Source organism: Camelus ferus, chromosome 1 (assembly GCF_009834535.1).
Source record: "Camelus ferus isolate YT-003-E chromosome 1, BCGSAC_Cfer_1.0, whole genome shotgun sequence".
In the NCBI taxonomy this organism is placed as follows: domain Eukaryota; kingdom Metazoa; phylum Chordata; class Mammalia; order Artiodactyla; family Camelidae; genus Camelus; species Camelus ferus.
Window position 1 is genome coordinate 236811 of NC_045696.1, and position 105230 is coordinate 342040.

General features: G+C 50.1%; 2 protein-coding genes and 1 long non-coding RNA gene across 17 annotated transcripts; 2 read left to right on the forward strand and 1 right to left on the reverse strand.

The window, feature by feature from the left end:
- The first annotated feature begins 9378 nt into the window (after nt 1-9378).
- On the forward strand, nt 9379-15915 carry S100B (S100 calcium binding protein B). The gene is made up of 3 exons (XM_032485442.1): nt 9379-9524; nt 12233-12371; nt 14646-15915. The coding sequence occupies exons 2-3, from the start codon at nt 12234-12236 to the stop codon at nt 14784-14786; spliced, it is 279 nt and encodes a 92-aa protein (XP_032341333.1). The 5' UTR covers nt 9379-9524; nt 12233; the 3' UTR covers nt 14787-15915.
- A 5837-nt stretch (nt 15916-21752) lies between these two features.
- On the reverse strand, nt 21753-105017 carry DIP2A (disco interacting protein 2 homolog A). Of its 15 annotated transcripts, none has more exons than XM_032486783.1 (40): nt 104664-105013; nt 97154-97225; nt 89242-89361; nt 81587-81706; nt 80225-80434; nt 76867-77004; nt 72206-72325; nt 70872-71069; nt 64180-64271; nt 60918-61028; nt 59663-59786; nt 59237-59346; nt 58771-58873; nt 57339-57403; nt 57052-57145; nt 55908-56027; nt 54447-54561; nt 53157-53296; nt 50577-50713; nt 50026-50106; nt 49502-49629; nt 47500-47614; nt 43017-43218; nt 42119-42228; nt 41956-42036; nt 39509-39632; nt 34771-34892; nt 34535-34667; nt 33284-33393; nt 32682-32812; nt 32009-32177; nt 31511-31681; nt 29659-29720; nt 29096-29153; nt 27451-27525; nt 25994-26168; nt 25442-25595; nt 22841-24904; nt 22453-22678; nt 21753-22167 (listed from the first exon to the last, which is right to left on the reverse strand). In XM_032486783.1, exons 1-38 carry the CDS (start codon nt 104752-104754, stop codon nt 24652-24654), a joined length of 4734 nt encoding a protein of 1577 aa, XP_032342674.1. In that variant the 5' UTR covers nt 104755-105013; the 3' UTR covers nt 21753-22167; nt 22453-22678; nt 22841-24651. The 15 variants fall into 15 exon arrangements, with proteins under 15 accessions (XP_032342674.1, XP_032342611.1, XP_032342845.1 ...); XM_032486720.1 differs by having other exon boundaries at nt 22453-22681; XM_032486954.1 differs by having other exon boundaries at nt 22453-24904; nt 34556-34667; nt 76867-77001.
- LOC116665998 lies at nt 55047-63626 on the forward strand. Its single transcript, XR_004322853.1, has 3 exons — nt 55047-55183; nt 58347-58514; nt 63360-63626. It is a non-coding gene; the product is annotated as an uncharacterized LOC116665998 (long non-coding RNA).
- Nucleotides 105018-105230: the final 213 nt, after the last annotated feature.

Sequence of the window (105230 nt, forward strand, 5' to 3'; positions counted from 1 at the left end):
GTGTACCTTCCAGGACATGTGAGTAATAAAACCTGCCTTTCCAAGCCCCCTGATGGTTGTTCCTGAGGTGCGTCTTGCAGTCACAATGAGACCCACCAGAGCTGGTCCAGCCACAACGTTGGCACCGGCAGGGAAGTGTCTGTGCGGGCTGCCACAAATAGTGCCGGCCCAGATGAGGGCGCCAGGAACTTCTAGCTGATAGCATCACTATCTACAGACTGAGTCTGATCCAAAACAAGCATCAACATAAAATGCTAAAGAATAAATTCATGAAAAATGTGTATAAGACTTTTATACTGAAACTAATTTTTAAATGCTGAGAGAAATTTTGCGATCTAAACAAGTGGAGAGAGATCCCATGTTTACATATCAGAAACTCAATATATTTAAGAAGTCAACTCTTCACAAATTGATGGATACAGTCAATAAAATCCCAATCATAATCCCAATATGCTTTTCTTCTAGGAATTGACAAACTCCAAAATTTACAGGGCAATGCTAAGGCCCTAGACTAGCAGAGCAGCCTTAAAAGAGAAGAGCAATGTTGTAAGATGTGTACTCTCTGACTTCAAGAATCATTATAAAGATACAGCAACTGAGACAATGTGTAATTGTCAAAATGATATGCAGAGGGATCAACGGAGCAGAGATCCCAGGAGTAGATCCACAATTTTACAGGCATTGATCTCCAACAAAGCTGCCCAAGCAATCCAACAGTTTGAAGACAGTTTTCTCAAAGGGTGGGCTGCAAGAGCAGGATGTTTGTTTAGAAACAGTGAACCCATGTGCTTGCCTCACACAACGCAAAAGCTTATTTGGAGTAGATCATAAATCTAAATGTAAAACTTTAATGCTAGAAGCAGCAAAAACTCCTTCGATGTAAAAAGCACTAACAACAAAATTAGAAATTGGTAAACTAGACCAGTGGTCAGCAAACATTTGCTGTAACGGGCCAGACAGTAACTGTTTTAAGCTTTGAAAGGCAGTCTCAGTCAGAATCACTCAGCCTTGCTGTTGTGACATGAAAACAGCTGTAGAAAACATGTAAATAGGTGGGTGCAGCTGTGTTTCAATAAAAGTTTTACTTACAAACCCAGACGAAGGGCTTACTCTGTCCATAGATGGCTGGCAGCTGTATTGGACCATCAGAATTGAAGGCTCTGCTCATCAAAAGACACAATTAAGAACAGGCAAAACTTAGCCTGAGAGAAAGTAGTTGCAAAACATTTATCTATCGGAAGATTTGTGTACAAAATATATGACTTCTTAAACCCCAAAACTCAATAGACAAGTAAATAAATAGAAATTCCTTAACAGACACTTCATGAAAGAAGATAATCAGTACATGAAAAAATTCCTCAGTACCATTAATTTTTGGGGAAACGAAAATCAAAACTCCAGTGAGGTATCTTTACAACGTCTTTAAAAAGATGTGTGCTCTCTACCATTGGTAAATAATTTGTGACTAGAGGGTGAACTGTGGTGGCTTTTTTAAACGGCTGTAAATTCTTGGGCACCCTTCCCATCAGGCTCCCTCTCCCTGAATCCAGGTGGGCTGAGTCAGTGCAGCAGGAGGCCAGCAGTGACCTCTGAGGCCAGCTCACAGAAGACCTGTAGCCTCCTCTGGTTCTGCTGGAATGTTTGCTCTTGGGCCCCGCCTTATCGGGGCCCAGTCACTGTGAAAGCACAAGCCACTTGGGGACACCATTCACTGTGCTCCAGGCATCAGTCCCAGCTGAGCCCAGCCTTCAAGTCACCTCTCACCAAGTGCCAGACGTGCGATGGAGAGGGGTGCCAGGTGGTTCCACTCCCATCATTTGGGCCACCTGACTACTCCAGTCTCCCCAGCCGGGCCCCCGACATCATGGAGCTGAACCCAGCTGTCCCACTGTGCCCTGACCACTGGTCTGCAAGAGTAAGGAAGTGGTTGAGATTTTACGCTGGTGGCTGGTGGATGGTGGCAGCAATGGTGCCCGGGACAGAGTTCGGCGCTTTGAAGCAGGTGCTGCCAAAACAGGTGCCTAAAACCTGCCGCATCTGCTTGGGACCAGGTAGGAGCCAAGAGGACTTGGGGGGACTCGGGTGTGGGGACAAGGGCAAGGACAGCAAGGCCATGTCGCTGGAAGCAGAGGAAGGAGGCCTGGCGCTCGATGGGGAGCCGGCGCGGGGCGGCCTGTGTGGACGGGCTGATTACGGGGACCCGGGTGGTGTCACGAGAGTCAGCAGGTGTCTTGTTGCCGCACGTCGCGAGGGATGGTCAGAGAGGGAGGGGCTACAGAAGCAATTATCCAATTTTCAAGCAGAACTTAAAAGAACTATAAAGGAGCCAAGATTGGCTGGGCTCAAAAGTGAAACTATTTCTCCTGCCGAGTCTCTCCCAGCAGAAGAGCCTTCGAGGAAGAGCGAGCTCAGGGCAGAGACTGCATGCATAGCATGCTGGGCTGTGGTCTCAGAGAAGAAGTAAGACGAGATGGGACTGAAAAGCCCTCCAAGACTCTGAAAGGCTCTAACTGGTGCCTTGCTCAAATGGGCAGAGGCCTCCCATGTGCCTTATATGTGATGCTCTCGTGTCAACTGGCCTTCCAGAGCCCAGGCCATTGGTCTTGGGAGTCTCCTGGGGGCCACGTAGAAAAGGGCCTGTTTCAAAGGGATTCGGGTGTAGGCTTTGTCAAATGGAGTGAACACTAGTGAAGTTCATAGAAAAGACACAGTTATTAGGAGAATTGTACTGGCAGAGTTGACACCAGCATGGCCCAGAAGAACCAGTGACATGACACAATGGAAAGAGGACCCCGAGATCTGACAGGCAGGCAGTAGGCGACACACACAGGCTACTTTTTACAGAAAAGGAAGACTGAGTCATAGCGTGGAATGAAGATTATGGGGGCAAAGTCCACGGAGAATCCTTCCCAGGCACTGCCAGGCCCTCGTGAGGGACAGTGGCGTGTGCTGGGTGGGACACGCTACTCTGAGCCTCCCACTGCCCCTCCAGAGGAGAATGTCTCATTGTGGCCCTCCTGTCCCCATCCCCACTCTGGATGTGTGGTGGGCGGACAGACTCAGGTAACTTGCCTCCTAGGTCACAGTCTTCCTGCTGAGAAGGAAACACACTCCAGAAGCTGTCCCTGAAGAATCCTGTGAGCCCACGGAGGCTCACCTGCACACAACCTGATGTAGGTGACAAGGTCCTGGGATTCCAGCCACCACCCGGGGATGAGGCTGGGTGGGTCTAGGAGAGTCTCCTGTGCTGGTACTTGCAGTTTGGCCAGAGGGCTGGCCTCAGCAATGCCGCTTTTCCCACACGCTCTTCCCCACTGTAGCCTTGCCAGCCCCCCACCAGGAGGGGACATCTGATCTCGCCCCTTGGTTCTGGGCTGGCCTTGCACCTGGAGTGGAAAATGGCACGAGGGATCCGGCACGACCTCTGAGACAAGCTCAGAAGAGACCAGGCTATGTCCACGGGTCCTGTTGGGACGCTCCCTCCTTCCGGCCCGAGAAGCTGACCGTCCAGAGACGGCCCTGTGCGTGGGTGATACACGCACAAGAACTTTGCCCGCTTATTCAGCTTTACTATGGGGGCTCCGTTAAGTTTAAATTTCCAAAAACTTATCCTTCCCATGATTTTATCTAAGTATTCTCTACATTTTTATTTATGGTAGCACTCAGTTGTACAATTAGATAATGAATATGCCTGTGTACATATTTCAGTTGTACTAAAGTTTTAAATATAGGGCCAATTCTCCCCCGTGTCTTTAACTTTTTGTTTTCAAAAAGCAAAAAATATAATTGTCCTCCAGTAGGAAAACTGCTAGGCATTAGCCTGCTAGACTTACCTGCTCTTGTCTTTAACAGTCTCTATTTTGTTTGGAAAACTGTTTGTTTAAATCTCTAAATAAGATCACTCACTCCCACCTCCTGGATCATTCTTGCTGGAGATGGTTCAATTCCACAGTTATTTATAAAACAAGGTACAGGAATCCTCATTACTGAATAATTTTAACAATCTACTGAGTAGGTTTGTGTTGTTGACCACTTGGCTTCATATGGTTGAATCCTGTGTGCTGTGCTGGGCGCTCCGTGGAACAAGGACACACAGATGTGTGGTGCTTACAAGGTAGTTACACAAAAAAACGTTCTTGAGTGAAAAACCAAATAGATTAATCGAGTGATTTTTTTAAACTTTAAACCTGATATGTTTTTATGGCCAATTTCTAAGAGTCCTTAGAAGTTATAAAAAGTATAATCAGATAAGTATTTGTGCAGAGTTCTGCCAAAGGGAAGCACCGCAGAGCTTGCTCTGGGTGCCTGTCCAGCTTCAGCCTGACATGTCCCCTCGCGTCCCTGGACACACGCAGAAAGCGAGGCTGAAGCAGCAGCTTCGTGTGGGGCAAGCTGCTGTGCTCCAACCTCCAGCTCCTTCTCAAAATTTGGAGGAAAAAAAAAAAAAAAAAGCTCAAAAACAAAAACAGAAACAAAAGCCCTCTTGTCTCGAGCTGGGCCCTGAGGTCGCCATGGATCCAAAGCAAACCCAGCGCCGCCGCGGCTGCCAGCTCTGCTCACGCTGGCTTCCCCCCTGGATGGAGCTCTGACTTTGGAATGACTGGGTGGAAAACAAATGGATTCATGGAATTTGATGTGGGATAAAAATAATAGAACGTGATACCCTTGAACATGGATGTTCCAGCATGACTGGCCAAACTGGGGCCTCCTGGATTCGAAGTTTTCTAAATTAGCCAGTGAGCTCAGTCTGCACTTTGGGGCCCTGAAAATCTGGCTCAGAAAGCAGCCCCTGCCCTCCCTTCTCTGCCGTTCTTTGCTGGGTTTTGCCTGCCTTCTGCACCAGGGATTCACCCGACAGTTGCAGTTCTTTCCATAGACAGGAAAGGTGACTTTTTGGATGATAATGACCGTTAATCCGGTGCAGTAGGCCCATTACACTATAGATGTGTGTGTGCACACAGATTTCACTTTCTCCTCCAACAACCTTCAGGGGACATGGTTTCCCTCTTTCACAGAGGCTGAGGAAGTTTAAGTCGTTTGCCAAAGTTCTCTCCACAGAAACGGGATTTGAACCCAGCTCCAGACTTCAGACCCAGCCTGGCCCATGGCCTGTGGCTGGTCGTGAGCAGCTCCCTCTAGACTAGGAAAGGCAATTAATTCTCATCTCCTTGGCACTTGCGTTCACTACAACAGAAGCCTTTTGTCCCTCTCCCACGTCCCCTCAGAACACAGGCACCCTTTCTCCCCAGGGACATGGGTCACTGTGACCCACCTCGTGAGCAGCTTGGTGGTGGATGGCACTGTCTTTTGTGCAAGAGAACAATATTGCTGCCCAAGGCCGTCCCTCCTGGAAGACTCAGGCTGGACTGACTCTTCTCCCCCAGAGCAGGCTCAGCAGGGCTTGGGTCTGGTTACTGAGCTGCTCAGTATGGTCCCACTGAGAATCTGATTGCTGTGACCCCTGTGGAAGTCTTTCCCTTTGGAGACTAAGATTTCCAAACCATCACAAAGTTGCCAGCACAGGAAACAGAAACTCTGCAGGGAGATTATAAAGTGTGCTGGCGAGAGGCACACTGGCACTTCCAGATTCCCAGCCCCAGGCGTTCTGGCTGTGGGGGGCACAGCACCACGTAATGGTCCCTAATTCAAAGCATCCTGCATGACAGAACCCCGTCATTTCAGGGTGCTGCCTCCCCTCTGGTGCCATAGCCAACCCTTCAAGAAGCTACTCCAACTTTCCCAGGGGTCAGCCACTTCTGAGTGACAGGATCTGTGACAAGACTGGTCGAGCTCCTGGACCAGACGCCACTGTCACGATGGGTGAGGCTCCGTCAGGTCACGTGCACTGGTGCTGGCAGAAGCAGTGCAAGCAGGGAAGTCAAATCCATACCAAGAATACGTATCTCTTCTGGTGAGGACAGATGTCTGCCTTTCTATGATGGAAGAGGTTCAGTGTAACCAAGCTGCCGCCACGCGTCTGGCTGGTCACCACAGGACTCAGCACCGGTCTGGGCTGCAGGCAGGTGAGGCACTGGGTAGTGACAGCAGCTGGGTCAGCTTTGGTGAGGGCGTGCATGTTGCTGAGCCCCACACGGCCACTCTGTTCACGGACACATCGAGTGAGCCCTGGAGCTGGCTGACACCTACAGGCCCATCATTTTCCACCTGATTACTAAGGGCCTATTCTGCGCTGCACACGTGGAACAGAAACTTATTCATGACTCTGCTCTTTCAGAGAAGTCCGTCCACAGGCCTCTTCCAGAGCCTTCCTCATCGCCAGTTTTCCAATCCTGCTCCTTCCAAGTTGTTGGCCAACCAAATCATTACAGCCCCCATGAGTAAACACAGGTCCTCAATCTGGCCTCTTCTCACTCCAGACGCAGGGAACAGCCAAGTGAGCTGCTGGAAGTGCTGCCCGTGGGAAGGTTTCCATCACCACGCCCTTCAGGGCAAACCCTTGAGTAGGGCTGTGCTGCTGCTTCTGCTCCCTTCAGGGTGGTCCCAGCACGTCACGCAGACCCACCCATAAAGCAGCCTCACGTTTGTTCTTCTGCAGCCAACTGGTTATAAGAAACAGCCCAGGAGGCAACAGACAAGGATCGGGAGGGGAGGCAATGCAACAAGGGCCGGTGTCCAAGGAGTCTGAGCACCTGCTCATGTCTCCCGTGCTCTCCATGTGATGGTACACTGCTGGGACACGCACCCAACTCCATGGCCAGGTGGGTGGGACAGCACTTGAGCTGCAGAGTCTCCTGATGCCCTAGGTTAAGTGTTGAGTCTCCATTAAGGCCCAGCAGCAAGCCAGAAGCTGTTCTCCAAATGAGAATCATTAGCACCAGAGAGCACACAGACTTTCCGAAATCCTGTGCCAGAATCCCCCACGGGAGCTCACCAGAGGGTCCATGCTGCAGCCCCCATGCCACAGACACTCTGAACACCATCGGATCTGCCAGATCCTGAAAACCAACAGTAAAGCAGCTCATACTGCAGCCAAACATGCTCTGGTCTCCACTTGAAACTGCCGGCGTCATGGGGTGACAGTACATGCAAACGTGGTATATGTAGCACGTCAAACTCCCAAACCCCACTGAAAGCTGGGCTTCTCCTCCTGGCGAGCAGTGCAGCATGCAGCGACTTGTCTTTCACTTAAAGGAGATATTTCAGTGTGTTCAGAGCCACTGAGTCCCCAGAAACTTCACTGAGGCGGTGGGCCGCACATTTCATGGGGTTTATCTCCTGCTCTCTAGTTTTTGTCTGTCTTACTAAGGCACCTGAAGTACCTGCCCCTTCCTTCTGACCGGACCTAGTCAGAACACTCTCATCAAAGGAGTGGACCACACCATCCAGATCCTGCAGACAATATCTGGGGCAGGTGTCCCTGGGGTGACACTGAGGGCGTACCTTTGGCCCTGCCAGGTAAAAGCAAGTTGCTCCTGGTGGTCCTTGAAAATTGGTTTCAAGAAAAAGGCATTAGTCAGTCAATGGCTGCACACAATGTCCCGGGGGCGTGTCACCATTCTCTGGTGGAGACACCAAAGTGTCCACAGCCATTCTCCAAGATCCAGCAGCTACTGCACCAGACAAATGGCAAGTTAAATGGGTTCGTGTTAAGTTCTGTCTGCTACATCAACCTTTGATGGTGGGACTAATCTCCTGGGGACAGCACTGCTTCTGGTTTACTAGAAGGGGTTGAGGGGGTCCCAGGAGCATAGCCTGGAAATAGCACTGGACTGGGAGCCGCGGGCTTGAGCTGACCAGCCTGGTCCCCAGCCTGTCCCCACACCCCATAAGGTGGGCCCTACTGCCTCAGCTGCCCTGTAGTCAGAATGGGCTTGCCCTGAGAAGCACAGAACCCACCTCCCTCTGAGGAAGGATCAGCTGGGCTCAGGGGGGCGTCGCACACGTGCCAGGCACCAGCACTGCGGCAGTGCCACCTCTGCAGGCCTTAGCCTGGACTCTGGACTTGGCCCTCAGTGTTCACAAAGAAAGCTTCAGCCTTCTCCCACAGGGGTAAAAACATAGTTTGGAATCCACTCATCCAACTACTGCATGCCTGAGTGTGGGGCTTGCCCTCTGGGCACAAACATCAGCGTCGGGGACAGCTGAGTGCAGGCTGTGCTCCAACCCCATTCCAGGGCTCACAGGGTGGGAAAGGGCTGCCCATCAAGGTGAGAGGGGTTTTCAAGGGCTGGGGGCCCCCAGGGTGGCATCCTGAGATACAGGCTGTAAGCTGACGCTAATTCCTGGGGCCACACACTAGTCAAAGCAGGAATTTGTGGTGGTCAGGTGACAGTCTCAGCCAACTCACAGGGCTCCGGGGTGTACAGATTCTCCCCGGAGCTGTTTTCTCAGCTCCAGACAAACGTGCCCACTGCTGCACCCCTCACCGTCTCCCTCTGTTTGGGGGGAGGACCATTATGTAGGGAAAGCTGGTGCCAGTCTCTACAAGACAACTGTGAGCACAGACTTCATTGTGTGCTGATTCCTCTGCAGCCGTGGCGAACCGAGTCAGCAGAAGGGACTGGTTCTGGCTCAGACGGCCTTGGATGAGTCTGGGGCCAATGTGCTTTGCACAGTTTCTCTAAAGAAGGCCTGAAGGGTGCCACTGAAGACGGCTCCAGAAATGTGGTTTTTCTTGGCTGGTTGTGGGGCCTCAGTGAGCCCCCCCTCCCACCTGCGCCTCTCGTAAAACAGGGCATTTGGACGGAATGTGACTGGGGCACTGTCCAACCCTGACAGCCTGCCGCCAGTCACCCCAGGGGAGCGGGAGGCCTTGGAGTGCGTCTGGCATGTGTCCTCGATCATATTAAACACAGATTTCCCCCCTAAAAGCAATAAGTGTATATTTTGCCCCACATTTCCGTCCCTGCAGACGCTGGGCTCAGTGGCCTACCTCAGAGTACTGGTGTCCACGGGTGTCCACGGGTGTCCTGCCTGTGAGTGGGACCAGATCGGGGAGAAGCTCAGGGCCTCCCCACAGCGGGCCCTAAATCCCCCGCATTCAGTCTGCTCTCGCTGCACATTTGCTTTGTGGGAATCGATCAATCATTTCTCCCCTCTCCCCACCCCCATCCTCGCCTTTAGAGGAACATCAGTATTCACGTACACACTTAAAAACAGCACAAAAAGCTGACTCCCCGCTTCCTGCCCCACAAGCCTTTTCTTCCTTGGCCCAAGTGCAGGCCTGGCTCCCCGCGAGCCCCCGGGTGGCGCGGTCAATGCTGCCCAGTGTGCGGCTCCCGCCCCTGGCCCCACTCCCGCCCCGTTGGCCGGCGGGGCTGCAGAGGAACGTGCGGCTCCGCCCCCGCCGGAGGATAAGGGTCTGCCCCGCGCCCCGGACCCGCTCCCTGGACCCGCTCCCTGGACCCGCCCCCGGACCCGCCCCCGGACCCCATTGGCCGGCGGGGCTGCAGAGGGCGCGCGGCTCCGCCCCCGCCGGAGGATAAGAGGCTGCCCCGCCCCCGGCCCCGCAGGAGCAGACGCCGTAGCCTCGAGGAGAGAGGAGCATCAGCCCGACTGCAGACGTGAGGACACTCCGGGGACACACTCCCACCTCTTGGGGCAGGGGGCCGAGGGGGCGGGGGCGGGAACCGGGTGGTCGTCTTAAACCCCCTGAGGCTAACTGGCTGCGTTTGGAAAGCATGCCTCTTGTTACTGCTCTGGACCCGGCTGCCTGGAGCGCGCCTGCTCGCAGCGCCGGAGCCGGGCAGCCTCGGGCCGGGAGTCCGGGTTTCCCCGGAGGCGCCGCAGTCCGCCCCTTCGTTAAGGCTGACGCCCGGGCCGGCTCGGTCCCGGCTCGGGAGGACGCTCTCCCGGGCCCAGGAGGCACCCGCCCCCGTTTAAGGCAATTACAGGGCAAGGAAGTTCCAGGCCGAGCCAAGGAGCTGGGGCTTAGGTGGGTTTCCTTCCCCGTCTTACCGCTCCTCGGGGACCGTCCCGTCGTCGTGCGTGGTGTCCCTGCTAAGGAGTTAACGCCCAAAGTCCTCTTGTTTTCAAGTGAAAGGGTAACATGGATGTATTGTTTCCTTTTCTCTTAAGAGACAAGCTTTACACCAACCGTCAATTGGGAAGAATTTAACTGGGAACATTTTTAAAAATTAATTTGTAGTGTGGCTATGAAGAAAATCACATTTTGTGGACTTTTCACACATAATGGAATATAAATTTTATGCCTTTCCTTTTAAAAAATCCCGCTAGTCACACATCACAAGAAATAATGTAGCGTTTCCTTTCACAAATTGTCACGGAGTTTGAGAAACATAAGGATGATGCAAAAGGTTCTTGGGGTTTGTTTTTGGTTTTTGGTCTCTTTAAAAAAATTAATAATTGAAAACTTGAGTTAAAAGGATAAAGTACAAAATGTTAAAAATTTTAATCCATCAGAGTTGTTCTCTCTACATGTGACATATCTGATTTTTAGGGACTTCAGAGCAAAATAATATTGATTATTAATAGGGTGAATTTAGCAAAGATCAGACCAAGGCAAAAATCCTCAATCTTTTTTTCCTTTGGGAAATCAGAAATAAATAAAAATTTAAATATTATATTCCAATGTATTTTTAAGGTGTAAATATATTCAATATGGGAATGGTTTTTCAACATGAGATGTAATTCTTTTATTTATTTTTAACTATGACAGTGCCAAGATTCTTTAATGGTTAGAACTCAAGGCCAGAAGTTGGTAAATTTCTCTGGCTGAGTGTCTCAGTCTTGTGAAACAATTTACAAGCCGTCCTTTGTAAACTGCCTAGTTCTCAGGGTAGAACAGCTGTTTCTTAGGTTGCAGGCCATGGAATAAGGTACAAGTCATGAGGAAAGATGAAGCCTCCTCCTCTGATAAGTGCAGAGAAAAGACGACAATCCTGGTCACTTGAGGCAGCGCCTCCGTGAATGCAAAGTACCTGGCTCTGGCCCAGCCTCCGCCCCACTTCTGTTCTGGCCTCAGGGCCAGGTTGGGGGCGGAAGACATTTTCCTCTACCCTTCTGGGTTCTTCTGGCTGGTCTGAGAATTAAACAGACATGATTCGGGTTAACAGGAAAAACTCAAAGTTTAATAACATGTAAACATGGGAGACCCAGGAGAACTGAGTAACTCACCAAACTGGCTGAAATCCTCACCTTGAATAGCATCCTGAGCTAGACTAAAGAGGAGAGGATTGGGGTTAGTGATTTGGGACTTCAAAGAGGAGAAAAGCAATTCACATGGAGACGGAAAAGCAAATGTTTGGTAAAGCAAAGTATGCTCAGACCCCTAAGAGCTCCAGCGCCACACCTGGCCCACAGCCCCTGTTGACATCTCTGGTGCTCATTCTACTCCTGTAACAGGCCCTCCATCAAAATCTGATTCAGGCAGCTAAGGGCGAGGTCAAAGTTTCCTCCTGAATCTTTTGAGCCTTGGTTATTTTTAGCTCAAAATAATCAGCATGCTAATGAGACATTTATGGTGGCAAATTTTGCTCATCTGCACTGGCTTCATCAGATAACCGTATAATACATGTTTGTTCCTTGATCTTCTTTTTCAAAAAATATTTGCCTCAATTCTACCATATTTATTTTTCCAGTTAAATTTTACAGCTGATGGGTCATGATCCTCATCAATCAAAAAAGTCTCATAAATATTTTTATTAAAAATGAGTTAAGTTTCTGTATTCATTCAAAGGAAAGCAACATTTTTTGACCTTAGTATCTTTTGGAAGGACCTGCACTTTTCTGGCTAAACTTACTCTTGGTCATATGTGTGTGCTGCTGTATAAACAGGACTTTCCCACTATGTTTCCTAAGTGTTTATTGACAGAATGTAGGCATGCCATTGACTTTTGTGTCCTCATTTGGCTCTAGTCACCTTACTTCTTTCTGGTTAATTCTGGTTGCTCCCTGCACTGTCACCTCATCTTGGAGCCCTGCCAGGGCAGAGGGCCTCCCAGGGAGGAGGCAGGAGTCAGTTCCCAAGCCCCCTCACTACTCTGCATCTCTGTTTTGGCTGAAGTTGCCCAGTGGCTGGACCCAACCAGAAGCCAGAGGGCTTGGGAACTGGATGTGGCCCTCAGAGACGGAGAAGGGAGAGGAGGGTGGGAGAGTGGCTCTAGGAGATGGGAGAGCTGCGTAACTCCTGAGAAGGGAGATGAGCCACGGCCATACACCTGTCCTGGGCTGAGGGCTGCACTGGTCATACCTCCACTGCCCGCACTAGACGGGCAAAGGCTTGAGAACCGTCTTTCTTTTTGGGCTCCAGGATGTCTGAGCTGGAGAAGGCCATGGTGGCCCTCATTGACGTCTTCCATCAATATTCCGGAAGGGAGGGTGACAAGCACAAGCTGAAGAAATCTGAGCTCAAGGAGCTCATCAACAATGAACTCTCTCATTTTTTAGAGGTGAGTCTTGCTTTTTAAAACTCCCCTATGCTCTTTGTCCTCCGAGTTGCTTCCAAAAATGTGTTTGCACAGTTGAACCTTCAGTGTGGAGGCTGGCTTAGGTAGACCTCACACTTTCATTTTCATCTGTTTTGTGTCCAGTAGGAGCATGAAGGAGGAACTGCTATCTCAAACACAGAAGTACAGGCTTCAAATAAAACTGACTTTTCTCTGAAAAACCTAAGGATTTGCAGCAATATTGATGACAGAATGGGATGTAAAATATACTCATGACTTATCATGGGCCATAGTGAACATCTAAGCAGACTGTTAAAAATAAGCTTTTGTTCTTAGGAAAAGGACTCTAAGCTTTAGCTCCGTGGTCTGCATCCACCATGGTGATGATAAAGATGCCGTTCACTCAGCAGACACCACTGAGCTCTCACCACGGTCAGTGTCGCGAGAGACACAGCCCCGACTCAGCCTCTGCTTCTGGGGCACCCGCCCGGCTCGTCAGTGCATGGCCACAAGCCACTGACTGAGGGCATGAGAGAGAACCTGGCGTCTCTGAGGCCCTGGGGCCTGGGTTGGGGGGGGCTCCGTGGGGTGAGGACCTTGGAGAGGATCTCAGGAGACTGCCTGAGGGCTCCTGGTGAGCTCCATCTTCCTCACGGGTCCCACCCGGTGGAAGTGTGTCCAGACTCTTCATCGAGGACTCCCTGCCTCACCCCCATTTCCCAGGCCTTGGGTAAGCCACACGTCACCTCTCCTGAATCAGTCTCCTGTCCTCGAGGCCATGAACTGTCCTCCTGCAATCCACCTGGTACCTGACTTCCCTTGGTGTCCAGACCCGAGGTCACTGAAGTAACCAGTCACACGCAGGGCAAATGGCCAGAAGATGAACCAGTGCACTGTGTCTGACCAAGAGCTAATTCCAGGGAATACCCTGGGGCCCTACTGCACAGTGGTGGGGAGTTGCCCTCCTGGCAGGCTGAGTCTCAGTGTTGGACAGGCCCCCGATTCTGGCAGCCAGGCAGCAGCCGCTGTCTGCAGGGCTGGCCCCACCCAACCCCGACACTCCATTTCTGTGAATGGCGCCACCAGCGCAGGGGAAGCAGCCTGCAGGTTTGGGGGGGGGGGTTCCCCTAGTCTGATTCTGAAGCTGTTTCTCAGGCATCCAGGTCCACAAAGTGGCAGCTGCCCCACTCACTTTCACTCACCTTGTCCCACCAGGTCTGCCCCTAACCTAGCAATCAGGAAGTCCCAGATTCTTCTGCAAAAAGGACTGATGTAAGGGTGAGATGAGCCAGTGCCCTGCTCATCACATGTAGCTGCTGTCATTAATTATTGATTTAAAGCACAGGAAAAGCTTAGCATGTGGGAACCACGTTTATAGTAAGATAAGCGATTCACGGTAAGTGTATCAAGGTATCACGAATATTGTTGGCCTGGTTTTGTGAGGCAGTTTCTGTTTGGAGGTGAGTCTATCATGAAACAGCGATTAATCTTTCAGCAGATGCTTATGGGCCCCACCCCGGCCCCGGGGTACCTCAATCTTGTACCCATTTTACATCCAAGGCGGCCGACGCACTTCCCGCGACTCCTTCCAGCCACGCTCCCCTGCGCTGGGGACTGACTGTTCCAAGCAGTCTGCCTTTATGCCCTTCTTCGCGGTCAGCGTTCGTCTGCCCACCACACGCCTGTTCCCCTGAGACTGTCTCACCACTCACCTGGCTCCAAGTTGGGCAGAATGTCAGGAAAAGTCCCAGGACACCTGGAAAGCAGCTCAAGTGACAAAGCCTGTTCCCAAGAGTTATTTCAGCCAAAACTCATTTTCAAAACATGAAAACCCACTGGAAGCCTTCACTGTAGGGCCTTCCACACACAGAAACAATGAAAAACTTGGTGGGGGTGCGGACAAAGGTCATTCTTGCTTTAAAGACATTGCGTATAATATGTTCGGGCCAATTTAGGCCCTGTTCTTCTTTTCTGGGTGTTTCTGTTTTAACACAAACAACCTCAGGTTTTCAGATCTTGGCTGTTCCATTCAGCCTTTTTTAAGCAGCCCAGGCCCCACTGGACATAAAGAAGGTGGCAGAGAAGGCTCGGACTGCCAGAGACTTCTGCCAGCCAGCAGCCTCCTGATCCCAGGAGAAATCTCACCTGGCATTTTGCATTTTATGTCTTAGGTTGTTTCTGATACAAATTACTAAAGCTGGCCAAATTTTAATCATGCTTCGATGGCCCTAAACTTCATTTAGAAACATGCTGGGTGACTTCTCTTCTCTCTCTTAGGAAATCAAAGAGCAGGAGGTTGTGGACAAAGTCATGGAAACACTGGACAACGATGGAGATGGAGAATGTGACTTCCAGGAATTTATGGCTTTTGTTGCCATGGTTACCACTGCCTGCCACGAGTTCTTTGAACACGAGTGAACGGGAGAAAGCAGACAGGCTGTCCCTGTAGCAGAGACAGAGGCCACGCAGGAAGCGGAGAGCAGGGCTTGCAGGACAGTAGGAGCTGAGCTTTCCAGCTGCATTGTTGCTAATTAGGAAGCTTGACTTGCTTTGTGAATGAAGAATTGAAACCTCTTTCCGAGGGCTGTTTTTAACGGTCCCCCATCATTAGTCCTGTGCTGTTAGGCGTACATGTTAGCCGACTGGTCCCAGGGACTCGTGGTAATCAACATTTAGGAAAGTCAATTCTCAGTCACAAAGCACTGCTATCCTGGCTGTGTAGACTCCTAACTCAGAAAAAACAGACTACCTGTCAAAAATGACTACGGGCTAAGCTTCCACTACATTTAAAAATACAAATCTTGGTCTACCATCCTTTGAAAAGGCTGCCCTTCATTAAGCCTGTTCATCATTGGAGCAAATGAAACCTAATGTGATTGGGCCTGACAGTCTGTCCCACCCACCCAAAGAGCATGGTCACATTCAGTCCCCTTTCTTGCAGTGAGCTGTGATCACTGAGTCTGTAGTTAATGCTAAGTCCTAATGGAAAGTATGTCCCATAAAGGAGCAAGTACTGGCATTGTAGCTGTAATCGGAACTGAGAGTCAAACTTCAGTGGGGTTCTCCTGACAGGATCACACTTGTTGGCTCTGCGGGACGTGTGGCAGAGGGAGCTTGGCCGGAGCCCATGGCGGGACTCGACTCTGCCTGGGCGGACAGGAGTGTTCTGCCCTGTCTGCAGAATGACTGGTTACGATGTAAGTGGCTGGACTGTTGGTGAAGGTCATTCCTGACCTGTCTGTGTGCAGACAGGGTCTGCTTGTGACTGTTGGTAAAGTCGGTGAACTTTACGAGCGTTACGCTTTCGTATCCACCAATTCAAATAAATTGTTTCAAATAGTCAAGTTACAAATACTAAAAAAATCACTTTCAGGGAAAGTCAAATTAATCTTGTCATCCACCCTTTTTGTTTTGCTTTTTTTTAAGGACATAGACTTGGAAACTCATAAACCAACAGATTGCTTGTATTTGCTTTGACTGAAAAGCAGTTTAGTAAGTCTCCATGGTCATTAACCGTGAAATAAAAGCTAAATTCCTGCAAAACTGGGGAATGAGTCAAGTTTACGTGGCCTGGCTTTGTCGGAGTTGCTGATGCTGTGTCCCCTAGCCAGGGATGCACGAGGCAGGAGGCTCAGGTGGGGACCGTGGCGGTGGGGGGGGGGTCTGCTGGGGTGGGTCGGAGCCCCGCAGGATAACCTTCCCTGTCATTAGTGCCCACCGCCTCCTGCCAGGAACTTGTGGCCTGGTGGGCCTCATGTGACCTTTTCTAGACCAATCGCCAGGGAGGGGAACTATGATTGGCTCTGACAGTCACATGCCTGCCCGCAGGCAGGACTGCGTCAGAGACTGGAAGTGGCTGGGGGTGGGCGTGGTGGAAGCCTGTGCTCGTGGACTGACTGGGCTTGATTCCAGCTTGGCGTTGCTCCTGGGCCCGGCCTGGGCCAGTCGCTGTGGGCGTTGGGAGGGTCAGTTCTGCGCTGGTGGGTGTTGTCCCACAGGCCTGACCACCCAGACGTTTGGGGAGAGGAGGTTAGCGGTTGTTTCCCTGTCACAACCCTTGCTGGCCCACCCTGGCCCCTCCCCAAGGCTTGCAGGCCCCCCAACAGCCTCAGAGGGAAGGAGGAGCCGACACTGGGCAGGATGGAGGGGGCAGGTCTCTGGGGGAGCAGGCCCTGGAAGAGGCCAGCAGGGAGTGCGGTGGGCTTGGACAGGTGAGACTCAGACCTGAGCTCCACACCCTAAGGGCTTCCAGAGACCCTCTCGTGCAAAGCCCAAGGTGGGAAGCAGAGGTGGGAGCAGCCTGGGTTCCCTGAGAGCTGTGGCTGCAGGGGTTGAGAGAGAGGTGGGCCCAGTGGGGGTTGTTAGAGCAAGTGGACTGGGGTTCAAGGCAGCTTCCCACAGGACTCCCAGTCTGTGGACCAGGCTAGGGGCTGCCCTCTGTTGCTGCTGCTGTCTTGAAATTCTTGGAAACTTTTTGGGGAGGAGCATGGCATTTCGTCCTGCACTGGGTCATTTAAATTATGGAGCTGGTCCTGGGCACTGGGCAATGGTGGAGATAAAAATCCTGCATGGCTCTTGTGGGTACAAAAGCCCCTCTGTGCCCTCTGTTTCTTGTTTGAAGGAAAGGACTTTGGTCTCCTAGGCTTTCCCTGAGTTGCACGGGGCAGGCACGAGCAGTTGCTAATTAGAGAAGTGAGGGAACGCAGACACACGTGAAAAGCAGTCAAAGAACGATAGTGCAGGCATGAAGCAGGCTCACAGGGCTCAGTTCCTTCTCAAGGGAGACACATAACAGTCTGTCACGTATCTTCCAGTTGTTCTGCAGAAACTAAGGACCCCCCCACCCCTGCCAGCAAAGGATGGTGACTACATACTGACACCAGCATGCAGACCCCAGACTGACTAGAACCGAAAGTTTGAGATTGATTCCTGAAACGTCACCCTGTTACCTCAACACCAACCAATCAGAAGAAAGTCATGCACCCTGTAGCTCTCACCCTAAATTTGCCTTTAAAAATCCCTCCCTGGAAGCTATCAAGGAGTTCGGGTCTTTTGAGCACGAGCTGCCCATTCTCCTTGCTGGGTGCCTGCAAGTAAATGCTGTGCTTTCCTTCACCACAACCGGGGGTCAGTACATCGACTTTGCTGCACAGCAGGTGAGCAGACCCAAGTTTGGTTAGTAACAGGTGATGAAATAAAATTTATATTTTAGGGCAGGACAAGAAAAGTTAAACTTAAAATTCTGTGTCTGTTTGGGCCCTTCCCTCCCTCTCTCGTGTGCATCTGTGTCACACGTTGGCCAGAGCTCCTCAGTGGGGGCCCCTGCTCCACCACAAAGATCATTTTTTCCTTTGTTCTGAGGCTAGCATTGTAACTTCTTAAAAGAATAGGGCTCTTTCCCTGCTCTGCAGGGGGTTGTGGTGACCTGCTGCTCGCTTTGCACATGCTCACCTGCACCATGTATCCTGGTGAACTTTGTATAAAATAGTGTGTCATTTTGACGTATGATCCTTTGTGTCAAAATTGTATAATATGACTACGCCTTCGACTTCTAACAGGCAGAAGAGTTCTGAAAGCTTTCTGAGAATCTGTCTCCTGAGTTATAACCCTCAGTCTGGCTCAAATAATATTCCCTTTTTCCTTGTTAACTTGATAGTTGAATTTCATCAACACTTTCTTGGCTTAGTCAGCAGGGTATCAGAGACACCCACCAGAGGACACCTGGAGTCTGTCCCAAACCAGTGTTTGGTACCAGCACGGGCTCTATGAGCCCCACCCACCTCTCAGTACTCCTCAGGTGCTTTGGTGCATTCTCCTGATATCCAGACATCACTGCTTTAACTGACGTCCTGAAGTTTACTCGAACTGTATTTCTTGGGACTTGGAGTCCTAAGGGGATACTGGTACATTTCCTGGGCAGGGACCTAGGGGCAACTTTGGAGTGACTTGGGTTGGCTGTCTTTTTAAAATATTGGATTAAATTGGAAAGATTACGTACATATGGCCTGAATAAATTGCTCATGAAATGAGAGACTGAGCCTGGTCAGGTCCAAAGAAAAAGGAACATCTCCTTCCGCCCACAAGGCATTGTCAGGTGACTGAGAACCTAGCAGAAGTGTCTGAGGATCAGTCCTCCAGAAGGGAAGCGGCCCTACAGTGGATCCCACTAGAACCATTAGGTAAGTGATGCTCCCTGTGGGGCAGGGTTAGGCTGATCACCTAGTGCCCTGAGCATCCACGGTGGTTTTAGGCTGTCGGAGGGAGAAACCAAGACACATGAGAGAGTGGAACGGACCCAAGGGCAGCAACTCAGACAGCGCACATCTGATCCATCACCCTGCCCGCAGGAAGTTGTTCAGATCATAGCCAAATTAGAATACCAAGTTAATAACGGGAAACCAGGAAACCGTGCCTCAAAGGCCGAGCAGCTCCTGGACGCACAGACACTCACTGGAACTCCTGGTTTCATGTCCAACTGGAACAAAGCCCATGCCTGCAAGCACTTTTCTTAGTTCTTAAAAGGCCAGGATGGAGCTCTTCTGAGACTCTAGAACTGTACAGAAAGCTGGCCTGATAGAACATCTTTCCAAAATTCTGACCCTGAGAGAACAAGGTATTCCTGGGAGGAAGCCTGAAGTCCTAACTCCTGTCCTCGTTCTCCACTTCTCTGTGGATGCTCCGCCTGTTTATTCCATCCATCACAGAAGTGTGTGTGGCCTCCAGCCATCATTCTTTCTTCTCTATCAGGGTTTGCTCTGTGTATTTCAGTGCTCTACTGTTAGCTGCATATTTATAATTACTAGGTCTTCCTGATGGATTGGTCCTTTTATCATTATAAAGCGTCCCTCTTTCTCCCCTTCTCCCCCCCCCCCCCGCCCCCACAGGGCTGAGCTTCTGGTGCTGCTCCCCAGGGAGGGGCAGTCTCAGGTTAAAGTCACCTGGGTGGCTGGTTTGGGCAGGGCTCGCTAGTCTCTTCTCCTGACCACACCCACCAACTGCCAGCTGCTTGCTCTACTGTTTTCAACAATGCTCTGGGGGCATAAATTGCTCTATAGCTTAATTTGATCCAATCCAGGATTTATTGAAGAAATAGTCCCAAGGTCGGTGTTTGAGATTTGTTCTAACCCCAGGAAGGGTCTTCCTAGCTGTCTCTTTCCCTGGTTCTCCTGAAACTAGCTGGCCTGCAATTTAGCCTGTATCTTCACTGAGTCTGTGGATCTCCTCCAGTTGCCCTTTACCACACTGTACTGTTTTTGAATGTCCTTGTGATTATCTTCTCCATGCTCTGGTGCAAATGAAGTCTGAGAAGAACAGAGAAATTTCCTGTTTTTGTTTGTTTGTTTGTTTTGATTGAAGTATACTTACAATGCTGTGTTAGTTTCTGGTGTACAGCATAGTAACTGTTATATATAGATTCCTTTTCATACTCTTTTTCATTATAGGTTCTTACAAGCTATTGAATATAGTTCCCTGTGCTGTACAGTAAGACCTTGTTGTTTATCTGTTTTATATATAGTAGTTAGTATCTGCAAACTACGAACTCCCAATTTATCCCTCCATTCCCTTCCTACTCCCCACCCCGTAACCATGTTTGTTTTCTATGTCTGTAAGTCAGTTTCTGTTTTGCAAATAAGTTCATATGTCATTCTTTTAGATTCCACATATAACTAACATTATATGATATTTGTCTCTTACTTCACTTAGTATGATAATCTCTAGATCTATCCATGTTGCTGCAAATGGCATTATTTTATTCTTTTTTATAGCTGAGTAGTATTTCATTGTGGAAATATATCACAACTTTATCCAATCATTTGTTGATGGACAATTAGGTTGTTTCATGTCTTGGCTATTGTATATAGTGCTTCTATGAACATTGGGGTGCAGGTATCTTTTCAAATTAAAGTTCCCTATGGATATATGCCCAGGAGTGGGATTGCTGGATTATAGGGTAAGTAAGTCTGTTTTTAGTTTTTTAAGGAATATCCATACTGTTTTCCATAGGTGCCCCAAATTACACTCCCACCAGCAGTGTAGGAAGGTTCCCGCTTCTCCATACCCTCTCCAGCATTTATCATTTGTGGACTTTTTAGTGATGGCCATTCTGACTGATGTGAGGTGATACCTCATGGTAGTATTTGCATTTCTCTGATAATTAGTGATATTGAGCATCTTTTCATATGAGGAGCTGTCTGTTTTATAGCTTGCTTCTACCAGCAGGCAGCATCTCTGAGCTGGGTTCAGGCCCAGGGGTGAGAACAGTGGTGAACGTCTCTCTGAGTGACACCCCTGCTTTAGATACTGAACACACAGTAGCCTGAGGTCCTCCCCACTTGCCTCTACCGGCATGGAGCCACCACCCTTTGAGCTGGGAAGTGCAACCAGGCCCTGTGTTCTCAGCGGCACTTGACCAAAGGTAGCTCCATTCCATGAGTGGAGGCTGGATGCAAGAAATCTCTCACTTCTCACAGGACTCACCAGCTCTGCAGCATCAACAGGTAACTGGGGGCAGGAGCCTGTGTTCTTGGCTGGGCCTGTTTGGAGTGGAGTTTCCGCGTGGCTCAGCTGGGAGATGGGCAGGCGGGAGCGGTCTCAGTTCAAACAACAGACGCTTGCTTTTCTTACTCAACTTTCATGCACAGAAGTTTCTTCACTTACTGTATGTTCTTAGGACCATTTCCAACATCTTAAAATTAAAAAAAAAAATCTTCACCAGTTTTACTGGCTACCATGTTCATGGAATTTCTGGGGCCGTCTTGCCAGCAGTTGATCTTCTTTATCCCTCAGTGTAAATGCTAAACACTGCTTGTCCTAGAGCTTCTGTCCCCTCCATCGGCCCAGCACCCTCCAGATGGCCTTCCCCTGTGGCTCGGTCTGCAGCCTCTCGCAGCATCGGGGCACCTGGAGGCTGGCTCACTGCTGCCTGGAGTGACGACAGGTGACAATGCATCTGTGCTCTCTCTACTCCTCAAAGCTTCATCTAGTCCCTTGTGGCCCTTTTTCAACTTTTGGCTTTTAAGTGGCATCTGTAATGAACATTCATGATATCTGGCTTCTTCAGTCAATTTGAGAGTCTGGGGAGTAAGGTACCCCATTCTCAGTTGGCACTTAAAACCAATAATAACCTCTCAGTCCTCACCTTGCACTGCCCTTGGCAAACTTCACTTTCACAACACCTCACAGGCTCATGGAAAACGTTGCCTCACCAAACGTCAAAAGGCAGAGCTAGGTTCCAGGAGACCAGGGGGAGGGTCAGGGTGAGGAGGGGAGTGGGCTCAGCTGGGGCGAGGCTGCAGGCTCTTTCTCAGACCACCCACAGCAGGGTGGGGGCGGCCCAGCCACCTGCTTGGACAATTTAAAGACCATTCCTCTTGAGCACAAGAGGCTTTGAAATTTTGCACGTAGTTACCTCTTAAAAGAATTCTTCATTACTGACAATGGACATCATACGAAAGAGGATAAATGCTGCACAGGGTGTTACAACACTGTTACTGCATCCAGTTCAGAACTGAAGTGTTTCTTTCTCAACCCATTAAGACCCAAAACTCATGCAGAATGATCTCAGATAGAAAGAGAATGCTGCTCTCTCTCCTTTTTGTACATAGCAAGTAGCACACACACGAGTTGGGGACGGTACACGCTGCCAGCGAGACACAGGCATCAGCAGCCCCTTGCTGGCAGGTCTGAAGGCAGACTCCGGCAGGAACTGGGCAAACACAGGAAGCAGCTCTTTCCCTCACAGGGTTATGCTGACCATCCCAGCAGAATCACTTTAAAACAAGTCAGCTATATTCATAATCTGAAATTAAGCACAAGTAACAAGACTTTGCATATAATTATTAGAACATTTTGAAAACAACCTGAATTAAATAGAATCAACAAACAAATGAGCCCCGAGAAAAAGTATGGAAATTATGGTTCTTAATATAAACTGGCTCCTACAAATCACTAAAAAAAACCCTGGAGCACAGTAAGAACCGTCAGAACAAAAAATGAGAAACTAAAATGACCACAAACACCCGAGAACACACTCAGCATCACCAGACGAGACACTTACACGACTACCAAGTTGGCAAGGACTTACTTCTCTAGTGCCTGGGCAGCAGGCTGCCAGAAAGAGGCCCTTCCTTCCGCGCAGCAGCACCCAGAGCTCCACACCTGGCACGACTCAGCCTGCAGGTGCCACGCCCAGGCAGGGCAGGCATTGCCAGCGAGCACGCAAGCCCACGAGGCTCCCTGCAGCGCAGCTGAAATGACCCGACGCAGCAAGTGAGGGGGCGCTGCCTCTGGTCCTGGTCCCCCCACGACAGCTGCTGAAACACGTGGAAAAATGCGTGTCATAAATTAAGATGTCTAATTTCTTAAGTACAAAAGCTGGTTATAAAACTATATGATTCTAATTCTGTAAAAATTCTTTAAGGAACAAATAAATCCTCAAAAGGATTTACATCAAATACCAATGCCGTTCTTACCAAGAGGGAGGGTCACGGGAGACTTCATTGTCTTCTTTACGCTATCATGTGCTTTGTAGATTTTATGCTGTGAGCATAGGCTTTTTTTTTTTTTAATATTCAGAAAAGATGAATGTATAATGTATCCTATTTAGGGTAATTAAAATTTTTTTCACATATTTCATAATTACAGTCAATAACTTTTATTAACATAATGATATAAAAAACTTCAGTGTGATATACAGAATTCCCAGAGAGTAACTTTAAAACATTTTAATGCTTCGTAAAATCTTAATTTACAAGACACTTTGTCTTACTGCCATGGACTTTTTAATACAAAAATTTTACAATATCTGTTGGCTATAAAACTACAACATTAAGACCAGGGTTGGGTAGTTCCTCCCCTGCCGGCCATTCTGTTATAAGGAGTGTCCATTAGTCCACTGCTAGAACCTCTGTGTGTCAGACACTAAGTTACACAGATTCTGTACATAATTACAAAAGGACCATTTGAATTCCAGTATGTGGTTACACCCCACACCGCAGGCCAACAAAGCTACTGAGCATGAGCCACTTGTAGCCAAGTAAGAATCAGACATGAGAGTCGGCTGGGCAGCCAGACCTTTCTGGTGGAGAATTTAAAGTGGAGAGAACGAACAACGGCTTCGTTAGGCACTGACCCAGGCTAATTCCAGAAAGACCTGGTTGCTTCCAGGAAGCGTGCACAATCCTCAGACTTTCCTGCCCTCAGTCCCCAAAACTCTACAACACTTCCCGTCAACGATATAAAAATACTCTTAGATTCGAGCTTCACTTCACACTCTGGAAGTACCTAAAGGATTTCACGCTCTCTTCTTTGATTTGAGTTTACTGTAACATTTGATCACTCAATCTGGTCAAATTTGAATGAAACAACTGAATGTGGCTTGGCCACACGTGGGCATGGTAGGGGGCAAGGCTCTCCCGTGGCCCCTTGGACACACCATGGGGCCCTCGGCAGATGGCATGGAGGACGGGCATCTCCCTGCACTGGTGCCACACATCTGCTGACTGGGAATAAAAATAACTCAGCACACTTCTGTGCAGTGAGAGGAGCTCATACCATGGTTGGGGAAACGAGCACTTCAACTGAGCAGCAAGAAGCTGGAAACTCAGAAGGTGGTTTGAACCTGAATGTGGCCTATCTTCCCAAAACAGAGCAGCTAAACTGACGGCCCCAAAATGCCACTGTCAAGGATAAACAGCCACACCTGCGGACGGCCGGGCACACCTGTTCCAAGGGAGGCAGCGTGTGTGTGTCCAGTGTCCGGACTGGGGCCCAAGAGTGAGAAGGGCAGCCAGGACTTGGTCCCCGTCCACCGGCCTTTCTGGGCTCTGTGCCCCCCTGTGGAATGGAACTGAAGCAGCGCAGGCCTCAAGTTCTTTCTAGCAGAAATGCTATATATGAACTTGTCATTTGAAGTGGGAATAAATAATTGAATTTTTAAAATCAAAAACTATATTTTTAGCCTAAAAAAAGTGCAAACTGGCAATACAGCAGAGAACCACGCCTGCAGCTCCCGCAGCGCCCATGCCAGGCCCCTTCCCTGGCCCCGTCTGCTCCAACACTGACAGCTATTTCTGTAAACGTGCTTGATGATTAAACTATTTCTTCGAATAATTCAGGAAGTGGTTTCTAAAATGAGATGGATCTGTAAGCAGGGAGGAAGGGGCACAGGGCTCCCTGGGGCCTGGAGTCCCTTTCCCAGTGACCACAGACACTGCCGATTCCACGCATCCCAGCCCCGTGACTGGTCCCAACCCCTGCCCCAGGGCCAGGAGGGGAGCTGCAGTCACATGTTGTAGGCCACATAGATGGGGTCCAGCTGGTCGGCCAGGAAGCCGTCCCGCAGGTGCATGCGCTGCTTCTCCCCCCGGGAGTTGATGGGGACGACGCCTGGGTCCACGATGACCACCACGCCCACCACCAGGTGGTGCTCCTCCAGCACCACGTTGGTCACCAGGGCCACCAAGTCCAGGGCGTCCTGCTCCAGCCCGTCCAGCTCCACCACCACCACCAGCAGGTTGGTCCAGGTGAACACAGCACTGCAGGGAGAAGGTGGATGGTGTCACCCACAGGGCTGGACACAGGCTCCGGGCCAGGGACACACGGGAAACGGTGTCAGCTGGAGACTAGTGAAAACTCCAGAGTCTGCTCCCGATGCCACCCTCCTGTTCAGCATCATTTACAATTCACACGTGTCTTACAGGAATATCTCTTCTAGTAAGTTCTCGCTAAAGATCTAGGATATTATTTGATTTTGAAAGCTGGACCTTTCCCTATGCAAGCTCCCCACAAAGCTGGAGAAATCATGGGTAAATTAGGAAATTCATGCTAAAAGCAGAATTGCTTCGGGGTAACTGAAGCTCTTACGTTTTGCCTGTGTTTCTGAGGACAGACTCCTGGTTTAAAAGTGATCAGGAAAAGAGGAAAAGCCAAGGAAATCCAAACCGTGTGTCTCCGGCACGTGATTCCCAGAGCGTGTCTGGGGTCTGCTCCTGGAGAGGCAGGGCTGCTCACACATCCACAGTGGAGGGTCTGCGGGGACCAAGGTCCCCAGGGCTCCCCAGGAGGGTGCTCACCACTCAGCGATGCTCCTGTGTGCACGGATCACCGAGGTCTCAATGTCGATGGGGTGGTAGCGCATGCCTCTTAGCTCTAGCGTCTCGTCCAGAGACCCGACCACATAGAGAGCGTCGTGTCGCTCTGTGGATGGCACACAGTGGGAGCCGGGAGCTGGTGCACAGACACCGTTGACCACTGAGCCCCACCAAGCTGTCCACCCCCGGAAGCAGAGGTTATGCCGACGCGTGATTATGTATTTCACCACGTCTGGAAACAAAGCAGCATCTGCAGGGGCTCCTAAAACTCTGCCTGATCTGGTTGGTCTGCTGTGGCCAAGTGACTTCACGATTTTGGGGGGACACGGGGGGAGAGCACCACACATGGCTGGTGAGATGTGCCCATGGGTCCGCCTGGGGAGGACCCAACAGCCTTCTGCCAGCACCCCAATCCTCAGCAGGCTGGGATCCAGGAGCAGTTAAGGGAGGAAGAATAATTTTCAGAGAGGACCACATCAGAGCACCTGAAGAGCAAGCTCTAGCGAGAGGCTCACCGTGCCCAGGAGCCCTCACCTCCGCTGGCATCGGTGAGCTCCGTCCTTCGAAGGAAGCCCAGGAAGCCAGTCCTCGCCCATACGGTCTGGGTGTCTCCGAAGCTCAGCCGGGCACTGAAGTGGTCGGCGTGCAGCCCCTCCTCCCCGTAGACCGTGTAGTACCCGGTGGCGTTATGGGGGCTGCTCACCCAGATCTGGGGCCCAGAGGACAAGACTGCTGGTCACTGCAAGTGCTGGGCTCTGTCCTGAGGCCCAGCAGCAACACAACAGGACACGGCAGGGGAGGGGTCTGGAGCTAAGTTACATTTACAGGCGTGGAAAGCAGACAAGTAACTTCTCCTTCAAGGAAAGCATTCCTCTCCTTGGACCCCGGAGAGACGTTTGTAGGACCGCAGTGTGAATGGGCTCACATCAGATTACTGACAGTAGGAAGGACCTGGGAGTGACCTGTATGTCCACACGGGGCCAGCCAGAGTGAGACCCCACACACGTGTCCCTGGTACCAGAGTGTCGTGGGCCCCCAGGGCATTCTCCTAAACTCAGGGCCCATCTGGGACCCACAGGCAGTTCCCCGTGCTGAGTGCTGGGCTCAAGACAGCTCCAAAAAGCAGCGTTGGAAGGGGAGACGGGTGGCCAGCATGGCCTTCCACCACGAGGAGCAGGCCCCGGCCTGTGTACCCACCCTGACCATCCTGGGGCCACACAGCTGCCCTAACAGGCCTGGGTCCAGCTGGCCGGGAAGGGGTGGTGAGGAGATGCCCCACCCGACCGCACCTGGCCCTGGGGCTGGGGCACCCCCCAAGCGGACTCTGCACCACCCCTGGGAGGCCCCAGGCTTGCCCACACCCTTGTACGGGCTAGACGGAGCCTGGGCAGCGTCCGTGTGGACACCCTGAGTACGCCTGCAGCAGAGCCCACACGATCCCTGAGCCCACCTGGTGCCAGAGCACGGGTTCCCGGGGCCCACAGCTGAGGCCACGGCCTGCGCTCTGCTCCCTGGTCCCCCGTCCTAAGTTACTCTGGACGCGCCTGCTAAATGCAGGTGGTCAGCACCATGACTCCAGTGCAGCCTGTCTCCTGGGGGACAAGGACCCCTGCCCCATGTCCTCAGGACAGAGGCCCCTCCCTCCCTCTCAGCCTCCGAGTCTGCCCCGGGCCAGCCCCCTCGGGCTGCGGCTCCTGGGTCGGGGCCGGAACTGCCCTTTGAGGGACGGCTGCTTCCTCCTCTGCTGCGGGTCCTGTGCAGCTCCTGGGGCCTCCTGGTGCCTGCAGCTCAGGTTGGGCAACAGGGTCGGGAGCTCATCTGCGGGGAGAACCCTGAAATCCTGCCCAGGGACTGGGTCCAGGAGCACAAACGCTGAGGGGGAAGCAGACAGCTTCTCATAGGTTCCCCAAAGCGTGTGTGACCCCCGAACCTGGGGCAGCAAGGGGGCAGGGTCAGGAGCGGCTCCTGGGGCGCGTGGGGCTCCCGCTCACCTCTCCCAGGTGCGAGTCTCCAAGGGGCCCTCTGGTCTCGGTGTGGGCAATGATGACCTTCACCCCAGGGAGGATCTGGAAGGAGACCGGCTCCACGTCAAGGGCAGCAGACCCTCCTGACTCAAGTGCGTGAGAAACCCTGCCCTTGGAAGCTGCTCCACAGGACACAACACGACGCGTGCATGAGGAGGTCCAGTAGCTAACCTAACCCTGGGCTGGATTTTAACAGAGGTGAGAGATTTTACCAGATAAAAATAAATTGTGAATTTTAGTAAAATCACCCAGTTTCTGAGAATGGACCCTGCTAGGTGCCGAGAGGGGCGGAGGGTCTCCACAAGCACGTGCTCTTCCTGGGACTTCCGCTGAGGCTCCTGGCCAGGGCTCAGGAGTGCAGGGGCGTCCATGCACACGGCCCCCCGAGCCTCCCAGCTCTGGACAGGAGCCTGACCACCAAGAGGCCTTCCTGCTCTAGACACAGAGCTGGGCTGCCGCTGAGCACAGGCTCCCTGACCCACCCAGGGGAGGCTGCCTCGGGTCCAGGGCCCCCACTGGGCTGCTCCCGACCTGGACACCTGTCCGTGTCCTCAGTTTCCCCACATGTAAAACGGGAGACGACGGGACCCTCCAGGCAGATGGAGGACAGGAGGAAGAGCCATGGGAGGCCAGTGCAGGTCAGAGCCAGGCCCTCCTCTCCCACACTGTCCCCATGCCCTTGCCCGATGCTGTTCCCTTGGATGCTGCCGGAGCCTCCAGCCTCTCCCTGTGTGGCTCCAATCCTGAAGCTGGAGCCCCTTCCAGGACCCACACCTGTCAGGCCTGAGTTACTGTAACACAGAACCACGGTGGGGGCCATCAAAAAGGGGTTCAGAGCCATAAGTGCGCTGATGCTGACAGTACAGGGAAACATTCCACGTTTGCAAAAAGGGCTGCAAACTGCATGTGGGTGTCTCCATGCTCAGGGAGGACAGGAGTGGGTGCACACCTCTCTGTGGGTCTGTGCCCTCCTGCCCACGGCCTTCACTCCCCATCAGCCCCAGCCACACTGGCCCCTGTGGCCCCAGGGCCTTTGCACCAGCTGAGACTTCTCCCCGGTCTCTGCTCCTCTGTGCTCACCCCCAGCACTCACCACGGGCTTGTCGTGAGCTGCCCCTGTTGCCCTGTCCCTCTCTGGGCACCTCCCTGCTCCGGATTGTCAGCTGTGGCCACAGGAGCGTGAGTAGAGTGGGCATGGCCACCCCGGCCTTGGCTCCGGAGCTGTGGGAGGCCACAAGCTGGGGCCATGCACATCCAGCCTCACAGCCCAGCCCTCTGTGAACTGGCTTCCCTCAGGCCCCCCTCATCGCACTGCCTGATGGGTCCGACCGCCATCCTCCCTTCCTGGCTCTGAGGACGCCTATTCTCCGGTGGCTCATTTTCCCCTGGTGACCACTTCCTGGCTGCCACCTGGACCAGGGGCTGAGTTCTTCCTGGCCCCGCTGGGTCTGTGCACCTGCAGTCCTCCCCGCCAGGCCTGGAGCGTGGGGCGGGGGCCCTCTGCGTCAGCCCAGCCCAGACCCCGGGCGCCTGCACTCATCGCGAGCGCCTCCCAGGGACCACGTAAGACAGAAAGGACTCAAAACACATACGGAGGCAAGTCCCCTCATACCTTTCCAGACTCTGTCAATGGCAGACTATGCGGAGAACCTCGTTCCACCAAACGTACCCTAAAAATTAACAGGGGAAAGATTTCAGAATCAAATTTATTGTCCAGGCAACAATCTCCAAAAAGGCACCTCATCAGCTGATCAGGAATTATCACATGATGGCAGGTCTGTTGCTGTGGCCTTGGAACAGTGACTTCAGGTGCCGGCAGGAGCTGGCTTCATGTTTCCTCGGCCCTCGCCCTGGGCCCTCTCTCCTCGCCCCTGTGAATCTCCACCACCGCTTCCCTCGACCTGCAGCACAGCCATGTTTGGGGGCCGGGAACCAGTTCCCAGCCCTGAAGCTGGGGAGACACAGGCCCCCAGGCCACATCTCCTGATGGAAAGCCCACGTCCTGCCTCCAGACAGGAGTGTGTCAACAAGCCCCGTCGTGGGTTCACCTGTCCTCTACCCCAGAAAAAGCCAAATGCCAAATGCCAAACGCTGGGTCACTGTGAGCGCCCCTGGTTGTGAGGGTGCCGATGAAGAACACGGGGAGAGGGAGGCTCTCCACCAGCTGGGCGTTACCTGTCGTGGCGCAGTGCCCTCATGTCCACGTAGACGGTCGTGGGGTCGGGACCGGCCGTGCCCTGCAGGGGAGCAGCAGAGGAACGTCCACCTGGGGCCGCTCTCGCCCATGTCCGGAGCACCTGCATCCACGTGGGCATGGCCCAGGGAGGGGGTCTGCCCTCCGGCCAAACATCAACCAGGGGATGAGTAGGAGGGAGACCCCAGTAACAATGAACGAAGGTGTCCAGTCGTACAAGGTCACATTTCAGCCCCAACAGCGCCCTTTCCCACCAGCTGCTAGGAAAACACCACTTGGGTCTGGGCGCTCCCACCGAGCTGGGCTCTCTCCAGCCTAATCCTACCCAGGGCGGGCCCTGTAGGCCCCGCTGGCACTGGCTGGAGCGATGTCCTCACTCTCTCCTCTCACCTGATGCTGATCCTGATTAAAGGACATTATGTTCCTTTTCCTTAGATAAGGGACAGCAAATTAAATGGTCACTCTGCCCAATATCATTTCTGAAGGTCCCAGACAATGTAACCTATGTCTGCCCTGGATTTAAAACAAACATTTCTTCACTGAGACTAAACACAGCCCTTCCTAGAGGCAATGTTATGGATGTCAAATGCTTCTGAAAATAGTTTTGCTCTTAAATTTGGTTACAAAGAAGCTTTTGTAACCTGTCAAATAATACCCACTGTGCGCAAAGCCAGACAGCAAAAGAAACACGTTAATTTGGAGAGCCCATGAACTCTCGGGAAGCCCAGAGGCCCCTGGAGGTCAAGGCCAAGGTCAAGTCGTACCTGCTCAGCCAGCTTTCCCAGCCTGTTGGGCTGACAGAGACAAAGGAGGCCAGCGAGAACGAGAGCGAGCGAGACAGGGAGGAGCCACGGGAAACACAAACAGAGCAACAGGACGTGAGAACACGGCTAAGAGAGAGCAAAGTGCGTCACTGCATCTTGAAACGCAAACGAGAACATCCCAGCGACACTCGTGCCGTGGGCGCCGCCTCCCATGTGCTGACAAGCAGCAGAGACGCCTGTGAGCTTCCAGGAAGGAGGGCACAGGCTTTTAGGTGCTGAGCGGACAGGCAGGTCTGCACTCACAGCCACTCACCACACGTCAACAGTCAAGACTCAGTCACACTTTCCACGCCAGGAGGGACCTTAGAGAGAACCACCTCACCACCTCCCACCACTCAGCAAGGGTCAGCGCGAGGCCTAGACGGTCAGCTGTATCCATGGTGGAGAGGACATCACTGGAACACCGGGAAACAGCAGGTGCTGGTGCAGGACAGGGGCTTGGGGACGACAGAGCGCGCCCAGGCCTGCTCTGGTTCCTGCCCTGGTTCCCTTTCCTCCCAACGACCTCCGGCATGTGCGCCAGGCGTTCAACGTGTCTTAGAAAGAAGTGGGACTGAGATACTAGTATAAAAGCTGGAAGACAGCCAGTCACCTGAAGAAGCGGTAAATAGCACTGCACTGTAGTTAGCTGTTTGGTTTCTGACACCATGTTTCCTTTTAATAAGTAAAATACCTAATGTTTCAAAAACAAACTTGGGGCAATACAAATTATCACACTACTTACAGCGTTTCCATTTAGAATTGCTAAATGTCTTGAAACAGTAAGTTCACTCTTGCATTAGAAAATCACTTGTGTACTGTATCCAACTTAGAAATTCTTCCAGGTAAGACAACAGTTACTGTTCAAAAGCAGTTTGTGCTTTTTTCCAAATAAGCCTTTATTCCTCAAGGAGGAAAGACTCTGTAAAACACTCAGCTCTGGAGGCTAAACTGCCGTTTGGAAAACACAACATCACAGGCTCGGAGGACAGAAAGGCCTGGCACGCGGACACCCCGGGCCCCGCCCTACCTGGAGGCAGATGGCCACGTTGACCCTGCAGCCGAACGTGGTGCTCACGGCACGAGCAGGCAGGCCCAGGTCCCTGAACAGCTTGGAGAAGGACTGCGTGAGAGCAATCCGAGGCCGCTCCTCGGCCACCACCATGCAGGTACGCACACAGGACAGGTCCACACCCTTCGTCTGTGGGAGGAATGGCCTTAGGAACTGAGTGGCCCGAGTGCATGCATGCCACCGGGCTCTGAGCGCCAAGGCAGAGCCACACGAACCCGCTGCCTCCAGGCCGCAAAATTCCAAGTAGGAAGCACCAGGGGGCACCCCAGCTCCGCACCCACACCTGCCTTCTGCGCTGCCAGTGACCCCACCCTCTTGCCCCCTCCCTCTCAGCCCTGAAGCCTCAAAGACCCCATCATGCGCAGGGGGCGCAGGGGGCGGGGAGGGGGCACACAGCAGGGGGGGGGTTCCGGTCCAGCCCACGGCTGGAGGGCCCGGGTCTCCTCCGGTGCTTACCCTGAGCACAGCTGTTTGCGCGCCCAGGCCCCGGGCGCACATCTCCATCACGGAGTAGGAGCAGAAAGTGACGCGGGCCCTGTACTGGCTGACGGCCCACAGCCACAGGGACACGTTGCTCTCCAGCTCTGGCGGGGGCACCAGCACCGACTGGTGTCCTGAGTAGACACTGCAGCCACAACAGAGGTGGGTCAGCAGGGCCCAGGGTAGAGGGTGGAGCCACGCTGCCCTGACCAAGTGGGGCTTCAGCGGGAAACACGGGGGTGGGGGCAGGGAGGGGGCCAGGCCCCTGAACACCACTCATGGATGCCAGGCGGGCCTGCTGGCCTGCTGGCCAGGACTGGGCTCTCCGTGTGAGGCTCTGTCCCTCCTTCCCTGGACTGCATGGATTTAAATCGTCTCGGCCCAAGTACTAGTAACAGAGACTGCGTGAATTTAACAAGAAATTTCCTTTTTCTTTTCTATTCAGTTTCAGATCCAGGCTTCAACCCACCCCACACCCAAACCAACCAACCCAACTCACACATGTATCTTCCACTTCCTGGGAAACAGAACCATATCTGAGAAAGGTGGGGGTCTAGAGAAGCAATTCAGCCCCCCAGGTGCATGGCAGCAGTAGGGGGTGAGGGAAGGTGTGGGGGGTGTTACCTGCTCACTCTCCCTCCACACTCACCTGCACAGACACCACAGGGCGAAGCCGAGGCCGCAGTAGGGGTCCAGGCAGATGGCGATTTGCCTGGAGGGGTACAGCTCACACTGCAGCTTTATGGAGCGGCACAAGGCACTGGTGGCTGCGTGCGACATCTAGAGCGAAATGAAGGCAGTGCTCAGTGATGTGGAAGGAGAGGGTTAACAGCAGGGTCTGCTCTCCCAGCCGCCAGGCCAGAAGTATTCTCTTCCTGAAAAGATGGCTGGCTCAAATCCCACATAAACCAAAGAAGACCCAGGAAACAGCACACCAAAAGTCTTCTAAGTGAAACTCCAGGAAAATAAAGAATTGTAATGGGGCTTTTGGTTCCCAGTAAGGAGATCCACCAAAGCCACCTGGTTGTCGAGACCAAATGCTCACACATCAGATCATGAAATACCAAAATATGTGTTGCTTTCAGGCTAGCCCAATTTAGGGTTTATTGGTATTTTACACAAACTTTAAGGAACAATACTGCTGCTTCAAGCTCTGAGCAGGAGGAAAGGCCTGCGCAGACCTGCACCAGCACCCTTCTGCCACCCCTGGGTCAGGGCTGAGCAGACAGGAGCTGTGACCAGAGCGCCCACCTTCACACCCGCCAGGATCCCCGTCGTTGACACGCTGAAGTCCAAGTACGCGAGCACGTCTGGGGACGGGGGCCTGAAAATGCTGGCCACCTTCTTTTTGGGTATGTCATCTGTCGAGCAGGAGACACGGGCGACGTGGCTGTTACTCAGGCTCTCGCAGGAGACATGAGGCAGGACTCGGACCTGGGGCCTGGGGAGCTCAGAGCAGCAGTTGGGCTGCACACACACGTGGGGAAGCTTACTCGCTCCATCGGGGAATGTCACATGGAGTGGACCCTCACCGAGTGCACTGAGCATGTGGTGACGGGGACAGTGGGCGAGTGGGAAGGACACAGGTCGTGAGAACTGCGTGGGAAAGCTCAGCGGAGCAGGCACCTGGCAAAGGTCACAGAGCCTGTGACGAAGCCAGGATTAACGACTCGGGCACAGCAAGCGCCGTGGACGGGCTCCCAGGGCTCCTGTGCTTCACCAAGTTCCTGCAGGAGCACGAGGTGGACCGAGTACAGGTGGGCATGCGGCAGGGAGTCCAGTGAGGCGACAGGACTCCCTTGAGCCATCTGCTCCTGAGCCCACCCCAGGGCCCCACGCCAGCTGCCCTGGACTAGCGCCCTGGGCTGGTCAATGGTATCAGGCAGGCAGGCACAGTACCTGACCTCCTCCATGGGCGGTGCTCTGGTTGACAAGGACAGGCACCCACACCCACCAGTCTGCACCCTGGCTGACACCCATGTGACTGTGCACCTCCAGTTACCAGTGGGGCCTACGGGGGCTGCTGGTTTGGGGTGTCTTGATGGGGAGGGGTTGAGACGCTCTCAGCCCCCAGGCTGACCCGACAGGCCAAGGCAGAGGGGCCGGGGGTTTACAGCCGTTCCCATGACCTGCAAGCATTTCCTAGGGTGTGGCAGCATGGGCCAATGATGGGGACAAAGGCCGGGCGTGTGTGCACCGTGGGAGCTGTCAGTGTCCCCACAACTATCAACACATGCGGGCATGAGAGGCAGGAAGAGCTCGGTCCACAGGTGCAAAGGCCTCGGGCAAGGACTTCTGCTCCCCTCCAGCCACTCTCTGTGTGTGCCTGGCTCTAGGCTCCAGCTGGTGGACACAGGCTGCTAGGAACCTGCCGGCGAGGCTCCCCACCATGTACTCGGGCTGCTCTTCCCTGACTCTTATTTGTGGGCAGTAACAATGCACACCCTACAACAAAGGAAGCAAGGGGGCTCGTCCCGGGCAGGGGGCGGGCAGCGCACATACCAGCACACCGAGGACGCACACCTGTGTCTAAAATGGTCGGCCATGTCCTGACATCCACAGCGGCTGCTGCCTCTTTGGACCTGAGCAGCCGCACGATGGGCTGCGTAGTGAGGACGCACGTAGACTTGCTGACCTGCAGACCACAGGGTTGAAGCACGAGTGAGACACAGCGTCCGGGAGCCAAGTACTCGAGGGCCCAGGCCCAGGCCACCCCACCAGCTGCTGTGCACGCCCACCTCCACGATCATCTTGACGGTGGGGAGCGTGGTGGCCAGGTTCTGGGGGTGTGGGGGCCGCACGGTGACAGGCACACAGCCACAGTACAGGCAGCCGTAGAAGGCGGCGATGAGGTCCAGCCCTGGGAGACACGTGGTCAGAGGGCATCAGTGGTCAAAGGCGGCCACAGCTCGACAAGAAGGACGAGGGAAGCGGATGAAACCACCCACTTTATACCGACTGGGTGTTCACAGAACACAGCACATTAGGGATGGACAGACAGCAGTCCTCACTGCAGGTCGCCCCTGCCCAGACCCTGGGAGGCCAGGGAGGGTGGTGCGCAGCCAAGGCACAGATGTCACAGATGTGGGAGGCCCGGCCCCGTGGACAGTGCCCTCTGCCCGCCATCTCTGTGTGACAGAGTGGGCGGCAGGGCGGGCAAGGACAGCAGGGTTCCTCTGAGGGTGAGCTGCCTGCCCCAGAGGCCCCACAGCTCCTTGCAGGCATCTGTGCCCGAATGTGGGGGCCTGGACGCTTCTCCTGGGGAGGCCCATACCCCTGGGGGTGGGCCAGGACATCCACCTGACTCTTAAAGACATGACACATTGTTCCTTCAACTTTTCTACTTGTTTAAAATTCTCTATAATTAAAACCTGGGGACACTGGATCTTGAAATCTATTTTCTCCTCTTGAACTCAAGTCTGACTTGAGAACACCTGTGCCCCCACACCCAGGAGGCCCCTCCAGGTGCTCCCCTCAAGTCAGACAGGGCCCTGTCTGGCATCCTTAGGCTACAAGACACCAAACTCAGGCTGCTGATTCCAGAGTTACAGTAAACATGCCACGTTTAACCCAGCTGTGGGTTTCACCAGGCTACAAGCTGATGCCCCACCAGGTCTGGGGCAGCTCAGTGTGTTACTGACGGAGCCAGAGCCCACCCACCCAGACCACCGCCTGCACTGCGTCCTCACACCCAGCACGACCACTCAGCCCCTGCACCACGAACATCACCCCAGAGAACCCCGATGAACACAAGAAAGCATCATCCAGGGGTCACTTCCTGGAACCCACACAGCTCACCTGCCCTCGTGTGCACCTTCCTCTTGTCCTGGCGTCATCCGCGAGCATCTGGAGCGCCCACCCCTCCTGCACCCCACCTTTCTGCAGCTTCCAGAGAACACTGGTTCTTAATACCTTGGGTCACACACCCCTCTGGGAAAGGGTCTTAGCTCTCCCCAGGAAGTGCACAGCAGGCCCCGTGTGCACCCGCAGAGCGTCTGCACCCCTCAGCCTTCACGCAGGGCCCGGCTCTGCCCTCTGGCTACTAAGTACATTTGCTACCTGCTGGTAAGCTTTTAAAGTGTAACTTCAGAACTTTCACCATGCATTTTCCTTTATTCACTAAAATTTTTTTATGAACAGGGTCAAATGTACCGCAGAGCAGAGCGGGGCTCAGGCCCCGGTCTGTCTTTTCTTCTCCCTTCCTGTGACTGCAGCCCCAGCCCTGAGCCCCAGAAAGCCTCCCGTCCTCAGGGGCGCTCAGCCTCCTCCCCCGGAGCCCAAGGGCAGGTAAAGAGTAGGGATGGCCATCCGTCCTGGAGGAAAACGGCCACATGTTCCAAGAGTGGAAGGTGCAGAAGTAGCTATGATGCCAGCAGGGGTTCTGGAGTGTCCAAGTCACCCCATGTCCAGATCAGGAACCAAGCCAGGCTGCCACCTCGCCGTGGCTCCTGAGCAGGGAGCATGTGGCTGGGTGGTCACCAGACGTCCACGCTCCATGGCAGCCCCCCGGGGAGTGGCCCCCCAGCTCCCTCAGCAGCAAGAGTCCCAGCACAAAGTGCTGGGGCCCGTGGGTGTCCAACGGACATGCGGAAGAGATGGGACGCTGGGGCCTGGGCACACGGGGCAGCACAGTGGACGCCAAGGGAAACCACGTGTAGGAGATCCAAGATTCACCTACACAGAAGCCAGGAGTTCCAGAAGCAGGAAAAGAAGAGGCAGTAACGAAAAAGAACATTTTCCTGAGATGAAGATTAAATGGGCAAGGAAGTGGGAAGGTCCCAGGCTCGAGCATATCCCAGAGAGGTTCCTGAAGAAGAACAAGCTGATAAAGAGGAGGAAGTGACACCTTATCACCTCCAACCCTGGAAGGGCACCAACTTGGCCCGGAGAGACCCGCAGAAACCTGGGGCTCCTGGTCCAGCTAGGGCACAGCAAGGAGACATGTATCCCGAGTGTGTGGCACCCAGGTGCCAGATCTGGGAGAAACCCACCCCGAACAGCCAAGAGCAGACTCCCAGAACGAGACCCCGTGACCGGGCAGGAGAGAATGGAGTGGGCCGTGGGAGGGAGCTGGGGGTGAGGACAGCGTCGGGGCTGCACTGGGGGAAGAGCGAGGGAGGTTTCCGAGAACCCGCATGGGGCAGGGAGGGCACCGGAAGGCCTGGAGTCCCCAGGGAGGCTCAGTTGTTCCCACCGGGGGGGACACCAGTGTCCTGTTCTCAAAACTGTAGTTCTGGTCAGAGGGCAGGGAGAGGAGACCACTCAAGTACTCACTGGTGACAGCTAACATCTGGGAAGGTTTGGGACCAGCAACCCAGTCCAACAAAGCAGGGCCCAGGGAGTGGGGCACAGGGCAGAGTTGGGGAGGGAGGCCCAGAGACGGCGGCCCAGGGGCCACCACATGAAGCTAAGGCCCTCACAAGGTGTGAAGAAGAAACAGGAGCAGAACATCACCTGCCCATACAGGCAAAGGCAGCAGCTGAAAACTCGGGCTGGTCTTCAACTTCAGAATGTGCGAAAATACATGAAAAGAAAATGATACAAGACGTAAAAGAATAACAAATGAGAAGCAGAAAGTCAGAAATGAAGACAGACCTAGCAGGGGCCCCAGAGCAGACAACGGACACAACCTCAGGATGACGGACGGACGAAAGGATGGACAGAGAAGGCGGAAAACTCCAACAGAAACGCTTCCAGAGAACATGTCAGAGCAGATCCAATGCGAGGCGAGGACACGAGGACACGAGGGAAACCAGGAGGGGGCACACGGGAACCGTGGCTCCAGAGAGCCCCCTTCAGGTCAGAAAGAAGACCTGCAACTACACGTTTAAAGGCACCTCACACATGGGAACGCTGACCCAGAGCAAGCAAGCTTACTACTATGTATGCGCTGTAAGGAAAGGAAAAACACCCTTTTGATACCAAGGCCAAGTGACCCCTATGAGAACGGACATCAGGGTCTCATTGGCCTTGGTGCTTGAAGCCAGGAGAAAATGGACACGTTAGAGATGCTCGAGAAAAGAAAATGCAAGTCAACGGTTTCCCATCCAGCAAAAATGACTTCCAATTACAGAGTGTACAGACTGCCATCAACAAGCAAGAACTTGGGATACTGTTCCCTTGAGCCCTTCCTGAGAAGTCGACTCTAGAAAACCAGTGCACCAGGAAGACGCAGGAGTGGGCACTGGGCCCAGATGCAGGGAAAAGGGGCAGAGGCGGCGGGTGCGGGAAAATGTGAGCAGTTTCAAAAAGCACACTGGTGGTCGCCTGTCACTACCAGTACTTGGCGGTGCCACTGGTGATGGAGGATAAAGCAAGTGAGCAACCACGGGGTACCTGAGCTCCGTCATCTCCCCCACCCTGGAGAACCAGGATTCCTGGTGGGGGAAAAGGAGACACAGACACAATGTAGAAAGGGTTCAGTAAAACCCTGTAACCCTGAACTGAACGGGACACACAGTGTGAACGCAGGAGGCACTGCCTGAGACGGACAAGGACACCTGCTATCATGCCGAGCTCTGCTCACTGGGAGGGGACAGACAGCAGCTCACCTGGAAACCCGTTCTGGGGGCCGTTCTGGGGGGAACTGACCAGAGCGTCTGGGCTACCAGGCAGCCAGGAGGCGTCAGGATGAGAGGTCACACTGAGCACCTGGGAGCAGCACCCCCAGAATGATGGGAAACAATTCGTGTCACTACCAGAAGGAAAGACCTGACACTTACTCTGCTGTTCACAGGTGAACCCTAGCCCTGGTGGCTTGGCACTACCGAGGGGAGGACCGGTGAGTAAAGAGAATGACAGAATTATAAGGCCACCACTTTGTGGCCCTCCCGAACTAGTGGGGGTGGGACGCTGGGCACCAACGGCTGCTAGTACGCTAATTCCACAGACTGAGAGACCCGACCTGCAGTTTCTGAGGAGATAGCTCTATACTGCTTGGGGTCTTGGCGAGGCCCATGAACCTGGCAGTGGCCCAGAGTCTGGGCCCGCTGAGCAGCTCCAGACTGGAGGACGCCACAGGGTCAAGGAGCGGGCAAGAGGGCAGCCTGCAGATTCAGCGACGTAACAACATGTCAGATGGAAAGAAAGCCGGCAGATGGAGCCATGATGTCCAGGGTGCTCAGCCAGGCGAGCAAACTGGGGAGAAGCGGTGACCCCGGGAGGCAGGACAGAGGCTGACGTGGGGATAATGAGGAGGTGCTGGGATGGGCAGGTGAAGACCCACTTCTTCAGCTGGCTGGCAGTTAAGAGGTTAGAGGCATCTGCTCTGCAGGGAGAGACTGGGGAGGACGGGGAGAACAGCCGTGTGGAAAAGACAGGAGGAAGGTGCAGCCGGTGGCACTAAGACCTGGGCGGGGCGGGGGGGCACCCGCACAACCAGACTGTCCCTGCTCACGGGCTGCGGGTGCTGGGGGAAGATGAAACAGCATCAGGCTCAGAGGCGGCAGGCTGGGCCTGGAGGCTCCACCTGCTTACCTGGGGGGTAGACCAGTGCCACGTGGGCCCCGGCGCTCAGCTGAGCCTTCTCCGTCAGGGCAGCAGCCACTCTCTCGGCCTTTTTGTGCAGCTGGATGCAGGTCGCGGTGCTGGTGACAGTGCCCTGGGAAAGCAACCATGGGCACCACTGAGCCGGGGGCCAAGGGCGCCTGCTCAGGGGATCTGGGGACACTTGTGCACACCGTGTCCCACCCTCGGCTGGGAGTTGGGACGCAGCCCTGACACACCCGCCGCCTTCTCCAGCCCCTGCATCTCAGCTAGGGCCCTGGCAGGGGCTCTTCCACCAGCAGTGAAGGGCCTGGCCACTGAGCATCTCCTCAGAGCCTGCCTGTCCACGACAGTCAGGCTCAGAGATGAAAGTAAACTCTTTTGGCCTTTTTGAGAAAATATTTAAAATATTACAATATCATAAGGAATAATCGAATAAATATCCAGTTTCTCATTACCTAATATTTTAACACTGTTTCAACTTCTTTCGTAAAATACATCATCACCACTCTACACACACCCCCAGTCCACCCTCTCCCTCCCCAGAAGCAACCATTATCCTGAAAAGAAACACACATCAGTAAATAGCAAACAAGAAGTAAACAAACACTTCATGCACGTGCAGATGCCACACCAGCCAGGTCCGTGGCCTGCGTCACCTGCAGCCTGCTCTTTCTGGGCGTCTGGAGGATGAGCGGCTGGTGGGGTGGCCCCGCACCTGAGGGCTCAGCATTCACCGGGGTCTCTGCTGAGGACCTCTGGGCCGGGACCAGCCCCATGCTAATGACCCCCTCCTGCCACTGACCCAAGTCAGGCCTCGGCTCTGTCAGTCCTTCTTAGGAAAACCATCAACACCCTTCAGGCCCAGGGTAGCATCCAAACCCCTCACTTCTCCTCAGCTTGGGGTCCCACCGCGCAGGCCCCGGGGTTCTGCACCGCGAGTTAGACTCACACCTCACACCCAAGCTGAGGTGCAGAGCGTCACGCTGGGCACACCCCAGGAGCCCAAAGGCCCGGAACCCCGCCAGGCCCCTCGGATGACCTGGATCCCTCAGGCCAGGGGCCGCCTCGTGCTGGGGCACCACATGCACAGGCACAGGCCTCCTCCTGGGTCAAAGGTCAGCACATCTTCGGGGACTTACGGACAATTCAAACCTGAGAAGGCTGGCAAACCAAAAGAAATGCAAAACCTTATGAGTGACTTTAAGCCAAGTCTGGGATGGATCTGGAGAAGGCCAGATGGTCTTCTCTTGGCTCCTCCTGAACTTTCGAAGCTCAAGACGGTCTTGGGCTTTTCTGGGCTGACCGCATGCCTGGTAAGCATGTCTGCACAACTCCCCCTGGGCAGCTCCCCACCCCAGGAAAGCGCCCCGCTGCACAGGCGTTCAGCCAACAGCCCAGAGCCAGTCTCGGGCCCTTGCAGGACCCCTGCCCTCCGTCTCTCCGAACAGTCACCTGGTGTCTGGACACAGCCTCCGGGGCCCTCCTGCTCCCACACTCACCCTCATAATCCAGAGGAATTGCTCCGAATCACAAGCTGCCTGTCGCTCCTCAGGGCTCAGGTCTGGGGCTTCCCACCACCCACTAGTTAAAGTCCAGTGCCCCGGCCCCGCCTGCTCCCAGCCCTTCTGTATGGATCTCCAGGCCTCGTCATGAGCTGACTCTGTCTTGGTCAGCTGTCATTTACTGGCTTTCTCCACGTTTCAGAACTCAAACAATCGTAAAACAAATGTTTACTGAGCATGGTCTCCATCTGCAGATCCACTGTGAACAAGGAAGATAAGGCCTCTCTTGTGGACTAGTTTGCCAGCAGGGAAGACTCACTTCAGTGCCCTGAGAACAGGGGCCTTTCTTATCTTACTTAACACTGAGTGCATAAGCAGGCACTTGCCAGTATGTTTTGAGTGAAGAACCAGTGGCCAGCGGTGGGCAGTGTGTGTTTCTAAAACCACAGCAGCCCCGCTACTGCATCAGAGCACAGGCCCTGCGGCCCCTGCCATGCGTCTGATGGCGAGTCATGCAGGGTTTTTACTGTTACTTAACTGTCACTTTTTCATACTTTGTCTATCGGCCCACAACTGGATGTGAGGATTACTTTCTCCTTCTTTACACCTTAGAAGCCCACAGAAAGGCAGTGAGACGTATCTGTCTTGCTAAAGCTATAAACAAATGCACAAAGTCTAAATTCCTAATTTTCACAAAGTAAACACCTCCTCTTAACTCACTTAACATGCACACTGGGCATAATCAAGACAAGCTCATGAGGATTTTCCTGTTAGATGTGAGATCCTCAGAGATGTAACTGCATGGCTTGTGTGGAAGCTGAGGCTCCACAGAGAGAACCACGCCAGCCACAGGCCTGGGCGTCAAGGCTCGCTGTTCTCCGAATGTGAGACCATGAGGCCGAGCGCCACACCCATGTGGCTGGCAGGCCTCACCTTGGCGTTGAGCAGCAGGAACAGCGGATGCTCGGGGGTGGTGTGGGCCCGCCACCGCAGCACGTCTGGCAGGAACAGGAACTGCGGGAAGGGCACGAGAGGCTCAGTCCTGGCGGGGTCCCAACCGCCCAAGAGGCGCCCCCTCAACCGCTGCCCACCTTACCTTCCTTGCCTGGTCGCTGTCCTCCAAGTGAGCCAGCTCCCTCCCCGAGGCCTGAGCAATTCTCTTCCCGGCAACCAGATTCCCGACAATCATGGAGGCTGGTCCGACCTCTAGAACACGAGGGACTTCTGAGTGGGACGTGGGGGAGTGTGATGGATAATGACACACGACTTCTATTTACAGGCAGTCACTTGACTCTTCCCTAAGACACAGGTGTTCGGGAAACCAGCTACAAGGTTGGTGCTAAGTATCAGAGACTCTCTCCTCAATGTAAGCAATGCTATCTAAGAAACTCACTGCGTGGCATGGGCCTGGGGGCTCTGATTTGAACTTGGCCACAGCTGAATGCAATGTATTTCACTGAAATCTTCCCGATTAAATGAATTTTACTTAATGATATTTTATGTGTTCAAATATCAAGAAAAGTTAGCATTTACTAAGAATTTACATAACCAAAGGAATGAAAATGTGTACATAACAGTTAAATCAGGGAAGGGAAACCCTGTTGCCGAGACCTCCCAGGTCCCACTGGCCAGGAGGCCATGGCAGATCGCAGCGCTGAGCAGCGCACGCGCAGCCCGCCATGGTCCCATGGGCGTAAGAGTCCAAGCCCCGGGCACCATCTCTGCTCCCAGGGAGCCACCGCCCAGCCTTCAGAGCCAAGGTGCTAGGCTTGGCTCAGTCCTGGGATGGGCTCTAACAGGCGAGGAGCGCAACCACGACGTGCTCTCATTCCAAGGGGTCAGGAGGCGGTGATGGACTTGGTGTGCCATCTGCTCTGGCTTTTAACCCCACCCCCAAGGGATGTGAGGTCCAACAGGGCAGCACCATTTAAACCCAAGTGTAGCTGCCACTGACTTTAAGGCTGAATAGACGTGTGTTGTTGTGTACAACTAACCTGGCTGTTTCTGGCGAGGTTTGGGGAGGTTGGTAACACACGTGTGAGGGCACATTAGCACATTACACGGGTGCAGCATCCCCTCCAGAAAGCGCTGCTTGGTTTCAGAAATGTGAATCCCTCCGAGAGGAGCCTTGGGCAAGGTGTTGGCGGGAACCAGGGCCAGACAGTACACGCCCACCTGGTGGATGCTGTCGACGGCCTGTATGGGGGCAGAGACAAGGAGCTGTGTTTGAGCGCATGCTGGCTCCTCGGGCTTGTGAGAAGCTGGAGGCTGGGAGCAGCCCTGGGTGAGAATACTCAAGACCCTGGGATGTTTTGCTAAGTGAAAAACAGGGAGAGACAAGAGTGTGCTTTGCGTTATTCCACACACACACACACACACACAAATTCTGCGTCTGTGTACATGTGGATGGGAATCTGCAACTGCACGTTACAGACAGAAAGTTAGACAAGCCATAAAAGTGATCATGTGACCTCCTGCGGGAGAAGCCCTGGGAAGGCAAGGCAAAAGCCAGACTCCTCTGAACATACCTTGTTTTCAAATTTGACTTTGGAACCATGTAAGTGTTTTACATACAAAAAACTTAAAAATTGACAAAGCAACCCATAACAACTGAAAGTAAACTAAAACAAATGAACTCAGCGAAACTGGAATCAGGTTGGTGGCACAGCCCCACAGAAAGAATGTATTCAAAGTGACTTTAAACATAGCAATTTGATTAGTCCAGTTGTAGTGGGACACACCTTATGGGCAAAAAGAATTGAAAAAACATTGTAAGCTGCTCTTGGAAATCTCATGCTTCAGAGGTTGTGTGGGGGCCGCTGTTTGGAGACTGCAGTGTGTACAGAGTGGCCTCAGGTCCAGGAGAACCTTTGCTGCAGTCCTCGACCACCGCGGTTCTTCAGCGTGGGAGAAAGAGCAGAGTTACGGAAAAACCCTGAGGACGTGAGCTTGAGTTGGAACCAGCAGCATATGCTCATGATGTGGGTGAACTTGCAAGAAAGTTGACATCACTTCCTACTCTGTCTGAAAAAAGCCAGTAACATCATGTGCCCAGATGGTGGTCCTAAATTCTGTTTCCCCTGAAGAAGCAGGGCTCTAGGTCTAGGACATGAACTGCACCACCTCCCCGAGTGTCCGAGCTTCTGCTCTCAGTGTGGCCTCAGAGAACCAGGGGTGTGTCCACAGGACTCAGGAGCTGATCCGAAGAGGCCCCCACTGACCACTGATAAATAAAGAGAATAACTGTAATCCAATAGCCCACAATAAAACAGAAAACAGAACAACTCATTGGTCACTTTCAGAGGCTTCCCGGAACCAGCTTATCACCCTGAAGTCAACCTTGGACCTCATTTTCCTGCACAACCTGCTACAAAGAAGGCCATGTCCTCTGAACTTGCCTGGGGACCCAGAGGGCAGCTTCTCTTCTTTCTCAAGAGTGTTTTGGCTATTCAGTGTCTTGTGTGTTTCCACAGAAATTTTAACATTGTTTGTTCCAGTTCTGTGAAAAATGTCACTGGTAATTTGCTACGGATTGAGCTGAAGCTGTAGACTGCCTTGGGTAGCGGGGCCATTTTAACAATACCGATTCTTCCAATCCAAGAGAACAGTGTATCTTTCCATCCGTTTGTGTCATCTTCGATTTCTTTCATCAGCATCTTATGGTTTTCAGAGTACAGGTCTCTTGTCTCCTTAGGTAAGTTTATTCCTAAATATTTTATTCTTTTTGATGCAGAATTAGTATTGTTAAAATGTCCATATTACCCAAAGCCATCTGCAGATTTAATGCAATCCCTATCAAAATACCCATGACATTTTTCACAAAAATTGAACAAACAATCCTAACATTTGTAGGGAACCACAAAAGACCCTGAATTGTCAAAGCAATCTGGAGGAAGAAGTACAAAGCTGGAGGTATCATGCTCCCTGAGTTCAAGCATCATAAACTACAGTAATCAAAACATAAAACTACAGTAATCAAAATCTGAAAGCTACAGTAATCAAATTTGTGGTACTGGCACAAAAACAGATGCACAGATCAATGGAGCAGAATGGAGAGTCCAGAAATGAACCCACATATATGTGTCACTTAATTTACAACAAAGGAGGCAAAAACATACAACAGTGAAAGACAGCTCAATAAATGGTGTTGGGAAAACTGGACAGCCACACACAAAAGTACAACAGTGAACACCATCTGACACCACACAAAAACTAACTCAAAATAAAGACTTAATGTAAGACCTGAAACCATAAAACTCCTAGACGAAAACACAGGCTATGGTAAACTCCTTGACATTAGTCTTGGTGATAATGTTTTGGATTTGATCCCAAAAGCAAAGGCAACAAAAGCAAAAGTAGGCAAGTGGGACAACATCAAACCAAAAGGCTCCTGCACAGCAAAGGAAACCATCAGCAAAATGAAAAGGCAACATACCCAATGAGAGAAAATATTTGCATATTATACATCTATAAACTCATACAACTCAATAGCAAAAAAACCTAAATAAAGCAATTAAAAATGGGCAGAAGACCCGAATATTTTTCCAAAGAAGACATACAGATGGCCAACAGACACAGGACAAGATGCTCAACATCAGTAATCATCAGGGACATCAAAACCACCATGAGGTGGACCTCACACCTGTCAGAAGGGCCATCATTAAAAAGACAAGAAATAACAAGTGTCAGTGAGGATGCGGAGAAGCAGGAACCCTCATGCACTGATGGTGGGAGTGTAAACTGGTGCAGCCGCTGTGGAAACAATATGGCAGTACCTTAAACAACTGAAAATAGAACCACCATATGACCCAGCAATTCTGTTTCTTGGTATTTATCCAAACAAAATGAAAACACTAACTCAAAAAAACACATGCACCCCAATGTTCATTACAGTGTTATTCACAACTGCCAAGGTACAGAACCACCTAAGTGTCCATCAACAGATAACTGGATAAAGAAAATGTGGTATATTTATACAAGGGAATACTTCTCAGCCATAAAGAAGAATAAAAGGTTGCCGTTCACAACAACATGGATGAAACTTGAGGACATTATGCAAAGTGACGTAAATCAGATGGAGAAAGACAAATACCATATGATCTCTCACATGCGGAATCTAAAAACCAAGAAACAGCTCACAGACAGAACAGACTGGTAGCTGCCAGAGGCTGGACTGGAGGTGGGAGAAATGGGTGAAGGGGTCAAAAGGCATGATGTCCAGTTATGAGATGAATGAATTCTGGAGTTGTGATATACAGCAGGATGACCACAGTTAATACTACTGTATTGCGTACTTGAAAGCTGCTCAGAGTAGATCTTAGAAGTTTTCATCGCAAGAAAAAAATTCTATAACGTGTGTTGATGGATGTTAACTAGACTTACTGTGATTATTTCAGTGTAGAACAGACATCTGATCATTGTTACACCTGAAACTAATATAGTGTCAATTATACCTTAAAATTTTTAAAAAGTTATTGTTTTAAGATGTGACACTGGTATTTCTTTTTTAAAGAAACAGACACTACAATTTGCAGATAAAACCTGTGGTGTTGGGACTTGTTTCAGAACACTCCTGAGGGAGAAGGAGGGGCAGGTGGGGTGCAGGCAGGACCTGGCCTGGTAGCCAGTGAAGCAGGAGGCAGGAAATGCGGGAGCTGTTACACTCTTCTTCTTATGTTTAGTTCATCAGAAATATTCCACAATAAAACACTAACATTTTTATTAAAAACAAAAGTAAATATTAGAAAAGTGATCTCTGAAGCTCAGGCCTGGCCTCGCTGACAGGGCGAACCCGTGCCCGCTGGACCTCAGCCGCCTCAGACAGGTCCCCTCTAGGGAGGATGGGGCCCTGCACCCTCCACAAACGACCTGCACATGTTGGGACAGCAGGGGCTTCTCTGAAAAGAGGCCAAGACTGGACTTCATCGCTTGTCCACAGAAGCTTTACCCCCACTGCCAGAAATTTACCCCACTGTCCACCAAGACGGGAACAGAAAAGCAAAGGAACACAGCTTGGCCATAGGGGAAAGGGCCACGGGTCCACCCACCACCACGGGGAGCGGCAGCCTACCTACAGACCAGCGGTGCGTTGGGGGTGGGGTGCTCTTCCGGCCACTACTGGGTGACCCATCTGTCAGACCTGCCACCCCACGCACTTGAAAACCAGCTCACTGTGCGTGTGGGTTACATTCAGGAAGGTTGGCTAGTAGATCCTCCCCAAGAGGCAAGTCCAAGGTTTGTGCTCCTCCCTGGACCTGAATCTCATCCCGCCCCGCCCAGGAGAACGTGTAGAGACTGGTTCAGGGTTCAGGATGTGAAGGAAGGGCAGGAGGGGCAGCACACAGCTCCGGGGACCAAGGGTGGGGTGGGACGGGGGCGTGACGGCAGTAACAGGGCCCAGGCCACACATCTGACCTCCCCACAAGCTGGAGGGGCGGCACAGGGGCCCTGGGCAGCACCTCCATCCCCGCCCCGCACCTGCAGCACGCGGCTCATCCACCGGAAGCTGTCCTCCTCAGAGGCATCGGGCCGCTGCTCTGCCACCAGCACAATCCGGTCTTCGCGCAGCACCGGCACAGAGAACACCGCCACCCTGGGGATAGGGATGGCGCCCAGGCAGCCCAGGCGCAGATGCCTCGTGTCATGAAGCCGTGGGCTGGTGGGCAGCCATGCAGCTCTGCGCCCCACTTCCCCACCAATGCTAAACAGAAGGAAGAGGTGGGGAAGCAGCTGGTGTCCTGCAAAGGGACACCCCCTCTTTCCCAAGACGCCTCTTTGTGCAAGAATCTTCGTGGAGAGGTTCTAGTTACTACACATTTTCAGTCCAACTGATTCTCTCCCAGTGAGCGGATCTGCTGTGTCTGTGACAGGGAAGCGGACCTGTTCCTCCACCATCTCCCTTCCTCCCTTAGACTCTGCGCTGCCCCCGCCCACAAAAGTCGAGCACTGTGTCCCCAACCAGCCTGCACGTCTGCTGGTCCAGCCCTGGGCTGTCAGGCGCACCCCTTGCGCGCGGGGACAGGCCTGCACGTGCACCACGCTTTTATGCAGCACTTCACCCAGTATTAAAACTTCCTTACTTTCATACATCTTGTTCCTCTTAGTACCTCACCTGAAAGTGTTCTCACAAAAACAGTTTCCTGTGACAAAACTTCTGAAACTTAACACACCCAAAGCATCTTTATTACAACTGCATTGTCAAGTGACAATTTGGGGCGGACATAAAGTCTAGAAGTTCCTTTGAAAACCTAAAAACGTTCTTGCGCTGCATCCTCCCAGCAGGGGTATGAGGCTGGGAGGCCCCACCCTGCGGACCCTCCTCTCTGGGTCTGCTGTCTGGGTGCCAGCCCTTCTCGCCCACTTCTCTTACTCCGTCTGTTACTCTGCTGCTTTACTTCCGCAGTAGCGTCTCAGCCTGGCTTCCCAGAGAACCAGCTCACTTTCCCGCTGTCTGCCCTACGCTCACTCCATCTATGAAACGACCGTCTTGTTACCACGACGTCTGGTATTACTTCCTGCTGTGAGGCAGGCTCCACTTCCTGTGCACAGCTCCTCCCTGGTGGAGCCTCCCGTCCCCACCCTAACTGCCTCATCAAGGAGAGCCCTTCACCCCCAGGTGCTATTTGTTCTGGTGGCCAGGTGAGGAGGCAGTCCCCAGTGGACACCTGCGCCAACAGTGCCCCGGTTTCTGCTGAGTCCCACGCCCCCAATCCAGGCTGCAGGGTTCACACCGCAGGCCTGCCGGCTAGCTTCTCCTGAACAGCCATCCACACCCTCACCCTGACTGTGCTGACCCACCACGGGCCAAATTCCCTGGTTTCTTTAAGGTATACTCTAAGGAAGGCTCCGGACAAGCTCCCAGGCACCCTGGTCTGAGCAATAAAAGCACCCCCTTAAGAAAAATAAATTTAAGAAACGCAGTCGGCCGAGTGGACCAACTAGGAGGAGGAGCTACTCCCTCCAGGACAAAGAGCTTTGCAGCCAGACCAGCTGGACAGGGCCCCCTCCTCACTCCAGCCGCCCCGGGGCCTAGGCCAGGGGCCCCTTTATTTGCTCTACGGAAATTAGAAACTTCAAAGTGCTTGCCGACCATGTTCAGAAAAGGTGGCCCAGGAGCAAGGTCTCGTTAAACCTTGGTGACTTCAGAGAAGAGGGTGCTCTCTGTCCCAGCCGCACCCCTGGGTATCGGGATGCTGGGCAGCGCCTGCCCTCGCCATACCACTCATTCCGTGGCATCTGTGCCTGGTCTCAGCTTTGAATCTCACCCTCCTAAGGAACCAGCTGAGCTCTGTGGACACTGAGGACACCGATTCTGGCATCCTTCCTCCAAATACCACCCTTTTCTTTGTGAAGTTTCTCTGACGAACAGAAATGCTTAGTGTATTCATATCACTGGGCTGTCCTTCCACCACAGGAGACCTCCTGAATGTTCAGCAGAGGAGAGTCTAAAGGCGCAGCACGGGGACCCGCAGGGCATCACCTGCCTCTGTAGACAAACTTCATGGGCTCCACGGCCAGCGCGGTGGCTACAATGTCGTCTGCATTGTGTCTGCGAACTCCCACCACCATCAGCCCGTCCAGCTTGCCCACGACAAAGACCAGGTCATCCTGAGGACAAGGGTGAGGTCAGGGCTCAGACCCTGCTGCAGGCGCTCATGGCACATGGAGACCTAGAGACTCGGCGACGGGGATGGGGAAACCCAGGGCGGGGCGACCATGGTGAAGGGGTCTGACAGCCTGGTGGGGTGGAGTGGGAGCAAGGGGGCACCCAGGGAAGGGGTCAGCACAAGAAGGGTCAGGGGTGGGAATATGGACTACAGCTGTGGGTGAGGTCTGTAAAGGACCTAATGCTGCTGGGCCAAGGGCCAGGATCCCAAACTCGCATCAGTGGTGTCTGAAAGAACTGCATCCCGGGTCTCCAGATGCCACTGGATGCCGGCAGCACCCCTCCCCCGGCCGTGTGCCCAACTGGAGGCCCGGGTCCTGGCAGCGGGACATACTCACAGGCCCAATGAAGCCCAGCAGCCCCGTCCTGGTGAAAGGCCTGTCGGAGACGGGTGCTCCCCCAGCAGTCACCGGGACCGTCTGCACAGAGTTGGGGGGCTGAGGTCAGCCGTGGTCCGTGGGGAATCAGTCAACTGGCAGGCAGACAGGCGCTGCCTGCACTGGGTGTGGCCCCTCAGATGGGTTGTCACCCGCTGCCCTGGTGGGGAAGAGGCTCCGCGGGGCCAGAGTCCCTGCCCACTGCGAGACCCGCTGGGCACCTGGGCCCTGCACGGCCCTCACGGCCTATGCGCCTCCCCCCGATCCCTGCGCCTGGCCCAGAGGAATGGGCGCGTGCTGGGCTCTCTGGACAACCCAACTCCAGCACACAGAGTGCCAGCTGCCCTGGGCCAACCTCAATCCGCCAGGCCTGAGGGCACCTGCTTAGCGCTGACGCGGCAGTGTGGGCACCACGGAGGCAGAGGGCTGCACTCTCCCCACACACCTCGCCTACCCCCTGCACTGCTGCTGCAAACTTGATTCCAATACAAAGGTCGGAACGAGGTACGGACCTCAAAGACGTTCTTCGTGATTCCAAGCAGACCGTAGTACGCTGTAGCAGTTGCACTGGAGTTGACACATATTTCTCCAACTTCATCAGTTTTACAAAGATAAGGGGTACCTTCCACCTTCACAACACAGACATTAGCTAGAAAGAGAAAACCCTCAAAGTCATGAAGAATGCGTTTAGAAGGCTCATTCACAACGATCTGCTCGCTCGGTGTCTGCAGAGCAGAAACGTTTTGTGTGTTTCATGGCACAGATACGTCACAGCCTGTGTGTCTCATATGGTCCGTGGAGGAAGCCTCCTCCACACAGGAACCACGGCGGCCGGGAAGGGCCCTCAGACACGCAGACTCCATGGCCCCCCCCTGCACGCCCTCCTGAACCCCCGGGAGATGGCCCCTGCCTCACACCATTGCCTTCGAGGCCAACTCCCGCCCCGGAGCCTGGTGGACCCCTCTCCGGGCCGTGGGCTAGTCCCATCACGCAGGCCTTGCTGCGGCCCCTCCCATAGCCCCTTCTGTCTTCACCAAGCAGCACCCCGACGGATGCTGCTGCCTGCGGCCCCGCCTCTCAGCTCCGGGGACCTTGCCCATCTGGTCACTACAGCCATGGCCACCTGCCGGGCCACAGAGCAGGCATCCAGAAAGGCCCTGACAAGAGCAACACACACACCAGAACGCACAGTGGCCCTTAAACAGAACTCAGACCCTCAGGGACGAACGGAACAACCTGCAGTCCTGGGCGCACTCCTTCCCTCGCCTCTGCCTGAGGTTTCCTGGTGAGTTCTGTCTCAGAGACGCAGCGAGGAAAGAGGATGAGGGCAACCAGTCAGCTGTGTCTGAGGACTTGCAACTCAGATGGAAGCTTCAGCAGAGGGTCAGAGGGGTGGTGAGTGGAGGGTGGGGCTACAGTGCACCTGCTCCCAGATACACATGCTCACGTGCACTCACACAAAACAGAGACCCCACCTGAGTCACAATCAGACAGAACCCACCAGCCCTGCATATCGTGATATCACACACCCTGGGGCTGACACAGCGGGAGGCAGTGCATCTGACAAAACAAGACACTAGGTCAGGTCTGCACTGCCCGGCAAACAGACGCACACTCGGGAGCAGGTACACACACACATGCCCAGGGGACCACGTGCACACACACACACACACACCCCCAGGAGAGCACGTGCACACACACACACACACACCCCCAGGGGAGCACATGCACACCCCCCACTCCCGGAAAGTACGTGCACACACATCCCCTCAGGGGACCATGTGCACACGCGCACACACACACCCCGCCCCCAGGAGAGCACGTGCACACACACATGCCCAGGGGACCATGTACACGCACACACACACACACACACACACGTTTATGGAAAAAATTAAATGAGCTCTACTATGAAAGTCCTTAGTTTCATTCAAAAGAATCACCTGTTATAATATTCCAACAATCTTTTAAAGAAATACTGTGCTCTCCTCCTGATAACTAAGAATTAGACCCCGTTCTTTATTCTTCTTAAAATGTTCATCCTCATGTTCATTCTTCATAACTGATGAGTCCTTATTTTTGGTAGACTTACACAAAGGGAAAAAAAGAGAACTCATGTTTCTAAAAAAGTGGAGCTAGAAATAAATGTGAATGTCCAGTCTTGTTCTAAGTGTCGTGACCTCTGCACACACACAGAGTCAGACAGCCGACCTGAGGCCGTCCCTCTGGTTCCTGCCCTGTCCCTGACCTGGGATTACGCGGTGTCCACGAGCACCTGGGGGAGGCAGGGCTGCAGACACAGGGCCAGGGCCTGGGAGCCTGCACCACTGGCAGTGCTGGGCGGGGAGACCGATGCAGAGCAGGAAGCCGGCCTCCGGAGGTCATCTGGTGGGTCCAGACAGCAGCTGGGACCCCAGCAGGGCCAGCGTGGGTAGGAGGGGAGCTGGAGCTGCCGTGGGGTCACCATGGGGAGAGGGTACCTCAGAGCACATAGCAAGCAGGGCACACCCCACTCACAACTGCCACGGGGCCTCCCAGGCCGGGCTCTGCTCCTCCTTCTCCCCATGACACTGCACGCATGTTACCACGTGTGCAAGCACCCACGGGAGATCTGCAGGGAGATGGCGCCCTCACCCTGCCTCACTCACTGCCGCAGGAGGCAGAAAGCCCACAGCGCGGGCATCCTTCAGGCCCGCGGGGCCCTTCTGGAACCACTGGCGCTCCTGGGAGTCTTCAGTGCCAGGCCACTCACTTAAGACGTCCTTGCTCGGACATACGAGGCAGCCTAAGAAATGGGTCATCGGCAGACGTGGGTGAGGCATGAAGACGGCCTGGCGCCCTGCAAGCTCCGTCACTGTCTCCCAAACACCAGAGAACCAGGGCTGGTTCACAGGCCAGAAACACATCCCACAGTACTTTAGCACAACTTTAAACTTGATATAAAGGGAGGCAAAAACTGAAAAAAATATGTTACAAATTAACATCCCAGTTTCCACGTGGAACCACTTTAACATGCGCAGGATCCGTGCACTTCCTGAGTCGTGGTGGGTCACTCGGCCACAGGACAAGAAGCTCTCCAGCTGCAACCTTACCTCCCGGCATCACCTGACCGACGTCCTGAACAGTCAGGACCGACAGCTTCTCTTCTGCATCCACCCTGATCACCCCGTGACTGAGGCCGCTCATGGACAGCACAGCTCTTCTGGGAGGAGGGCCTCCCAGGTCGGGTGGCCTGGAAACAGAACCGGATTAACAGACGGGCACCCCGAGGCTGGAGTCTGGCCTGAGACTGCACACAGGGAGGACGGTGGCAGCTACCCAGCCCCATCAGCCCGGAGCCCATCCAACTGCAAGCCAGAACTGCCCAGTGCAGCCCCTTCAAGGCCTGACCGCGGAGGGCATGAGAGGAAATAAAGTAACTGCTGCCGTTTCCAGGCACCGAGCTTGGGTGTGGCTTGTTACACATCAGCACTAACTGGGGTGTTGTATAGTCTCCAGTGAGAAAAACTTACGCTGTCAAGCAAAAGAAAGCACCACAGATGAAGGAATGAAAATGCCTTACGGTCTGTGAAGGATACAGATGTTCTTTTGAGTGCTATTCATTATTGAAATTTTAGGATTACTTACTACTATTTACAAATACATGAACGTAACACAAGACTACACCTGAGACTAATTTTCTAACAACTGAATTGAGGGTAGAAAGTCAACACGAAGTCACCTCAGCTACCCTCTACCCCAGGATGGGATGAGCTGGGCACAGAGGTGACCCGGGCAGGAAGGCGAGCAGAGGGCACTACTGCGGGGGCCTGGGGAGCAATACGGGGGTGAGCAAGGAGCACGAGGCTGCCCTCCGAGGCCTCCCAACCCCGCTGTCCACCTTCAAACAGAGGAGCACAAAGAGAACACAGCCTGGGAGCGGTGGGGCCCGGCAACTTCTCTGCGGAGGTTAAGGGTTCTGCAGGTATGGACCCCCATCCACGGCTGATGGGCATTGGATGCTGGCCACCCCACCTTAGAACAGGGGCGAGTCCTGGGCTGCAATGTTCCCTGTGGGACACAAGCCTTCCTGACCTGAGAAGCACACGGGAAAACAGCCTGTGTGTCGCAAGAATCTAGACATTATCGCCCAGGGAACTGCTATCCAGCTCACGCCACAAACCCAGGCTGGTGTGGGGTGTGCAGCCAACACGGTGTGGAGTGTGGCACCTGCCCAGGGCTGCCCCACCGCAGTGCAGACGGGCCTGGGAGACCCGCCTGGGGCGAGCACTGCTCACGATTTCTACTGCTCAGGAACAAATGATCCAAATTTGCTACCACAGGTGATTCAGCTGAATGAGGAAGTGTTAAGTGTCTCCAAGACAGAGCAAGTGGTCAGCTACCTGCGGATGGCAACTGTGAGTGCCTCCGGAGAACTGGCACAAGGACAGATGACCTCTGGCCTCAGTCCTCTGGACTGGAAGACGTTGAGGAATGCGTCACAGGAGGATATGGACCCTGCGTGAAACAGAGAGGGGGACACGAGGTAAGTGGAAGGCTGACGGGCACACAGCTTGGAAGGATGCCCGATACCAAGCCTGGAGGTGGCACCCCTTCCACCTCACAGGTATCCCAGCAAAGTCTTGTGGGGAGGGGGTGGGGCTGTTTCCACAAGAAACGAGATGCATTTTCAAATCACCAGTAAAGAAACCCCTGTGTTGTGTCTGAGATCTACGCAGGGCCAGCCCCACCGCATCTCCTCGTAGGTCTGCTAAGTGGGAGGTGACCGAGGGCATTTACGGAGCTAGAGCTGAACCTTTCACAGCACAGGCCCAGGTGCACATGCCCACCCTCCCCCAGACAAGCCTCAGAGCTGCACAGTCTGCCAAGTGGCCTCAGTCAAGGTGCCAGGGATATGAAAACTCAGCTCCCATGAGGCTAGGTGCTGGCTGCTAAGGGCCTGAATCAGCACAGCCCTGCACCCACTGGCCCCCAGGGCTGCACCACGACCTGCAGCCCTTTGCTGCAGCGAGGCCCCAGGAGAGGAGAGGACCTGTCACAGGTCCTTGTGTCCAGCCTCCGCTGGGCATGGGGCACACCAGAGGACAAACAGGATAATCCAGACCACTCAACGCTACAGGTAACGATGGGCACGCTGCATGGCAGGGGTCTGAGGTCTGTGGGGGGCCGGCCTGGGGAGGGGCCCCCTGGCAGCTGGTGGGCTGCGCTGAGGGTGTGGGTACAGATGCAGAGCAGCCAGCAGTTCTGCAGGATTTTGGAAGCAGGACAAGGGGCCCTGTTTAAGTGTGGATGGGCTGCTAGAAGGCAGGGTGCCCTCCCAAGCGACGGGCTTCCTAGGAGCCCAGGGGGATCAGGGCCACACTGGAAGGGGATCAGATGGAAGGCGGCCTCTGGTCCAGGGCAGTTTCGATGCATGAACAGTGACACACAGTTGTTAAATCAGTGAAACAACTCCCACCCACCCAGTCAAGGGTTCTGCTGTGGGAAAATCCCACCAAAGGTGAACCAAGGCTCCCGAGGATGCCCTGAGCAGGCCCTGGACCACAAGCAGCTACACTCAGACCCCGTGCAGAGCCTGGGGCGCCGGCCAGGAGGACGCGGGGCGGCCAGGCACTCAGAGTGGTCTGACCAGTGTGGTGGGCGCAAGGCCACAGGGCAGGAACTCAAAGGAGGCTCCTTGTCTGTATCTACACCCTGGTCAGCTGGGTCAGAACCATTTCAAATGCAGGGCCTGACAAACATGCCCGAGGCACACTCGTGAGTCACGCGTCTATATTCACATGACACTGCGGCCCTGTCCCTCTGGAGGCTCCAGGCCTGCAGGACCCGCGGGGCTCACTCACAGGGGTTCGCGCCGTCGGCCACAATCAGCATGCGCAGGGAGCTGAGGCTAACGTCCCTCTGACCGCGCTGAGCCAGCAGAGACCAGTGCATGTCACGGGACTTCACCAGTGCGGCCCGAGCTGCAGAGAATGGGGATGGGCCTGGGTCACAGGGAGCAGATGCACAGGTGCGCAGGCAGCACACAAGAGCAGAGATGCGGCTTCTTCAGGACACACAGTCTCTGCAGCCGAGCCTCACAGGCGGCTTAACCCACCCCATCCTGTTTTAACTGAAAACCAGCTCTGAGGTGTAACGCAGGGACAATAAGCTCACTTTCAACTCTGACTCCCAGACTCTCTTCTGTCTTGTGCTGCCCCTCCCGGAGTTCCCGACTCTCATAGCCGCTCGCAGCTGTATGGTCGGCCCATCAGCTACCAGAGCCCTGGGGGCATGTGGGGTGGGCAGGGAGGACCCAGGGTGCGAATGGGCAGACTGGGCCTCTCACAAGTGGGCAGCACCTACCAAATGTCCCCAGCAGGCTTCAGTCTTCCTCTGTTAAACAGGATAAGCAGAGACTGTCCCACTGGGGACGATTCCAAACACACTACAGAGCACCCACACTCAGAAAGAACGTAGGTCGAAAGCCCACACGGGCACCCAGGACAAGTCAGTGAGAAGACGGAAGAGGCCCAGCCCCCGTGCTCCGCAGGTGTGGCTGTGCTCAGGAAGCACCGTGACTGACCAAAGCTGGACAGCACGGCAGGGTGAGGCCCTCGGGGCAGACCCATCGCTCTATGTCATAAACTTCATCTGAACAAACAGCTTTGCTACTGGTGTCTTGCAAAGCCCTAACTTAAAATTAGAACCATCTGAGGTACGAAGAATTAGGAGCATTTGTGTGAGAAAACACAATTAGGAAGAAATCCGTGGCCCCTGTAGAAAAGAGCTGTTCTCCCCAAGGCCCCTCCAGCCTTGCTTGCAGGACAGCCTGCAGCTGGCACCGGGAGTCAGGACCAGCGTGGATGGGGGAGTCGAGCCACGACAGGCTGGTGGATGGGGCTCCACCGCTCACGCCTGCTTTATCTTTTCTTCATCACTGAAGGTCAATTCAGAGAGGCTTCTCTAATGCAGGGGAAACCAAGTGATGGTACGACATCCTGTTACCTTTATATGCACACACTTTCTGAATCCAGGAGAGCGGGTTTGCCTTCATCAGCGCGTACGGGATGCTGACCACGTGCATCCTGTTCAGGACGCTCTGCAAAGAGACAGGCTGTCAAGGGCGGGGCACCAGCCCCACCAGGAAGGGAGGAGGGAGCCCCAGTGCTCTGCCCACAGGGACGGTGCAGTCAGAGACACTTCAAGGGTTAGTCACATCACCTAAACATGGGGTTTGGTGCCCCCATCATGAAATGTCCCAACAACCAGACCACAACGCGAGCGACACTCACTGTTAACACTCCATGCCACAGGCCAGCGTCCCTTTTGAAATCCAGCACATTTGTTAATGTTTCAGCTGAAAGTGGACAGAGATGGTTAAACCGCTGAGGGACCGTCTTCACAAGTCACGTGCGTTTTCAGAGAAACTCTGAGGTGATCACATCATCAACCAAGACTTAGGAAACACAAACAGCATTTCCAAACACCATGCAACAGGTGTCAGTAATCCTGGTTATCTACTCAAATTACTGGAAAGACATAAAAGTAGAAGGTCATGTGTGGATGAAAGCAGAGCAGTATGCCAACCACTGATCTGAAAACCCAGACAAGCCTCAGAGCCCGTGTGAGGCGAGCACAGCCCATGTGATGTGAGGCTCGGGGCGGCTGGTGGTTGCCCTGCTCAGCCCGACGCCCACACCCCTCACTTCCTGCAGCACCGAGGCCGTCATCCAGCACTCCCAGGACACGTCACATGCTCCTGTGTCACTTCCCTTCAGAGCTGCTGCTTCCCTCTTGCCCCTTCCCTCTCCCGAATGTGATGGGCATGTGATGGACGCCTTTCAGGGAGCAGGAGTGGAGGGCAGTCCCAGGGCTGCCCCTCAGTGCGCCCTGAGCTTAGTGCTCCAGCTGTGCTCTCGGTGGGACCCGGCTCCAGGCCCCACTTGGGGCTGAGGACAGAGCCTAGGGCTGCTAGGTGCACCCACGGGAGAAACACCAGAGGTGAAGGAGGCAGTGTGATCGTGTGCCAGGAATGCTGCTGCACTGCGAACAGGAGTGCTGCACATGTGCCCCCTTGTTGGCTAAAGAGCCCCAATTGTAGGTGATGGACGTAAGGCCGGGACTTTTAGTTGACAGAACTGTTGAAACATTCTGTAGGCCCTTCAGTGTACCTACAATCATTTTCCAAACGTCCACTGAAGTCTTCAGCTGTGCCTTCAGCTACCCCTTGCTTTTATACACTGGTATTTTACATCTTAAACATACCATTCAATTCACTTTCTTGTTTTGTCCAATTCCAGTATTTCAACGGGAAGAAGTAAAGTTCCCCACGCTGCGCACCTGGTACTCCACGGTAAACGGGGAGCTACTGTGCATTACTAAGAGACAGGCTCCTTCCAAGGAGGTTCTGCTGGCACACCCACGTGCATGACAGCTTAAGCCAACGCCAGTCACGGCGAACAGTTAGAGTAAGTGTGTCTTGACGGGAAAACGCAATGTGCTGGGAGCAGCCCACTGGGCCCCGGGCAGCGGGAGGGAAGCGGGTTTCACCCTGTTAGGTCAACAGATCACCCTAACCCCCCCTGTCCAGGGGAGCAGGGGCCCCAAGTACCCAGGCTGCTGCACGACCTGGACTGAACAGCAGATGCCACATGGGGCTGGCTCCCACACGGTCAGTGTCCAGGTGCCCTGTGCACGGCTGCAGAGCCGCCCATGTGCCCTTACCTTCCGAGAAGCCGCAAGCTTGGGTCAGGGCCCGGCACTGTGCCAGCAGGGACGCGTGGGGCACTGCGACCCCCACCGTGCTGCCTTCCTTGCTGGTTTTATACTGAAAGATTTCAGAAACAAGCTCATGAGGTGACATTTCTGGAGGCTGAGGTGGCACCTCCCTCACTAACCACCTGTTCGGCTGAGTGCACTTCACACTGGGGCCCCCAAGGTGACAAACTTGGCTGTGGTGGGGCCCAACCTGGGCAGGTGCTGAGGGCGACTGTGCACCAGGCCCCCCACCAGGCCACATCCCAGGGGCAGCGAGGGAACTGGCAGGCATGAAAGCAGAAGGACCTGCGAGAGTCTCCATAGGAACCTGCACGTCTCTGGGGTGAGGACAAGCCGGTAGAAACTGTGGCCAGTGGCCCCTCATGGCAGCAGTGACACCCGCAGAACAAGTCCCGGCCAGCAAAGGTCCTACCTCGATGTAGGCGGGCCCAGTCCCTGAGTCCCGGGCCGGCGGGAGCCAGTCCCTGGGGGGCTTGGTCAAGTGCTTCCCATCCACCAGCAGCCAGGTGAGGGGGGGCCAGCCTGCAAGGAAGCAGGGGACATGGTGCAGGTGCGGTCAGAGGGCCCCGCCGTCCTCCACGCGGCTCGAGCTGCTGACACGAGGACGCGCCTCCGCCCCTTAACCTGTACTAACTTCTGCCTGCCGGCCAGTGGCTACCACACTGAACAGCACAGGTCTAGACCCTGAGCCGTGAGGCGCAAGGTTCACCAAGGCCCGAGACAGGGCCTCACTTCTGCTGAAGGCCCTTCCGCGCTACCCAGCGACCAGCTGGAAAGGGGGTCTGAGCGCCCGTTTACAGAGGGCTCAGCCACATGCCACCCTGCCTGTGGGGCCCACCTTTGAAGGTCGCCACCTCTCCGGTCTGGGCCTTGGGCAGGCCCTTCTGACAAGCGTCCGTGGTCAGGGCCAGGGTGATGCCACAGCTGCCCAGCAGAAACCCGACCTGCTGGCTGCCGGCATCCTACGGGAGACAGAGGCGGCAGGAGGCTCAGCCACAGAGCAGAGCTCTGTTTTCACCCTTCACAAAGCTTCTACAGCAACTTAGCCCTGTATCAGAATACACTATATTTTTTTCAAAATGATATGTAATTTTATTAATAAAAGGATTTTTTTTTAATAAAAAGGTATCGTTTTTGCTGTGACATATAAAGTTCTGGGTAATGGGCTCATTTCTCAAAAGTTTTTTTCTTCAAATGACATTCAGCAGCATTTTAACAAACCCCCAAATAATTAAAAATAGCACTGAAATTTCATTTGATTACCTGACCTTTAACACTGACTTACTTCCACACAGAAATGCTCATTTCATTTTAGTCATGTCTTCTTTCACATATGTCCCTCTGTAACATTTTATCATTTTCTTCTAACAAGTTTAACAAAGTCTATTTTTTCCTAAGAATCTCTACTCAAATATCCATTCATTGTGTATTATTATCCTTGGGGATACACTGCTTTTACTCACAAACTTTACTTCTGGGATTCTTGCGTACTCTTGCTAATAACATGCATGTTAACAATTGCCTGAACACTGGGTTATAATAGGAAACTCTGGTTTTCTAAAATACATGCCAAGTCTAATACATTTTTCAATAGTCAGATTACTGATATTTATAGCTAAAATGTGGCAGCCACCCAGAGCATCAGCACCCACCGCGATCGTCTGTCAGCAATGAAAGTTGCTTGCTGTTAAACAACAAACAGAAATGCAAGAGAATTTCAGTCTTGCATGTTGAAAGCTATCACCAGGAAATGAGCTGACACATCGGTGTAATGATTTACTTATCCCCAAGAAATGAAAGCTGTTACCAATAAACAGTTTTGAGAAAAAAAAGTTTCACAAAATCTCATCAAATCCCAAATTCGATTCACTGGAGGAAAAACGTTTGTTTCTGTCGGGGAATCCACAGAGGTGGTCACTAGCCCCCAACGGCTGCTCTAAGTACCCCCTCTTACCAGCAAGACAGTAAACAAGGGTCTGGAGACGGGGCTGCCCGAGCGCCCCTGAGGCTGGCCCGCCTGCCCTCCCCAGACAGCACCTGGAGTGAGGAGACAGAGGCCCCGGACTTGAGAGCCGGCTGCACCCCTGAACTACCTTCCTCGTCAGCGGCACTTCTATGGGCACAGGAACCAGCCCTGCCAGGAGGCACCCGTAGAATGCCACCATGAACGCCACCGGATTGCTGTTCGGAAACACCAACGCCACCTACAAGGGTACAAAGAAAACCCATGAAATCCCCTCTAGAATAACTCTGTCGTCTGAATATCTGCTGCTGAGATGGAATTTTGTTCAGAAAGTATACTTCGGGGCTTAATGCTTGGTCCTTAAGTTTCTTCAACCATGTAACTTCTAATATGTAGTTTTTAGGTTGAGGTCTTTACCCCGCGTGCAACCACGTAGCGTTAAATTCTTGGTTTTAAAAGGCAAGTCCAGGGGGTCTGCCTGTGGGGTCTAGATCTGGCTCCATCCACTCTGACCATCCAGGCAGCAGCAACTCAGGGAGGAAGTGGTGGGCCGTTACCTGCCATCGACCAGCGCAGGTGAAAAACACCTGGACATGAAAAGGGAACCAGGAGCCAAAGTGCCTCCAAGTTATCTCCCAGAAGAAAAAATTCTGACATCAGAGTTTTGCTTGGACAGACTTTCACTCAAGACTGAAACACCAACAGGGATGTGAGGTAGGCACAGAGCCCCTCAGTGGAGACCCTCCTGGGGGCCACTCCCTGCCGCTGGCTGGTCACTGTGAGGCCACCCCTCCCCACCCAGCAAGGCAGCCGCTTTTAACATTCACATCTTCCTTCTGCTAACTGCTCTCACCTTTCTAGACGCTGTGCTTATGTGGCTGTAACTAATTTTTGAAAGTATTCAGATACGCATTTTACTTCCTCTTACTGCAGGTGACTACTGACAATTTTGAGTTCTCCCCTTCCTCTTCTCCCATCGTCCCAATTTCCACTTCTTATAATATCTAGTTGAATTACAAGTTATTTATGGAATGACATTGTTGTAAGCCCCAAATATTGCAATAAGTATGCCTGAAACCATCAGTGATGGTTCAGAACAATATCTGAGTCTACTGTTAACACGAGGCCTTTGAGGACACAAAATGAAGGGCAACTGATAACCCACGACTTCAAAAGACAAAATTTAAGCTATAGCTATGTTCATTCTGTACTTGAGGTCTGGAAATCAAGCTTCTAACAAGTCTGTATGTTGAAAACGGCAAAGATCTCCTTTGAAAGTTGATGCTAACAGTGGTTGTTCCCTTTTAAGAACTGTGCCTTGTTGTTTGGTACAGGACGTGCGTTTTCAGAGCATCTGTTATAAAGAGCCGTGTTTGTTCACTTTTATACAGCACATCACTGCAGGAGGACGGATTCACCACTCATCTCCCATCACTCACTAACTGGGGCCTTGTCAGTCTGTTTGTAATTAACCTGACTCCCTGGATTCACCTGCAAGTCAACAAATTATTTGGAAGTCTTTGTCCTTGCAAGAACTTATTTCAAGAGAAAAAAAATTAGAGATTCTCAGACTCATTTTAAAGCAAAGCATGAGTCGGGGTCTCGCAGGCTTGTTCTAAAGCACGAGGTGTCATGAGGCATCGTTCTTGCACTGTTTGTGTGGCTACATTCCTTCTGGCGGCAGCGGGCGCCACCTCTCTCACCAGCGTGCTTCCTGTGTGCACGCCAGCCACTTAGGCCTGGGCTGCTCCACTGGTGTGTAAGCCCTGTCAACGGTATTTCCAGATAGCCAGCCGGGCAGGTGAGCTCATGGGTCTCACCAGCTGCCGACCAGCCCGCCCTACCCACAGCACCCATCCTCCCAGTGCTGCCTGGGCTGCTCCTGTGGGGTGCCCCTGTGGCTCTCCTGTTTGGACCACTCACTCATTTGGCTGAAGCACATCCTCTAAGAACTTCCCAAGTAACTGCTCACGAGTCCAAGATTTTGAGTCCTGCCTGTCTGAAAACGGTGACCCCATCCTCACAGCAGTTAACTCTCCAGGAATAGAACTTCAGGCTAAAATCATACTCCCTCCGAGCTTCTGAACTCTGCTCTTCTCCGGTATTACACCGAGAGGTCCCAAAGCCATAGGTTGCTGAGCCCACCTTCCCCTGAAGGCTGCAAGGCCCTTCCTGCGCCGCGGCCGACCCAGCCTGGGGGGCTAGTGCTTCAGTGGGTCCCTTGCACTCACTGCAGGCCCCGCACCCCAGCTCCGGGGGACGGCCTTGCATCATTATTGTCATTTAACATTTCCACTCTGTTCTCCTTTCTCTTCCTGGAAGTCCTTCAGTCAGATACTGGGCCTCCCTGATCAGGTCTAACTCCTACTCTCCGCCCTGGTCTTCCCGACTAGCATCTTTTCCTGGTCAACAGAGCACCGTCTTCACCTCACACCTCCAGGGATAGTAATGCCAATTTTTTAAAAAGTTTTTTTTCTGTGTCTAGCATTCCCTCCGAGTCCGTTTGTTTCCTCTTCCTCCCTCCCTCTCCCCTAACTCCTTCCCCTTTGCTTTTTTTTTTTTTTCCTTTCAGGTCACACTGACGACTGAGGCACCCGGAGAGTCGCCTGAGACTGCATCATCCCGTCACCTCACAGCTTCACTGCCGGATGATCTGACTTCAGGCAACTCCCTCCCAGGGGATTTCACCACTAAGTGTGCTGATTTTCACCTACTCTCCCGTTTCCCGCTCTGCACCTGTTCCACCCTGGGTTCCCAAGTCTGGCTCAGCTTGCCAAGAGCAGCACTGTCCTGCAGAACTTTCCACGGTGGTGGAAGGGCTCTACTCTGAGCTGTCAAATAAGGTAGCTTCAGCCACATACAGTGACTGAAGCCTGGAAATGTGCTTCCTGCAACCAAGGAACTAAAAGTTTAATTTCATTTTACTTGGGTTAATTTAAACAGTCCCGCGTGGACAGTGCAGGATGTGGAACTCAGCTGCAGCCTCCCCTGCGTTCCACCTGGCTGGGGGTAAGGGGTGCCCGGCCACGTGGACGGGGAAGAAGGTGAATACAAAACACAGAATTTCAAAGCAAGGTCAATGTTTCCCAAAAAAACTTGAGCTTTGGAAATGTAACATTTATTAATATTTGATACTAATACTTTTATTAAAATCAACATCCATAAAGTCAAAGAGAGAAGTTGAAGAACTGGTAAATGGGCAAAATGAGGGAGCAAAAAGAACCATCACGTTATCGACATCAACACAAATGTTTTCCATACTTAATACTTTCTCATTGCTGACTTTATACTCCTTGTGTTAATGCTGTTAAGTCTAAACAACCCATGTCAATGAAACAGATTTCAGTCTCTGTTCTCACTCACTCCAAAAAAGTTACATTCTAGTTACTTACTCTGTCTCCAGGTTTAAGCAGCGGTTCATTCTTACTAGTCAGTTTATTAAGTAGAGTATAAGATAGTTTTAAACTCCGACTCCAAAGTTTGCCTAAAATAAAATAAAAATACTAAGCAAGGTAAAATTTAAGAAACTATTAATTAACATTTTAATGTAGCAATCATAACACCCCATAACATACCATTATTACTCTACTACTGATAATGCAGGTAGTTTTCAGGTGATAATTATTTTGTACAATGCTGAAATGAACATAATAGCTTTATCTTAAAAACAACTTAGATTTACTTTTCTTAACAGAAAAATAAAACAGTACTTTATTATAGAAAATTTAGAATATAGAAATGCCAGCTGAATAAAGTGTTCTTTCTGTTATGTATGTACACACACACACATACACACACACACATGCAATTTTCGGGAAATGGGATCACACTTCACGCTGCTTTTTCCAATCAACATTGCATTGAGAATGCATTTTCATGTCATTGAACAGGTCTTAACTGCGTCCCTTATGAGATTGGCAGGGTTCATTCAAACCACAATTCCCGCAGTGGGTCACGTCTTCATCTCCACCTTGCACTCAAGAGAAGACAGTCACGGAGATGCTAAGCCAGCCAGAGCCCAGGGCTGCTGCAGCCGAGTACCTGGACCCCTGGGCGGCCCCAGCCCTGCGAGTCCTGCCCACCACACCCATCCTGGGGGATGCTTCACTAAGGAAGGTGCGACAGAGACACAGGACAAGCGACCAGCAAGGGAGGGTCTGGGAGGCAGAGGCAGAGGGTGAAGAGAGGGCGAGAGGACACAAAGCCGGAGTCTGCCCGACACTGAAGCACCCTCTCCTCACCCTGCGAGATGCACCAAGGGGGAAGACAGAGCCACGGCTTCACCCTCCCCACCTCTGGCAACTGCATGCCTTCCAAACGAACCCCACTTCACTGTAACCCACATTCAGGCGCAACATGGTAAGATAAGTGAATTATGGAGCCTGAGAAATAAATGAGAAAAAATATCCTCAACTCAAAACATTATTGCCTTTGCCTACATAAAAAGGTCAATTCAAGATGTTAATAACTGTTAACACAGTTTAAAGATTTCCAAACTGAGTTCAGCTACATATAAAACAATAATGCACTGTGATCAAGTTAGTTTTATCTCAACAAGGCAGAGGTTTAACAGAAAATCAACATAATTTGCCACAATAACAGAATAAAGGTGAAAAAAAGGTAAAACAATTTATCATTCAGGATTTTCAAATTCCTTCTTAAATCCAGGATGAAAGGAAACTCCTTTAATGTGATTGTTAAAAGTCATCCGTAAAAATCCTATCAGAGACACCACAATTAATGGTCAGATGCCATTAATTGAGATACCAAGAGTTGGTCAAGAACATTTGCCGTTTTACTCGAAGTCTCAGCCAATGTGACTGGGGGAGGCGGCAGGGGAGGTAAAACAACTGGAAACAAAACTGTCATTATTCACAGATAATGTGACCGGTGTGTGTTATGAACCTTGTAACTGAAATTAGCAAGGCTGTCACATACAACAGCAATATACAAACACTGTTTGAGATCTAAGTACCAGCTCCACACTAAATACAAATTTTAATGATACTATTTACAGTAAGATTTAAATAAACATGTCAAATACCTAAGAGTAAGTGTTACAAAAAATACACAGCGCCTTCCCCAAGAAAATCATAAAACGCTACTGAGGCTGAGAAAGATCGGAAGGAAGGGAGGGACCTGTTGCGTCCACTTGCGGGAAGACGCCGCAGTGCAAATGTGCTAATTCTCCTCGAGTTGCTCAAAACAACCACCCACCCTTGGCAGGTCCGTCTGTGACACAAGCTGGTTTTAAAATGGACACTGACATAAAAGGGCGAGGACAGCCAAGACAGCCTTGAGGAAGGAGCTGGACAGGTAGGCTTCCCCTAGGGACGTCGAGGCTGGTTACACGCGACGGCAGTGGAGAGGGCGTGGTGTCAGCACAGGGCAGACTGAATCAGTGGGGTAAAGACAGATCTACCCAGGTGTGGACGACAGGTGGCACTGTGACCTTTCCTGAAAGGCTGGCCTGGAGCCCAGGCCTATACCACACACAAAAACTCACTCTGGTGGGGACGGCAGCTCTAAACTGTGGGTGGGAAAACAACAGCACCCTCCCTGGACACCAGAGCAGCCTCGGCTCGGTGGGGAGGATCCTCACAGAGGGGAGAAAGGATGCTTGCCATGTGGGGGTGAGCGGCTGGGGCTCAAAGCAGGTGATCCATGCACCACAGGCCACCAACAGGACTGGTATCCAGGACACATGAAATGCCCACAAATAATCCTGTATAAAAATGTGCAGAAGATTCAACAGCACTTAGCAAAGAGAAAACCCAATGACTGAAAACAGGAAAAGATCTCAACCTACTTAGTCATCAGGAAAATGCAAATCAGCACCACAATGAATAGCACCTAAATAAGCCCGCTGGTGACAGGGAGCAGGGGGCTCATGCTGATCAGGGCAGTGAAACTGGAGGAGTCTGGAATTATCTGATACATGTGAAAATCTCATAACCCCAGATCCAGCTAGCATCTCCTCTCCTAAGTCTACACCCTACAGAGATGCACACAGCGGGATGTTCCCAGCAACAGTGCGTAACAGTCCACACTGGAAATGACCCAAATGTCTATCGGCTGTATAATGGATACACAAGTCCTGAAATGTCCAATATTCGTTCCACATCAGAAGTGAATGAGTCACAAGAACACTCTGTAACATGGATGAGTCTTAAAAGCGTGACGGTAAGAAGGCGCTGTTTCCAAGCAGGAGAAGGCAGTGGTGACAGACCAGCTCTCCCCTCTAAGATGATTGCAAAATTGGGTAAAATGCAGAACCACCTGCTGGAGGCAGCAAAGACAGCCAGCAAAGACAGAGAGGGTACGACTCTAGTGGAAGCCCCTGGGAGGTGAGCTGCCCTCCTACAGCTGCTCTTACAAAAGCTGCGGGTGCGGGGATCCGGTCCCCAGGAGAGGGGCAGCTAAGGGCCTCGCACCCACCAAGTGCTGCTGCTGGGCATGGAGATGGGGCCTCGGAGCAATCTGCCGAATCCTGAGACCTCTGAAAAGCCAGAGCCCTGAAGTCACCACATAAGACAAAATCCACACTGGGGGGCCCCAGATGAAGGGGTCACACAGAATACACCAGTTTTAGGGAGTCTGAATAATGGAAAATAAAAAAATCTCCAAACTGAAGTAAATATATAAAAGGATGCAAAATATAAAAAAGAACATTAAAGGCACGTGGAACTCAGAAAAGTTATTAATATAAACGTAATCAAGAGTCCCAGAAAGACAGGAGAGAGAAATGGGGAAGAAACAATATACCAAGAAATTATGGGGGTGGGGGTAAGAGTAGAGCTTAGTGGTAGAGTGTATGCTTAGCATGCACAAGGTCCTGGGTTCAATCCCCAGTACCTCCAATAAAATTAAATAAATAAAAATTAATTAATTAATTAATTAAACCTAATTACCTCCCCCCAAAACAAAACAATGTCCAAAAATAATTACTTAAAAAAAAGAAATTATGGCTGTAATTTTCTAAAACTGATGAAAAATACCATCCCACAGATTTAAGAAGTCCTCTGGACCCCAAGCAGGAAAATTTCAAAGAACATCACACCTAAATACATCGGTAAGACAGATGTAAGCCAGAGCCAAATGAAGAGGAATTTTTAAAAAGCAGAGGAAAAAAGACACATTATCATCCAGACAGCAACAGCCTGGCACCTCGCTTTCCAGAAGACAGCACTGACTTAGAGCACCAAGGATGCCTGAGCACCTTCAAGAAGGAAGACATGGGGGGCCCGCAGGCCAGAGGGAGAGGTGACCATGGCAAATGAGGGCTAGTGGGAAGGATGGTCCAGCGAAGGGAATGGGGAACAGCGTGACTCCTGACTTAAAGGCAGAGCAGTGGTATCTTGCAGGTGTAGCAGACACAGACTTAAAATGAAAGACAAGGAGAGAAGGTGTCACAGGCTGGCTTCTTCTGGAAGCAGACACTGAGCCAGAGCTCGCACGGGAGGTACTCCCATGGGGCAAAACGTGTAAAGGGAAAAGGGAGACAGCCAGGGTGGGCAGGAGATGCCAGTGGACCGCAGTCTCTGCAAGCCCCACAGGGCGACCCGGGAGTCGGCTCTCTCGTGAGGAAAGTCCGTGCTGAGCAGACACAGGCCCTGTCCGAACACCTCACATGACCTGGACCCGAAGGCTGAATGCGACAGGTGGAGGCTGCCAGCAGCCCACCTCCTCATAGGTGGGCGGTGAGCTCATTTCTTAAAGAATTACAGACGATCTCCCTAATGAACACAAATGCAGACTCTAAACAACACACTGCCAAATAGGATCCAGGCATTTACCAAAAAGACAAGATACCATGGCCAAGTGGGATTTATTCCAGGAATGCAAGGGCTGCCTAGCATTTGAAAATTAATCAACAGAATTCACCAAATTAGTGGGGGAGGGCAGAGAAACCAAATGATCACATTGACAGAACAGAAATAGATAATCCAAGATGAAAACCTTTTAGCAAACTAGGAGCAGAAGGGACCTTCATTAACTGACAAAGAATTTCTGCCATAAAACAAGTAAACAAGCTACAGTAGACACCGCACATTGAGCCCAAACGCTCTCCACCTAAGACGGAGGAGGGCTCCACACTGCACTGGTGTTTCCAGTTCGCACAATGAGGAAAGAAAGGAAACAAAAAGCCAAAATAATTTTGGCATTGTTCACAGGTGCTATGACTTCTGCACAAAGGATATCCAAAATTACAATTAATAAGCCAAAAATAATTAATATGTTAATTTAACAAGATTACTAGATACAAAGTCACTATTTAAAAAATCAATTGCATTTCTCTTTACAAGCAACAAATGAGTAGGAAAAAAGTTTAATCATTCCTTACAATAGGAATGAATCTAATGAAAAAAAATGAAGATTTCTGTACTCAAAAGTATAAACTATTCCTGAGAGAAACTCAAGAAGGCCTTAAAAGGGGGTAATATTCTAGGGTCATGAACTGAAAGATTCCCTAATTGTGACAATATTGATTCTTTTGAAGTTGAACTATGGATTCAATCCAGTGCCAATCAATATCCTGACAAGAATTTTTCTGGAAAAGGACAAGTTGATTCTAAAGTTCATTTGGAAATGCAAAGGGCTGATAGTCAAGGAAATCTTGAGGAACAATCACAGGCTGAAGGACTCACATTCAGACACAGACTCTCACCTGTGGTAATTCAGGGAATGCGGGGGGCGGCAGGTGGTGAGACAGAACAGACCCACGAGCACACTGCTCACCTGACATGACAAAGCTGCACCCAGGGGAAGGTGCCTTCTCAACGAGTGACAGTGGCTCAATCAGACGTTCACATCACACACAAAACTAAACTATATGTGGACCACAACACCTGAATGTGAAAGGTAAAACAAGTCTTTAGAAGAAAAGATAGAGTATCTTTGTGACCTTAGGTTTGGCAAAGACTTCCTAAACAGGACAAAAAAGCACCATATAAAAGGGGGAAAAAAATAGATGAATTAGACTACATTAGGTTAAGACTTCTTATTTCTCTAAAGCCACAATTAAAAGTGTTAAAAGGTAGTGCAAAGAGTGGAGAAGATGTCTGTAAAACATGTATTTGACAAAAGGTGTGTATCTAAAACAAAAAGAAGCAAGAAAGCGTTAACAACCAAACATAAAAATGAGCCTAGGATTTGGGTAGTTCACAGAAGATACTCAGGTGCCAAAACATGCATGAAAAGCCCCTCAGCCGTCAGGGAGTGAAAATGAGCACCAGGACCTGACAGCTGCCCCCCTACGCCAAGGAAGACTAAAAGGAAGTGGACAGTCAGGTGCTGAGAGGATGTGGAGCAACTGAAACTCCTCCCACAGGGCGGGGGGAGTGCAGATGTTGGGACACTTGGGAAAACTGGTTGGCAGCACGTCCTGACGCTGACCTGTGACTCCTACGCCCACAGCAGCACAAGTCCCCCAGCAGACCCACCGAGAACATTCATGACAGCACACACAGTAGCCTGCTGTAGACACAACCCAGATGTCTACCTACTGCAGAGCATGTGTTCTCAGGATGGAGTACCATCCATCAGTGAGGGTGAACGAACCACGCTGCACAGAGTACACGGGAGAGTCTCACGGATGACGCTGAGCCTTCACAGAACCCGCCCGCACCCAGCAGTCGGCAGGGCACTGGCCTCGGCCGGGGGGACTCAGGGTCTGGGGACCGGAAGTGCCTCTAGGCTGAGAGCTCTGTGAAAACGCGTTGAGCCAAGTGTGCAAGATTCGTGTTACATAAAAACAAAATGGAACCAAAAGATGGCAAACACAAAAAATATGCACTGCTCGATGCCATTTGTACAAAGTCAACATTGACAAAACTAAACCCCGCTGTTCAGAACTGTACACAGATGTGAACTCTCAGAACCACCGGGCAGGGAGCGTCCCCTTGGGTGCGGCAAGGGCAGTGGTCTGGAAGGGCGCCTGGGGGGAGGCAGGGCTCTGTCTACCCGGCATCTGAGTAAGTGTGTCAAGATCGCTCCCTCGTGTGCACCCAGAGGTGTGTTTGCACCACAACACATAGTGCCTCACAGCTAAGCCGGAGTCCGGCTGCTCTCTGCTGACACTTGCCGTAGGTGAGGGTGCAGATGGCCTTCCCAGCAGTGTCCAGGGCGGTCAGGCACGGGGCTTTGGGCTGCGTGGTGCCCCACTGCTGCAAGGCGGCCAGCAGCGAGGGCGGCCAGTCAGTGCCCATGGCCGGGGGCTCCCCCTTCAGCACCACCATCTGGCTGCCCTCGGGCTTGGGCTGGCTTGGATCTGGCTGCTGCACTGCAAGAAAAACAGAGATGTAAAATCAGCACCTCACAGAACCAGGCACACATTCGTCTGCTAAGCACTCACATTTCATAGTTTTCTTCTCTAAAAAACACCAATAATAAAAGGCTACCATCAGGAAATTTGGATCGCCTTATCATTAGCGTCATCACAGCCCCACGGCTAAGGACAGAAAGGGACCCAGCCACCGGCCAGGACGAGTCCTGGTGACCCTGACCCCACACGACCCCGGGCGCAGCAGGGACGGCTGGGCCTGGGTCTCAGCCAACCCTGACGACACCTGGGAAGCAGGCACTCACCCCACGTACAAAGGGAAAGTGAGTGCAACACTTCAGTTTGGGCACCCAAACCATGTCAGAAGGAAAAAGAAAGTAAAACCTACTACATTTCCAGTGGATATGCAACCCAAATTTGCCCAAATGTAAGAAAGACGGTCCTAAAAAGCATTTACAGCATTGAACTTTGAATCTGAAAGGTGTGATGTGATTACAGAAACCTGCACTGACACCATGTCTAATCGCCGAGTTCGAAGGAGACACTGGAGCTGGCCCGAGGGGCAGAGCCGTGCGCTCCCGAGGCTCACACCGCACACCGGTGTCCGGTGTGGCGCTTTACTTCTCTTCCTCTTCTACACATTTATACTCCTTTCTGTTTCTTGGTCATTTGCTTTTTAAAAGTAAGTCTATATTCTTTTTTTCTAAATATGTATATAATTCATAAGTGACAGGCTAGAATCCTGAAAAGGAGCCCAAGCTTTGCTAAAAATATAATACTTTAAAACAAAGGGGATATAAGTATTCCGGATTTAGAGTTTAAATAAAAATTTAAATAGTGTCAGTAAAATCGAATCTTCAAAGTATTCCTACAAAGCATGATGCACGGCCCAGAGGCAGGGACGCACCTCTTAGCTGCACAGGAGCAGTGAGCCTTCTACCTGTCAGACAAAGCCAGTGGCCACATGTGATACTGTTCCTCCTTCACACACAGTGACCAGAGTCTGGAAACGCACTCTGCTGTGTTATAAAGTCACAGTGATAACCCAGGTTCAAGGTGCATTTGTCTGTATCTCCACCGTAACGGCCACCCCATTCACACAACTGTGGGCCAAGGGCCAGGGCCAGAATGCTCACCTTCCAACAACTCCTCAAAGTCATCCACGAAGAACTCCTTCAGCGGAGGGCGCTTCGGCCTCTTCAGTGTGTTCAGAAGCTGCTGGATCTTGGAGGACACCCTGCTGTTCACAGGGACACCTGTCACAGAAGGAGGAGGGCTGAGGCCAGGGGCGGACACCAGGCCCAGAGACCACCTACATGAACACGTCGGAACCTGTGAATCCAACCCAGCGCTGGCCCGTCAAATAGCCAGGCTGGGATTTATTAGTTCGTCTATTTCAGTTCAGTATTTACTGAAGCCTTCCAGGAACTGGAACTTGTCCTAACTGAGCTGTTTTCAAAGTGATCCAGGGGCCCCTGGGGGTACTTGAGACCCTTTCAGGGGCTTCATGAGGTCAAACTACCCCTATGTCACATTAGCTGGTATCTGCTCTTCCCCTCCCCTCTCTGCACGCGCACGGGAGAGGGCTCCCGGCCACACAGCCACGCAGGCCCAGCGACAACAGGGGGCAGGCCTGCTCGTTCGACTGCGTCTCATGTGTCAGATATCTGGGTTGTACTGAGTTTATCACTGTTATTTTAAAAAGAGATAATAAATAGTTTTTTAAATTTTCAGTCTTAATTTTGAACAATAAATATCCAGAGAAACCCACATAAACTAAAAGTTCTCTGGTGTCCTCGGTAATCATTAACAGCACCCCGTCCTCCAGAAACGGGCCCAAAACTGAGCCCTGCACTCACTGGCCTCCCTTCTTAGCCCCCTTTGATCTGGAAAATTTCTTTGATCTTTGTAACACTGGAATTTTGAAAGTTAGTTCTTTGTTTTCACTGAGTACAACACACCTCCTTCTGCATTTATTGAGGTTCCTCATGATTCCACGCAGGTGCCATGTTCCTGGCTGAAACAGCCCCAGAAGAGCACGTTCCAGTGCAGGGGACACCCGCCTGCCCCCACGCCCGGCCAGAGTGATGTCCAGCTCCTCATGATCATCACCCCTCTTTTCTTGTGCACCCAGGCTCTTGCTGTGGGAAGGCGTCTACACATGAAGACCAGCGTGGGAGGCCCGGGTGTGGACTCATGATTTCACAGATGCATCTGCTGTGCCCACCTGTGTGCACATGTGTTCGTATGTGTAGGTGTGTGTCTATTCACAGCGCACTGCTTTAGCTGGGAGCCGGAGGAGCAGTGGCACAGCAGTGGAGTGAGCACGCTCGGCACCAGGCCTCAGGCTTCAGTTCCTTCCTTGCTCCTTGAGAAGTAGCTAATCCAGGGCCAGGGCTCCGGAGCAGAAAGTGACTCTGACGCACGTTATGACAGAATATAAGACAGTGAGTGAAAACGGTGTCACAGCTCAGCTGTGCCCGATCCCATCAGCTGGATGTGGACAATTTGTGCATCAAAATAGTTAAGAAACATAATGATTTATAACATCTGAGAAAACAGAGGTCCATGAGTCCTTCCTGAAGACAGGTATTTATAAAGAAGGGAGGGAGGGAGGGAGGCAGGAAGGAAGAAGACAGAGTGCGGAGAGTTACCCGTCAGTGTCAGTGGAGTGCTGAAGTGGGGACATACTTCAGCACGATCGCAGTAAACGCTGCATCTGGCAGAATGACCCAGCGGCTGTGAAGTGTGCGAGAGAGTTAGATGAGGATGAGGTCATGCATGTGTGTGGTCCTCACACTGCCAACTGGGTGCACAAAAGGGTGACGATCGTGGGGAGCTGGACATCACTCTGGCCGGGCGTGGGGGCAGGCGGGCATCCCCCGCACCAGAACGTGCTCTTCCGGGGCTGTTTCAGCCAGGATCGTGGCACCTGAGTGGAATCATGAAAAACCTGTATTTATCTCGAACACAGACACAAATCCTTAACAAAACTTTAGCAAATCAAATCCACAACACATAAAAAGGGTAACGCGCCACAACTAAGTGGGGTTGGTCTTGAGAATACAACTTTGGCTTAATCTTCAAAAATCTATCAATGAAATTTACTATGTTAATAAACTACAAAAGAAAACCATATGATGAGCTTAACAGGTTAAAAAATCACTTAACAAAAATCATGATAAAAATTTTCAGGATATTAGGGAAAAAAGGAACATTCTCAACCTGATGAAGAGCATCTATGAAAAACCCACAGCTAACGTCACAATTAAAAATTGCAGAAATGGATACTTCCCCCTCAAATTGGAAACAAGACAAGTTATGTCCACTCTCAACATTTCTAATTGATGTTACTGGAAGTCTAGACACTGTAATAAAGCCAGAAAAGTAATAAAATTTAAATACCATTTACAATAGCATCAAAAATATATTTTGAGATAATTTTAATAAAATATGTGCAATATCTATACACTGAAAGCTACAAAATAGTGCTGGAAAAGATTTTTAAAAGAGCTCAGTAAATGGAGAGATATATATCACATATATCAATTAAAATACACAATACTGTTAAGGCGCCAATTCTCTCCATATCGATCTAGAGAGTCAATGAAATACCACTCAAAACCCAGCAGGAGTTTTGGTAGAAATTAACAAAGTGATTTTAAAATATATATTAAAATGCAAAAGAGCTGGAATAGCTAAGGCAATTTTTTCATGAAGAGTTGAAAAAAACTACACAATTTTAAGATGTATTACAAAACCACATATAAAAACCCACATATAAAAAGATGATGACAGTGTGGTACTGATGTAAGGACGGACAGATGAAGTGGAGGATCAGGACACAGAGCCCAGACACAGGCCCAACGATCCTCACCAACGAGGCCAAAGAGACTCAGTGGGGATAGAACAACCATTATGTTAAATGATCCTGGAACAACTGAACATCCACGCAGAAAAGTGAACTCAGCTTCCTATCTTACACTGATAGTAAACTTAACTCAAAATGGGTCACATACCTAAACCTAAAACTATGAAATTCTAGGAGAAAATATAGGAGTAAACCTCTATGACCTTGGGTTAGGAAAATATATCTTGGATATGACACAAACATAGACACCATAAAAGAAAAAACTGGTAAACTGGACTTCGTCAAGATTAAAGCTTCTGCTCTCTGAAAGACACTAGTAAGAGAACAAGAACCAAGCACAGACGGGGAAGAACACAGCCCAGAAACCTGACAGGAGCATGTAAGGAACTCCCAATTCTTAACAAGAAAATAAACACTCATTGTTAAAAATAAGCAGAAGATCTGAACAGACTCTTCTAAAAAGATACACGGATGGCAAATAAGCACATGAAAAGATCGTCATCCGTCATCAGGGAGACGCAAGTTAAAACTGTAACGAGGTGCCTCTACACACCTACGAGGGGGGCTACAATTTAAAACCAGCACCATTGGCTGCTGGCAGGGATATGGAGGGACCGGGAATGGGAGACAGTGCAGCCACTTTGGGGATCATTTTGGCAATTTCTTAAAAAGCTAAAACATAAACCTACTGTGTTCCAGCTGTTCTACTCCTAGGTGCTGACCGAAAAGAAATGAGAGTATACATCCACACGGGGATCTGTGAAAGAACAGCCACAGCAGCTTCACTCCCAACAGCTAAAAACTGGAAACCACCAAAACATCCATCGGCAGGAAAAAGATAAACGATGGCACATTCATAGCATGAAATACTAGTCGTCAATAAAAGGGACGAACCGCTGACGCATGAAGGACATGGATGAATCTGTGGGAGGAGCCAGCCAATGGAGAGTGAATGCTGTATGATACTATTTATATAAAATCCTAGGAAATGTAAACTCATCTAATAGTGCCCAGAGTAAATCAGTGTTGCCTGAGGGGAGCCACAAAGAGCGGCCAGGACCGCTACGAAGGGCACAAGGAAGCTGTGAGGGACTAGGTATGCTGGCTCGGGTGGTGGTTTCATGGTGCACACGTGTCTTAACACTTACAAAACTGTACACTTTAAGTCTGTGCAGAAGGTTACATGTCAGTTATGCCTCAACTAAGCTCTTACTGTTTTTAAAATATAAAGAGTAACAAATGAAATTTAAAAATCTATCTAACCAATGTAAAGCCTGCTTCACATTGACTCAGCTTCTCCTTTTGCATCTGGACAAGGAGCTGAAAGACCTCAACAAAATCTGACCGACTGCTTGGGAGCATCAAAACACGTTTAGGTCTTAGATTGGAGATCCTCTGAATTTTCCTGCCACTCAAATCTGGTACACTGGAAAGAAAACTCCATGTGATCTTGTTAAAAGGCACTGGAAGCTGTCTCAAAAGGAAATGGTACAAATGAGGAAATGAGAATTGCACTGAATTCTCAGGGCTGCACACGGGTAAACACGACCTGCAGGAGGGAGGGTGTGGGGGCTGCTGTCGCCGGCAGGGCCGCTGTCACCGGCGGGGCCACGCTCGCACTAATCCCACACTGGTCCACAGAAAGAAACGTCCCCCCCTTCTCGTTCTCCTCCAATACCACAGATCCAAACACCTGGCACATGCAATTTAAATGTGAAGGCTTTCTCCCCCTACTTTCCTCACTCCCCATCTGACCAACTCCAAGGCTATTCCTGATTATTTCTCCATGTGATACACACGTGGGCAATTTAAATGCACTAGGATTGTAACTGATGACTGGCTCAGGTTTGCTAAAAAGAAGACACCAAGGTGAGGTGCAATACCTGTGCTCCGCTATCTGAAAAGGAGGAAGAGAGGTATGCTTACCTCCCGCCGTCTCCAGGACGCTCCCACCGCACCCTCGAGGGACTCCTCTCACAGAAGCCAGCTGTGGGCGCTCTCTGTGAGCGTGCTGGTGCTGCACGAGGCCCGTGGTGACATCAGGAGGGGCAGAGTGCAAATCTGCTTTTGAAAAACAAACCCAAGATAAAAGAACATTAATACCAAGCTGCTGCTTAAACCCCACTGACTAAAGCTTCACTAGCTGAGCTCTGGGCAAGGAATGTAGCATTCCGATCGGCTTTGTTCTTCTGGTTGACCAGGCCACGCCAGGATCCTGTGAACTCTGAACTCCCCGGCATGGCACGTCCAGCTCTGCATGTGTGTGGCATCCGGTGCTCAGAGGGAACTAGACCAGAACCACAATGACAGCACAGGGACAGGCGTGAGTAACTTGCCTTCCTAACGATCTAATGACATTTTACTAGAAATCTCCCTCAATGAAGCAGAAACACATTTTGAAATCAATTTTTATTGGACTATTTTTTGTTATATTATAAAAATAGCTAGGTTTCTATAACTTACTCCTATTCCCCCAAAAAGTAAGTTGAATATCACAAAGACACAAAACCTCTGCCGTCATCAAAGAATAAACCTAAAACATAAAAACTACCCTCCTGGCAGTTTAATACATCTCACTGTTAAGAGGCTGCAATCAGGTCTTTAAGGCAGAACGTACCAATGTCCCATTTAAAGACAAACTACGTTAGATACAGAAAATGTTTAAGGTCACTCCTTCCGCTGTCTGCACATTCTGTGTTTCGTTTTCACGATGAGGCACGTGTATCTTTTCGGGTACCGGCTGGTTGCAAGCTGCTACAGACCACTGCTACCACTGAGTCTGGAGAGTATCAGGTCTGGACCACAGCAACACTCGTCCACTCATGAGAACTGACACTGATCTGTAATCTTTAATTTTTAAATGAATGCTCCTGCCATCACAGATGCAGACACTTTAAAATTCCAATCATTTATCTATCATTTCATGACCTAGGCAGAATGCAAACTAAGAATTTTTTAAATATGTAGAGAGATGAAATTACATGGGAGCAAAACGCAAACTCACCATTAACAATGGCAGAAAACATCATTTGGAAACATCTAACTTTAATGACAAGAGATTTTACAACCCCGGAAAAAGCTTGATATCGATGAATTAGCATTTTAAAGTATACCTATCACAGTGTTCTCAGTTTAAAACCTCCTCACCCTTCCCAATCTAGCAAAAAGAAAGCATGATTTTTACATTTATGAAAAAAGGAATAAATGGTAATCTTAACTACAAAGTAGTTTTTAAAATATCTGCATAAAAATAAACAAACTGCACTCAAAATAAAAATGAACTACTGTACTTACAAGTACTGCTTTTAGATACAGGCATTTAATTTGCATCCCAAAGTTTTATGTATTTGATTTTCTTTAACTCAAAATTGAAAATGACATTTATTTTTAAATTACCTTTACCTAACATTTTCTACCTCAAATTTTTTTACCTATTATAGTCTTCTTTCTGTATTTCTTTAGCCCAAACTGAAGAATTCTCTAGTGTCAGAAACTAAAACAAGGGTGGTTTTTATGAAAAGGAGAGGGAATGGAGTATTTCCAGTAAAACACTTGGCCTATGAAGCTTGCAGACAGCAGTAGGGTGTTAGGCGGAGCCCAAGTTAAGATTCGTAGAACTAACTGGAACTCATCACGCATGTACGTGAGACCAGGAGAGTGGGACAGGAGGAGAGGTGTTCCCAGCCACACCTGCAGACGTCAGGAGTCCTCTACCCCCAGAGGTGATAAACCTGCCTATGAGTCCTTACAGCCAGGACCTTTCAGAGAATGAAGACACCAACTCAAATACAAGTACAGTCAAAAGACCCCACGGCCACAGGGAAGTCAGGGCTCTATGGTCAAACATTCTGAACTGCGGTCAGTTTTTCATGTTAAAAATGCTTTTATTTCTATCCCACCAGGAAGCAGTGTTTATGACAGCTCAGCACCGGCTGAGACAGTCAAGCCACAAGCACCTGCTCTACTGCAGGAGGCTGACCTATGCTAAGAGAACATTCAAACACCAGCGTTTCCCACACTGGAGCCACTGCCTACTGCCAGTAAGCTGTCACCATGACTCACAGGAAAAGCAGATCGCCTAGGCTGCTGTCAAGCTCTGCACCGTAGACGCCACTGAGGACAGGTGGGTAACCACCAGCCATTTGTAGGACCCCCAAGAAAGTTAACAAAACAATCCAGGCGCTGTTTCTCAAGGGGCCTTTTCTCGTAAAGCACGTTGCCCAGGACACCTGACAGCCCGACCCCGGCGGTCTTGGCAGCTCGTGGAAGCAGGTCGAGCGAGGCATTGTGAGTTCTCCTCTAAGACTCACATCACAGAGAAGACACAAGCTCAAGAGAAATACGCAGACATGGTGTGCTGATTCAACCAAAGGAAAAATGAAAAGTGTCAGTGAGGACGCTGAGGCTGAAGACATCGGTCATTCTGAACACCCCGTCCAGCTAATGACCAAGCTTTACGTGAAAGTAGCTCAGCACCTGAGACCAGCGCCTGCTGGGGGTGTCTAACCCGCTAGGACCTGGGAACGCTGCCCAGTGGTCACAGGTGCACTGCTGATGTGCCATCTCAGTTTCAGCAGAACAGCAACCAACAGCAAAGAAAATGAACAGGACTCAGAACTGAGTCAGCCTGGCTCCACCTCGCGCCAGCTGACTGGTCTCAGGGCTGCTCGTCACCCCAGGTTTCTTCCCTCCACTCTAGAAAAAATGGTGTCAAGACACGCTCCAGCAGCACTGACGCACCGTCGAGGAGGACTCTTTTCTAAGGCATGAGTGCAAGAACACGTGTGGGCCTTGTGTGCCAGCTACGTTATTATTTAAACGTTATTGTTTAAAAAACATGATTTCAAATGATGGAAGGTTTGCAATGTTTTCCTAAGGTTAATGTAATTTAAAGGATGGGGTGATTTGGAAAAGATCTGCGCAACTCTATGACTAACTCTGACACTTCTCCCCAGGCTGGGGGTGTCTAACTTGGTGTGCGGAAGAGGAAGACTACAGCCCCAGCCCTGCCTCGCACACCCAGCACAGGACACATGGAAGAAGGAGGGTGGGGCAGCATGCAGGCAGCAGGTCCCCCATCGTCAGGGACTGTCCACCAGAGCAGGAGACCAGGCACTTATCAGGGCCCCCAGAGAGGCCCCCATACCACTGGGTCTGGGCCTGCCAAGCCACAGAAGCATCAAGAACCACTTCTGTTACCCAAAGGACATTTTCTGGATGAAAAGAAGGTGGGTCTGGGTGGCGCAGGGGCGCCCTGCCTGGGGCCTCCGCAGCTGTTACTGACCTATGCGGGCGTGGGCCACGGGGCCTGCGGGTGCGGCAGCGGGCTTCCCTCCCGGGTGAGATGAGGTGGAGGATGCAGAGGATGAGGTGGACGAGCCCTGAATGACCTGGTCGAGCCAGGGCTCAACACTGGGGCAGCTCTGGAGTGGAGTGGAGGCCAGTTGCCCGGGTTGCCGCAAAGAGCCCTCGTCTTCTGAGGCGGATGATGTGTCTGTGGTTGAAACAACGAGGACAGGTGTGGTGTGGGTGCAACCTCGGGGCAGCGGGGCTCCCACATGGCTCTGGACCCATGCTCTGCGCACCGCTGGCTGCGCCCAGACGTCTAGAAGGGCCTGCATCTAACCGACGGTGGGATCCAAGGGCTGCTCGGGAAGCAGTGCAGGGGACTGGGTCTCGGGTCACCACGCCCGGGAGTGCAGATGGCCGCACCCTGCCCCATGGGGCCCGGATGGCAGAGGGGCCCAGTGCTCTGTGCATGCCCTGCACGCCTTCACACAAGCCCGAGGCAGCTTTGTGGCCGTCACCTGTGCCCTCTCAGGGGAAGTGAACGAGCTCCAGCAATAAAATTAAGATGAACTCAGGTTCTGTCGAGCCAGCACAACTTGGTTTTATAGTGGGTTTCACAATTATTAGAAAGTTCTTTAAAAACTAGGTAGTGTCTGTAATTATATTTAGTAGAAACAATAATTTGACAGTCATTTCTAAGATATTTTCAACAGTATAAACTTTTTTTTTAAGCAAGGAAACGTCACCAAACACTGCGCTATCTCGGGAGCCTGGTGTGCCCAACCATCACGTCATCACCCACACACACACGTCACCAGCATCGCAGCTGAAACAGCAGGATGGGGGGCACATGGACACTAGCCTCACATCTGCCATGCCTGGACAGGGTTTCCTAGGAAACTTAAAATGCGCTACCCTGAAGAGAAACCCCACATAAAAGTTCCCATTTCTAATGGTGATGACAACGAAACAACAGTAAGAAAATAAATCAAAACCCACCAATAGCCTCATACTCTCCCATTTAAGGCCTGCTAACAACACAGAAAATAACAGCTAGTAAGATGAGAACAGCTTTAAGATCCTCCAGAAACACTCACCCCACCAAGCACTCCCTCTGGGATCTTCTCTTTACCACAAGACACAAATCGCATCTCAGCGAAAACTTAAAATCTGCAGGCATCCTGCTGGAGGCGAGTATCTGCCCCAGAGGAGCCTGCCGTGTGGGCAGTGAGCACTGGCTGGGGCAAGGGGCACACACAGACGTTGCCCACGTCCAGCTTCTCCCATTCTCCTCTCTACCGTCAGGAGACAGCTCCGCCTCAGGGACCCTCGCCAGGCCATGGCCCGGCCTCCGTACCTGGAGGGGTGCAGGCACCCACTGGCGCATGAGCAAGGACGGAGCGCCTCTTCGACGGCATCGGCATCTTCCTCTCCTTGTATTTGGCCAAAGCTGCTTGCACGGCCTCGGTATGAACATCTGCACAGAAATGACAGCAGCAGAAACACATGTCACTGGGTTCCACTAGTGGGTAGCAAAACCAAGGTCCGTGTTTCCTCCACTGAGTACAGAAGCTGTGCCTACAGTGGGCCTCACATACTGGCCTGGCACTAGATTTCCATAAATACTCCTTTGTTTGTAGACTTCACTTGGCAAATATTTTCATAGATTTAAATCAAAAAGAAGAAATCTCCACACTGAAAACACAATGAAGCAGATGACCCTAATGTGTCCTGGTTGTGACACACCCACTGCGAGTGGTGAGAAAGCACTGGAGTCAGACTGTTCAGCTCGCTGCTCCAGATGCAGCTCAGGGACAGGCAGAGTCAAGTGCAGGGTGCCAGCTCTTCCTGAGGTCACACGGCCGGTGGGCATGGGGACACCACACACACAGCGTTTCTAAGTGGAGCAGGGCCTGACTGTCTATTCCATCGACCCTCCCTGGAAACAGAACTCGTGAGGGAGAGAGGAGACCAAGGAAGTGAGGGGAAATGTTGCAGTCTTGAACTGAATGGAAACCGTCAGCATGAACGCTCATGGCATTTTATCTTTAACTAGTATGACTTACCTCCGTCCGCTAAAAATGTCCAAAAACAAGGACCAGCCCAAAAGCAAGGAGCATCCCCAGCACCTGGGCTACGGTCTTCAAACACCAGCCTCACTACAAGAACCCCGAGGAAGGCAAGTTCCAGGGTTGGGGGGCAGGAGCATCTCATCCCAACAGCCCAAAAGCACACGGCCCAACAACACAAATTGGAGGGCGTGTGGAGCTGCTCCCAGCAGCTAAGGATGGGCATTTGAGTGTCACCAAAGGTAAACACTGGCCAGAACTGAGCACCAACTACGTGCTGAAAACAGGGTGAAAGAAAAGGCAGGAAGGGAGGGAGGAGGCAAAATTAACTGGCTGCCATCGGAGGAGGCTGATGACCCAATCCACTGCTTTGTAAATGGAAATGGAAATAAATGGAACGAGTTGAAGACTGATCCGGGCTCTCCTGTACCTCCAGCGAGCGAGCAGGACTTCGTCCTCACAGAAGCAGTCAAGCCTCTGCAGGGAGTCACCACTCTGCCACTCCAATGAACTAGTGGTCTGCCAGCATCCCAGGAAGACAGAGAATCAGGCCCGTTGTGCGTCGTGGTGCAACCTGGAGAAGTCTTAGGAACAATGGGGACCCCAGTCGACCTGTCAGAGCCTAGGGAGCTGAGGGCAACCCTCTCAGAGGAGCCGCCAGACCACAGCCCAGGCCCCGGGACTGAGCTATCAAGAGGCTGGAAGCACATATCAACCACCGTGATGTGTACATCTTACTTGGTTTTGGGCCCAAATAAACTGTTTTTAAAAGCCACATGAACATTTGGGCATTTGATACTAAGGAATTATTGTTAATTGTTCTGTAACAATTGTATGCACCTTTCAGAGATACACGTCTTCTTTTCAGATACAGAGACCAAGAATATTGTTACATCTAAGCGAAATAACATGATCTCTGAGATTTGCTTCAAAACCACATGAGAGGGGAGGAAGCAGTGGTCAACAATGAATCCAAGACTGAGCACGGCTGGGAACTGTGGGGGCTGGACAATGAGTCCAGGAGGTTATTACACGAGTAAGTCTGCTTCTGAACATGTTTACATTTTTCTCCAACAAAATGTCTTTAAAACATTTAGAAACATTACAGTAACATGGCTCATAGGGTGCAAATCAGGAAAGATGAAAAATTCACACCTAGACATTAAAATAAAATTTACAAACAGCAAAGACAATGAGACAGTTCTAAAAGAAAGCTTCCAGAGAGAAAGAGTAAATCATCTTGAAGGATCAAGAAACAGACTGATTTTACTCAAAAGCAACCACTGGGCACAGGAAGGCATCACAGTTGAAGAAAAAAGTGTCGAACCTAGAATTTTATAACCAGTGAAACTATCCTTTAAACCTGGGTGTCTAATAGAAATATTCCCAGATGATGTTTTGTATTTCTGTGGTATTGGTTGTAATTCCTCCACTTTCCTTTCTTGTTTTGTTTATTTGTGTTCTCTCTTTTCTCTTCTTGGTGAGCCTGGCCAGCAGTTTGTCAATTTTGTTTTCTCTTTCAAAAAAACCAGCTCGTGGTTTGATTTTTTCTAATTTTTTAAAAATATCTGTTTTATTTGTTTCTTCCCTGATCCTTATTATTTCCTTCCTTCTGCTGACTTTTGGTTTTGTTTGCTCTTCTTTTTCTAATTCTTTTTGCTGGTAGATTAGATTATTTATTTGAAATTGTTCTTCTTTTTGAGGAAAGCCTGTATTGATTGCTATGAACTTCCCTGTTAGGGCTGCTTTTGCTGCAGCCCATAGATTTTGTGTGGTTGTGTTTGCACTGTCTTTTGTCTCAAAGTACTTTTTAATTTATTCTTTGATTTCATCATTGACCCATTGGTTTTTTAGTAGCATGTTGTTTAATCTCCATGCTGTTGTTTTTTTCTCCTTTGTTCTTCTGTGGTTGATTTCTAGTTTCATGGCATTGTGGTCAGAAAAGATGCTTGAAATAATTACTATCTTCTTAAAATTGTTGAGGCTTCTTTTGTGCCTGAGTACATGATCTACCCTAGAAAATGTTCAAAACGACAACCTACAGAATGGGAGAAAATATGTGCAAAAGATGAAACTGACAGGGGCTTGAACTCAAAAATATATAAACAGCTCATACAACTTGATAAGAAAAAACCAAACAACCCAATCCAAAAATGGGCAGAAGACCTAAACAAGCAATTCTCCAATGAAGACATAGGAATGGCCAACAGGCACATGAAAAAATGCTCAATACAGCTAATCATCAGAGAAACACAAATCAAAACTACCATGAGGTATCACCCTACACCACTCAGAATGGCCATCATTCAGAAGTCCACAAACAATAAGTGCTGGAGAGGATGTGGAGAAACAGGAACCCTCCTACATTGTTGGTGGGAATGCAGTTTGATGCAGCCATGGTGGAAAACAGTATGGAGATTCCTCAAAAGACTAGGAATAGACTTACCATATGACCCAGTAATCCCACTCCTGGGCATATATCCAGAAGGAACCCTACTTCAAAAAGACACCAGCACTCCAATGTTAATAGCAGCACTATTTCCAATAGCCAAGGCATGGAAACAACATAAATGTCCACTGACAAATGACTGTATAAAGAAGTTGTGGTATATTTATACAATGGAATAATACTCAGCCATAAAAAATAATAAAATAATGCCATTTGCAGCAACATGGATAGCCCTGGAGAACGTCATTTTAAGTGAAGTAAGCCAGAAAGAGAAAGAAAAATACCATATGATATCACTCATATGTGGAATGTAAAAAAAAAAAGACAAATGAACTTACTTATAAAACAGAAACAGACTCACAGACATAGAAAACAAACTATGGTTACAGGGGGGATAGGGGTGGGAAGGGATAAATTGGCAGTTCGAGATATGCAGATACTGACTGGTGTATATAAAATAGAGAAACATGTTTATACTGTACAGCACAAGGAACTATATTTGGTATCTGGTAGTAGCTTACAGTAAAAAAGAATATGAAAATAAATATATGTATATTCATGTATGACTGAAGCATTGCGCTGTACACCAGAAATTGACACAACATTGTAAACTGACTAGACTTCAATTAAAAAAAAAAAAGGTAAAAGAAAAATTCCCAGACATAAAACCAAAAACACTCAACGGGAGACAGTGCTCAGGAGAGAGAGAAATCTAGGAGCCCCTGCAACTGACCTGGCTGTGGCCGTGAGCACACACTGTGAACTTTACTGCTGTCTTAGAAACAAACAAAAACCTACGCACGGATAGCACAACCCATAACTAAAAACCTAGACAATGCCAGCACGACAGGGTATAGAGCAACAGATCCAAGCAGCTCAAAAACCCCAAGCACAAGAAACAAAGAAAACTACACCAAGGCACATCATAACCAAATCACTCAAAGCCAATGGTAAAGAGAAAAAATCTAAAAAGTGCCAGAGGAGACTCACACACACAACACAACAATGATAAGGAACAACCTGGAGGAATAACAATCCTGATGCCAACAATTATTGTCAACCTGCAATCACTGAGGGAGCACAACTCCACTATAAAGACAGACAAATTCATCAACAGAACAGGACAGAGCCCAGAAAGAAAACCACACGCACAGGCAGCTGTTTTTAGACAAGGAGCAAAGGCAACACTTTCCCAACAAATGGTTCATGGACTTTTGAATGATTGCCATACTGACTGGTGTGAGGTGATACCTCATTGTAGTTTTCATCTGTATTTCTCTGATAATTAGCGATATTGAGCATTTTTTCATGTACCTATTGGCCATTTCTGTCTTCATTGGAGAACTGCTTAAGTCTTCTGCCCATTTTTGGATTGGGTTGTTTATTTTTTTGTTGTTATTAAGTTGTATGAGCTGTTTATTCTGGAAATTAAACCCTTATCAGTCTCATCTTTTGCAAATATTTTCTCCCATTCCATACGTTGTCTTTTTGTTTTGCTTATGATTTCCTTTGCTGTGAGAAAGCTTGTATGCTCAATTAGGTCCCATTTGTTTATTTTTTGCTCTTATTTGTATTGCCTGGGTAGACTGACCTAGGAGAACACTGCTAAGATTTATGTGAGAAAATGTTTTGCCTATGTTTTCTTCTAGGAGGTTTACAGTGTCTTGTCTGATGTTTAAGTCTTTAAGCCATTTTGAGTTTATTTTTGTGTATAGTGTGACAGAGTATTCCAACTTCATTGATTTACATGCTGCTGTCCAGTTTTCCCAACACCATTTGCTGAAGAGATTGTCTTTTCTCCATTATATATTCTTGCCTCCTTTGCTGAAGATTAATTAACAGCAGGTCTCTGGGTTATTTCTGGGCTCTTTATTTTGTTCCATTGATCCATGTCTGGTTTTGTGCTAACACCATGCTGTTTTGATTACTGTAGCTCTGTAGTACTGTCTGAAGTCTGGGAGGGTTGCTTCTCCAGCTTCATTCTTTTTCTTCAGTATTGCTTTGGCAATTCTGGGTCTTTTGTGATTCCATATAAATTTTAGGATTATTTGTTCTAGTTCTGTGAAAAATGTCCTGGGTAATTTGATAGGGATCACATTAAATCTGTAGATTGCTCTGGATAGTATGGCCATTTTAACAATATTGTTAAATTCTTCTAATCCAAGAGCATGGGGTGTCTTTCCGTTTCTTTAAGTCATCCGTAATTTCCTTCATCAATGTTTTGTAGTTCCCCACTTACAAGTCTTTCACCTCCTTGGTCAGATTTATTTCTAAGTGTTTTACTTTTTTGGATGAGGTTTCAAAAGGGATTATTTCCTTAGTTTCCTTTTCTGGTATTTCATTGCTAGTGTAAAGAAGTGCAACTGGGTTCTGTGTGTGACTCTTGTGTTCTGCTGCCTTGCCGAATCCTTTCAACGGCTCTAGTAGTTTTTGTATGGAGCTTTTAGAGTTTTCGATATATATGTCGTGTCATCTGCATATAGTGACAGTTTCACCTCTTCTCTTTCAATTTGGATCCCTTTTATTTCTTTTTCTTGCCTGATAGCTGTGGCTAGGACTTTCAAGGCTATGTTGAATAGAACTGGTGAGAGTGGGCATCCTTGTCTTGTTCCAGATTTTAGTGGGAAGGCTTTCAACATCTCACCATTGAGTATTATGTTGGCTGTAGGTCTGTCATAAATAACTTTTACTATGTTGAGATATGTTCCATCTATAACCACTTAGGTAAGAGTTTTTAATCATAAATGGGTGTTGAATTTTGTCAAATACTTTTTCTGCATCTATTGAGATGATCATGTGGTTTTTGTTCTTTCTTTTGTTGATGTGGTGTATCACATTGATTGATTTGTGTATGCTGAACCATCCTGTGTCCCTGGGATGAACCCAACTTGATCATGGTGTGTAATTTTTTATGTGTTGTTGGATTCTGCTCATATTTTGTTGAGGATTTTTGCATCTATGTTCATCAACGATATTGGACAGTGGTCTTCTTTTTTGGTAGTGTCTTTGTCTGGTTATGGTATCAGGGTGATGATGGCTTCATAGAATGAGTATGGGAGTATTCTCTCCTCTTCAATCTTTTGGAAGAGTTTGAGAAGGATTGGTATGAGTTTTTCTTTGTATGTTTGGTAGAATTCCCCAGTGAAGCCATGTGGTCCTGAACTTTTGAGGTTTTTTATTGCTAATCCTATTTTGCTCCTACTGATTGGTCTGTTCAAATGACTTATTTCTTCTTGGCAGATGAGAATCTTTGTGACCTTGGGTTTGGCAAAGATTTCTTAGAGACAGGAACAAAAGCACTATTCATGAAAACAAACTGGTAAGATGGACTTCATTAAAATTAAAAACTGCTACAAAGGCCACGCTAAGAGAATGCAAAGGCAACACAAGGCTTGGAGAAAATATGAGCAAAGCATATTTATGATAAAGGTCCTGCTTTCAGAACATAAAGGATGAGAACCAGATACAGTTCCCAAGGGCAGAAGTAGCAGTTCATCAGTGTCAGTTACCAGGAGACGGAGAGGAGACGGAAGGCAGGGAAATGAGGAAGGCAGGGACTAGAAGGAGATCTTCACAGGACCCCACTTGTGGAGCATGTACATGCATGTGCTTTTGTTGTACCCAGGGCTAAAGAAGACGATGTTCAGTGAAATGCTGATGGCCCATCACAGGATTCAGATAAGGTGATATTTCCTTTTGTCCTTAGATTTGATGTAATATCTTGTACTACATGTATCATTTATGTTATCAGAAAAGAAACTACTATATTTTTTAAATGTATATTAAATTGGTAAGAAATTATTTGATCAAAAATTTCTCAGATTCCTTCATCACACTCCCTTGTTGACAAAACAGTTAAAATCTTAATGTTCTTTTTAGATATTTTATAAATGTCCATTTCTTTACCTCTGTTGGATTTTTTTCTTTATATAAAGGCTTACTGAAAGAGTTTAAGTATAAAGGAAATACACAACCGCACAACAGTGAGAATATTGTTAAACAGGTGAAAGTGTATTCAAAAGTTATTGATATGTAATTTATAACTGAAGGCATGAATTTTTTCAATGGATGTTCTGATAACTTAAATAAAATGCCAGAGACAAAGTTAAATACTTACAAAAGCACTGATAGAGTGGCAGAAACCTAATTAGAAGGAAATCTCCAAAATCAGAAAAAGAAAAAAAAAATCCTAAAACACCTATAGTAGTAAAGCTGGTCCCTAACGAAGAAAACCACCAACCCCAACCGCAAAGATCTAGGTAGAAAGATGGACACAAACATTTACAGAAACTACTCTGCTAGGGAAAGGAAGGTTTCTTATGAGCATCCCCTAAGAGAGCACTCACACTCAGGCCAGATGAAAACCTACTAAGTTATGTGGAAGTTATATTTTCTCTTGAAAAATATGATGTGATAAATTATCATTCAAGGGGAGACAATTTCTTGAGCAGAGACGCAGTGTCCGAGCGGGGCCTGCGGGTCTCAGGTCCCTACCTGACCTGAAGCGCTCGTCCCGGGCGTTGCTGGGCCGTGGCTTCTGCTGTTTGGCTGCTGGGGCTGTGGCTTGTAAGGACCCGGAGGTCCTACTCTCTGCTTGTAGAGATGGATCTACTCCTGAAACACAAGGTTATGAAAACATCCTGTGTCAACAATTTGCTTTTCCAATAATGGAAACAGCACACACTGCTCACAGAGCCGCATAGCACCCATGACCAAGTGTATGCACCCTGTGGTGGCCCCCAACACCCAGGAGACCCTGAATCTGGAAGCCAGGATGGGGCCGTCAATGTCCCTCCCTTGCCCGCAGCACCCAGCCCAGCCCTGCCTCGTCACCCATGACCATCGTGCAGCTGGCCCTGAGCCCAGCAGCACAGCACATACAGCGCCGGGCAGGCCCTCGAGGGGAGGCCCTTGGTGAAGTGGCCCATGTCACTCTTCCTGGCACTGTCCATGGTGTCAGCAAACCCAGTGGGAACAGCCCACCCCATCATGGGGTGTTGCCAGCCACCTCAGATAAGCAGAGATATGGAACCAGAGAAAAAGAAGAGTAAGGGGCTCGGGGGCTTCAGGGGCTGCCTGCCTCAGCCTGTGACGCTTGCTGTCTCCAAACCCCACAGGAAGATGGCTCTCCATGCCCCGTCGCAGTCCCCTGGGCTCTTGTGTCCATGGCCCTGACACATAGGCCATCGGGACACTGTGGGTAAGTAAAGGAGTGAGGTACCGGTGTACAGGGTCATCAGGCACAGTCCCGATGCTGTCTGGGTCCTAATTTGTTAGCATCTGAGAACAGCCTAGAGCAGAGCCTTCAGTTGTGCTTCATCAAAAAAGTCTATTTTTAGCTTTTGTTTCAAGACGTCTCATAAAAACGGCTGGCAGGGACTCCAGCCCTACCAGCTCCCCAGCCCCTACTACTCCCTGGAAAGCAGCAGCCCACCATGCTCGAGCCCAGATGGGTCGTGACCTCCGATGGACCCAGCATGGCAGAAGTGATGTTGGGTGATTTCTGAGGCTGGTCATGAAAGGTCCCCCGGGCTCTCTGTGAAGACACACTGAGAAGGCATGTGGGAGGACAGAGGGGCAGAGGCTGGTGGGGACAGTGCTCTGCTGCCTGAGGCTCCCAGCACTGATGCCACAGCTGTGATGGAAGAGCCCTCCCAGGACACCGGCCCTGGCTCCACAGACATGGAGGAGTGGCTCTCTGAGTCTGGCCACCTGCAGGTTTGTGGGCAGAGCAGATGCTGTTGCTGTTGTTTTAAGCACTGTGCTGGGGGGTGCTAGTTTTGCAGCTGACACAACATGAAGACCCTCTCTGGAAATCGATGTTTAGCTCTTCAAAATTTGAACATATACACGTATATGTGTATGTACATACACATATGCAAACATAGAGAAATACTGATCATCACTGCTTTTGGCTTTTTGTTTCCTGTGACTAGATAAAATTTCTTTCAAGTTCATGATGAGAATACACAGAACCTCATGCATTTTGGGTTATAAACAGGCACACTGCAGTGACGTAGATGCATGTGGACCTCCTTACACGAGACAGTGATTCCTTTATTCATCAAAGACATAAAACCCAATGGGAAGTCATTGGTTCAAAGAGCAGGTATATTTTTAATCTTAACAGATAACAGGATATCTTTCCAGAGAGACTACAGCGATCGCACTCCCACAATATGCCATTTCCCCACGTCCTTGTCAGCACTGGATGCTACAAGTTTCACAGTTTTGCCGTCTGGTCGGAGAAGAATGGTTCACTAACCTGCATTTCCATCTACTAGGGAGGCTGAACATACCATGATGTTTATGCCCAACTGTGTGTCCTCTTCTTTGAGTATGTTAACTTCATCCAGTAATGAGCCCTAGGGGCTGGGGACACCCAGTCGGCTGGAGGCACCACCTGGGCTGCGTACCTCCCAGAGCAGCAGCCCGGCTACCGCAGCTCAGTCATCCTGCAGTGTTTTCGTTTCCGGGGAGCCAAGAAGACCTGCCTTTCTTTCCCTTTCTAAATTCTAGGTCTCCTATCTTGTAATCCCCACTCAAAGGTTATTCAAATATTCTCCTGAATTTTGCAAGTTTTGAAATTACAAACATATTTAGAGCTTTAATCCTTCTGAAGTTCATGTGCACTAACGGTGGGGAGGAAGAGGGTCCTTGCTGCCTGCAAAGGGATGGCGCCAGTTATTAAATGAATTCTCCTCAGTCATCTCCAGACCCCCTTCTCTTACACTGATCGGGCTGTCTGCACCACACCAACAACCTCCTGTTGGGACTATCAAGTGTATACGACCTGGTTAACACCCTGAAGGCCAGTCCTTCTCACTGGTATTCTTTCTCAAAAATGTACTGACTACTCTCAGAACATTTCTCCTTCAAATGTGTTTTTATTTCCAACTCCAGGTTTAGGGGAAAAAAATCAGCCACTGGTAATCAGACTGGACTACAGTTCGTTCACAAGTTAATTTAGAAACTGCTACTTTCATGATATTAAAATTTTCCATTTAGGATACTGGTATATTTCTTCATATTTCAGGGTCTTGGTTATTTTTCAAATAGATTTTATGAGCCTAATATAGCTTCTGTGGCTTTCTTGCTAAATGTAGTTAAAAGATCAGCCATTATGAGTGTGAGGTTGTTTCATTAACAGAAACACACTCAGAGCTCAGTTCTGGTCAAGATGGAGGAGTGGTAGGACCACGAGCTTGCCTCTCCTTGCAACAACAATGAAACCACAACTGAATGCTAAACAACCATTGAAAAAAGACTAGAACCTAGCAAAAAAAGATCTTCTGCAAATGGAAACATAAAGAGGGAACCACAGCAGGATGGTAGGAGGGGGTATGCTCGCGATATAATTGGGCCCCATACCCCCGAGGTAGGAGAACCACGAGCTGAAGATTTGTTAAGTTGCAGAGGCCCTTCCACAGGAGTGAGAGCTCTAAGGCCCATGTCAGGCTCCCCAACCTGGGTTCCAGCATTGGGAAGAGAAGGAGATCCCAGGATATCTGGTTTTGAAGGCCAGGGGGCTTGGCTCTAGGAGGCTCAAGGGACTAGGGGAAATGGAGACTCCATTCTCTTGAGAAATGTACACAGAAACTCACATGCATCAGGTCCAGGGCAGAGGCAGTGATTTCATAGGAACCTGAGCCAGGCCTGCCTGCTGGATTTGGAGGGTCTCCTAGGGACATGGGGGATGGCTGCGGCTCACTCAGGGGACATAAAAGCTGGTGGCGGACATTCCGGGAGTGTTCATCTACATGAGCTTTCCTGGAGGCTGAGGATCTTGACTGGATCATCAGCACCAAGACCGAGACCCACTCAACAGCCTGTAGAGAAGCCCCAGGCCAAACAATATAGAGTGGGAACACAGCCCCACCCATCAGCAGACTTCCTGAGCCACAAAGGCCTCTAGACACAGCCCTACCCAACAGAGGTCCAGGACCAAGCTTCACCCAGCAGTGGGCAGGCGCTGGCTCCTCCTGTCAGAAAACCTGCATAAGCCTCTAGTCCAGCCTCATCCACCAGGGGCAGATACTAGAAATAAGAAAATAATAATCCCAAAGCCTGTGGAAGGAAATCCACAAACACACAGAAAGACAGACAATATGAGGTGGCAGAGGAGTATCTCCCAGGCCAAGGCACAAGCTAAAATCCCAGAAGAAGAAATAAGTGATGAGGAGATAGGTAATTCATCCGAGAAAGAGTTTAAAGTAATGATGGCCAAGATGTTCAGAGAACTCAAGAGGAGTATAGATGCACAGAGTGAAGTTTTTAGCAGAGTTGGAAAATATAAAGAATACTCAAACAGAGCTGAAGAATAAAATCACTGAAAGGGACAACACACCAGAAGGAACCAAGAACAGACTAAATGAGGCAGAAGAACAGATCAGTGAGCTGGAAGACAGACTAGCGGAAATCACTGCTGCAGAACAGAAAAAAGAAAAAAAGAAAAAAAGGAATGAGGATAATTTAAGAGAACTCTAGAACAACATGAAGCGCACTAATATTCACATCAAGGGGTCCCAGAAAGAGAAGAAAGGACCTGAGAAAATTTTTGGAGAGATAATAACCGAAAACTTCCCCAGCTTGGGAAAGGAAACAGTCACCCAAGTCCTGGAAGCGCAGAGAGTTCCACACAGGATCAGCTCAAAGAGGAGCACACCAAGGCACACAGTCATCAAACTGACAGCAATTAAGAATAAGGAGAAAATATTAAAATTAGCAAGAGAAAAGCAACAAATAACATACAAGGGAACTCCCACAAGGTTATCAGCTGAATTTTCAGCAGAAACTCTGCAGGCCAGAAGGGAGTGGCACGGTATATTTAAAGTGATGCAAGGGGGAAACCTACAACCAAGAACACTCTGTCCAGCAAGGCTCTCCTTCAGACTTGAGGGAGAAATCAAAAGCTTCACAGATAAACAAAAGCTACAAGATTTCAGCACCACCAAGCCAGCTTTACAACAAATGTTGAAGGACCTTCTCTAAGTCATCAAACCACAAGAAAAGAGAACAGAAAGAAGAAAGAGAAAAAAAGAGATCAACATAAGATTGCTTTGGCTGTTGGGGGTCTTTTGTGGTTCCTTACAAATTCTGGAATTGTTTGTTCTAGTTCTGCAAGGAGTGTCGTGAGTATTTTGGTGGGGGTTGCGTTGGGTCTGGATTGCTTTGGGTAGTGTGGCCATTTTGATAGTGTTGATTCTTTCAATCCAAGAGCACAAGAAAGCTTTCCATTTCTTTGTGTCATTTCGGTTTTCAGAATACAGGTAACCTCCTTGGCTGGGTTTATTTCTAGGTATTTTGTTGTTTTGATATAATAGAAATGTCTCTGCCAGTTATAAAATTCTGGTTTTGAAGTGAAAAAAAAAAAAATGAACGAAGGGCTGGAAATGGCAAAATATCCTTCTTTCTTATGGGTATATATATATATATATACTGCATCTCCATTATCTATTTAACTACTGATGTGCACTTAGGATGCTTACATATCTTGGCAATTATAAATAATGTTGCTGTTAATAGCAGGGTATATGTATCTTTTTGAGTTAATTCTTATTTTTGTGGTTGGCTTTATTCCTTTGATAACTACGTAAGTTTAAAAAGCTAAAGCTCTAAACATTCTTAGAAACCATGAACAGTACATATATGTAAATTAAAAAATACATGTGCAGTTAAAAAAAAAAGATCTAGCAAGACATGAAAGACATAGAAGAAATTTAGAAGACATATTACTAAATGAAAGAAGCCAGTCTGAAGAGGCTACAAACTGTACAATTCCAACCAAATGACATTCTGGAAAAGGCACAGCTACAGAAACAATAAAAAGATCATGGTTTCCAGGGGTTTGGGGAGAGGGAGGGAGGGAGGGAGAGAGGAATAGACAGAGCACAGGGGATTTTTAGGGCAATGAAATTATTCTGTATGATACTATAGTGGTGGCTACATGTCATTACGCATTTGTCAAAACTCACAGAATGTACATCAAGAGTAAACCCTAATGTAAACCATGGACTTTGGTTGATAGTAATAATGTGCCCATGTTGGTTCATCGATTGTACCAAATATGCCACACTGATGAGGGATGTTGAGGGTAGGGGAGTATATATGCGTGGGTGGGGAGGGCTATGTGGGAACTCTGTATTTTCTGCTCAATTCTATCGTGAACCTGAAAACTGCTCTAAAAGAATAAAGTCTGTTATAAATTAATTAATTAATTAAAATAAAATATTGACACTTGTTAATTAAAAAAACAAAACAAAACAAAACAGAAACACTGCCAGAGAAAAGCTACTGATTCTTGCATATTTATCTTCTGTCAAACAAAAACTCTTACTAATTCTGATAGTTAAGTAAGCAGTCACTTAGGTTTTCAAGGTATGAAATAATACTACCTGTGAGTGAGCATGTCGGTCCTGCGTCCACTGGCCTGCTCACTGCAATGCACTGGCAGTGGCCACCTGAGCAGAGTGCCTGAGGGCACAATGTGGGCCCTCCCACCCTCCTTGGACGGCTGCTGTTGGTGTCATGCAAATGGGCATTAAGATGTTTTTTAGTAGGGTCCCCCAATTTTACTCTGAGTCTGTTTTTGTTTTATTTTGGATGAATGAATGGCCGTATATATGAAGCTTCCTCAGCATTCTTGTTATTGATGTGTTATAAAATATATCACACCGATACAGGCAGAATAAAGCCTATACTCAGTTTAAGAATTATTATACAGAAAAAAAAAATCAAGGTAACAACTGCTCCAGTTAAGAAATAAACACTCAAGTGCCCTAGCGTTGCCTGTGGCCCCTCCAGTGGCACCCACACAGAATGTGTGCCCACTTCGGGGAAGGCACTTCCCTCCCTGTCTTTTTCTACCAGTTACGAAAGGCTCCCATGTGGTGCCTTTCACATGCTCTTTAGTTTTCCATGGCCATATTCCATGTAACCTGTTTCTGTCATTCCCATTAGGGGGCTCATCCTTGCTGACACAGGTATGCCTTCTGCTGATGTTTAAGGACTTGGCAGTTGAGGGGAAAATGAATTTTGTGCGCAGAACCAGGACCACGTGTGGACACCCGGTGTCTCTCAAGGGCATGCTATTCCTGAAGGGGAGCTGCTGGCCGCCCTGCAGTTCCACTGCTCTGCCAGCCCCATACTGTGCTCACCCAGCTTGAAGCCTGCCAGCAACCCAAGGTGAGTCTCAGTTTAGCTGGCATCTCTCTAACTACTACCAAGGGTAGGTACGCATCTTTTCATTTGCTTGCTGACTTCTAGGGTTTCCTCTAATAAATACTTATTCAGGTCTTCACCCATTTTTCCACTGGGCTTTTCTTTAAATCACGTTGGGGGACTTCCTGGCTATTTAGATTAAACTAGTTAAAATTAAATTATAAGTCCGGTGTCTCAGTCCCACTACCACATCCCAGGTGCTCCATAGCCACACGTGGCAAGTGGTCAGTGTGAACAGTGTACTGGACAATGTAGCTGCAGACCATCCCCTTTATCGAAAAAAAGGCTCTGTTGGACAGTGCTGCTTTATAGGATCTGGACACCAGTCCTTTTTCTGTTATGTGTGTTAATGATAATCTTCTCCCACTCTGTGGCTAGCCTTTAATCTCTTTATGGTGACTTTTGATAAAACAAAACTTTTAATTTTAACACACTCCGGTTTACCAATCTTTTCCTTTATGGTTGCTGCTTTTTGTTATTTTTAGGGACTTAAGAAATCCTTCCCAGAAGATCACCTTAGAGATGGTGACAGTCTTCCAGTATGATCTTCCAAAGATGCTACAGTTTTGCCTTTCACCTTTAGGCCTTCCCTATGCCTGGAACTGATTTGTGTCCGGTGTCGTGTGTCTCACATGTGGACAAGGAGCTGTGCCAGCACTGGGGGCTCCATGTCCTGCTCTGCTATCTAGCTGTCGATCCCTTGCCAAACCAGGCTGTCTTCGTGACGAAGGCTCGATAACTCTTCACACCCTAATCGGCAAATCCTCCCACTTCGTTCTTCTTTCTTAAATCATATTTTGAATTCCTTGGCCCTTTAGACTTCAATATAAATGTTAAAATTAGCTTGTTAAATTCCATCCAGGAACCTCTGTTGGAGCACTGAATGTTCTGACCCTATGTAGCAATCTCAGGGGGAAGAACTGACATCTTCACCATATTTGATCCAGGAGCAAGGAATGCTCCTCACTAAAATCATAAAATAATCACGGTCTATGATCATAAAAATAAAATAAATCCTATTTGGGAATGAAATCTATACAGAGCCAGAGCTATAAATTGTAATCTATGCCTTTGGATTTTGTAATTTAGTATTAGATACACTATTTGCCCATACCTCCTTAATAAAATATGAAGCAGACCAATGTCAAACTTCTCAATCAGTTTCAGGATTGTGCGCTGGCCTTACCTTGAGCGAGCGGCACACAGTGTGCAAGCAGCTTTGCCCTTTTCTTCTCATACCCTTTCTGAGTGATGTCACCTGAAACAACAATGGAAAAATGGACTTATATTTCTTTTAAAGTTCCAAAATTTTTGAATGAAAAATTCATTCATAATGGAAAAACTGGAAACACTTAGGTCCTCCAACTGGTGGTTGGACAGACTAAGCCCGATGCATCCACACAGTGGAATGCTATTTGGCAGGAAAACGAAACAAACTATTGACACAACATTTGGATAGGGTTTACGCTCTAAGTGAAAAAAGCCAGGCTCAAAAGGCTACACACTGAATGATTCCATTTACATGACCTTCTGGAAAAGATAAAATTACAGGGACAGAGAGCAGACAGTGGTTGCCAGGGGTGGGAGGAGGGAAGGTTGACTACAAGGGGGACAGGGGGTTCTGGGGGCCAATCACACTGTTCTATACTCCGACTGTGGTGGTGGTTCCATGGCCTCTGTGCTTGTCAAAAACACACAACTACAACCAGAAAGTGTGGAGCCTACTGTGTGTAAACAATACTTCAATTTTCAAAAACTGAGATCACCATCCCCCAGGAGCCAGTCGGAACTACAGACCCTGAGGCCATTCCCTAGACTGAGACAATCCAAATCCTCATTTTACCAAGATCCCCAGGTGTCCCTGTGCAGGTTTCCAGCTGTGGAAGTACTGGTGTAAGGGCATCCCTGGGCCAAGACTGCCCATCTAATAGATTACCATAAAGAAGAACAGCCAGAAAAAGAATTAAAGCACCCAGGAACAAGACAGGAAATGTGTCTGCACGGAAACACTTCCCAATATAAGCGCACCAGTTGGTTTCCGAGACAGAACTCAAAGTGCTCAGGGTGGTTCTGGCACCTTTTAAAGATTTTATTATGACTGGAAATATATATACTACAATTTCTGCTATTACCTTGTTCTTCAGGTGAACTGTTTTCAACAGAAAGCTTTTAGTGTTTTGCAAGCCCTCTAGGCACCCCCTCGTCCCCTGACCCCCCATCCTCCCCAAACAAACAAGCCAAGTGGTAAGGCCAGGCTGCTGGGAACTGGAAGACATGGGCTGCTGCCACTTCCCGAGTGTCTCACTAAGGATTTCCTCCAAATAAACTCTTGATTTGTTGTCCAAAGATCAACACTTCTGAATGTCTGACATCTAGATTAAGCCTCCAGGTAGACATTAACCCCCTACAGAAGGCCAGCCTGAGGTCAGGGAATCACTAGGTCGTGCCCTGCCCTCTGCAGAGAGCCTCTGCTCGGACAACTGAGTATTCAGCCGGGCCCCTCCCCACAGAGCTGCTCTTCACCTCCCCAACACTCTGATCTATCCCTCTCCTCGCCTTACCCCCACCCCCACTCCACAGGAAACTATTCTATTGCACTGAGTGCGTTTTAATTCGAATATGTTCTGCAGAACGTATGCCTGCTTTGTGTCCACATATTTTGACTTTACCTGAATGACCTTATATAATAAATCTCACTCCATTGCCAATTTTTTTCGCTAAGCGCTTCGTGTTTATCACCAACCCATCTATGATGCAATGAGCACACCTAAGCCCCTACTGGCGGCAGTGGCCCTTGGACTGTGTTGTCCTCTTTAGACACTCACTAGACACTCATAGACCCCAATCGGATCCAGGATATGATTTATGATTTTGCTTAATGAGTTTCAACTTGTGAACAACTTCAAAGTACATGTGTTTTTTGGAACAATATCTACTAAAAAAAATTTATGTTCCTCTGGAATATATGAAAATATGTAATTAAGACAAACAAATTAAAACTTAATATTGCTACACTACACTAAAACACTTAAAATCCTATTTAAAAGCAGAGCATTTGATTTTGCAGGATATTTAAAAATTAAGTATTCATTTCCTAAAAACAGTGTCTTATGTCCCCATTTCAAATGAATGATTACATGGTGAAGGCACCAAAGAGCCTTCCAAAAGGAAAAGTTCTAACTCCCTGTTTGGTGCTCATGATACCCTGAAAGCTGTCTGAACTAGTTGAATATAACCAGCTACAGATTTTCATGTGTAACCCGTTACCATATTTTCAAGTATCCAATGTAGACACCAACCCCAAAGTGCCACTGAATGCCAAGCTTCCAGCCACAGAGAACAAAGTAGAACCCAAAACAGATTCCAGCCCAAAACTAATGAACTAATAAAGGGACTCACATCCAAGGTTTCTGACCCCAAGTTCAGTAAACACTAAAGAGAGAAACAGCAGATCTGCTGCACAGAACCAGGGGAACCCTGACCACCAGCCAGCTAGTCAGTAAGTATAATTTTTAACGATTTTCAAACATATGTTTTTTAAACTGAAATATCTGATTGCCCTGACAAATATAAACAGAAGTCATATTCCACCAGACAACAGCTTTAAAAAATGTTATAAAAAGTATAAGAAATACATGATGACACCTAGGTCTTTGTTAGTGTTACATGGCCTAGCAGCTCTCAAAGGTTTTGGATTCAAGAACACACTCTTAGAAATTACTGAGGACCCCATGGAGCTTTTGTTTGTGAGCTATCAGTGTTTATCATATTAGAAATAAAAACTGTGAAAATTTTTTAAATTTAATAATTAATTTTTAAAAATTTATAATAAACCTACCATGTTAACATAAAGATATTTTAAATGAAAATTAACAGATTTCCACAGCATTTACTGAGCACAGGTATTGTTTTACTTTTACAAGCCTCTTTAATACCTGGCTTCGCAGATGACAACTGCACTCTCATAGTTCTCGTACCCACGTCAGCATTCAGTGGGCTGCAGAATGTGGGGTTGCAGTTTATGAAGCAAATCCAGTCTCTCACACACACACATGGCTTGGAAAAGGGGGGACTATTTCAGTAGCTTCTTCAGATCGTTGTGGACATTCTTCTTTGATACCACACCAAAATGAGGCAAGTGGTAGTTTCTTAAACAACAGTTGCAACATAGAATCTAAAACCTTATCAATGAACTTTTCCTGCTGATACACTGCAACCCACTGGTCTACCTTTGAATGGATCCTTTACCTATGTGTGAATTTGTAACATAATGCACCAATCATTTGGAAAATACTGGTTCACAGAATTCTGCCAATCTTCCAAATGTCGACACATTTCATTAAATAGCATTAGTAACTCACATTCATTAACTTTGCCACTGAACCCATCAAAGAAGTCCTTAAGAAGACTGAGAAGCTGTCAAGCTCATGGTAGCAGATAAAAATTTTTAATTTTAAAATTTTTGCTTGAAAGTATAAATTTATGACAGTTGTTCTTCATTTATTTTTCAGAAAATGTCCGCCAAATACCCAATTCTGAATAATTGTAGTTTGTCTGCCACTCATTTTTTCAAGTAAAAATCATGCTCCACAGCAAAAGCAGCCAGTTTGTTCTACAGCTCAAACTGCACAACCGCTGCTCCTCACACAGGCCTGGCCCGCTCGGTGTGGCAGACATGCTTTAGTCACCTCCCGTTCCTCACTAAGAGACTAAAACAGTACTCGCGGTTGAGATTTAAACCAACTGTCCCTGCTTCAGCAAGGAAGGACATGTCTAAGTCAGAGTGGCACTGATTTTACTGTGAGCAGGGAGGTGATGAAGAATGCAGTGACTCCAGTGTGGTTTGGGGCCCCTGCTACAGTTCGCACCAAGGCACCAGCAGTTTTACTCACCATTGCTTCTGCACCATCAGTACAAATGGAAAACAGAAATGACATCTTCCTTCATTGGCCCCCAGCAAGAGTCTTAGGGACTCCTGAGAGGTGTGTGAACACAGTTTGGGAGCCAGGGCAGATTGCTTCTGGAAGGAAATACAAGAAATGGATACCAGAGGCTACCTTTGGGGAGAGGCTAGGGGTACGAGGGAGGCTCACTCCATCCAACATTTCCTTTGAACTGCTTCATTTCTCTGCAGTGTGTGTCTGCATCACTATTTTAATGCAATATTGTGCAAAGCCTTATGACCACTGGAGAAACAAAGCTAAACCTGACCACTGACAGCCAAAACATGACCAAGCACCCAGCAGGTACTCAGCAATTACTGAATGAATACATACATACAAATAAGAAACACAAAAAACAAAAAGTGGCAAGAACTCCAAAAGATGAGGCAAATTTGATGAGAATTCCGGGAAAGGAGCCACATCAGAGGTGATCAGGAAAGTGTCACAATGAGAAGACATTTGGGCTGGGCTTTGACAGGTGAATGGAATTTGGACATGAGCACTTCAGTATACCACAAAATATTTCAGAAGCATAACAAATGTCTATTGATGTGAAGGCAACATCAGTCTGTCATTCTGAAAACTAAGAATTATATGACAAATTTTAGAAATTAAAGACATTTAAAGAGGAAAAAGGCTTTGTGAAAGAAAGAAGAAGGAAGAAGCCCCTTCCTCTACATCCATAGACAGAGCTCCTCCTCTTTGGGCTGACTCCATCCAGACTGGGACCCCTGCACTACGAGAATGCAGGAAAACAAGAAACAGACTAAAGTTAAAGCTAGGGAATAGACCTATTAACCAGGATGAAAAAAACAGGAGTGAGACAAATGTAACCTATTGTGTAAGAACTTCCTCTCTAAACTTCTGTAGGCCCCTGAAACAAAGAACAAACTTTATACCATCCTCCTCGTTTTTAAAGCCGTTCAGTAGCAACAACCCCAAGATACTGTCCAGTACTGAAATCAGTCGAAGGTCATTTCATACAATAACAGGCAAAGCACAAGAGTTTAGGAATCATTTTTTTTTAAGAAAAATGAAGATTATACCTCTAATAACCTCACTTCCATCCACAGGCATTTTAATATACTTTGAGGAGCCACATATGTGAATTCTTCTGAATATTTTCATGGAGGTGGGGGTGGGGGACTTCTAAGAAGAGTGAGGTTCTGCTCCACCTTTCATCCTCATCTAAATTTGAAGGAGACTTCTAAGTCAAGAAGGGTGAAACAGCCAGGAAAAGTCAGGGAAAAAAAAAAATCACAGCTGTGCTTTATTTCCCCCTAGGGAATCCATACCAGAAAGTCAACAAGCCTGCCCTGTGGGGAGAAATCAGTGTAGTCTAAAACCAGAACCTTCCCTGAGGGCAAGCCCCAATTTCAATGACTGGGGAGAATCCAGTGAGGCTGCTGGAGAACAAGTCCACGTGTGAGTTACAAGTAAGGGCAGGGGCGTACCTGGGTACAGCTGAGGGGAGGTCATGCAGGATTCTCAGTTACCCAGGTATTGAAGACTGATTATCTGTCTCCATGTAGGCAGCATTCTGTCTGTGTTGTTTGCTTTCCCCTCCAATCTGCCTAGCACAGTGTTGTCTCTAAATTTTAAGCAACTTCTCGCTCAGACAAATGTGAGTGCTGTGAAGGCATCCTATTTTGACATTACTTTATTCTGAATTAGAAATTTATCCCCTTCCCCACAAAGGGGGAGGGGACAGACAGCACACAGAGCAAAGAGTCCCACTTTCTACTTCTACATGGTCGAAATGTAAAAATGATCGTGACGATGAAACTAAATGCAGTTGCTTTGGGACTATGTTTCATTAAAAACATCTTCCTTTTGCAAAATTCTTGGAGGCCTTGCAACCAGTAAGGCTGAAAAAAAAACCCAAACAAAAACAAAACAAAACAAAAATCTTCCTTTAACCGTTAATTCCTTTAAAACCTTACCAGTTTCAAGGCACTTTCACATACACTATCTGAATCTTCACAGGAACTGTGGGATGTCAGTAAGGCTGGTGTTCACCTCCTTTTACAGCTGACCAAACCCAAGTTCAGAAATGTTATAATTCAGTGGAGATTCATGGACACTTACCACATGGAACTGTGCGAAGATGCCAAAAACCTGCCTAAGACAAAGTCCCTATGGCAAAGCATCTCCAAGTCCAGCGGGGAGGCCCAAGTCAGCTACAACCACAACAAAAGCTGAAGCAGCCAACATCAAGGGTGTGGAAGCACCCTGGGACCAAAGCCAAGCATGATTATGCCCGAGTAATCGCTGACCTATTTGGGCCAAAAGAAAGGTGTTGGGCCAATCCAGGAGGTGGCCAGAGGCCAGAGCTACGACCTCCTTGGCTGTCCCCGCCCTTCAACACTGAGTTCACCTCCTTCCTCAGCTCAGGCTGAGTTTCCAGGTTCTTGTCCACCTACATATAGTCCCACACCGTTTACACATCTGTACATCCTCTACATATGTCTAAAATGACAACAGCATAAACGATTCAATAGATAAGAAGCATTTCTTTTGCTGAAGTGCCAGTCTTTACGTGTGTTCTGTCACACAAATTATTAAGTTCTTTGAGGAAAGGATTCGATCTCATTTAACCATCTATGCCTAGAAAGAACTCAAACATACAACTATAAAACAAGGAATTGAGGGAATAGCAAACACACTGGAGCAGAAATTAGGAGCAATCTACAAAGACACATCTGAAATGTGTCAAATGTAAACTGCGTCTACTTGCTTTTCTCTAGATGAGGGCTGTACAAACCCAGGATCATTGCTCTTGTCAGAACCTTCCCTAAATTTGAGTTCTTCAGGTTCCCAAAAGTGTCTAGTCACCAACTCTTAAATCCACCCATTTCCCATTGTGCTTCCATTACAAAAATATGCCATATATCACAGAGCTTTTAAAATTTTGTACGTGCAATTCAGGGCAGTTGCAAGCAGATGTTGCGTTACCTGTAAAACACCTGCCCCTAAGCTGGCGAGGCTTCAGCACGTTAGTGCGACCTGTGCACAACTACCCGACCGACAGCTGTAAGAACCCGCGAGCCCAACCCCAGTCCGACATTCAACCTGGAATTTAAAGAAAGAATAATAAGACTATGGGGAAACGGATTCTAAAAGTCGAAAGTGTACTTAAGTTTCCGAACAGGTGAACATTCGGAAGCTTCCCCTCCAGGACTTCACGGCCGGCCCGATGACCAACAACCACAGCCGGGCTCCACGCCGCGTCCTCCGGGCGCTGACGCGGACTGGGCGCCGCCCAACCCCCGAAGCCGAATGACTCTGAAGCCTAATTTGTAAAAACTCCCTAAAAGCGGCGGCCGCCCGCTCTGAGGGCCCGTACTCTGCACACGCTGGCGCGCTTCGGGCCTGACCCTGCTCTCGTGGGGGAGGAGGCCGCGGCAGAACCGGCCGTCCTTGCCCAGACCCCGCGCCCGCGGCCTCACCAGCCCAGCGCGGGGCCCGCCGCGCCCTGAGGCCGGGGCTCCTCCGGGGGCGGGGTCGCGGTGTGAGGAGCCCGGCGGGGTGCCCTCCGGGGCCGGGGTCCCGGTGTGAGGGGCTGGGGGGTGGGTCCTCCCCGGGGGCTGGGGTCCCGGTGTGAGGGGTCGGGGGGTGGGTCCTCCCCGGGGGCTAGGGTCGCGGTGTGAGGGGTCGAGCGGGGTCCTCTCAGGGGCCGGAGTCCCGGTGTGAGGGGCCGGGCGGGGTCCTCTCCCGGGACCTGGGTCGCGGTGTGAGGGGCCGGGCGCTCACCTTCCGACAGCTCCAGCTCCAGCTCCGCCAGGCTCTCCCGCACCTCAGGCGGCAGCGGCACCGCCTCCAGCGGGCAGCCGCGCTCGGCCATGGCCCCGTGGGAGGCCGGCCGGCCGCTTGAGCCGGGCGGGATTGAGCCGGGGACAGGCCGAGCCCAGGCGGCGGCGCGGGCGCTAAGTCGCTCCTCTCAGTCCGGCGACTCGCATGGGCCCGAGGGTAGCCGAGGCGCCGAGCAGCGGCGCGGCCTAGGCGGCTCCACACCCGCGCGGGCGCGGGCACGGGCACGAGCGCCGGCGACTCCTCGGGCGCCGCCGCCGCCCTGCGCGTCCCCGACCTACTGGCCAGCCCGACATGGAGCGCGCGTGCGCGGCAGGAAGGGCGGGAGGGGAGTGCGCGTGCGCGGCGAGTCGCCGGCAGAGTGGGCGCCCGGCCCCGCCCAGCAACACCGGAGGCTAGTTCCCATTGGTCCCGAGGACGCGGCGAGGCCGCTCAGGGCTCCTATTGGGAGAACGGGGAGAGCGTCACTCCCGAGAGGCTCGGCGCCGGCGACCGGGGTTTCGAGGGAGG

Excerpts from the sequence above, each read along its gene's own strand:
- S100B (XM_032485442.1), top strand. The coding sequence starts at position 12,234 with ATGTCTGAGCTGGAGAAGGCCATGGTGGCCCTCATTGACGTCTTCCAT. Across the intron at positions 12,372-14,645 it reads AACTCTCTCATTTTTTAGAG|GAAATCAAAGAGCAGGAGGT; the intron begins GTGAGTCTTGCT and ends TCTCTCTCTTAG.
- DIP2A (XM_032486783.1), bottom strand. The coding sequence starts at position 104,754 with ATGGCCGAGCGCGGCTGCCCGCTGGAGGCGGTGCCGCTGCCGCCTGAG. Across the intron at positions 59,787-60,917 it reads AAGTGCCGCTGACGAGGAAG|GATGCCGGCAGCCAGCAGGT; the intron begins GTAGTTCAGGGG and ends TGTCTCCCGTAG. Across the intron at positions 58,874-59,236 it reads CTGGGCCCGCCTACATCGAG|TATAAAACCAGCAAGGAAGG; the intron begins GTAGGACCTTTG and ends GAAATCTTTCAG.